The 121,896-nt window shown below is 41.5% G+C and overlaps 5 protein-coding genes across 7 annotated transcripts; 2 read left to right on the top strand and 3 right to left on the bottom strand.

The window, feature by feature from the left end:
• Positions 1-5,781: 5,781 nt before the first annotated feature.
• zzef1 (zinc finger, ZZ-type with EF hand domain 1) lies at positions 5,782-48,184 on the bottom strand. The gene is made up of 55 exons (XM_088907045.1): positions 47,629-48,184; positions 46,649-46,793; positions 46,314-46,508; positions 45,395-45,578; positions 44,753-44,952; positions 44,102-44,312; positions 43,736-43,852; positions 43,183-43,361; positions 42,325-42,426; positions 41,967-42,058; positions 41,530-41,678; positions 40,487-40,595; positions 39,956-40,171; positions 39,255-39,355; positions 38,865-39,034; positions 38,402-38,535; positions 37,862-37,932; positions 37,598-37,712; positions 36,717-36,873; positions 35,874-35,995; positions 35,475-35,597; positions 35,079-35,248; positions 34,729-34,810; positions 34,179-34,380; positions 33,558-33,691; positions 32,921-33,161; positions 32,412-32,491; positions 32,091-32,181; positions 31,410-31,923; positions 31,125-31,289; positions 30,722-30,841; positions 30,188-30,349; positions 29,567-29,696; positions 28,858-28,996; positions 28,147-28,312; positions 27,782-28,044; positions 26,785-26,954; positions 26,213-26,396; positions 25,793-25,965; positions 24,715-24,992; positions 24,370-24,544; positions 23,974-24,106; positions 23,606-23,829; positions 22,821-22,940; positions 22,508-22,702; positions 22,125-22,225; positions 21,782-21,917; positions 21,006-21,365; positions 20,575-20,718; positions 19,744-19,912; positions 18,831-18,929; positions 16,298-16,463; positions 15,488-15,638; positions 9,411-9,482; positions 5,782-8,295 (listed from the first exon to the last, which is right to left on the bottom strand). The coding sequence occupies exons 1-55, from the start codon at positions 48,040-48,042 to the stop codon at positions 8,215-8,217; spliced, it is 9,096 nt and encodes a 3,031-aa protein (XP_088763171.1). The 5' UTR covers positions 48,043-48,184; the 3' UTR covers positions 5,782-8,214.
• A 1,316-nt stretch (positions 48,185-49,500) lies between these two features.
• Positions 49,501-54,546, top strand: cyb5d2 (cytochrome b5 domain containing 2). Of its 2 annotated transcripts, XM_088906988.1 has the most exons (5): positions 49,501-50,017; positions 50,496-50,636; positions 51,224-51,410; positions 52,090-52,303; positions 54,457-54,546. In XM_088906988.1, exons 1-4 carry the CDS (start codon positions 49,732-49,734, stop codon positions 52,253-52,255), a joined length of 780 nt encoding a protein of 259 aa, XP_088763114.1. In that variant the 5' UTR covers positions 49,501-49,731; the 3' UTR covers positions 52,256-52,303; positions 54,457-54,546. The 2 variants fall into 2 exon arrangements, with proteins under 2 accessions (XP_088763114.1, XP_088763113.1); XM_088906987.1 differs by lacking the exon at positions 54,457-54,546 and having other exon boundaries at positions 52,090-52,643.
• A 3,866-nt stretch (positions 54,547-58,412) lies between these two features.
• ankfy1 (ankyrin repeat and FYVE domain containing 1) lies at positions 58,413-82,092 on the bottom strand. Its single transcript, XM_088906986.1, has 25 exons — positions 81,969-82,092; positions 76,968-77,160; positions 76,609-76,727; positions 76,030-76,165; positions 75,098-75,221; positions 74,568-74,717; positions 73,880-74,045; positions 72,932-73,136; positions 72,219-72,287; positions 71,476-71,678; positions 70,893-70,990; positions 70,010-70,217; positions 69,124-69,222; positions 68,586-68,739; positions 67,825-67,993; positions 67,414-67,532; positions 65,954-66,110; positions 64,905-65,105; positions 64,546-64,722; positions 63,847-63,994; positions 63,264-63,354; positions 62,620-62,744; positions 61,867-62,013; positions 60,680-60,770; positions 58,413-60,254 (listed from the first exon to the last, which is right to left on the bottom strand). Exons 1-25 carry the CDS (start codon positions 81,976-81,978, stop codon positions 60,122-60,124), a joined length of 3,492 nt encoding a protein of 1,163 aa, XP_088763112.1. The 5' UTR covers positions 81,979-82,092; the 3' UTR covers positions 58,413-60,121.
• A 2,009-nt stretch (positions 82,093-84,101) lies between these two features.
• Positions 84,102-96,609, bottom strand: ube2g1a (ubiquitin-conjugating enzyme E2G 1a (UBC7 homolog, yeast)). The gene is made up of 6 exons (XM_088906983.1): positions 96,394-96,609; positions 88,429-88,531; positions 87,744-87,841; positions 87,235-87,413; positions 86,252-86,377; positions 84,102-85,543 (listed from the first exon to the last, which is right to left on the bottom strand). The coding sequence occupies exons 1-5, from the start codon at positions 96,437-96,439 to the stop codon at positions 86,291-86,293; spliced, it is 513 nt and encodes a 170-aa protein (XP_088763109.1). The 5' UTR covers positions 96,440-96,609; the 3' UTR covers positions 84,102-85,543; positions 86,252-86,290.
• A 3,625-nt stretch (positions 96,610-100,234) lies between these two features.
• Positions 100,235-113,049, top strand: spns3 (SPNS lysolipid transporter 3, sphingosine-1-phosphate (putative)). Of its 2 annotated transcripts, none has more exons than XM_088906981.1 (13): positions 100,235-100,354; positions 102,054-102,321; positions 102,668-102,733; positions 105,652-105,788; positions 106,483-106,634; positions 107,044-107,110; positions 108,204-108,346; positions 108,667-108,819; positions 109,060-109,249; positions 109,881-109,946; positions 110,375-110,473; positions 111,129-111,300; positions 112,570-113,049. In XM_088906981.1, exons 2-13 carry the CDS (start codon positions 102,111-102,113, stop codon positions 112,590-112,592), a joined length of 1,479 nt encoding a protein of 492 aa, XP_088763107.1. In that variant the 5' UTR covers positions 100,235-100,354; positions 102,054-102,110; the 3' UTR covers positions 112,593-113,049. The 2 variants fall into 2 exon arrangements, with proteins under 2 accessions (XP_088763107.1, XP_088763108.1); XM_088906982.1 differs by lacking the exon at positions 100,235-100,354 and adding an exon at positions 101,115-101,395.
• Positions 113,050-121,896: the final 8,847 nt, after the last annotated feature.

The raw sequence follows: 121,896 nt of genomic DNA, 5'->3' as shown, positions 1-121,896 counted from the left end.
TCAGCAGACTGATCATTAGAGATGAGCTGGTAGAAAAGCCTGTTAAGTGCTGGGTTGTGCTGAGGAAGAAGATGTGTGGACAGACTGCTCCTCCACTACACTTCAGGAATTTGAGAGAATAAGACCAGTGGCTAACCCAAGCTATCGGTGATATCGTAGCTGTCCAATGTGTCCTGGAAGTTGCCCCTTTCCCCAGTCATGCTTTTCTGCAACACACTGGATATTCATGGCCACAAGACCGACAGCGCAGCAATGACCTAGAAAACTAGACAGGCTGCAAATCATCATCCAGAATCTAATGGCTTCGCTTGCCAGAAAAGCAGCAGACAAAAAATTGTCACACGAAACTAAAATTATAACCTAATCTGGAAAATATAACATGATTTTTGCATTCCTCCAACAAGCCAGAGATTCAATGGAGTGTGTTTTTTCCAGGAGCTCCACTGTTAATGCACTAACCCAGTACATTACGGCACAATTAAGCAAATAATGAATTCAGTTTACTCAGAGGGAACTGAGCAAATCCACATTGCAGGCCTCTAGACCTAGAGGCTCCTGACATATAAGGAAGAAAAGGAGGATAATGAGTGCATAAGGGATGAGAGGAATTGAACCTGGTCTCTTTTTGTGTGATATAGTAAAGATCAGTACTTCTGGGTTATCTTAAATCATGAATACACACACACACTGTATGAGTCTATATGATCATTCCAGTAGCCTTTTAAAAAATTCAATTTTGCAACCTCTTTAAAAACAAAAGATTCAGATTCATTCGAATTTCTGGGTGATTTAACTGCATAGCCTCCACAGCAGCCCCTGGCTCTCACCAAGTGATGAGTCAGGGGTTATCTTCGTGATTCAGTTCTTCACGTTTAAGAAAAAGAGCAAAACACCAAAGGTGACGAGCACCCACATAGCCAACTCCCAACACAATTCAATTGGGCCCTTTTATCACTTTGAACAATGGAGATATCAGCCACTGCAGGACAAAGCCCAAAGCAATCATTGAGATTAATGCAGCGAGTGCTCGGAGAGCCTCACACGTTTTGCATTAACTTCCTAGCAAGCTATTCAAGGCTGTCCTGCTAAGCTAACCCCACTACTTGATGTATTTTGCCGATGCATTTTCTCTTGTTCCTTTAGAAAAAAGCCGGCACAACCCCTCCCATTTTTTGGCCACAACATAAGCAGCTCAAGCTATTGAGACTTAAGGATGTTTAGAAAGATCAGATCATGCCAAAGATGAGGAATGAGAGCTAAACAAATATTTAAACATGTAAATGCTCAAGGGTAAATGTCAGCTCCACACAACAAGACCAACAGCCAGAAAATGTGTATACATTAATATTATTTTAAAAGAATATAGAAATAATGTAATCTTCTGTTCACCTCCTGACACATTTTGAAGAGGTGAAAACAATCCATGTCCCCAATTCTTCAGGACCGTTCAAAATATATATCCATCCATTTTCTAACCACTGCTTCCAAATCAGGGTCACAGGTGAGCCAGAGCCTATCCCAACAAGCAATGGGAAGAAGGCAGGACACACCCTGAATGGGACACCAGTCCATTGCAGGGCAGACAAACACAGACAGGCACACATTCACTCCCAGAAGCCAATTCACTTACCAGTTTGTCTTTGAGCTATGGGAGGAAACTGGAGCACCCGGAGGAAACCCACACAAACTCCAAGCACCCCAGGTCCAAAACTGAACCCAAGGTGAGCTCCGTGATCCATACGCTTATATCACCAATTAGCCGAGTTCCACCAAGAGTAGTGTGGGAACAGTCAGCCACATCAGTCATAGTTCTCAGCAAACAGCAATCACCTGTAGTTCAGGAACACTACCAGCACTGACCCTCGAAAACAGGGCTGTGTTGCCAGTGATGAGTTAAAAAACGAGATAGAGGAGTTTATTTGCCATATGTACATGTACATTGGAATTCCTATTTGCACTATTCTCTCGAGACTTGCACAGTACAACAGATAACACCACATAATGTAGACAGTACATTACAAAACAGTACACAATAGTGACAAAAAGCAGAGAAATAAATACAAACAGAACAACAGCCACAGAGTGGCTTGAAACTGAGCAGTTCGGACACATCTCTCTTCACTTGCTCATTCTGCCTTGTGTGGGGTCAACCATGAGCCCAGTCATGTGGCTTGTGGGTGTAGCTACCGTAGATGAACCTCTTTGCATCCAGGCACAAGGCTTCACACTTAGCCCTAAGTATGACATTAGGAAACAAAGGCTTCCAGCACTGATTAACATTAACAAGTTCAGTGGGTTCAGCAGAGTAATGCCATTTCCATTTGAAAATGGCAGATTTCTAAAAAAAAAATTACAAACCCACACTTACAGTAAGTACACAACAATAAGAATTTTCTATTTTGTCCCGAAACAAAAGTTCTTTACAATCCAACCCTTTTTGCAGTGCAGTACAGCAATCACGTGCTGCCAAGCAGAGAGCTTAGAAATAAATGACAGTGGGATTTAGGAGTTAGTTTGCCTCAGAACTACTTAACGCATAACCGTTTAGCTTAATACCTGCAAAAATGCAAATAGACCTTGCCTACTGGAAAGAGAAAAATAAAAACAGGGGGTTTAGCCTTCCATGGTTTCCTTCATTTCTATTTAATTTACATACTGACGTATCCACAGACCTCAGGAGAAGTGCAGGATAAAGAAAATATCTTCTCTAGGAAAGGTGAAGAGTATGATTCTCATTAAGAATACATTAATGATTATGTAACTGAACTGCGAAATGATACTTGGTATTAAAATTCTCTAACCAACCTTAATTTTGATTGACCATTTTTGCAGCTTTGCTTACGGATCCCCCTAAAATAGATAAACCCTGCACGTTCCTGTTTTGTTCGGTGAATTCACTGTGGGAATATCAGGGCCCTTTTTTGTTGCTTTTGACACGTGGGTGGAACGAGTAAGGACAGCACATGTAATCAGAGCAATCAGAGTTATAGCACATTCAGAAACCCACAGAATGGAATACCTATGAGATTTTTTTTTTGCTCAGCTCTGAAATCATTCAGCTTGGCAGGCTGTTTTGGAAAAGGAGAAACAAAGCAGGCTGAGTCAGTCAGATGAGGGGGATAAATTGAATCATCTGTTTTCAGATTATCTCATTTTTTTTATTTTTTTGGGGTCTGAGGTACAGGACCTTTATGAAGATGAATTAGCAAATTGAGCACGCAATGGGATGAGCAATGTGTGGAAAATGAACACAACTGTGGACAGAGTGTGGTTATGAGAATTACAAAAGGAAAAAAAGGGGCAACTTTACCATACTATGAACCAAGTTTACCAAATCAATTGGCCCTGCCTTGGAACCAGGACAATGACTAATGTAGGGTCACCATCGACAGTGTGAGATACAGGAGTCCTAGAGCTGCTTCACTGACTGTGAAGGCTCTGGCAATCCAGTCCTCAGCAGAGCAGGTGGAAGAAGTTACCTCAATTTTACGACTCATCTGAAGGACGGCGCCTTTTTACAGTATAACGTCCCTGTCACTATACTGGGGAATTAGGACCCGCACAGACCAAAGGATGAGCGCCCCCTGCTGGCCCCACTAACACCACTTCCAGCAGCAACCTTAGTGTTTCCCAGGAGGTCTCCCATCCAGGTAGTGACCAGGCTCACACCTGCTGAGCTTCAGTGAGTTGGCACTTGTGAACTGCAGGGTGATATGGCTGCTGGCATAGATATGTACAGTGGTGGCATTAACACACACATGCTGTCAAACACATTCCCCCACTCCTTTCACAAAATGCTAATGGTGATGGGGGCAGAATAGTGATGTCTGGAAGCTTCTAGTCATGATCTGGCAGGGCCTGTATCATCACTTTCAACTGAATAGCCGCATACAGAGGGATCACCCTCCTGTGCCCAAAAACACAACTGAGAATTCAAATTCAGGACCTGGTACATCAGAATTGTCCTGGGCTGTCCAGATAATGACTAGCCAGAAAACCATACTGTAGGTTTGACCAGGAATACTGTCAAACATAAAAGAGATGGAGAAGGGCAACTCAAGGAAATTGGCTACGCTTTATTCCCACAGGTAAAATCTGAGTGAGAACGTTGAATTCATAGAGCTGGACTTGCAATCAAGAATAACCTCATCATTGACCACATCTATGAACGTCCCTATGGAATCAATGAGTGTCGTCTTTTATTACCTCTATCAATTTCTTCCCTATTGTAGATTAAGAAGACAAAATCAAGTAAGATCTTTATGCCAAGCTTGACCACATTCTCTATGGAATCCAGAAGGTGGAAAGACTTATTTTCAATGCAAGAATGAAAAGAGACACAAAATATCTAGTGGAAACACTGGCACCTTATTTACTACTGTATGCTATTGTCTGTGATATTAATAGAATCATAAAGATGTCCACATCACCAGAGCAACGACCAGAGCTCAAGACTGCTGAATTGATCATGTTGTATCTGTTCAATTAGGTCTATCAAACCAGCTCCAGACCTCACATCTTTGTGAGGAAAAGGACCAGGTGATCAATGAGCTTACTGATCACAAGTGCAAGGCTTTCTGTACTTGGCCAAAGTCCAAGCAGAAGAAGCTGGCCAAACAAAGAAAAGGGGAAATTTAACCTAGTTTAGGAAGTGGACAGACCAGACAAAGGAAATTCAACACACTTTGAATTGAAAGTTAATTTACATCATTTGCCAGTTTCACAATGATATATGTGCATCACTGATAAATCCAATACAGATACCTTTGATGTCTGGACAGGAGTGAAAAAAAAAGTGTCATCAATCCAACTATTTTTCCTCCAAATTCCAGTGTGGGAGGACAGCCACACCACTTTAAGCATTCTCTCTGGTTCCACATTCACTGATATACAATCATCTGCCACCAGCTCAGCTTGGTTGACCGTGAATCACAAACTCAGATTCCAGGCTCTGAAGGAAGGTTCTCTTCTCCTGGGTTAGCTAAAAGAATCACACCACAGGAGGACAGAGGAAGCAATCAATCGGTTTAGGAAATGCAACTCCAAGCACTTTAGAGATGTAAAGGTGTCAGAATGATAAAGAAAAGTGAGAAGAGAGCTCATTGCATCTGGAATGAATTCAACACGATCACATGTTTTCCAAGATAACACTTGAAGAACCTGGCAATTTGCAGAATTTGCAGGGGTAGCTAATTAATAAATGGTTGTAATACTTACTGTGAACATATAACTATACTTGTATGACAATCATACAGTACTCCTCATAACTCACAATATCATGGCACAATACTTGCTTACCTTCATGCAATTACCTTTAGCAATTCAGTGCAATATTAATAATGTGATGTTAGAATGGCTTTTTATTGACAATTTAAGCTATTAAACAAAACAATACTCTAATAAAAATTCATAAAACGCAATGTCTATTCATAAACAAAATAAAGTTATACAAATAAAATACCATCAGCAGAGCACACAGGAAAACCATATAACAGGTATGGTATACTTGCAAACTGCCTTACCATCGAAAAACCATTGTGCCATTGGTATGTAAGATAACCAAAAAAATCCAAAATGGAGCTGTTCACAAAAAAAACACATGGCTTAATAGCTTAATCACTGTCATGCCCGAGGCAACCCTAAGAAATCATCATTAAAAGAGCAATTTATCAAACATAAGATATTAGGCAAGGTCATCAGACAGAGAAAATGGTGTTTTCTCATTTACTACATCAGATCTGTATTATAATAAAAAAGAAATGAATCCAGCAGACTGTGATGTCAGATTATTTTTTTAATGGGACCTTTTTGCACATACAAAATCAAAAATGCTACCTTTTTTTCAATTTATATGTTTTCATCAGCCCATCACCAAAAAGATATATTAAATTATGACATTTAGAGTATGAAAAGCTTTCTGGTTCAACGTGTATAATTTATTCCTGCATTAAACAATATTCACAGTTATATACAGTACATTTAGATCTGGCCATTTTCAAAGAAACACCAACTGTATAAACTATCTTAAAAATAATAAAGCAAGAAGATAGAAAAGCTGTCAAAATGTTAAAGTATTTTTTGAAAAAATATGATAAACCTTTACAATGGTATGAAAATTAAATTAGAATTATTTTTTATAACCTTAGGCACATTTAAATACGTGGCGTTGGGTATCTCAATTCAACCGAGTTGCTCCTAAAGCTACCTAAGCAAAGACTCCTCAGGTGCTCAGAGGCTGAAGAAATTAACACAACGCTTAACTAAACAGATATGTAAACGGGTTAAATCTGTTATCTCTGCAGCTTCTGTCAGTTGACATGTCAATCACCAAGTGCATAATCCACAATATAAATCATATTTCAGGCTATCAATAAAGTGCCTCTAAAGTATAGTTCAATCTATAATATTCCAAATTGAACACATTTGACAGTAATTATTTCTTTGGTATGTACATCATTGTTTTTTCCCTTGTTTTGCTAGGCATTTCTTTTAATTCCTTAAATGAATATTAAACCAAGTTATTTTATTATTAAAGCAGCTAAGTACACAACCAAGACCACTACCTTAAAAAGAAATAAAAATAACTTCAGTGCAATTCACCTGCGCCATCATGGAAAGACACTGTAAAAAAAGTTCCCTTTTCTAAAGATATTGGTTATTAAATGTGCACTGTAAAGGAAAGCAACATGCCACGTTTTTAATTTTTGTATGTCAGACAAATTCTGAGGGGAGCATGTTATTCAAAGCACTACAGATGTCAAATAAACATTGTTTCATTTTTTCGCTGACTAACATCTGAACTCTTTCTGTTCACATGTTCAAGTGAAGACAAACAAACAAGTTTGTTTTAAAGTGAGTATTGTTTTACCCAAAGAGATTTGTTCCACAAGCAATAGAACTATTAGAACTAGAAAAGAAAAGATGAATATATTTTTTCCCGTCATGCGTCTTTCCTAGCCTACCAGAAAACACATAAGGATGGATTGCTTTAAACCAACTGTTTACATCAGAAGTACCAGGGTGCCCAATTCAGATATAATTTTAGGAAAAAACACCTTCGGCTGTAGCAGCTAAAAGGATTAAAACAAGGTTATGGTTCTACATAATAAAAATAAATTATCCATAAGGTAAAGGTTAGGATTGCTAAATGCAATTCTTAAAACTAAGAGACCGTCTCACTTCAGTGGTCATGAATAAAAAAAAAGCAAATTGTGTGTGAAAGCTGATAATCTAAATGAAAGAAAGACTTCCAGAAAACAAAGTCGACTCAAGTTTACTCAAGATATTTGTGCCGAGAAGGTTTGAACAGTATTCTTACATTTGTTGCAGTTTGCTTATTATATGAACTATTGTTATGTCCGTTATTTTTGCATATCACTCAGATCCTTTATAAATTGAGTAAGGACAGAACAACAACTCTATCCTAAACATTTTTAGACTAAAACAGAAATATGCACATCAAATATTTTCCGATTCCATATTCAAACAGGGTGTGAAGAACGATAGTCCATACGTCCTGAATAAGTTTCCAAGTGTACCACTGTGGTTTTGCGGCTGCACCACCTGTTGTGTGAAAGAAGCGGATCTGATTTTACAATGATCTATTAGTAAAACTATTTTTAAAAGAAATTCTTAAAATATCTAGCAATATGGCACATATACTTTATTTAGAACAGACCTGAAAATCTAAGAAAAATGTACAACTAGATTTTCAAAAACGGGTGGACTGTGCTTCTGGCACAGGCGGACATTTCTGATTGCTATTTTGAAGGCAAGTTTGAAGAAGAAAAGAGATGGACACTGAACAGTACAAAGTAATGTGGTGACTAAATAACACACTGTGCTGTCAGTGAGATGAGAGGCAATTCCATTCGGCTGCAGTGCTTTCTTTATTTGAAATGCTAAGTATTAGAGATACTTATGGAACCTTTACTATGGTTCAGAAAATCATCTTCAAAGTTTACATTCTGTATGCTAGTGACCTGCATGTCAGAAGCCTCAGGAGAAAAAGCTCGATCTGGCTGCTCCTGTGATATGACAAGGCAATGAGTTCCAAACCAATCGGCATTTTTAATATAAACATTGCTTGAATCACTTCAGACACAGTATGGTGTCCCTTTCAAACTCAGATTTACTGGAAGACATTCAAGAGGCGTCACTGTACGTTTCCCAGCCATCCAAACTTCTCTGGGTGCTCTGTCAGATCTTTCCAACTTACGGTGACACATTCAGTAGCTTTGTTGATCTATTTGGGTAATTAATGGCCAGGCTAATAGCAGCAATGTTCTTCAGTGCCTGAAAAAGTAAGTTAACAGAGAGGGCGTTATGCAATGTGGGCAGCTATTCATCACATGAATCTGTACTTCATACCATTTGTTCCAGGTTGACTTTCACTCACATATAATGCTTTGCATATTACAAAAATACCTGCATCTTTTCAATTTAAAGTGAAAGTAGTTATTTCATAGTTGGAACACTTTGTACTATTGTGGCCTATACTTACTGATAATAGACATCTGATGAGTGTCTTTGTTCTACAACCTATAGAACAGCACAGGAGATAATTTGAATGCATCTTCTGAAGTCTAAGGATTGTCTACTGAGTGTATCAGGTTTTATTTCTTGATGAGAAAGGAAACTAAAGATAAGAATCTTAAACATCAAGAATATCATTATATTTACTCTGTAATCAATGCTGAAGCAATTTCATATGAGCTGTGAACTTAATGTCTTCCATGTACTAGCTATAAAAACATGCATGTTAACAGAAGAATTAAGTATAAGATACACTAACCTAGTTTGGTGACCCTTATGTATTGATAATTATGTACTGATACAAGCTATTGCTCAGGTACAATAAAGTGCAAAAGTTCAAAATCACATCATAAAATGGATGATCTTAAAAAGAAATACAATTATATTATTCCCAATAGACTGTTAATATTTTTAAGTTTTTAAAATAAACTACATTTATTTGATGAGTCAATGCACAGTAACTCAATTTAAAAAGATATTAGCAGTATATAAAAGAGAGCTATGATAAAAAAATAAGCATGCGTCACTTTAATGCTGTCTGCAACAGATGTGATAGGGTTCAATCATCTCTGATGCATGCAACTGCCTCTATTCTGTTTACACAAAGCAGTGTTTTGAGCCATTTGCTTGGAAACTCAGACTCAAATAAGAATCATCTGATGACACAAGTACACACAGACTTTCACATGTTGTATATGTAAGCCAAAAAAAGTGTTTTTTTTCCCTCATTCTTGTAAGACGGATTTGCCATTATTTACATCCCGATATTCCACTGAAGGCTCCAGAAAATGTGCTTATTCAAAACAGCAGCTGAGCCCAAGCTATGCACAGGCTATTTGTTTAATCACCATGTCAAAACCAGCTGCAGCCTGTACCTGTACTGTATGGATGTGGAGCTGTTCATCTGTAGTGAGGGCTATCAGGTATTCCTGGAGAACCCCCAGCTCCTGTATGGAAGACAGAGGAGAATAAATTATATTCACCATCAGAAATCGGGGATATCCCTGGAGCTATCGTCGCACAGCCCATCAAATTTCACTGGAACACATACCAGTCTTTTAGAAAGCTAAACATCCCTAATCCACAGGGGTTTATGGCTTGTACTGCTGAACTACTCGGGCTTACTCTAGCAATCTCATGTTGTTGGAATTATTATGCAGGAAAAGCCAATGAGGAAAAATATTCCTGTCTTTTATCCAGCTACATTATTGCTTAACTTAAAAACAATAAGACAGGAACGTTTTATCGAAATATAGGAAGGTGAGCCATGTCCTTTCGGAGTTTAACCATTTCTCCGGACACACCACAGGGATATCTTGTTAAAAGTGAAGACAGAAGGCTGCTTACTGGGAAAAGCTACTGTTTATATTCCTTTCAAACGCGATACACAAAAAAGAAGGTATGTGCTCAGGGAGTGAGGTTCTTAATCCCCTAATAATAGATGCAACTGGTTTCCAGTTATTTTAGGCTTAATTTAGTTGCTTACCAAGACAGAATTTAGGACAATACATCTTATTAACCTCCCCACCCCCAGGACAGTAATAATCAATATTGCTTGATAACCGAATTAGATAAATATTCAGTGACTCACTGTTATTTTAACCTCCATGTACAATTCACAAAAGAATCAGAGAAATCTCATGGTCAGACCTAGACTCCAAGACAGGTAGAGCAGTTTGGGGTAAAAAGTGAGAAGAATCTGAACTACTGAAACAGCAATACTATTATATGCTTCACTTAGAGCAGAAGGTTTACAAATCTCAGAAGGATTTGAGAGGTCATGTGCTTTATCTTTTTCTTACCAGAAGGGTGACTGATAACATGTAGGTTTCAATTAGGTCCAAAGTTATCCTGAACCATTTGTATATTTTCAAAATGCAACAGTCAGGAACCGCTGAAGTGTCAGTAAATCCAGGCCTTTGAAACAATGTTGTTTCCTTACATCATCCAAACTCTTGCATTACTTACTACCACTGGAATTCCAAATATGACTGTAGAAAAGCAAAGTATTACATTAAATCGTTTAATTTATTTTTCCTTAGCATAGTAGGCCATGTTATATATTTTATTCCTTGCAACCCACAGAACTAAAAACGACTAAATAAAATAAAAAAGGCTTCTATTTCCAAAAGGATTTTAATACATGAACTATAAAGTTCAACAAATGCACTGGCACTGCAATGAACAAAAACACTGCAGTCCATGTCTTTGATTAGCTGCTGAGAAAATGATTGGATGTTTTAAAAAAATCACACAACAGTCTGACCACATCCTGAATCAAGACGGTAAAATGCAGATCTTCACCCCAAAGTGGTGGGCGGGATATTACTTTAAGGAAATAGTTTTTTCAAAATTCAGTTCACCATGCATACTTGCACCTCATTTCCTGTTCAGATCTTCTTATATAAATGTACCATGACTGCAGATCACACACACAAGAAAAATAAGGCATTGGTCCAGACAGCACATAGATATACAGTATGAAAGAATTACTTGGAGCAATGTTTGATTTCTCCAGTAGGAAAATCTGTACTTGTGATAAGAGCTTGTGAAAAAGCTATTATTCAGAACTGTAATTAAATAAACTAAATTTGATTTGGAAAATTCAAACAAAAATACTTGTGAACACAAACTCATCAAAGGTGACTGCACAGAAGAAGTTCTTAACCTGAGTTTAAATACTGCTGCCCCAGACTACCTCAAACTAAAACACTAGATCATGATCATCATGGAGGGCAAAATGTTGAATCATTAAGAAAGTGCTGGGTCCTCAGTGCTGAAGAAATGTGTTGTTTGTTTTTTTTTGCTCTGAGATACTACTATATATGATAAGAGGAAAAATTAATAAAAATAATTACATTTTCAAATAGCATAACAAAACTAATCTAACTGCACAGAAAATGTAAAGTTGAAAATATTTAGCTCTCACTGCACTTGCCATAGATCTTTTTTGTATTAATAGATGCCCTACATTATACTGTTAGACGCTTTCAGAGAAAACATACTGTATCAAAAGGCAAAAACTGTCACACTTCAACAAACAGAGAGGAAGTGATGTGCGACGTGCAGCATTCCTGCCTTGTCTTGCAGAGGCTTGAGCTAGTTATGATCTTCTGCACAGGTCCTATTACTCTGCATTTGTTACAATGACCTAATACTGACAGCCCTATCTAAATAATACAGTCAAATAATACTGTAATAATACAGTCTAACTGGGAAAATATATATATATTTAATACTGGAAGAGCTATATCCACTTCATTTACTCATGAAGATGTACATATTTCCATCTGAACTACTGTGGCAAGCCCACGATTTCAAAGGACTGGAAAGCGTGTGCCTCAGTGATCCTGAACTCAGACATCTCAGTATTATTTCTGTGTGGTGTTGCTCAGAATCACATTGACGTTGCAGAAATGCTCCGACTACAACGCTTTCAAGCTATTGCCTATATAGGTCTCTGAGATGTTCTGACTCCACAATTGTCAGTGCCTTCTGCCGCATCTCCTCGCCTGCGCCACAAAAGGAGAGAGCGCCCCCTGCTGTACACTTAACCCACTGATTGGAAGATCACAGCAGAAAAGCTCAAGGTCAAACCTCAAAGACAATCAACCTTATTCATCTTACTGACTACTAAAAGTAGCCTTGTAACTGCTATAAATGATGCATTATAGAAAATGTATATAGACTCTGTTGAGGAGGTATAATTGCTAAGTATTTTCCTTGCACTCCAATAAGGCAGCGTACAATCTGTATTTGGCGTTTTATGAAAAGATCACTTTGATGAGAAGTCAGAAACGTAATGGAAGATATCAGAGCAGTCACTTCACTTTTCATGCACCACATCTGCCTGCGATTTATTCATTTTAACCCCTTATAAATACACTTGATATTCCATGAAATTCATTTTTCTTCACACCACTGTAAAGTAGTGGTGAAATCCTCTGCTCTGCATAGAAATTTTTTTTAAAAAAACCTCATGCCAGGTACGGACTCCAAGCACCCACTCAATCAGTGGTTTTCCTCCATAATTTCCTCACACAATAGGCATGCCCCTAAAGCAAGATGCTTAGAGAAACTGAACTGATAAATCGCATTCTCAGAATGGACCTGAAAAGACAATTCATCTTAACCCAAAGTATTTTTCCATCTTTCTTTCTCCTTTCTTACTCATTCATTAAATGATAAAGAGACTCCTCCGCACAAACTTGTTTCTTGGATGTCTTAAGTGGGCAGCCACTTGCCTACCCACTAAAATATTAATCGGCCAGCTCATTTTGTGCTCACAGATGGCTGATTCCTGCCATAGGCAACAAGTAATGAGCAAAACATGTGAGACTGGCACTTCTTGAAAAAATATATGAAGATGATCTAATGTTTTTAATCAAGTTAATATTAAATGTAAAAAAACAACAACTTAACAGCAAGATTACAGCAATGCATGATGAGTAACACCTACACATTATTAATGTCTCTTTACTCCTTGCTTAGGTATCTAGCTGACAGCCATAGTATACCAAAAGGTTTTTCAGTGACATACACACATCCTGAACTTAAACAAAGGCCTTGATACTGTCACTACATCGAATATAATCTGGCCTGCTTCCATTAAACTTCTCCAGCACATGTGGAAAAACTTTTAGTCATTATGAAGGCAGATGTAGTCTAAGATTCATTAATAAAATTCAATGTAAAGAATAAAGTGACATCAATTTATTTCCATCTCTATACAGACGGATCTGTTAATGACAGTCCATTGTCGAATTTCATGAAGCCTATCAGTATTCAAACATTTATAAAACATAGTCAGTCTTATCACAAAGTTTATAAGGATCATTATACTTGACGGATCCCTTGAATAGATTTCGCTTTGATGTGTGTAGTGAAGCAAGAGACTACAAACATAACCACAGTGAAAACATCTACAGGAAAGGGTGCCTTCAATTTTAAAATAAGGAACATTTTACTTTTTAAGAATTGTTGCAGTAGCTGTTTCGATCATTTTTGCCTATTCATTAATCCAGAAAGACACTTACTCCTGGTGTAAGGGCTGTGGTAAAAAAAATGAAAAATTTAATTGAATGAAGTGCAACAACATCCAACTGGTGTACTAGACACCAGCAGAAGTACCTTATTTTTCCAATCCTGCAATTTATCATTACACAACACTTAGCAGGATAACAATAAACCAATATCTAAAATCACAATATTACTCAAAACAGGCCAAAGGCCAAAACTGACAACTGTGAGAGAGACAGACAGTGCTCCATGAAAAAGTACAAAGAGGAAGAAGAAAGCTTGGAACTCTAGCAGCTGTAATTTATGATTTGACATTGTCTGCGCTAATACAGTATTTCCCTGGAAAACGTCAGCCATCCTACGACACTTCATTTCTCAACAAATGTAATAAAGAGCAGGGCAATTCCTACAGTAAACTGAGAAAGAAGTATTTACCACAGACTGCTGCTTTCAACAAAAAGAGAACTGAAGAACTAATCAAAACAACTGACTGCAAATCTGTCGCTACTGGCAACTCCACTGATGTGAAAATGTTTGTCATATAGTAAACGTTTACATTTTGTTAGTTTTGCTAGGACAATCAAATCATTGTATACTGACAGTTATTCTGACAAGTCCAGTTTAACTATACTCCGCAAATAACTCCTTGATGGTACAGAGCATACTGAAATGTTTACTCATCTGATGTGGATTTTCAAAATTAGACTTCAGTGTTGCTGCAGAAAAAAAAACTAACTGCAAACTTTAATCCAGAATAATTATATAAAAAAAACAAGTTTCACAAAAGAAGTTCCCAAATTTTCAAGAAATTAGACCAAGGGTGCAGTTTGGATGAAGACAAATCTGAAGTGGACAAATACAACCACTACAGAAACAGAACACAGCAGTTGAATTGGTCTGATGCTGGAGTGAAGGTGAAATTTTCTCATTTTAACCATATAAGAATAAATAACAATTGCCAGGTGTTACCAAGTGTTTCTCCATATGGGCATAATCTCAAAGCAGCAACATTAAAGAACAATAGCAAATATACATTTAACAATATTTAAATTTAACAGCCAGACACACAGTACAGTGCCACACTGGACACTTCATTTCACTGAACTAAAGGTTCAGTGTCTTATCTTTTGTTTTGCTTTAAACTGTTTTGATATATGCTACAGCATCTTAATTATGTCACTGTACTCATTTTCAAAATATGATTACAGTACTTCATATATTCAAACACTTTATATATTATATGAATACTTCATGTATTTGCAAACAAGGCAAGATTGTTCTGTTGATACATTATATATTTCCCTGATGACTATTTTTATTTATTACTGCATCAGCTGTTAGCTGCTGAAGAAAATGTTTGATTAAACGTCATACACATTACTGTTCATCTATATGCTTTAAGTGAATAAGTCGGAATAACTAAATGGCTAAGATGATTAAGGCACTGCAATGGGATACATGTTTAATAAGCGCCTTTAGGCTATACCTACAGTAACTTTTTGTGCAGGAGGATTGAAATACAAGTTAAAAAATTAGTCCAAAAAAAAACTCCAGGCCCTACTGTGCTGATACAAAATATGATCCCACACATCTCTCACCCAAAATACAGAACAAGTATGGCAGATTCTTCTCCTTCCCAAACTGGGATATTTCTTGCATTCGTGAACAGGACTGAAGTGGTCTAGACTACAGATCATGTGTGTTCTCAAGCATTTTCCTTCGAAATCAGCAATGTTTACCTTCACGTCAGATAAGATCACGAGCTTTCATGAACAAACACCTACTGATTAAATGAAAAGGGACTTTTCCTACAGTATGTGTTGTCACATTCACCATCTGAGAAGACCAGTGTAATGTAGCTTCTGAACTTGGTTGTTTTTCCTCTCAGTTATGCCTACTCTCATCCTCAAGAGGTGCTCCGTTGCCCACTTACTGTAGCTCTGCTTTCTGCAATGAAGAACAGCTCTGTGAGCGCACGGTGCAGAGGCAGCAGGACACTAATACTGGTGGGGTCCTGGCTCAAGCCGCTCTCCATGGTGCTGAAGAGCTGCCACAGTGGCCTCAGCAGAGTCAGGTCACAGCCACTACAAACAAAGAATGACAAAGCTTCCCATCAAATCAAATCCAAACACTTGGAAAATATTTAAATACTGCTAGGAAAATTACTTCATGTTTTGCAAGCACATGCATCAGTATTTGCTTCTGTGCACCAGCGAGCTCTGTATGCAAATCCTGAGAGAATTTGTTTGCATGGTGACCACTGCTCCTTGCTTTTAATGGTAATCCCACTGTAGGATATTAATAAAGCTCTGTGTCTTGAGGCACGTATGTTCAGTATTTCCATTCTGTATGAGTTTTAGAATTTGCAGTGATCTGGGTAAAAAAAAACCAACAACAAATGCAGCACTGCTAACCCCAGAATGAAATATGGAATTAAATTATCAACGGATAAAGTCTCAGGATTATCTACTGAACAGAACAGTTACAACTAGATATGAAAACTTTACAGTGATTAAAATGGAAAAAAAAATAAATAACGGAAAGTTCAAGGTGCCCATTATTTCTTAAGAGCAAGCATTGCGATTCACACGTCCAACAATAAACTCAATCTTTAGCTATATTTCAGAACCTGTGAAAGATCCAAATGATTTCTCACTTTATCTACGATGACTTTTGACATTCAATGATCTCCTGATTTAAAGATAATTGGTTATGTGACACAGAAGCACTTGAAGACTTGTACCTGTTGGAGCTGCAGTGAAGAATCCTCAACAATAAATGAATGGCTTTGAGACGTTGGTTTCCGGTCTGTCGGCAGGCCACGCCCACCTGCCACTCCCAGATGTCAGCCAATGGCAGATCCAGAAGGGTTTGCTCGTCCGCCAACATCTGCTTCAAGATCTCAAACCCTAGAGACAGTAAATTCACCACTTGCATCATGGATGAGCGGGCATTTGGAAAAATTTTATTCCATTATCATTTCATCCAGTAGCTGAATTTTCACAAAACTAATTTAAAAAAAAAATACATAGTATGTGTGGTTGTTGCATATAAATTATCTTCGCATGAACAGAGGTTGTTGGGAAAAATCTTATTACTTTTGTCTGCTTTTCCTTTCCCCCACCCCCCCCCCCCATTTGTGGATTTGCTGTGCCATATTACTTTTCTTTATTTTGACCTGAAGCTCAGACTTTAATAATTTACTTATATGCTAAATTCTTAGGCATACACTTAAAAAAGCTGGCATACAGTTTCGAGTATGACAACATCTCCACTAAAGCACTAGCTGGAGAAGGTTTAGTGAATGTGACCTCAGGCACCAGAGTAGAAGGCTTCTTTCTACACATTCATAAAAATGCTCCTGTAGGGTGAGCTATTTAAATGTGTAGTATTAAATATTTATAGCTACTCATCACGTTTTACCACAATTATTTTTAAAGACTAAAAGACAAAAGTAATTCAACAAAATGTTTTCTGGCCTGAACCCTAAATAAGAAAAGACAGAGAAATCTGACAGGTCCTCACACAAATGAAAGATGAGTAATTTGAGATAATGACTTGAGATTGTGTTGAAATAACTATAAAAGGTTTTGTCAAACTGTGATTCCTATCTGTCATAATTAAATTTGCTACATGAAACTGGTATCCCAAGAATATACCTCAGCTTTTCCCTAGTAGAATAACAACCTCATAAATGCTTTGATACTTCCAGCATGTACAGTGGCTAGTAGATAAAATCTTGATTCTTTTCAATCAATCAAAAATCAAAAATGAAAAACAGGACCCTAAACTGCTCCATTGTCATGCAATAAAGCAAGCAGAAGAAGTAACCAATCAATCTCGTCTATGCATTTTCAAAAGTAAATTAATTCTAGATGTAGATAAAATTTGACGGATTGTATTACTATTATAGCAACATAGTAGATTATTATATCACTATGGATTAGATATGTAACCATATGTAACTTGATAACTATTAACAAGAAAACACCTTTGTACCATCGGTTTTCTTGAGACAGCAAACTGTCATTCACCATCTGGGGTCTTTCACAGTGGCGATTTCTTACCAGGCAAGATGTTATATCTGTCAAGCACAGTCTGTCAATAATACATCTGCCATGATCTGGGAGATCACCGAGTTGCAACACTTGCCAGAATGAGCCCGTCTGGGTAGGAGTGTCTAGGTGCCCTCCATTTATTTTGAGGGAAAAAATAGCTCCAGCAAAACTTGTTGTGGATACTGCTGTGTTATATATTACTGTGTGACTGCTAATTGGCTGGGCTCTAATATCACAAATTTGAGCAGGAAAAGTGGAAAAATTGAGCTTATAGTTCACATCACTTCATTCCTAAAACTTGGAGAAACTCGGCCTCAAAGTAAACTTTAAATGTTTTTAGTTCTTGTAAAGAACACAAAGACTTAATTTCTCAACTGTCTATCATTGTCATTATTTGTTAAGATTCCTAGCCTCTGTTTCATTTTTTGCCATGTTTCCACTTAAAAACTCACAATAATATCTCAAAAACCAACCTCAGCAACATGGCTATTTTACATGGTGTCAAAAGGGATTTACTTATTCATTTATTTTTGATTGCTTCAGTATAACCATCCCTGTTGAAATGATGCAGTTTCTTCCAAAAGTAACTTCCCTGCTCTCTTGAAAGGAGAAGACCATTTGTTAGTCATTTCTTCAGTGAAGAAATACAAACTGCAGCCGCTGTCTGGATTCTATTAAAAAATTCCCATGCTTTTCTGGAAAATGTCATACTGCATGTTCTCGTACAGTGCAATCAAGAAGCGCTAGAATAGCTGCTGGAGTAGATAGTAAAGGGTTGTAGCTATTTTCCCATGTCAAAAGGGAAACGTGAGTGCTGCTCAGTGGAGCACAGTGCTGGAGTACAAGCAGGAATGAAGAACACAGGCCCCGACGGAAATGGGAATGAAGGGCTGGATGTTTGGGATGCATGGAGAATCAGAAATAAAGAAGCGAGAGGGAGGCCACCAGTGGCCGAGACCACAGGGCAGGTGACAGAAGTAAGACCAGTGTGGTTTGGACATGTGGGAAAGGAGCGATGAAAACTGTGTGGGACAGAAGTTACAGGAAGCGAGCAGGGGTGGGACAAATCAGAGAGGAAGGCAACAGAAGGTGGCGTGATGCAGTAAGGAGGAGAGTGGCACAGGAATCTTTCTGCCATCGAGGGGGAGAAAAAAAAAGTTTCCAGGACCTTGGGCCCTACACAGCAAAAACACACAAGAGCAGAAGAAGGTGTTTTACCTGTCTGGAATCTGCCTCTGTGGCCTCCAGTAACTGTAAACTTGTATCCCCATTCTGTGTTGCTCATGTCAGAGATGAACCTATAGTACAAGGTATCCCCTGCAGAAATACCCATAAAAATATGTTAGGCTATTTGCGAATATTTTTTAAGTATGTATCTCACTGGTATAATTGAGCTGGTAGTTATACTCAGAACTTTCTGAGTATTCTCGGAAAACATGTGATGTTATAATAAAAGCTCCAAAAAGTTTCTGGTGAACTCATATTGCAAATTATGGATAAACAAGTCATCAAATCAGATTCAAAAGAGTCATGATACATGGTTAGAAATATGTCAATGACCAGTACAAGAAAGGCTTTCAACATGCTGCAATAGATATCTCGTGTGCAAAAATGACTGCTCACAAATCCAATTTGCAGAAAATTTACATTTTTGAAAAAAAACAGGAAAATCACTGCAAAGAGCAATAAAGATAAAAAAATGCAATAAAGATGAAGAGCCTTGCTGCTGATAATGCCTTCTAAGCAGCAGAATTTATGACACGCAACTTAAAAAAGGGTTATGAAAATTGAATGTGAATGCAAGTAGCAATTTAATGCTGTTCATCTCTTCTAAACAGATTTAAGATTTAAACATTTAAACATTTAAACTGTTACAAAGTAGACAGAGTGAGAAAATGACTGCATATATCTTCTGGCCCTCCTGTCCATAAAGACACATACCCACCTGAACTGCATACAGTATATTACTGATACACTTCCAGTGCATTCTCACGAATGATTCATTCTCATTCTTATTCTCACGATAAGTTTTATTATATTCTCAAGACAACATATTTTGCATAATATATACCATGCTTCTGAATGTACATTTAAAAAAAAAACACATTAGACACATGAAAACGAATATTACCTGGAATTTCAAAATCCGTCCACTTCTGCGGTGAGCCACTGAAGTTGTGGTGGTCCTGGAGGAAATCGCTGCTGCTGGACATGAGCAGCTCGTCGCAGCCTTCCTCAGTGTGGCAGCGGGAATCAAACTTAACGGACAGGTAAATGGCACCAGGGATATGGACCTTGTCCTAGTAACAGAAAAACCCAGAAAGCGATTACTGACTTCTGTAGTCATTGGAAGGCTTTATCGCAGCAACAGAAAAGAACAAATTAAGACTTCAGATTAAGACCCACAGCTTTTGTTTGTTATAGGCTTCAACAATGGAGACCCACGATTAAAGGAGAGGCTAGTTATTTGAAGTTGGGCAGATGGGTAAAGGTTATAATGCAATCTAGTCCAAAACTTGTTTTAAGAATCACAACCTAATCATCACTATGACTTAACAACTTATTTTGTAATTTGGCCTCATTACATCAAAAAGGCCATCTTTAAAAGACGCCAAAATAATTGAATTAACATACATGAATCTGTGATTTGTTCCATGGCTCTTATTCCTGATCAAATTGACTAAAAAATTCCTCACGTTGGATACTTATAGTTGACAGAAGAACAGGGAACTACCAAGTCCAAGATAATATTAACCCAGAAGTCATAGGCTGATGCTGGTTAGGAAGACTGAATATTTTTTTTGTTAAAAAAAAACAAACGATCTGTAATTTGATCATAAACTTGGTTAGGCATACACAATTGATATTTCTAAGATGATGGAAAACTGATACTTTAGATCTGTTGAGTTGTCTAGCATGGCAGGCTTTCAAACCCAGAAAAAAACACATTTGGAGTCCCTACCTCAAAGTTGGTGTTGTTGTCATAAGGGTGCTTGGATTCCCTGACCTGCACTGCCATCCCTGGCTCTTCCATGAACTGACAGGCCGTGAGGGACAGGCTTCCCAGCATGCTCTTGCTACAGCCCTTGAGAACTTTCTGCAGAATCTAAACACAAATTTAAATCTTCTTACTTGTGCACATCACGAAGAGACAAAAAGGCCTTTTCCCCCCCCCCCCAGCAAACAGGTTTTATGTCTTTGTCTCCCCCCCCTCCCCATTTAGAAATTCCAGTGATAAGCTATATAGCTTCAAAATGCATTTGACAATTTTTCTCGCAATCCCAGAAGACTTTAAAAATGCTAAGCTTCAAGAACATGGCAGAAATTCACCTAATTCAATGTTTAAGAGTCAGGTGCTTCTGTCAGTTTCAGACACCGGGGGGACTTGCTCACCTTCTCCCACATCTGCTTCTCCTCCAGCTGCATCAGCATGTCCAGAATGTAGGCCATGTGGGAGGCCCCGCTGAGCTCCAGCACTTCTTCGCTCATGGCTACCCCTTCTGGCCACTCTGCCAGCAGGGAGGCCAGCACGTGCCGGGCATAAAGGATGGCGATGGCTTCATTGACCTTGAACAGGTACTGCCGCACCGACTTATTGCTGCGGGCATCCAGCTCCTTGTGCAGCAAGGCTGAGCTCTTGGTGCGTCGCTGCTTGGCATAGCTCATCTGCAGGTCGCTCTCCGTGTTGGTGATCAGCTTCTGGGTGACCATGTTGGTCTCCTCTGTGGCCTTCTCACAGCGGCTGGGTTTGGACTGTTTGGAGGAAGAGGGAGCTTCCTGACTGATTCTGATTTTCTCAACCTGGAATCACTTTGCTAGTCTTAACATTTTGCAGAAATAGACGTCAGTGAAAAACACCCACGTGCAATCCTTGAAAATATTTTTACTAAATGAAGCTGCAACTGCATGCTTCTATGTAAAATAAATCAAAATCACATTCACCCCATGTAATTTACTAAAGACTTAAATGACATCTAAGTTTTAATCTTCAAAAACGTATATTATATGTTCCTGGTAATTTGCACTACTTCTTGATATTTTTACTCCATTAATAATCCAAATGTCCATTTAAAAACCTGGACTGTCAAATGAGAATTACTCTCAAATGCCCACCCTAGCTAGAAAAAATGAACCGACACCGGCAAAGTGCATTTCATGTGCGCACTTACTACACATGGCATAACAATCATGTCAGTGTCCACTGCCTTGGCGCTCCTCTCCCCTGAACGTGTCCTCTTGGCAGGCTGCCACTTCTGTGCCAGCGTGCGGATTGTCTCATCTGTCTTTATCATGTCGCCGTCGAACCTTGAGTAAAAAAAAGGCAATTAAAGTTTCAGTTTTAAATTGGAAAAAAATAAAATCATGCATGCCTAGAAGACATACTGTATATGATAGCTGCTGGTATATTAATAGGAGTCAATATTCTTTGGTGCTTATCAATATTTGTTTAATTAGCTAATGGTGAATTATGTCAACTAACAAGCTCCCTTTTCACCATATTGGATCACTTACCTCTTCTGCACCTCCAGGAAGAAGGAGTCTGTTCTCTTCATCTGCAGCTCATACATGGCACGCAGAATATGTAGGGGGGCATTGAGGGCATCATGAGTTATCTATATCGGACAGGGGAAGGCACCTTAGGAGTCACATTTTATGTCATAAGAACATAATTATACTATGAAACAATTTAGTACTTTACTCAATTTTCTTTCAATGTAAAGTTTTGCATATCACAGTTCATGGGAACAGACATTACACACTGCCAGGTCTGAAATGTTTTTCTCTACAAAAAGTTAAGTCATGGAGCAGATTAATTTTTGGTGTGCAAGAGAATCTTTTTAGCTAGGAAGTAAAGGGCTGAATGCAGGCTATACAAGCCTTCCGCTTTCTCAGACCTGGAAACAAATCTTCGTCTCCTCATCCAGGCCCTCCAGTGGGTCTGGTTTGTTCGGGTCCAGGTCATCTGCACAACAGCTGGAGTGATCAGAGTCTGGCTCCTTCTCCTGTTCCCTGTCCTCGTTCTCGGTGTCTGTGTCCTCAGCCATCGAGTTGATTTCCTTCTTGGAGGAGTACAGCATTATAGACAAGATCTGAAAGCAACAACAATAAAAACAACTGTTAAAACTCTGACCGGTTTCTCTTATTACAAAGAAAATGTGAAAACCATTACAGACTCGTTTCAACCATCTAAGGAGTCTCAAGTCTTACCTCAAGATCCCGAAGGAGCCACATCTTACTGAACCCAGTGCCTTTGCTGCACTTTCTCACCAGTAGTTTTATTAGCCCTGACTGTTGAATAGCTGCCTGTGCCTCTTCAACACCGTGTTTCTGTAATCAGAGCATAAAAACCCTAAAACGTTACACTGAAACTGCAAAAGAAAATGTTTTGAGATGAAGGCAGTAACATGTTTTCACTCTTATGAACCTGCACTGAATAAAACTGTAGCCAGCAATAATATGACTGCCTAACAAGTGTCTTTTATTAGTTCAGAACAAAGAAAATTTGAAAATCAGCTCTACTTTTCTACATTTTAATACAAGCCTATTAAGGTAGACCAATTCTCTCTGCTCTGGTTAAGAATTAAGATTGACTAATATAATGATGACACAATGAAAATGCAAATCTAAGATTAACACGGCCAAACAATATTGAGGTCCAACAGAACATATCTGTGGAACCAATTTGCCAATGTCAAACAGGAAACAACCTTAAAAAAGGTTAACCTTTGCCTGCTGACCCCTCTGAACAGTGATGTAACATCCCCCACCAGTGTATATTGAAATTGATAAATACGCCTGATCAACATTTCTTAGAGTGGGTAAATGCTCAATAAGGTCATACCTAATGATATTGAATACAGTATTGCAAATGTATTTCATACTATAAACTCACTTATGATTCTTTAAATTTGTATTTTTCTGCTCATATTCTGTAATTGTTTGATATCTATGGTTGAAATACTTGGTTAAAGTGTTCCATTTAATCAAGTTACCTTCAGAATGTTGTAAAGCCCTTTAAGAGCAAGAGATAAGACCCATGTGGCCTCTACAGCCTCACTGGAGCTGCACTCCAGGTTGTTTTGCAGCAGGTGACTGATGATCATGATGAAGCTATGGAGGTAGTGGCTGAGATGAGACTGAGGTGGGGTCTGCTTCCTGGCATGAGTCTCAGGGGTGCAACCGTATTCATGAGGCTGTACCAGCTGATAGTCTTTCACTGAAGAGGAAACACAAAAAAAAAACATAGGAATAAGTAAAGCTTTATTCCACGCTGAAAAGAAAAGAGACAACATTTAGACTGTGGAGCCTTCTTCACACGTGAAGATGCAGTCTTGCTAAAAGAAAAAGGATTCAGTCTGACCTGTCCTTCTCTTGCGGGTTTTGACATCCACCACAGCTGCCCGGTTCTTCTCTGTAAAGTGCTTCAGTAAGATCATATTGTGCTGCTCGTTGGCATTATCAATGAAAATTGAGTGCGTTCCCATACACAAAACCTGTGTATCAAAAAATCAGAATCGAAAACATCAAATTTGTCTTAGTAGTACTTATCATTTATGCTTACAAAAAAATTTAATTTTCTATATAACATTTAAATGAAGACTACCTACAGACATTGATGCTCCCAGAATATCAAGTCTTAAAGCACTAAACGCCATATGTATGGGCTTCCACTGCTTACTGGATTAGGCTTTGGCATCCCTGGATACAGTGGTTAGAAAACAGCTGGATGGATGGATGGATGGATGGATGGACTTACCTCTGGGAAACCGACAAGCACAAGAAGAGTGAAGAGGTTTGTGCGTTTGAGCTGCACAGGCAGCTGTTTGACACAGTGATTGGTGAAGGCTGCAATGACATCGCACCACTTTGTGCAAGCATTAAGATCCTGCAGAATATCTGCAACGGAGCAAGCCCAGTCCAGACCAATTCGGCTAAAATGTGACAACAAAAAATAATTAAAAACTTCAGAAGAAATTAGAAACGCCTTCATTAGACTCAATTTAAATTAAAGGGTGAGTGAAAAATCAGCCATCGTTACATGTGGATCTCATCACCACTCTGGGGTGTGACCCCTTTCAGTTCCCCCGACCGTAAATCTCACCTGTCCAGACACACGGCCCCCAGACTGAAAAGAAGCTGTGTGGTCTTCCAGCCATCAGCGTGTGGAGCACCATCTCCCTGAGCCAGCAGCACAAACTTGTCCTCCAGGGCTTCGGTAACGGCGGCATCAGAGTCGGCTGGGGAAATCCTGAGCAGCAGCTGACCGAGGAGCCCCAGGGTCAGGTGGTAGGTCTCGTTGAGGCATCCTGCATTGGAGATCACCACCCGGAACAGCAGAGGTAGGATCGGCCTCAGATTGAACAGTGACATGGTGCAGCCCTAAATATAAGGAAGTTCATAATTAGAATGAGAAAAATTGATTTGTAACAATGGCTTTTATATGCATTACAAACAATATCCAAGTAAATGTCCTCTTCAATGAGCATTTTCTAACCTTTATTACATTAGCTGTAGCATTTATAGTGAGTATGGACACATGGACTCAGTGGCCTTTGGACTCTTGATTAACAGGTGCTGTGTTAAAAGTAACTCAGTTGTACCTTTGAGTGAGTTCTTTGGCTCCAGTAGTTCCAGTCCACCCAGACGTATGAGCGGGGGATCGGCTTTACTGGGGTTTGATCTCTGTGGTGAACTGGGGTCCCATCCAGGGGAGGGCGAGTCACATGACCTCTAGTCTAATCTCTGGTCTCTACTGCCAGAGAAACCAGGATGCACTCTGGCCAAATGAACCACTGTAAATCTGGTGGGGACTTTTCTTTTATTAGATATCTTAGATATCTATTTTACCTTCAGGCTAGCATGAGGTTGGATGAATCAATGCTGATACCTTGTGCTGGCACAGATAAGACTTGTCACACCCAGACATCAAATAGATGATAATAAAAAAGGTACCCCACAAAGCATTGCTCTTTATACACTTCTGGAAAAAGACTGGATTTCTATTTTTTTAACCAGAACAATAACATATTTATACAAATGGAATTTCCCAGAAAAATAAAGCAGTTAGACATGAGTTAAAAAAATGGGAATTGGATTTGCTTGGATAGTTAAGAAAAAATAAGGCAGCACAATGACTGGTGTAAAGAGCTGCAGACACCCTGATGATAGAAGGCTCATACCGGTTTAGCTGGAGGCAGCATAGCAGCCAGCAGTCCCAGAATTCGCTCTCGGGAGCACTCTGCAAACACATGCTCTTGGAGCGGAACCCTGGCCGTCTTCTCGTCCTGCTCTTTGGAAACATCATGCGAGTCCAGTACGGGTGTGGTTGCTGTCTCTGCACTGCATTCAGAGCCTAAGGGAAATCATGAGAGACCATCACTGACTTCATGAAACAGCATATGACACAAATGAGAGACAACTGAGTCAGGGCACCTTCAGTCATATGCCAAACTAGAGTAACTTAAAATATTTTTTGTTCTGAGGACCAGTGGACTAAACAATCATAAAACAACGGAACCGAGTACTGTTATATCTCTACTACCACATCTCTACTCATTTCTAACCATTTCCCTGTGATACAGGGAACAGCAGTTCCATACCTCTGATGACCGGGGACAGGGTATCCTCGCTGGATACAGAGGGTGTCTGGCTGAAGCTAGCGGAATCCAGTGTGTCTTGTGACAACAGTCTCTTTTTCTTGCCCTCTGCGTCATTAGAAGTCTCAAGTCCTGATGCTTCTTTGGGAACAGGATTTAGCTCTCCATCCTGGGAGTGGTCCTTGTTCTTGCAGAAGAAATCACATATGAAGATTTAAATGGTTTAACCTGGAAGAACTGTCTTTACGAGAGCACTAGTTTGTATTTTAAAATATTATTTTGCAATGTGTCTCTAATACTTATGGTCACTTGAAATCATTGGACTAAACACATAATATATTTGATTTTGTTCTAAAATAATCAAATGTAGGCAATTTAATATTTTATCCTAATGTTGTACTTATCATATTAATACCATGATCACAAAAAAAAATGAATGACTGTGAAGAAAAAAAAATGACTCAGTCTTTCCTTGAAAATGTGCTGAGCTCTTGAGTCTCCTAGGTAATATTTGCAAAGTCTGAGCAACAAATCTCCTGTACTGTACATCAGGGAAAATCTCAGGGCACTTGTACCTTGTCCCGGGAAGGTAGTGGAGAGCACACTGCAGCAGTGCTACCAGGCAGGGAGGAGGAATCGGTAGTGCTCAGCTCCTGGCTGGACTCGGTGCTGACAGGGCAAAGCTCGCTCTCGGAAGCCGAATCATTGGGCGACAACAACGAGAGGAGAGCTGAGGCTCTCAGGCCTGTAACGCAAGAGTTCACAGCTCAGGCCTATTGTCCATTTCTTTCAGATACAAATAAGCTAAAGCAGTGCTTTTCATCATTTACAAAACAGTGCCATCTAAGTGAGAATCACAGACACATACATATTGTACTGCTGGAATAAGCTGAAGTTAGTAACTCTTTTCAAGTTTACTCTAGTTGCGACAAAAAACGCTAAAGTTCTTTAAAACTGACATTTGTTTCAGAAAAAAGGCAACTGCATATTGATCAGTCCTCTAAATTTACATATAAAAACAGTTATGTTATCCCAGTACACCAATCTGGGCATCCTATCCCACTTCAATGAATAAGATGAAGAATACATTCTCCTTTTAAAAGCAGAGGGCCAGATCTCTTATAGACTGCACAAGAGCAACTGCAGGTAAACTCTGAGAATGATTAGATCAACCCCATTTAAGGACAAATGTTAAACAGAGGGATCTGCTGTGAAATATATATATCATAGGGTATCGTCACTGATGTAAGCGAAGTTGTACATATGGGATACGTTGCATAAGGTTGAAGATGCAAAGGAACAGCTAAAGCTTTATTCTGTGCTGTAAGGAAAGGAAAGAAAAACAATGTTCTGGCTCTGGAGCCTTCTTCAGGCATGTGAAGAAGGTTTGTGTCACAGCTGAAACATTGTGTTTCTTTCCTTTTCCTTACAGGACGGAATAAACCTTTAGCTGTTCCTTTGCAGCCTATGCATGCTCACGCAGTTACACACTGAAAAGCATAAAGAGGCCAATAAGAGACCACTGAGTCATGCTCAGCATTTACAGTAACAATAAGAGTAAAAGCAAATCACCTTTGCCAGTTTGTCCTTTGAGCAGGCAGTCTGCAATGAGCTCAGAGCAGCGGGTCTGCAGAGCTGTGGCTCTAGCAAGCGTTTGGGAGTCCAGGGCTTCTCCCTCCATCTCTTGCTCGCTGGTGAGGTCTGAGGTGTAAAGAGCCAGAGCGGCAAACAGCAGCCAGGAGTAGTTATGGATATAGGGCTGAATGAGCCTGTGACGATCACTGATCCGGATAGTCACCATGGGGTAGACGGTGATGCGGTGGGTCGGCAAATGGCTATAACAGGGGGTGCACAACAAAAAAGAGTGTAAAAATGTCAAGTTCAAAACGAAAATGTTGGCATAGGACTCAGGAAAGTGAGAAGCATGTCCAGCTTACCTGTCGGGGTATTTCTTTGCATTGTAACAACCGTAGCACAGATCGAAATCTTCACACACATTGCAGTTGATTCTGCTGCCAACGATCAGTCCCTGGCAGTGGTCACAGGCGTACTCCATATTGACCATCTCATGGTCATCCTCGTGACCCTCAGGTTTAGCCCCACCTGCATTTGTGCAAAAAAAAAACACACCACGAAACACCCTTTATCAAAATCCGTTTCAGAAGGGTTAACATCTACCATCACTCAGTCATCTAAAGCAGGGGCTACCAGACCTCGTCCTCGACGTTCCCACATCGGCTCGGAGTTATTCTTACCCAGCTCTGCGATATAAATCGAGCTAATACTGTTAATCACTTGAACATTTCAGTTAATTACAGCTATGAAATACTCAAAATGGAATACTTAAACTTAAAATCTCCAAATATTGAGCAACTTATTGTTTCAGTATAGTTCTATAATTATTTAATTATGTAACTATTGGGTTGAGTGGAATGAAAACCAACAGCCATGGGCGTCCTGAAGATGGCACATGGAATCCCTGATATAGGACCATTACTGTGCTTCCTTTAGGACATCAAAAGCCCCCGAAAGGACTGTTTAGAAAAGCTTTGGGTTCAATTTAAAAACATGCTGCAAGTCAATGCTTAACTTAATGAACAATAAACCATAACCATGTTAATTCCCCCCATAATGTAAATAGAACTTACTTAAGAAGCATGTTTTGCACAGGTCCATGTCGGTACACTGCAGGCAGCGATATCGGTGCCAGGGTGCGATCCTCTCACAGCCATCACAAGAGATTTCCACATTTAACAGGTCACAATATCGAGCAATGAACATGTGCATCTGGACAGGGGCAACCAGAAAGACGTACGTGTTCACCATAGCACTATTTTCCTTTTCTTTTAATGAACCAACACCTAGCTGCTTCAACCTGCTTTGTGTTTCAGATAAAACTCTAAATCAACACATAAATTCTTTGTACAGTACCTACCACAAAACTGTGGTGTGTTGAATTCTACCTCTCAAAAAAGCAAACAATTATGTTCGGTTACACTTCTATCCTTTATTGCATGGATCCTATCCTGGATGGACAGGAACAGGCTAAACTCTTCAGTTTAGAAGAGAGGAGATTGAGAGAAGATTTAGCTGAAGTATAATGGTTTATCTAGGGGATTGTTTCAAACTCTGTTGCAAAATAAGTACATAGGATCACAACTGCAAACTAAAAGGGAATTCATTTATGACGTAGAATATGAATACATGACTTATTGAAACAAAGCTGAGGTGTGGAGTTTCAAAAGATGTTTGTGGAGCATTTCTAACAGTGTGATGGCAGTCTAAAGCCTTAAATGTGTGGAATTTCCACATTTAACCAATTATTCCCACAAGAGCGGACAAACTGCCCGGTCCCACCTTTCTCCTGTCCTCAGGAGTTCCTTGAGCAATCTTGTCGTACCACCGCTCAAACATCCCATCCTGGCACTCATCCATCCACTCGCAGTTCCTCTCGTAGTCCGCGATCTCATCCTCCTCTGTCCACTGACTGCACATCGGAGGACAGGGCTAGTTAACTTAATCAAGCATGGCTATTCAGGGCGATTTTTATAGCCTAAACTTTTCTATTTTCTTGGCTTTGCTACCCATTTTAATAGAGCAAATTAAGAAATCTCAACCAAGACAGACCATCTGCCTAACCCTTCCTGGTCAGTATACGTTCTGGATTTCAGCTGTAGTAAAAAACCACTTTGCAGTGCAGTTCATACACCACTACCTTTTTTTGGAACCTCAAGGGTAGCTTGTAAAAAAAGAATAGAATTGGATTGCGCTGTAAATATCTTCATACTTTGCAAAATACGTGCTATGTCCCGTTAAAAATGCTCTTACTACTTACAGAGGCCAAGAATGTTATTTACTGAGGGGCCCTAATATTTTGGCCAGTGCTAGACATGAGCTCAAATGTTTACCAACAGTTGGACCATAAATAATCCTACTGATTCAATCTTATTAAGATTATACAGGAGGTGTCTGTGCTACCTGATGGCAATGTCATGAACACTAATGTTCTCCTGAGACATGGTTAGAAGGAGGTCCGGCAGTTTAATTTTCTGGAACAAGGAGAGATCTTGCACTTCCCAGCACATATCCAGCAGATGAAGCAAGCAGGTCTGCACACAAGACAGAGCAGGGAGCAGAGACCTGGGAAAGGAAAAATCGGTGATGTCACAGCTCCATAACAGAGTGGGTTATGTTAACTTCAAAAACTGATGCAAATCTATTCATGAAAAATGGTGGCTTTCCACTTTAAATGGTATCGGTAACTACATAAACTCTACCTCTTGAGAATCCAAGGCTTACTTTACATGTCATTACTGCGGTGATATCTTTTGATTCCAAAATGAGAAGGGTAATGCTAATTCTTCATCTTAACCACTAATCCCAACATCTATATACATATTTTTTAAACGCTCTTATCCATTCCTACTACCTCAAAGCATTCCCATAAGACACACTGATGTTTCTAAAGGAACATGCTGCTTTCTAAACCTTGTTTTAAAAAAAAAATCTCACTTGTCATCAAGGATGCTGAAGCCCTGCACTGCATCCACCAATATCAGGACCAGGGCATGGTAGGACTGGCGCACTTCATCTCGCAACCTGTGCCCACTGCCAGCCAACTGGGCAAAGTAACTGCACAGACACAGAGATCACAGCTATGACACAGGCAACAGATCAGTTTGTCATTATTACAGCTTTAACACATGTCCCTTTCTTAACTGACATATCTATATGCAAGCTGAACCACAGCACATTTCTCAATATCTTTACAGAAAAATTATATAAAGACTCTTGCAAAATTTTCAGTGACCTGTACTACAAATCGCACTTCATTGCATCTTCCAATTCTTCCTCTAAAAAGGTCTTTTTCTGCGACGACCGCTTTTCACACTGTGGGGGAAAAAGTCCCACCCACCTTGTAAAGTCCTTCTGACAGGCCAGCATCTCCTGCAGGAAGAGGATACAGGGGGCCTGGAAGAGGTGAGGATCCCCCAGTGACCCAAAACACTGGCACACAGTCTTCAGCACCTCCGACACACTCCGTGCCTGGGTCATCTTCAGAGTGAGGACCTGCAAGACACTGGGCAGAGCAAGAGAAAGGAGAACTGTACTTAGTGGGCAAACACTGCTATGCAAACTTTTAAAAGCGCCCAACACCTGTAAGCTGCCGTAAAGTGTAACTGCTGAAAGACAGCCTTACTGTGTCTCACTGACGGCTTGGTCCTTTATGAAGTCCATGATGTGCTTCAAGAGGGGATACTTCTCCTTAACAGAAGGGACAATCCTGGGCTCCTCCATGGACCTGAAGGACAGAAGGCGCAGGCGGCCCTTGCTGAAAGGGGCCTTTCGAGTAGGAGTGGAAGGAGACGCAGGCTCGCCACTCTGAAGATGAAGGCTCTCCGCCGACCCTTTGTTGGGGACCGCAGCTGCGGAACCGCTTGCATCCGAAGACAAGGCACCCCCGGGCTTCTCCTGTGCCATTCCGGAGGCTGGGCGGCTTGGCTCCGAGACCAAGGCATCCTCTGGGGCGTCGGCCTGCGATGCAGAAGGGGCACTGGCCTGGAAATCTCCCTCGGAAATGGACACTGACCTCTGCAGTAACAGAGGAGCCCGCCCTGTGCCTCCCGCCTCCCTCCTGTGCTCCCCGTCGTGCGGCTGAGCTCCACCGGGGCTGAATTTAAAAAGCAGCAGGCTTTTCTCGATGCAGATTTCCGCTGCAAAGATACAGCAAAGAGCAATGAGGATGGATGATATGAGAAGAATGAAGCTCTGCAAAGTGCCAAGCCTTGCTTTACTAATGAACTGGACATAGACTTTTAAAAATATAAGTATGAATTACTGCTAAGTCCCGGAATGAAAACATCCTCTTGATATTGCTTACCAAGAGATTCCATATTGACTTCACAGAGATCCTCGTCTTTCTCATCGGCCTGACTCATTTTTCCCACCAGGTATCTTTGTTTCATTTCAAGCTGCAGGCGGACAACAGCAGATATGAGTATCGGTGCTCCACCAGCATTTTTAATAGACATAATTAATATTTTTTACTTCTTAAGATATGAATATGACATTTTACTAGTGTTTACGAAACAAAGGAGGTTTACTGAAAGTGGGCTTGTCATGAATCAAAGCTTATATTCAATAATTATTTAATTAAAAATAAGGAAATAAGTGAAAATATTTATTGATTATTCCAACTCACCATCCAGGTTCTTATCCCCTCAGCTAGTGCATACACCTGGACAAACTCTTCACTCAGCACAGCCTGACCCCCTTGGGAAACTGCCAGCAAGAAAAAATGAATGCTTAGGTACAGCAATATACCCCTCCATTATGCTCTAGCTGAAGCTGTTGAGAAAAGGTTGAAGCTGCTGGTATATAATCTAATAAAGGTCACAATGAGAGGGGGCCATTCAGTCCAACCAGCTTGTTTGGTAAATGTATATTTATAAACACATTATATATTTTAAATGTTAAAATCATTACACTACTTTATTTTCTCCCAATTTAGATAATCATCTTGTTACACTTACATTTTTATATCTGAAAAGGTGGGGAATGTCCCCTACAGGATAATAATACAGTTTGAATTGAAGTGCAAAGTGATCCATGCATGAACTACCCAATGAGAGTCAGAAGAGCCTCCTCTCTAAAGCAAAAACAAAATACATCTCACATGAGTACAATAAAAAAAAACTGAAATGTAAATACCATAGCTCCTAAGGGCAGCGTGCAAAACAGGTGTGTGGTAAACCATCACCGCCCAGATGGCATTGACAGCCTGGTCGACCTTTGACCCAGCAGCAATCTCATTTCTGGATGGTTGCTTCTTACAAGCAAGCATGAGTGCTCTCATGAGACCAGTCTTGGCATCTGAGGGCTCTTTGGAGGGGTCCCAGCGGGCAAAGTCAACAAGGAAATGTTTGAAATCTTCACTGGAACAAGCATTGACCTATAAATGAATAAAGTGGAAATGCATTAAAAGAATCAACACAATTTAAAACTAGAGCTTTGAAAAGCTGTAGTCGGGTATTTTATACTATCAGTTTAATAGGATAATTAAAGACTTATATAATTACAAGGAATAATCAGCTTACTCATAATCAACACATCTGAAGAAAGGAACCTTATAGTGCATAACAAGAAAAACATTTACTAAAACTGCACTGCTGACATGGATGGTTTCTCATGTACAAGAAGAGAAGTGAAATACTTACATATGACTCAACGGAGACATTCAAAATTACAGACTTTTGAACTGCACAATTACTAATGCAAAAGTTTTTAAAAAATATATTTAGCGGATTACACACACTGTACATTTAACAGGACTACACCTGTAGATTACCTTCTTCTTGTCAGCACTGCACTGCGGGCAGCTGTCTTCCTCAGGCAGCCCGTGTCGGAAGAGAGGCTTCCACAGAGGGGAGTTCAGAATATGCGACATCTTTCCAGCAGGGAGCTCTTTAACATTTCTGATCTCTAAGCAGGGAAGAACAAAATATTATAAAAAATGTTGTCAAGAATTACAGATTGATATACACGTACTAAATAATACATGCTCTTTTTGTTTGGTCCACTTACATTAAAAGTACCAGTTTTGTTGTGTTCAAACCAATTGCAACATCTTCAACAAGGCCAGAATGTCTAAACAGGCCAATATTAATTTGATAACTACCATTATAAAGTACTACACCCGAGTACATCAGCAAATGTGCATAAAAAATAAAATTACTTGACAAACTATAAACATAATAAAGAAGAGGAGGAAAACTGAATGTCTGTTATTGGATAATACCTTTCTTAATTTAATTTGAATTCAGTTTTGGGTATTGTTAGGTTTAGGGTATAAGATTTCTAAGAGTGCTTTTTAACCTAACATAAAAGTTTCCCAAGCCCCCTTTTTTTAAAAATAAATTGCCATCTGTGCACCCTAGAAACCCATGGGCCCACTGGCCACCAGCCTCACCATAGGGAGATTTCAGAGCCATTGTTCGAGATGCCAGACGACCCATTAACCTGGACACTAGGAGCTGCAGATCAGATACCCAGGACACAGTGACGTCAGGCAGGCCGTATGCTGTCACTGTAAACTTGTAGCCCCATTCATTGTTGCTGCTGTCAGAGTGGAAGAGAAACTGCAGCTGTGGACCAGCCTTAAATGTGACTTTCTGTGGGTTAAAGCACATAATCCAGACATGCATTAGAACAATGTTAGATTTAGTGTCCTGCTAATAGCCAAAGCCCTAAGCATGGCTTGTCACGTCCATCACCATAGCAATTTGGTTTGATTTCTTGGGCTCTTTATCAGAAGACATGTTAAACTAAACCACTGTTCTACCTTGATCCATCAAAATCGAACTTATTGTTAATTTTAAAGAAAAGGAAAAAAGAATTAAATTCCTTTTAAAACTCTGATCCAAAATCAGATGCCTGAAAACATGTCTGGGATTTCTGCAATCCATTCACTGACTCATCTAGAAAAATTAATCGGCACAATCAAGACAAAGAAACCCCACCTTTGGCCACTTCTCTGTGCCAACCTTCATATCATAGCGAACCTTTCCACCCCTGGCATCAGTGAACTCCAGGTAGTCGTATCTAACAGGATTCCAACATAACAGAAATTTAAGGAGATGATTTCAAACAAAAGAAAGCGTCTTACATCTAAACAAGCATTTAAGAGCTCATTAAGGAAATTTAAACACTTTTAGTTCTGAGTGGCTTATTATTTGAAAAGAAAAAATGAGATCTAAGCATGAACAGCAATAACAAGCCCTGTGAACAAAATCCAGTGTTTCACTATACTGGCTTTAGGTCTAATTTCCTGACTAGCATGAAGGAAACATTTCAAAATCTTGACAGGTACCTTTTTTCAGTTTCACATCTGTCATCAAAAGCGACTTCAAAGGATGTAGCCCCTGGACAAACAAAACCGGTTGTCTCGTGACGGCTGTTCTCATAGTTGTGTGGAGACTCCATCTCCCATGTCCTCAGCACCACAGGCTGCTGGGGCTGTTGACAATTCTCCAGATCCCCCTGGACAGAGAGAGAAATACTACGTCTATGGCTATGACTGGCTACATCTTGGGTTAAGAAGCCAAGCAGCAACAAATGGTTGGAACAAAAAATATAACATTTCCATATAGCTCCTGAAACATTATTTATACTTTGACCGCTTCATTGAATAATTTCTACAGCAAGCGGTTTCTATTAAACCAGGTTCTTCTCAGATTGCTGCAAGGTGATTTCAGGAAGTCCATACCTTGGAGAAGCTGTCCTCGGTTTCACTACACAGGCGTTTGAGTAATTCTACCAATGAGGCAAAGCTTCTTAATAGGACACTGTGCGGGATATCCAAGGAGCATAACTCCAGCAGGAAAATGGCCTGAAACAATATAAAACAAATTACATACTGCATCTAGCTAGATATGGCTTACTGAGGACATCACAGGATATTAGGATACCAAGAAGCAAACTAACTCTACTAAACAATGCAGATGCTATGGGATAAATCTATAATATATATATAATTATCTATAATAAAGTTTCCTTATTCTTTTTCAATTTAAAATACTTAATTAACCACCAAGGGGGCAATTTCATATTCTAAGCTAGCATCCAAAAATCAGAAGAATTAACAGTTGACTATTTTCTTCAGTACCAGTTGTCTTGTAGTTGTGGCCAGAATAGAGCTGCTCAGTCTCTCCATGATCTCTGTTCCACTGTACTTCTCCAACAGGGAGACCAGGATAATCTTTGTGCCCAAGAGGAATCTATCAACATCTAGGGAAGATCATTCAGATGTCACCAGTGAGGACTATACTTAAGTAGAGAATAGAGTACTTCAATAGTCAATGGCATATGTTTCAGAAAATCTCACAACATACTCAACTGCAGTAACCGATGAAAAGATGGTCCTTTGCCTATAACAGATTTTGTAAAAAGATCAAACAAAAGGCCTTATTAAATATTTAGTTTAGCCTAATTACATTATAGTTAGTCAAGCCTAGTAACAGTTTAACAGTCATTATGTTTCTATCATTGCCAGGGACACTTCACGGTTTTTCATATTCTTGATTCTTGATTTCATCATGATGTATAATTTCCCGGTAAATAAGTTATATAATTGTATAACACTCTCTTGTAAAGCAGTATTTAAATGTTCCTTTTTCTAATTTATGCATACAACCAATTACAGTGACACATCATTATGTTATATTCTTTATTCTTAGCAAAAACAGTTGATGAAAACAGATGATAAAAATTCTGAAAGCTTTGGATTTGGGGGAAAAAAAAATAATAATGCACTTTGCATTTCTGTTCACTGGTGAAGCTTAGAGAAATCTTTCCAGATGCTATTTTCACTGAAAACATTGCTTCGTATGTCAGCAAAGCACAGAAACCAGCAAAGGGTTTAAGGTGATACAGGCAATAGAACATAAAAATATAAACTATTTAAAATGCAGAAGATGTAATCCAAACCTTGTGGAGGAGGGACACTTACATTTGAGGAGGATCTCCCTGGCAAGACCAGCAGCACTGCTGGGTCCTCCCTTGAGCTGGAGGTAGCACCAAGACAGGAGGCTGCCCTGCAGAGCCCAGAAGAGGGACAACAGCACCTTCCTCTGCCCACTGCTCTCACACGCCATCATCACCTCGCACTGCAACAAACACCACACCATCAGTAAGCCTGCCAGATGCACAAGAAATCTACTCCCCACAAAGCATGATTAGATGTACATAACACTATACTGAACACAGTCTCAAGGGCAAGCAATGTGCTTCCTAACTGGTATTGTACCAGAACGCTAAATTTCAACATGAATCAATGCTTCTATGAACACGCTGCGTTTTATATCAAATGTTCACGTATTCTGTGATGAGGTTGATGAACAACAACTTACTACAATACTGGGCAACTGCATGTACAGTATTTGTATTCAGTTTTCACTTATTTTATTAAGTAACATGTGACCGCTATGGATATGTTGTCAACATCTAAATCAGTATACTGGGGTTCTGTACCAGAAAAGATCTGTGGAATCTACATTAGGAATGAGAAAATGACCTTCACCGTGTCCATCCCTGGCTATTTTAAACACTTTTTGAAGATGCCTCCTGAGTCTACCGGGTATGCTCTGTCAGATACACAGTTGCAGATTATACTTAATAGGTACCAGAAGGGATATTAGAACTAGAATCATATTTCTACTTCCATTCCAGAAAAAAAAGTGTTAAATATAGGGAATTTATTCATTCTAACCAATGCACGAGGAATCTATGGAAAAACTATTCTGTCGTACAAATTTAACATTTTACAGCACTACCAATATTATTTAAGCAACACAGACCCGATAAACCAAAATCTGATATTTCTCTACATACCTCTCGGGTTGCCACCAAAAGCATGGAGTCCATGACCATGAGAACTGGACTGGTGTCGAAATCAGGAGGAGCACCTTGTGGTGGAAGGAGTAGCAAACCGCTGGGGTCTTGACCACTAGTGAAAGCAGAAAACATGGTACTAAGGCATTCAGGCATCACCATCTTTCTCTGTACTGATATTTTACATTTTGTGATTGAGGTCCCAGTTTACTTGTCCAGTGAGGAAACTAAAATAGAGACAGCAAACCCAAGGTCCCCACTAACCTAAAGTAGTTACATAGAGACTCAAATGTCAGCTTTGTGGACTCCGGCTGATCATCTGCTGTGATATTTTTCTGAAAGGGGAAAAAGAGAGGGACAGGATTTTAATTAAAACCTTCAGTGCAAACTAAACTACTTTCAAAAACCATCATTTAAAAAGAAAACAGGAGCTTTCGATTCATAAAACCTTCCCTGACTATATTTTAAAACAATAATTCAAATCTACAGACATGTTTATGATGTTGCACATTGTTTGCATCTTTAGGTTTAAATAATTAAGGTTACGTTCTTAAGAAAAAGACTTCCTGCTACCTTAAACCATCCAACACTCAAAGGTTTTACCTACACAGAAACCACTACATGACAATAAGAACCAGACATTCTTCAGTCCACTACTTTGCTTCTATAAGTTGGCAAGACGTGGCTAGTATATGGATATTGCTTCTAAAAAAAATCGGTAATGCTGAAAGACTTCCACTAGTCACGGTTCCAAGTTACAATTAAAGAACTGTATGAGGCTCTGTATTTCTGAAGTTCACTTACCATCATAACAAAGAGCTTGTCTCTCCTGCTCTGCTTGTCAGGAAAGAACACAGCTGCTCCATTCAGAATAGTCTTGACAGCTTCTTTTCTCAGAGCTTTGTCTGTAGCACTCTCCCCTTCTGGGCTATCCACCACTGCTCAGGAGATTAAAACACCTTCTTTAAGCATTTACTACAGCACCCAGCATTTTCAAGTTTTGATACCAGCAGTGTTTGGTCATCACATGGATTTATGGGTATAAACCCAGGTGAGAGAAAGCTCAGCACTGTCATATAAGCTTCTTTTCAGTATCTACCTTTTCTGTTTCGGCAAACGAAAGGTACATCAGCTGAGGACTAGATCAACTACCATATTAAAAGCATTTCAATACACTTCCACAAAACCCACTGCTGGAGTGCACTGGGTCACTGGACAAGCCAGTGTGATGTCATCTTGGGTGCAGCATTCAGGTGTGGGACCTCACCTTCGCAGAGGTGTGTGTAGAGCTCCTTCACTGCCCCTGGCTGCTCCGGCTCTGTGCTGCAAGAGGCTCCATCTGGTGCTCCAGGTGCGACTCTGGCAGACAGCACAGGGAAACAGCTCTGCAGGAGCTCCAGGAGCAAGATCCGGGTCTTCATAGCCTCTACCTCCTCACTAAAATAAAAAGAGAAATCGCAGTCAATCGAATAAACCGAGTGCCAGCAATTTTTTATCCTCCCGCATGCATGAAGATTAAGAAGAATGAAATGGGGAACACTTATAGAAATTTATTTATGGAGGTGCATTTTAAAACGAGCACCCCTGACTCTCTCGGAGTCCTTACCCAAGCAGTTTATCTTAAATCTCTCCTTTCTCAACATACTCACATACTTACTTTTTTAGGAGTTTGTTATAAAAGTTCCAGAACAGCTCTAGGTTCAGACCACTGAAGTCCAGGAGACATTTCTGTTTCAGCATGGATGTTTCTTGAGTTACCTGAAGTCAAGAAAATTACAAAGCAGAAACCTTTTAAAACCGAGACCTCAAAAATGTTCCAGCAAAATGTTTGAATGTTATCCTTTGTAAACTAAAGAATTCTCTGCATGAGAGAGGAAATGCAGTTTTAAAACTTATTACTTGCACATTATAAATTAATACATGATGGTGGGCTCCCAATGGACAGAATCAAGCTAAATGTTTGTATTTTGCAATTGGAACATGGTCCTGAATTATGGTTTGTTTCATGTCTTAACACAAAACGTGGAACACCATTGGCAAAATATTCTACTTTGCACTCGATAACTTCAGAAAAGAATAACAATGGCAACTACAAATCAGCTTAGATATACAAAAGTAAAACATCAATTTTGATTAAACTACTTGGAAAGAGATTTTAAAACATCACAGTCTGATAAAGCTAACTTTAAGGAATTAGTTCAGATTAGACATGTCAGAGCTGGTTTCTGATGAAAAGACAAATAATTAAAACAAAGCAATATGCTTTTCATTGCCTGCCTTCTGCTAGAGTCCATCAGGAAGTAAGCCACCAGGAGGAGGAAATGATACTACCATATTACTTAGAAAGGGGATAAGTACCATGTCACGTGTAAGCTGCTGAATGAAGTAGAGTGTTTTCTGTATAAGTGAAACTCCGCAAATCACACTAGACTCTGCATTCTCTCCTTGCAAGTACAGGTTCTCCGTGTCTATGTGCTCAGTTCCAGGCCGCATGTATCCGCTAAAACTTAGCTGCTGGATTCCCAGACGCTCGGCTGTCTCTTGTCTTGTGCATAGGAATTTCACCATCAAGTACTAGAAAACAAACAAAAAAAAAAGACAAGACCCCTAAGCCCACTATTCTTTGCAAAACACATGGTACATAAACCTTTATAATGCTATATTAAAATTGCAGGTATAAACTTGTCCCTGAAATGGAAGTAACTAAAATCAGCAGAGGGCACATTCATTGTTTACTATGCTATTTTTTAAACATGATAAAGCAAGAGACAACGCTAATCACTTCTTCTAAATTTGTGAGCACTCTTATCTGACTTCACAAAGTTTGACAGATCTTGCTTCACTCGTCCTGTAAAGGGTATCAGGCTCCCATGCGCCCAGCGCACTAACCTTTGTAATGCAGCACTGCTGCAGCTTGACCTCCACATCATTCCAGTCATCCTCGAGTTCAAACCAGCCGACAGGGTCATCCTCCCCCAGCTCTGAACGCTGGCTCGTGCTACACAAACAGCAAGTGGTTATTTCACTTCTGTTAGACCAAGCAAACCATTTTACTTCCTTTAAAATTACATCCATCCGTTTTCCAACCACTTCTTCCAATGCAGGGTTGTGGGAGAGCCAAAGCAATGAGTGTAAGGCAGGATACATCCTGGACAGGATGCCAGTCCATCAAAGGGCTCACACAGCCACAGACCTGCACACACTCGCACCAGGGCCAATTTTCCATGAAGCCAATTAACCTACCAGTATGTCTTTGGATTGTGGGAGGACACTGGAGCGCTCAGAAATAACCCAAACATGGGGAAACATACAAACTCCACACATACAGAATCCCAAGTCTGAAACTGAACACAGAGCCCCAGTGCTGGGAGGTGGCAATGTTAACCACTATGCTGCTCTAAAGCTAAAGCGTATTAAGGAGGGGGAGAAAGCTGGGAACAAAATATTCCAAAAGGGAGCACAATAAAATAATTTTACCAATTCTTTTTAGTTTTTGTTTTGGCTCTCCACCTAAACACTGAAGTTCACAGGTCAGAAGCTCTTCACACACTTTTGTTTTTCAAGACTTCTGCATTTCTCACTTCATGACAAACATAAAAGATCTAATTAATATTCTTCACTGTCGTTGCCGTGATTTCAACCAATGCAAAAGGGATTGGTTAAGGGATTGTGTTAAGCCACCGGAGTGGGACACAAAGACACTCCACAAACAAGGAAAACAAAATATGTACAAGGTTATTAGAGGATTGGTGTCATCTATGTGAAGCTAGTTTTCCCCATAGGGTTCAGGGAGTAGAGGATGATAACTATGGAAAATAATCTATGCTGTGGGATTTCATTTTCAAAATGAAACAAACATATTGTTAAGAAAAAAGGTACATCTGTTCAGCACAAAAGATATAAAACTATCCATTTCAAAAGGCTTTTCTTACCCATTTTTTACAAATTCACGGTAATCATTGAAGTCCCATGCATCATACTTCTTAAACCTTTTGAAGTGCTTTTCTGCGTCAAATGTTGTTTCAACCTCGTTGTAGGCAAAAATCAGACCACATTTGGCACCAATTGCTCCTTTCCGCACCTACAAATTAGGAAGGACACAACTGCTTACAGCCATAGACATCACCGTACAAAAGATGCAAAATTCCACAAAATTAACATTTTAGTTGTTGTGACAGTACCTCTTTACAGTATTTCATACGACAGAGCATAAAGGAGACTACACAAAGGTTTAACAGGTACAGTTAAAAATTAAAATAATAAACTGAGATAAAGAAACTGAATTCAACTCCACCCTAGCTAAGACAAAGAACTGACGGTTTGGTTCACATCATGCCACTGCATGGTTACAGTAAAATTGTGCACTCACTTTAATCTTCATCTGAGTGACCTGGAAGGTTGTTTGGTCCTCTGTTGATAAGATGATGCTAGCTCTTTTCTTTCCATTTTCTGTGAGGAAACCTACAAACAAAGACAAAAGTGACAAAATACTGCATTATGTGTAATGCAAAGATACAGTTATTCTGTTTATTAATCTGACACAAACTGAGTATATCAAGTGAAACAGAAGACCAATTATTAGTAATATAGTGATGGGTTAATGAAATATTTCCAATGATTTCTGAACCGCCATGAATTATAAGAACTCATGCCTGAAATGGCATGTTCCCTCGTAACACCAATACCGAATGACTTGACTGGGACATCCCCTGTGACAAAGGCCCTACCATCCCCTGCAGTAGAAGGATCCATCAGCATGTTCTCAGGCCCTGATTTTTCCTCCTTCCCCTTCACGTCACAGGCTTGTAGCCTCAGCTGGAGAGGCTTCCCTGAGAGAAAGCAGGAATACGCAAAATTGTAAGAGACAGCCATTTTGCACCACACTTTCAATATCATCAAGCTAATTCCAACTTCCTACTAGATTCACAGATAATCATCATGTGCTCATGACGTTAACAATAATGCCTAGATTTAGAGAAGAGTACGTTAGCTCACATGCCATTCTCAGCAAACTCATAGTCTCTACCTTGACCAAACTCTACAATGAAAGTCTTAATCTACAAAAGCAAGATTGCAAGATTTTTCTTACAGGTTTAATTTCAATATCCTTTAAAATTAAACAATGCTCCTTTACTGAAAACATGGAGTAAGTTCTGTCAGCTGTTTTCTGAAGCGCTTAGAATATGTTATTTGGAAAAAGAGATTAGCACTCATATGAATAATGAAAGTGTATGCTTTTGAGAAAAAAAGGAGATTTTCCTTTAAAAATTGTCATTGTTCAGACCTAGATCAAGTCAATTAAGGAATGAAAAGATTTGTTACAATGTATTATTACCACTTTTAATCCTGATCTAGTGACAACTTAAAATATCACATCTTCCCCAAGCTGTAGCCGGAGTGAAAACAGTATAAATCAGGGCAAAATAGGCTAAAAAAAAACTAAACAGCTGCTGTGCAGCTCTGGCTAGAACCTGCCTATAGAAAGAAATTATATTTTAGAAGAATTCAAGTGTGAGAATGGCCATTACATCTATGTATTGTTACATAGCACCTCACTTAAGACAGGTCAAATGAAACAAAGTTACCATTCTTATACAGCAGTTGGAGTCTGACTGCAGCCATGGAGGCGATGAGTGAGGAGGCCCTGTACTCTGTGTCCAGATGGTCACTGATGATGGACAGGGACATCATCACCTTGGCAAGACTCCCCCTGGCCAGGGCAAAAGCCAGCAGTGTCATCTCCGTTTCAGGGGTCACACAGCAGCTGGCAAGGAGAAACCCAAAATCTGATTGAATGTGGATACTCAAGTTATGTACAGGTAAAGTGAACAAAGGACAAATCTGTAACTGTTAAATCCATCTCAACTCTTTGCTTTTATAGTAGGGGCACCTTTATCCATCCAGAAATTCATATTTATAGGGTAAACAATAGAAAGGGTGGCACCCTAGACTGAGACAAAACTGCTGTAAGTTTGCAAAAAAGTATACGAGTTATGCAGGATATTCTATCTTGTGCTGACAAAATTACTGTATTCAATTTACTGGTCTTCACAGTTCTTCTCAACCTGAGGCACTCTTGCAAGCAGAAATCTTCCTCTAGCACTTACATCCAACCCATTCTCACAGGAATTTACTCACTCCGCTATTCTGAGAAGAAATCCATCCACTTCCTCCAAAATGTTTGGCGAAAAGAATTTGGGGAACTCAGTGGATCCAGGAGTTAAGGACAATGGTGGCATGTGCTGCAAAGCTTTCCTGAATGAAAGGAATACATGCTTCAGCACCCAAGACAGCTTCGCAACAATTAATTCAAAAACGCTTATGACACAGTGCCTTTGTGTGGCTGCAGTATCATGTTAATCTTTTCTCTGCAAACACTTTGTTCATTTTTGGGTTCATTTCTATTGATCTGGTTAAACAAATCATGTTAGTTTAAAAAATCATTTTCTAAAGATCAGATTTTAGGGCAGACCACTATTATCAGTTAGAACAGGAGAAGCTTACTGTGTGCTCTGCAGGACTGTCTGCGCCAGCACAGGGTTGGTCTCCATGGAAGCCGTCACTAAAGAAGTCAGAAGAGACAGATACCAGATAGCAGAAGCATCAGACACAGACACCTCCTTGTTCTTGGTGATCTGATAGCCCATGGTCTTCAGGCCATGTATCCGTGTGTCACAGCCATCACTCAGGCAGCGCTTGATGTTGATCTGAACATCTGGAGGGATTTTTGGGATAGAAAGCAAAACTGCAGTCGAAGTAATACAACAACATCTGATTGCACATAATTTTCAGCAATTTATGTTTCTTAAGTAAATATAACCCAAGGACCATACAGGCCTAACATTACTCCATATTTGTGCATCTAATCATTTTGCAAAGAAGGACAACGCTTTAAAAACTGTGTTTTTTGCTTACAAAGAAATACAACACAGAACTGGTGCAACAACAAAAAAGCAATTTCCAAATACGTATTACAATATAAATAGTGGAAAAGAAAGAACAAGCCTGACATTTTTAAGGAGGACAGAGAAGGTGATAAATAGGTTTATGTTATTTGAAAAGTTAATGTACTGTTCATTGTATATTAAAATAAAGGGAATCCAAAGGCTAAACTGAGATTAAGAACAGGAAGCAACAAAATATGTTTGTACTCACAAGGGTAGGTGATATTGGCATTTTCCAAAAGTGCAACATATCCTGTGACGTTACTAGGAATCCGAATATCCCGGATTTCCTGCATGGACCGCCGGTTCTTCCCTACAGCCACAGACACCAACTGGGGCATGTAGCTGTGGTCATTGGAAGCCACTGCAATCGCCAGGCGTCTTAATACGACATCAGGTTTCATTTTCAACCTGCAAATAACAAGGCCAGGGAAACCAAACCACTAGGAAAATCACGTTCATCTGTAAAAGAATTACTGGCACAAAATTTACAGTGGATACTGGCTGATTACAGTGTTATGTCATGCTACATGTGATTTATATTGGCTCCTAACTTCTTAACTCCCAAACACCACCAAAACGCAGGAGTTAAATTCTACTTGAAATCTGCAAAACTGTTAAAAATTAACAGAATGATTAAATAATAAAATTATTATTATTAAAAGAATATTCTATTCTTTATAATAGAATATAAAACAGATTAATGGTAATATGCTGACTCAGAAGGGATTACAGGTTTCCTTACATTTTTAGTATTCACAACCTTATAAAATGTAAATCATCCCACATCTGTATGGATGTACGTACTCAATGAGTACATATGACATTCAAAAACTAGTGAAAGTAGTTTTACCTTATCCAGTGTGATCGGGCACTTCCATCAGATTGCCAAAAGGACATGGTCTCCCCATTAGTCATCTTGTAAATGTCAGCAGCATTCGAAGAGGCTTCTATGAAGCTGTAGCACTGGGTGACAATTTTCACTTTGTCGACCTCTGGATCCTGGCTGAGCTCAGCTCTGTACTGGATATCTAAATCTAGAGAACAAGTCTATTACTAAAAAAACATGCTACCATTTAGCAGAAAATACTGCTCTAAAACTTAAATGAGAAACAAATACCACGCCTGTCTGTGATATTCTATTTTGTCCTTGACCTCTTAAACTTTTTCACAATAATGTAGTAAATGAATAACAACTGGAAGTAGACCTATGACAAAAAAGAGACAGTGCTTGCAAGCACAATGAGTTGACAAGTTTAGTCATCTAAGCTTATGCTTAAGAAAGGCAACCAAATTAAGAGAACTATACATTTATGGGATTATTGAATCTAATCAAAATCAAAATATGAAGACAGAAGAATAGTACTTTGACCCTCATGGAAATAAGGAACACAATCTTGGATTACTCAGTAGCTCAGAAAAAAATGTATATTATTCTCTACTGCTGGCTGAACTTAAACTGTTCATAACTAGCACAAAAACCTAATACTCATTCCACCAAGAAGTGAAATATGTTAATAATTTAAAGATGACCACTTTTACACAAACTACCAAGACAATTTCCGCATTGGCTCTACCTGAAAACCTATAATAAATGCAGGAGCAATCTGAACGCCTTTTCACCTTAAACCCATACAGTATGGGAATATCCGAGAGTGTGTTTGCCTTTACCACCTTAAGGAAAGGTGTCTGCTCGAGAAGACTGTTTTAAGCTGGTTGTTATCAGAGTTATTGCACAACAGATGGGTAGTGTGTGCCCCAGAGTTCTTCACCTTTCTCTTTCTGAAGGAGAAAATCTAAGAAGTCCTGGATGACAGAGGACCTCATCGCACAAATGCTGTTGTAGCCCTCCAGCATGGGGAAAGGAATGGCACTGCTGGGGATCCTGTTCCGATGCAGAAACTTCAAGATCTTCGAGGCATGGAGCCCAAGGCGATCCTTCGACTTGGAAAAAATGTCAACAAAGCCTGAAAAACAAAGTGCCCATGAAAACTCAGTCAATCAGGTATGGCTTAGAAATCTCTTGACACACTGCAGCCGTTTGCCCAGACGCCCGGAAAAGCTCCTTCACGTTTGCACAGCACTGTGTCGCCACCCCATGCCACACCTGGAGTGAGAGAGCAGGCCTGCAGCTGCCGGATGACGTGACTGAGCTCCCCCTGGAGGTTTGCCCCGTTGCAGTTCTTCAGAGCCATCAGCATGTTCTCAACATCAACAACGCCATCCCCCTCGGCATCAAACTGCCCAAACGCCTGTGGGAATGGAGCAGAAAGGTCTATAAACAATCAGCGAGACAGGCTTAGCAACAAAGAATAGCAGGCAGGACCCAGCTGATCGCGGCAGTCAGCACATCTGTACAGGCCGGGAGTGTATTGATCCTAAAACTTCATCATAACGCCACCCTCTACTTTTCATATCAAGTAAACGTCTAGACCCACTTTCTTTTCTTACATCAATTAGACCAAAGCCGTCCCGTAGTAGAATATAGAAGAAATGTTCCCTGGCGGAACACACACCAGTATTAATGTGTTCAACTCAGTAAGAAACACAATCTTTATCAGCTGTCTCCACACAGAAATGGCTACTGTACATGACTAGATTTATAATTATTATTCATTTGACTTACAGAAGTACCAGTTTATAGAGCTGGACTGCCTGAAGAAATCTGGGTAAAGAACTTTACTGTAAGATACAGCAGCAGTGTCCCCACAGCCACTCTCCAAACCCTTCTCTAAAATAATCACGTTTTCCAAACACACCGTGACAAAGTTCAATCACCCATAAAAACTCAGGTTGCCTCCCAATGGTGTAATACTGATTCCGATGTCTGCTGAAGTGACACAGATAATGTGGATCTAAAAGGAAAGCCTCCGTCAAGTAAAACAAGCTCTCACAAAAACGCATGGAATGAAAACAAATGTGCAAAGGGTGCTTTTTTCTTTTAAAGGCAGCTGGGAGGAACCACACATTCCTCCAGTCCTCTCTCTAGACTGAATGACAGCTCCATAGGAAAGTTCCATGCAAATCCGAGACCAAGATAAAGTTTGCTCATCCCCGGCTCAAACTGGGATGTTTGGAAACACGCACCTCCTCACACTCGTCCCTCGGCGCGTCGCGGCTCTCCAGCATCTCGCAGAACTGCTCCAGGGTCACCGACTCCTCCGCCCGGCTCAGCCGCTCCTCCAGCCAGCGCACCAGGGCGCTCTCATTGCGGGCCAGCACCGACTCCGAAATGGCGACCCACGAGTCGCTCATGCGGGCGGCAGCCTCCCTGAGCTTCACCTGCTCCAGGAGGGCGTCGGGCGGTGGGAGCCCCCCGCAGGGTACGAGCCCCGGGGAGACGCTCGCCCCTCTTCCGCCTGCTGCCGAGCTGCCCCCGCCAGCGCCGGCGCCAGCCGGAGCCCCGGAGGCCGGGCTGTTCGTAACCAAGCCAGGAGTCACGGTTTCCAACTCCTCCTCGTCGCCGCTAGCTCCTCCGCAGCCGCTTTCGGCGTTCCCCATGTCTGCCAGGGGCCTCGGGCTTTCCTGCGTGGTCTAGCGGCCCGGCCAGCGAAGGTGAACGGGTGGGTTTGTCCAAACTGCCTGTTTCACAGAGACGCTCCCAGCCCGTCTCCCCACAGCGCCTGTCACTACCGCATTAGGCGTACTGTACGTCGTGACGTCACGTCATTAATTCGCAAGTCAGCGTCTGACCTGCCTGACTGGTATTTATACTTACCAGTTTACTACACAAATTCTCAGTTGTACATATTGTGTCACCCGCGCAAGAGTGTTCCTGCAATGAAATGAGTGTTAATGGCAAATGGGCAACTCTATTGTTAAATGATCTTAAATTTGACAGTTCTATTACATGTATAAATCACTTTTTTTTCCCCTATTTTTATTGTAAGGTGCTCTGTAGACATACAATATTAGAGTGGCAAATTATTTTCTGCCGTCTGGAAAATAACTTACGCAACTTAATGCCTCTTTCACATTTGGGCCGCAATATAAATGAAGTTTAAACATTTAAATTATGCGTAATAGGCTTCAGAAAAAAATATTTTAACTTAGCTTAAGTACATTAACAGGTTTATTTTGATACCTGGAGTATTCACTGGTTAGATTGCTACATCAAAGGTTTCTTTTAGTTTTTATTTACATTTATTTCAAAGACGGGAACTACATTTAAAGTGATTAACAACACAATTTAATCATTTCTTTAATTATAAAAAAATTCCTGTACAATAATAACTAAAACTTTTCAGCCTATAATATAAAAATCCCAGAGTGAGACGTCATCAGTGTATATTTAGAAAAATAGCCAGGAAATGGAAATCCCGGTGTCCTATCTAAAAATGCTCCTATGAGCAACCCATAATCTCCTTGTAGGGTTCCCATGCTGCTAGGATAAATTGAACCAGAAATTAACCCACTGACAAAGTATAAATAATTGATCAAAAAGTCTCTTGGCTTTTTCATTCTTTTTCATAATGAATTCACTAATGACATAGACGCAATATATACGTTTTATTAAGTCCAACTAACAATTTTATTAAATGCAACTAACAATGTTTTATTGCTTTCTGTTAAATTGTCTAAATTATACTGTTACATTTAAAATTAAGTTTGCAACGTTTCGGTTTATGTCAGTTAGAATTTTTCTTTCTCCAGGCAACAGGAAACCTTTTACAAATTTAGTGGGGGGGGGGGGGGGTTGTGCTTTACATCTCTTGGTCGATGATAAACTCGTTAAATGCTGAAATTCCTGCAAAATACGCTTTACTCCAGAAGGCTCCTGAAAGTATACGAATTAAGGATAAATGTTGTTTTTTTTAAAAAAAAAAAAGCACAGGGGCTACCAATTTAGACAGCTAGTGTTTTATTATTTGGTGTCTCCAAACGGTGAAGAGGACTGTTCACCGGGGAAATAAATTAAGGGGACACCGAAATGGTCACAAAACCGGAAAAAAAGATTTCATAGCAAGTGTTAAGGACGCAGCAGAATAATAATATCTGGTGGCTATTAATAAGAATCTTTCAGTTCCTGCATTTTTCAGAACCGCTTTCTCTGTTGAACGTTGAGGTGCTCGTCAATCACAAAATACAACATGGAGACGCCGATTAACTTGGGCAGTGTAATATAAGAGCGTGTATTATTTAAATCTTTTGGCGAGCAAAATATTTTAATATACAGTACCTCGGGCCATCATGCTGAAGTATTTTGTGGCGGTGATATTCGTGGCTATAGCGATCCTGATGACGCCGCAGACCAGGAAGCTGCTGGAAACTAATATTCTGGACAGGGCGAAGTCCTTCATGCCCGCAGCCTGGACAGCACAAGCATCGGTTCGGCTTTTAAATGAAGATGAACTCTCTCTGTACAACGGAGAGCCGGGCAGTCGAGGCTTGTACCTGTCAATTTTGGGACAGGTATTTGATGTCGGGAAGGGAAGGAAGCACTACGGACCAGGCGGTGCTTACCACTTCTTTGCAGGTGAACCCTTCATCTTAATAAATATTTACAAATGCGCATAAATGTGTCTGCCGTGACACCCACGCAAATCATTCGTGAGACCCTGCTAGAAATTTCTACGGTATGTACTGTGGTTATGTACAGTGTCATATACTTTATCCACTTCGTGTTTGTGGTACAGCAGTTTATTGTTCCTGAATTTCACCCTTCAAGACTCGGATGTAGGGACAGGAATAGCAGAACTCCAAATGACTAAAATATTGTTCGCATCGTGTGCAAAAATTGAGACGTACGAGTCCGCTGTATAAAAGAGGTCTTGTAAAAATGGACTCCAGAGTTGGAGAAATGCTTTTAGCTGAGCAGAGTGCGATTTCGCTACACGGCTTTGGGATTTTCTCAGATACATAGGTTATCTGAGAACCTATGTATTGTTATAGATACGTTACATAGTTAGAGTACCGTTCAGTTACAGTAATGTAGACATATTGTCTGATTTAAGGCAGAGATGCTTCCCGAGCTTTCGTGACCGGGGACTTCACCGAGGCCGGACTGGTGGATGACATCACGGGACTCTCCCCCACTGAAATGGTGGTTCTGTTCGACTGGCTCTCCTTATACAAAAAGGATTATGTGCCAGTGGGTAAGGAAATCGCAAGCGCAGTTCTTGGGAAATACCAATGCTTGTTACTTAGGACAAGAGTATAGGAGCCTGCACACGTCCAGATAGAGCTGAGGCACATGTATAATGTTCTGACATTATCAGTAATTTTAGACAGAGATGATCAGCGACCTTCCTTCTCATTAACAATGGATAAGATTTTTCTGTTTTCCTGCCAGGCTTATAAACGCAAATCAAAATCTTGATTTCACGTTGTCAGCTTGTTGCATTTCCATGATTGTTGCTGTACATATTCTACAAGGACAAGAAAGTTTAATATGTTGTATATTTTAAGTGTCCCTGAATAAGACTGTTTGCAGAGCATGACAACATTGTAATTATAACAATAAGAACGTATGACATGAGTGAAACCTTTAACATTTGTCTTAGAAATGTACCGAAGTAGAATATTCTTGTTCAATAATTTAATGCAAGTCAGTATTTCTTAAATGAATGAAGACCTAATAAAACCTAATGTCTTGTCTCATTGAAAAAGAAACTAATGTCTTGTCTCATTGGAAAAAAAAAATGTCTTCCACATTAACATGCCAGCATGTTGCTGTGTGAAGGCAGGCTGGTTGGGCGGTTCTACAGCGAGGTGGGAGAGCCCACAGCAGCACTGCAGCAGGCCCAGGTCACGCTGGCGCAGGGGCTGAAGCTCAAGGCCCAGGCTGAGGAAGAGAGCCAGCGGTTTCCCTCCTGCAACTCGGACTGGAGAGCTGACAGGGGAGGCAGAGTGTGGTGCTCCACACAGAGGTACGCTGCCAGCTGGAGAATCCCGCCCTACAGCTGCACATACACGTCTGGGGCAGTACAGGGGGACACTCTGTACAAATAGCTTGGGTGTATTTACGTTTTTTACACCATTTATCAGTAGTGTGGAATAGCTGCTGGGCACTGGTGTATGGCACAGACCTTATGTGATTGGCCCTTTAAAACGAAATCATCCAGCCTTCCATTTTCTAACTGCGTCTTCAAATTCAGGGTTGCAGGGGAGCCAGAATCTATCCCGGCAGGGTACGCCCTGGACGGGATGCCAGTCCATCGCAGGGCAGGCACATAGAAGCAAACACACTCACACTGGGGCTGTGCCATGTGACCGACTTTAACGAAAAATAATCCATTTAAAACCTCACTCCTTGGCGTTCTGGCTGCAGGCCATAGTGACACTACAACACTAGAGGGAGCACAAGCCTTAAGTATTATTGACATTTCTCAAAACGAGAAAAGTTAGTAGTCTTGTCATCATGCATCTCTCAGTACATGGGTGTGTACTGCTAAGAATTAACAACACTTCAGAACATGTAGTTCCAGTTTTCCTTATACTTTTGTATTTAAAATGCTACTCTCACAGCCTGTTAAAAATGGACTTGTATTTAAGTGAGGTCACAAAGTAGTTTCGTCGGAGGGTGACCGCTGTTCTTGTCTGCCGCAGTGGAGGCGTGCTCAGAGGCTGGGCAGGCGTCCCCAGGAAGCTCTTCAAGCCGGGCTCCAGCAGCTCCCGCTGCGTGTGTGTGCAGGTCAGGGACCTGGCCAGCCCCCGCCTGCAGGAGTACGAGGGCTGCCCGCCCGTCTCTGAGTCCTGCGCCGTCAACAGCTAGCCCTCTGCCCGTCGCTCAAGAGGGAGATCAAGAGAGGACTGTCAGGCAGTATGAGCCCCCGCCGTTTTCCTTCCTTCTGTCCTGTTGTCAGGCAGCAGTTCAGACGCTGAGGTGCTGATGCGATCTGACCCAAATCCAGACGTCAGACCACTCCTGGCCCTCATTACACAAGGCAGGAGCTGAAATGAGTGCTCTGAGATTATAAGGGAATAACTCCATTAGCATCTGTGTTGTTCATAAGAGCAAGAAGCTGCTGCGTTCTTTATCTTTATACTGGGCAAGGGCATATCTGTGGATGTATAGTTTTTAGGAAAAAAATCACGTGCTTCACTACTAAACTTATATAAATACCCAGGAAAGTGTGAATAAAAGTATTTTAAAAAATAAATTCAATTAAATGTTTAACTGGGCCTGGAGGGTGGAAGGATGATCGAGGTTTCTGTAGAAACACTCAAATGTTGAAGCTGTGTTCATAATACCTAAATACTGAATTAATTTACTTTAATACTTTATACGTCAACACAGTTGATTGGAATTTGCCCCAATGCAGCCCAAATAAAAACACCAACAGAAATAATTTTACACTTACATAGTACACATTGAACATTCAATCTAAGATTCAAACTTCAAAAAATCAAAAGACTCCTGCTTGCATCACCCAAGAGCTATGTCTTGAGGTGCCTAATGGCCTCTAGACAGGTGATATTTCAGATGCATTTCACTACTGCATTTGACATTTTGAAACCTCCTAACTGAAGGAGGAACTTTAAAAAAAGAGCTGATGGGGTGGAAGAATTCAGACAAACATGTAAAAGAGAACAAGAATGAGCAACATATTGTACTTAACGGTCCTAGTAAAGTGACTTTTCATAAAGATCAGTTGCATATGGTTATTAAGTCAATAATTTGTCATTTTTAAACACTTTTTTTAATGACAACTGCACTGTTAAAAACTGTTCCAAACTATTAAGGTTTAAACCCCCTAAAATACTGTTATTTTATTCTACTGGAATGATTAATTATGGCCACAATTTTAGCTGAAGATAGAATGATGTTCATAGTCTGCCAGGAGGCTTTTGAAGGTTGTATCCTGAAGAAAACAGCCAAGCAATTAGAAGGAAGTCCTGCCTGCAACATATGCCCTGCACAGTTTCCACCCCAATCACTGCAGCACCTACAGAAGGGCACAGTGGGACACAAAACCACTCTGCGGGACTCGTCTTGCTTTGGTCAAGGTGACATCTTTTTATAACCAGAGAAATGGCTGAAGTCTGTCAGAAGTTTCGCTAGGATCCCATACAGGAGCAACGCCACAGCAGGTGGAGTCCAGGACGAAATGTTCTTGGAAAAATCTTACAATCATCTACGCCTTTGTGCTGATGGAAGCGGCTAATTTCCTAGGTACCTGTATATAGCCGTAGGGGCGTACTTTTTCTTTCGGGTAGGCAGGTGCGGTATAGCCATTCACCAGACCGTTTCGGTAGCGCAACAACTCTTCCCCGCAGACAGGTGAAGAGTAAAAGAAGGAGGCAGAATACTCTTCCCTCAGAGAGTAGTTTTATAGTCGGCCTTGTTATACACAGCACAATACACGCTACACACACAAATCGATTATCTTAACTCCTCAAGTCGTTTAAATGTTTCTCCCCTTAGCCGCCCGCCTCACTCTCTTCTCGCTCCTGTGTCGTCACAACGACCTTTCACACTCTCACATCTGAAACTTATCATTATTTTTAAAACTCAAAACTCTTTTAACATTGACTAAATCGTGTCTTACACTAGTATTGCGGTATTGCACAACCGGGCTATTTACTTTCTGGGAGGTCTTTAGAGGAGCTGTGGTGAATGACACACCCTCTGTACCTCAGGCAAGAGTAGGGTGTGTAACCATTCCCCTCAGCTAGTTTTGGTTTCATTTCTGCTCCGGCTGCTGACAAGAAGTGCGGAAAAAAATCTTACCTCTCGGTATCCGATCTTTTAATACAGGAAGTAAGCACTGTTATCTTTATTATCGTTTAAAACAAAACATTATTTAGTGTTACAATATTTATATAATCTTTAATGAATACTTTGTAGAGCAGCAGAATAGAAAACGGTATTTGCTATTGAATCTTAACTGCAAAAACTAGTAACGCAGAAATGATAATATATGCAGTATTGGCGGTTCAAATTATCACACGAAGGTCTGATTTTTTTTGTAGGATTACGACAGCGCTCATCCATAGGATAATGGAGTCTCAAGAGAATTTATGGAAGGAGCTTCTGAGAAAGTTGGAGACGAAGGATTTGGAAAAGCTGGTGAAAGCAGTCGGGCAGGGCTGCAAGAAGCTCACCAAATCCATGATGATTAACACCGTCATTAAACACAGTTTGAATTCCACCGAGCTCCTGAGGCGCGCAGCGCTCAGCAAGAATACCCTCTACGCGTATGCGCTGGAGAAATGCCTCAGTGTGTCTCCATCCCAAACCAAGGAGGAGATCGCAAAGAAGATCGAAGAAAGTTGGGAGATGAGGGGGAAATGGAGACCCCGGCTGAAATATCACGAAAAAAGTCAATGCTTGGAAATACTTAGGAGCCTCAAGCCTCAGGATTTGGAAAAACTGATGGGAAAACTTGGTTGCGTTTCCTCTGAAGGGAGTGAAAACCCGTTTTTAAGAATCCTGGATTACCTGCCCTCAGTGGAATGGCTCTTGAAGAGAAGGTTTGTCTCCAGAGGTGCACTAATGCAGTATTTGGGAACGGCGGGTAACCTCCCGCAGTCGCAACTTTCAAAAGACAAGCTTGTTTTGTGTGTGCTGGATCAGATAAGTCAGAGCGCCGTGTAATCATTTCATTGCTGATACTATAGGCTCAAAAGGAGCAAGTAGTAGGTTTATTCCATGGTGAAAAGAGAAGAAAGAAAACACAACGCGTGTCACCTGAAGAAGGCTCCACGGCCGAAACGTTGTGTTTTTTCTTTTCTTCAGCATGAATATTGTTCCTTTGCAGCCTACGCATGCTGACGCAGCTACACACCGATACTGGACTTGATTGTGTTACTATTGTGATAGTAATCAACAATACGAAAAGTTAGTTCATGTTTGATTTTTGTAATTGCTAAATCATCCGGCTTCTTAAGTTTTATTTTCCATTAATACTATCAATTGTAATAATACTGCTAACGTTTGCGATTTTTCTTTTTTGCATTTCTGTTCCTTTTTTATTAATGTTTTCTCTAGCCAAACGCCGGTGTTTTACAACAGCTAAACAGGCAGCGTTTATTAAGGTTGGGATGAGTAGTCTACCTAAGCAGATATTTGTTCCATAACAAACAGTGCAATAAGAATGTTATGTTAATTAAGTCCTAAGCGGCAACCATTTTAACTGTGACTATATTCACGCTATAGCACAGGCCTCGAGTGTCTTATTGCTTTTATAAAACTGTTAAACAAATAGGCGATTGCTGTATAGAATGAATTTTAACACGAAAATTAAGCTGTTTACATTCCTCCGCCAGAGAATATAGGCCAGAAACATTAGCTAGCCAATATGATAAGGGAATAAATGACTTGGTTTTTTTTTTTGTTTAGTTCTTGTGCACATTTTTTGAACATTTCCATTGATCGTACAAGCATTGAAAAAACTTCCAATCCCGAGTTCGTCGGGCATTTTCCTTTTCGCTGCGGGAGCGCTCCCACTGCTGCTGGTCTCCGTGCCTGCCAGACTATCAGTCCAGCGCTTTCCGTCATTAAAATTGGGTTTCCGATAAGCCCTTAAAAGAGACTGAAGCCAAAGCAAACGCAGTCACGACCGCAGCGCGAGTTAAGAGACCAGTATCAATAAACCCAAACCGGAAAGGGAAGCACTGGTAACAATACAATTTAAAATTCAAGTTAAAGCGGGAGCAGAGCATGACCAGCACCAACAACCGAGTGTTTTTATTTTACATTTCAAGAACTAAGGAACTGCTAGAAAAAAAAAACTCGACGCCAGATCCAGACTTGCTAGAACAAAGACTTCAAAATTAGCACACCCACGGTGTATCAGGTAGCCGATCACAGGGATGAGACTCATTCAGCATTGTGTTGATTTAAAGTGATCAGGTATGAGGAAATATGCAGCCATAAGCTTCACTTCAATTGTATTTTGTAGCAGTCATATCTTAAAATAAAAGTTGTACTTATTTTTTGTAACCTTCCTTGTGGTCATGTGTTTTATGTTCGCTGTAGGGTGGGAAAATTGAAAAAAATGTGCTATTTCCACAGCAGACCAGCTTCCACGTGTGTCAGGCAGGTTCTGAATTTGGCGAGGCAGCTTTATAAAATTTTAAGGCAACACAACAGGCAAAAGCTTACAGGGTTTCTGCCTTCCAAAGGAGAATACAAAACAGCGGGCCCAAGAATTATTGGCACCTTTGAGATAAAGATGAACAAAAGTTGTATAAAATTAACAGCACATATAATGAGTTATGTTTTATGCCCACAAAATGGGAGAACTTAAAAAAAAGAAGTCAAATATACCCTTAGTACTATTAGGACAATCATCAAGTGCAAAACAGTGGTTAATTCTTCAAGGACGCAAGTGCATCTCGTCCCCCAGTGTGAGGAAGATGGGAGAGTGAGGCAAGAAAAGAACCCAAGGGTCACTCTTGGGGTCACTCAGCCTCCAAATCAACAATCAGATAGTACATCCATGCCATCAATCTATCTGGGAGGCGTTCCAGAAGAAAGCCCTTACAGATAACTAATTGAACCGGCTGGAGTTTGCCAAACGCCACTGGGATTTTGATTGGAGCCGAGGGCTATGGTCAGATGAGAGAAAAATTGAACTATGGGGCCACTAACCACCATCAGCCCGTTTAGCATCAGAAGAGGGATGCATACAAAGAAAAGAGCCTCATGCCCACCATGACATGTGACAGTGGTTTGTTGATGATGCTGTGGGGCTCTTTTGCTGCCACTAGCCCAGGGGCCCTTTTGAGATCGATGGCATCATGAAGTCTCCTTCCTAACTCTCTGGATATTCTGGTCCAAAATCTGGTTGCCTTTGACGGAAAGCTGGGACTTGGTCGCAGGTGGACCGTCCAGCGTGTCAGGGAATATCATACAGCTGGGTGGAATGGAGTAACGGGTTAAGGACCTGCCTCAGGGGTACAAGAGCAGTGTCTGCAGTAGGGACCCGAATCCACAACCTGTCAGTTATGAGACCAAAGACTTACCGACTACATGATGCCAGCCCCTAGACCTTTCATAAGTAAAAAAAAAAGAATCAAAACATTCATAAACATGGAGTATTCATCCTAGCAGTCAATCACACACTCATACAAAATTATGTTTACAAAGAATCTTATTTCAGATCTGAAAACACACTTGTACTACATAAATACAAGATTCCCAAGTTTTGAGAAGCAGATATCTGAAACTGTGGGAGTGCTTTCTGAAGGGAAATGCCTCTTGCTTTATCTACATAAACTAATTTTAAGGCTACACACAGTGGATCGTTGTTAAATCCAGCACGCTTTAGAAGGGGCCACAGGTTTTTTTTAATTTTAATAGCTTGTTGTTGCATTCTTATTACAATTCTGTTAGGTGTTGTGTATGTTTTGTAGGAATTTGAATTTGCAGTATAAAGTTAATAAAAATTATCTATTATCTACTTAAAAACAGTCTAATGCTTGTTTAAAGTACAATATTCAGAAACACGGCTGTACAATACATTACTTCAGCTGATTAAATGCAGTGTAAACTACATTTACTACAGTATCTGTTTAATGAGAAAATGTCACAGGTTTAGCCTGAGACCATATTGGAAGCAGATCACTGAATAATACATGATCTACTGCTGTTGCACAGAATCAGCAGTGAACAGATTCATGCCTGGGAAAAATCAAAACTCCCATCATCCTACAAGTGCAAATTACAAACCCATCAATTAACAGAGGGTTCGTCAATGAGCAGAAGCAAACAAAATGTCTCCGATAAATAATAATAAAATGGCATCAGTTTTGCACAAGTTTTGTTTGATGAGGGAGTGAGTGAGAATTAAATGGACAGGGTTTGTGATGTTGAAATGTTAAGGGACGTCAGACTAGCTAGAAATACAGAGCTAGAATTCCTGAAACTATACCACCCATCACAGAGACATTGTTCTTTCACAAAAAGTCAAATCCAAGGCCAGTCATTTTTTTTTCTTTCATCCTTTATGTAAAGGTATGTCCTTGTTCTTCAAGGACGCTAAAGAAAGCAGAGGGCTACATAATCTGGACTAACAGATACATACAATGTGCATAAAAGGTTAAACAGTAGCAAGATTAAAGTTTGTCACAATGACCAAAAAAGCACAAACTGCATTAAGGTACAAAACAGCTGTAGTGGTCAAAAATATTTTACATTAATCTGTACAATTTAATAATATGCATCAGCTTCCACCCTCCCTCCCTCTTCCTCTTGAACATTTAGCGCAGTCTAATGGTTTTCAGATAAAGTGCACCTTTCTGAGTTAGCTAAATAGAGTAGGTCATTTCTGATGAGATACAATGACATTTTAGGGCAAATGCAGAATGAGCTTTTTCATAAAATATAATTAAAATCAAGAACAGTTTAAGTGGACACCTAGAAGATTCTGAGTTATGTGGAGTTATGTCTAGAAAATACTATAAAACATGCCTGTATGACAGCTGTCTGGGCTAATATACTAGTTTCGTTTTAAAGATCTCTTCATATTACGGTGTAAATGACATTAAAAAACGTAAATGTGGATCCCAATGATGCAAGTGAAAGCCTTTCTCAGTTACAGATTGAATTAAAAAAATTGATCGTTTGCTGCTTGGGAATTGCATAGAATGGACGCCTTCTTATCCTGTACTTTGACAACTGTACTGCTTTTTTAAAAGGGTTTCAATACGAACCGGAAAGAAATCACAGCTCAGTCACCAATCGGCTGTGAAAGACCCTTTATGTACGTCTAAAAATGCTATAAAAGCCAAGATGCCTTAAGAGATGTGCCTTTACTGGCCTCCATAGGAAGGTCCGCTATGATGCGGGTTCAGTCTTGTGAACTTCCTGTCTTTGAATGTTGCACGAATACCAGCAAATCATGAGAGCAGGTACAGATCTTTGGACTAATGTTCTAAGAAAGTGGAAAGCTTGTCAGCCAGGCACTGCAAAATGAAGTCCTGCTAGTGTACCATGTGTAACAAATTAGTGTCTAGTTTTACACTGCAGTTACTGTATCACAGATTCAAACAGTAGAACGTGTACAGCATTAACTCCTGCATGCATGATTTTAAAGTTGTACAAAAATGTGGAGAAACACTTTCTAATGTTCCTTAAGGTGAGCGGTCCATTCTTAAAACTCTTGTACCAGCAGCAGCACACTTGGTAATATGTAAAGCAAATATGCTCATTCTTTATTAACTGGTTTGGGAACTGATTTATTCTGTGGCTCAAGAACCAGCTCCTTCAAGTTGATCTCTTTTCAATATGCAGATCATGCAAGGACAAAGCTGTTTCCCAGACCATGACAGCAGGGAAGAGATATTGTTAGCCATTTTTCAATCCTCAAACTGCCAGTCCAAATCAGGTGCAAATCAACCTCTAGGACCCCATCCCTTACCCTTTGATCCCGACCGGCTTCCAAGAAGTCCTCAGTTCCTTCTACTCTTCTGCCTCTTAACAAGGTTTAATTCAAATCATCAGACTATTAAATGCTATCTGAAAGTCCGCTAAAAAGTGTACAATTTATGAAAGACTGGATTCTGGAATATCACAGAAGTGTGGTTTTGGGTTTATCCGGGCACTGGAAGAATGCCCATCAACAAACACTGACAGCGTGCCAGGAGGGTGGCACAGCTGCTCAGGAATACAGGAAGTGCCTCTGAAGGGGCACTAGGACACGCCGCCCAGCGTCAGCACGTCAAAGCAGATGTCGCACACCCTCACAGGCTTGTTCAGGTCAAACTTGATGATGGGGATCTCCTTCATGGAGCATTTGTGACAGAGCAGGCGGCCACAGTGACGGCTGAGGAGAGGAGAGGGGACACAGAATCAATCCATTCAGAGATCTCATTCACCAAACACTAGCTTCACAGCAGAAGCTGCTCCTTCTTTCTGTACTACCATTCATCATCTAGGAAAGAAGGAGGCTTCTCAAGCTCCATCACCAGGAGCAGTGCTGGGCCCTACGTCTTCAAGAACACTAACGAAAAAAAATGCAGCTATTAAAAGCATCATCTGATGAACGAAGATTGTTTTGATTTTTTTTGTTTGGTTGTTTTGCTTCCATAAAAAAGGACAGGAAAAGGATCAATGTTGACTCCCAGTGTAATCTATGTTTTTAAAGCTAGATCACCAAGATTCTCAGATGGCTTCAGCCTGCGATCTGCGAGCTGCACAGTGCAGTACAATGAATTATAATGGAGACACTACTATCAATATGAGCTTTACCAGTGGTGCTTCCTGGTGGTGACCCCGAACTTCGCAGCACACTCATAGCAATTGGATCCATCACACCACGGAGGTTCTTTAGACAGCATATCTTCCAAGAAGAGAAAAAGAAATAAGGAGTTACTGAAGAGTACTACTGTCTGTAAATGATATTAATCAAATTACACTAATGACCGAGACATTGTCTCCTAGAGAAACAGTTTTTCTGTGTAAATGTATCCTCGATGTCCTAACTTAGAGCACCTGAAGCTCCAACATCTAAAATCTTTCAATGAACATTTACAAAATAACTACAGTTATTGTGTAGTATGATGAAACCAAGAGAAACAGGTCATTTTACTTCAACATTAATAAAAAATAACAAGACACCACATATCACTTAAGTAATGTGAAATAACATTATTTAACTGCAGGTTTGTGGCCTTGCAAAGTAATGCATTATCAAATGTTTCTTTAATCAGATTTGGACAGCAAGTCTCAGCAGGTTTTCCATTCTGGGTCTCATTAGCCTCAGTGCAGAATGCTTTCCTTAATGACCAAGAGCCTGAGAGTGTCACATCAGGGTTAGGCCACCAGAGGGCAGCGTACAGACACTCTAAACACTGTGAGAAAAATGAATTGCCAGAATTTGCACAAGGTTATGAGGGGACTGGCTTCGCCTGTCTGGAAGACAGTTCCCCCACATAAGGGTTCTCAGAGTAGATGGAGGTTTCCTACTCAGGATTGGGTTAGACCCTCACAGTCATTCCTGAGTCAGAAACTCAGTCTTTAAACTCAGTGGTTATTAGAGGAAGGTTCAGGGTTTCAGCTTGTGGTGTCTAAGACTGGTCACATGCCAAGAAAGAACAAGGAGCAGAAAGGCTCCCACTGAAAGGCCATCGAGGAAGGCTATCGGGAGAGCAGCAGCCTCAGCTATGTTTCAGCCTGCCGGTAAACTAAGAGAAGGCCTGGCCAAACGGGATCGACCTATTCAAGACATTCCACTGTTACTCCCTGAAAGGGGTGAGAGGAAGAAAGGTTGGCACATGACAGATCAAACTGGGAAGGTTAATTACATCAATTCTACCCGATTCCCGTTATACAAACAGGGCTTGTGTACACAGATCCTCCCTGCTGTGCTACCACACGAGGGAGATTCATCCCTGTCCCCTAAGTCTCACAAGCAGTCCTGTCTGAAATGGCCTTACCCAGGAGTCTGAAGAGCAGCTGCTTGGTGGCCACCTGGTAGTTAAAGATGTTGATGCCTTGGTTGTTGTTGACCCCCAGTCGTGCCCCTGCTCTCACAATGGCTCGGCAGAGGTTGGCATTTCCTTTCATGTAGGCCAGCAGGAGCACTACAATACACACAGACAGGCTCTTCATACAGCAACAGAAGAAACCTTTTAGACGTCAATGGAGAACAAGCGCTGAGCTACAACGACAACCTGTAGAGTTACCCTTGTATATAGTCTGGCATTTTACTGAAGCACTCTGTGAAGTACTTTGCTGAAGGTACAGCAGTGTCCTAACCCACGATCCTCCGTTTACAAATCTAAAACTCTAGCAATCACTTCCAAGCTACCACCCACGTTTGCACAAGGCCCGTACTGAAATGAGAGTAGGTATAAAATAAGTGGAAAACAGTGCCAAATTAATTTCCTAAAAATAAAACTTCAGCTCTTTAGAGAGATTCTTGCCACCAAAGAAAAATCAATTTTCATTAAATGCATTTTGATAGGGTGCTTTGAGGAATAATAATGGCAAGAGCTACAACTTCAAGGATGAAGAGCATGAACTCTACTGAATTATTTCAATACTTCTAAGATTTTCTCTCAATAAATAATTTAGGAACAGCAAAAGAAATAAGCCAAAACTCTCAGAAGCGCCTGTTGAAGGACCGAGTGATATCGATCAGTGTTTGACTTTTTAAGAGCTGGGACGGAGGCCGACTGTCTCCTTACCAGTGTTGCCTTCGTTATCGGGCTTGTCCAGTGGATACTCAGGCATGCACTCCAGGAAGAGCTCAAAGATGGCCGCGGCATTCTCCTTCCCATACTGCCCCAGGATGTGCATCGGTGACTGACCCCTGCAGCACAACACTTTACAGAGTCGCTGAACACTCCCTATGTCACTGGGGACTGTGTCACATCCTTTAAAAAACAGGCCTGAGAATTTGCACAGATCTATCCAAAGAAAACACTAATGCCTTTCCACTTTTGTTTTCACTTCAGTGGTGGTTCGGCTTTATGAATTCATAAAGAGTACACTGCATATTATTAATATCCCGCGGTCACTGTGGGTATTGACAACAAGAATCAAACAAAAGAAGAGGCAGACAAGAGATAAAAGAGGAAGCTTGCCAGTCAGATAAATCCATTGCTTTTTTTCTTAAAGAGTAGAAAGCGAAGTGTGGCTCTTCAGTTACAGAACTGTAATGAGTTCAGAACAAAAGTGCTCTGATCATCTTTAAGTGGGGTAAATGAATTCTGGCTCGTGCATAATGTGAACAAAGATACATCACAAACACATCATCTCTTGTACCACCAGAAAAGCTCAAGAACATGCTGTGTCCAGAGAGAACAGGGATCAGTGTTAAAAAGCACACCTGAGGTTGAAGGCCTCTGCATCAACGTTGGACTCGGTGAGCAGTGTTCTCACATTGTTCAGACGCCCTTGCATCACTGCCAGGTGAAGAGCTGGAAGAGGGTGGAAGAGGATTCTGGTAAGTCTGCACTAGGGAATTCAACAGACTTATTAAATTTGGGGCCCACATCAAAAACCCAAAGCCAAACAAGTTTAACAGAGACAATTTTGTATACCTGCATGAATAAAAAATAATAATCCAACAGGAAGTTCAAAAGAAGAATCTGTAATTCAGCAGGTTTTTAAACTGTCCTTGTTGTGAAGCATTATTTTTAAAAAATAAGATCACAAAAAGAAATAACGGATCACCAGTACATTTCAGCTCTACGGCCCAGGCGTCGTGAATTCAAGCACGGGTAATCTCAACACTGCCAATGTGCCACCAGGAGCAGGGTTGGGATCAGTGGGCATGGCCAGAGACATCAGTGAGGGATGGGCCACTTCTCCAATTGGCACCAACCCTCCTGTGGAGTTTGTACTACAAGTGGGCCAGAGGAGCCAATAATACAATAAAATACTGTCAGTAGCTCAGACGGATTTCTCACCATTATTGCCGTTCTCATCGACGGCAGCGAAGTCCACTCCGTTCTCCAGCAGCACAGAGCAGATGGTGGGCAGGTCCTGCTGGGCAGCCAGGTGCAGGGCAGTCTGTCGGTGTTTGGTCAGCTCATTGACTTTGGCCCCTGCTAGCAGCTGGTCAGAAAGATGACCACAGATCAGACTCATACTCGTTGTCTTGTGCCATGTTCTTTTTTCACTGACCCATGCAGTTAATGTGCTTTCAAACACAGTGAGACCAATCATTGTATAATAAATATCCCTTCTCTTCCCTCTCTCACTACAGTACCATGCATTGGTGTTCTGTTATGGCATTCCACATAGATGAACTCATAAAAAAAACACCATAAAAACTATCCTTCTGCCTAACAGGGTTTTGCCACAGCTTTTCTAGAGTCACAATTCACCCTTTCAGATGTGGAACAAGTACACATCTGACGTTTGTCTCCTTAAAAAAATAAAAAGGCACGAGAAAAACATAAAACAAACTCCTGAGAGTTTTATACATTCATTCACATACCTGTTTTAAACAGGGGATAGTGATGAACAAGTCGAAGTCAGTAAATAATGGGTTCAAACATCTAATGAAGGAGTCATACAGAAAGAATGAAAGCGAAGTAGTTTTTGAAAACAATGCATGGAACAGAATCCTAGAGATTGCCAGGGGCCCAGTAGGAGTTACCTACCAGGTTGCGGACGATGATTTCAGAGCCGGCCTGCACGGCCAGGTGGAGGGGACTGAGCTTGGCAGCGTCCTGCACGCGCGAGTTGACGTTGGCCTGGACGCTGATGAGGAAGAGCACGCTCTCGATGTCCGAGTTCTGCACTGCCACGTGGAGGAAGTTGCGGCCTTTGTTGTCCACCTAGAGGGCACAAGCAGGCTGCTGGGAATGTATGGACACCAACAAAACTACTGCTGAGCCACAGAATGTTTACATATCCTCTTTATAAAGGGGTGGCCACCTTGCCCCCCGTATAAGAATCAGAGCTTTGTAATGCCACCACAGGAAAGGTGAGGCGAGATTAGCTCTGAGCAGGACCTGACCTGCTCTGCTGCTCCCGGCTCGCGCTTCAGGATGGCCTCGGCGGCTTTGTTGTTCTTGTGCGTCATGGCGCAGGCGAAGGGGGTGGTGCCCTGCCTGTCGCGCACATTCAGCCGGATGTCTGGATGAGAGATGAGCAGCTGGATGATCACGTTGTGCTGGTTGCTGATGGCCACGTGGATCGGAGCCCTCCCTTCAGCATCCTACAGCAAGGCAAAGCACAGACGGGGCCCAGCCGGTCACGCTACAAGACCTCAGGCCTGCTGCTAGTCTACCAGGCCAGGACTTCAGTACTCTTCAGAAGAAAATGAATCATGATTTCATTATTCTTTCCCCAGGTCTGAGTAAAGTTTTTAAACTTAGGAATGCTACTATTGAAGACTTAAGCACTTACAGTATGTACTGAACTCATGTTTTTACCCTTTGTGAGTTACTTAATACTTAATCAAAATGCCAGCATGCGTCACAGAAGAAACCCAGAAGGCACACAGAAGTGCCTACCTATAACAAGCAGGAACTGCTTTACCATTCTGGTGACTTTCTGCTTTACTGCTGCTTGACGCCTGGAGACAGTTTGAATTTCTCAAATACTAAAATGATGAAATGCAATGAAGTGGTCCGGAGTGTTAAACAGCAAGTTAATCTTTATGTGCTAACCTTGCTGCTCAGAATGGGTCAATTAAAATGGACATCAAATGATCAATTCGCACCAGCCTCATCAAGTTAATCAATAATGTTAAATTATTTGCTTTTTTTAATGAAATGTAAGTGGTCTTACAAAAGCATGGCAGGTATCCAAGACCCCTAAAGAACAGTCCAAGACCATGCTCATCACATTAGTTGTCTTTTCACTAAACTACAATCAATGGGATTCACTTTTACTCAGGATGTCATCCCATTTTAATTTAGCTGATGCACTCCAGCTTTTACAGAAACATTAAGAAGAATCAATACCACTACAGGCCATCGCGCTGGCTTTAGAAGGAGAGAGCAGGCCCTGGGCGGAGCATGCTGGTTCCTGTCCCGGCACCGCCAGTACCGCGGGGCTCACCTGCGTGTTGACGTTGGCACCGAACTCCAGAAGGCACTGCACCACGTCCTCCAGGCCCCAGCCCGCGGCCAGGTGCAGGGGGGTCTGCCCGTCCCGGGCCTCCTCTTCGCCCTCGCCGTTGGTGCCCGGCCGGCGGGGGCTGTTCACGTCACATCCGCTGGGAGCAACAGCAGGACGAGAGTGAGCCCGGCTGGCAAGCTCAGGATCTGGCCTGAGCAATCGCGGAAGAGCTGCGCACAGGGTTTAGCGATTTGTTCTTGTGCCCACTTGCAGCCCACTAAGCACTGGAGGGCAGTCCAACTAAAACCACACTAACGGTTCAGGATTTCACTTTGACTTATCTACTTGACTGGCCAGAACACGCACAGGGGCTAATCTAGTTAACCCTGTGGAATGAATGAAGCCTGGAATGTGTAGATCACAGATAGAATAATGCCATATCAATAAAATAAATGTTCATCACTGTCGCACAATTTGCAATAGTTTGTAAATGACCTGTTGTGGGATTTTCTCACATTTCTCTCTAATAAATCTGGATAAACACGTGCCAGCTAGATAAGCAGTTGGTTTCTGAGTACTAGAAACACCACGCCAGTTCATCAAACCAAATATACAACAGAGCTCAAACCTGGTGACCAGGGCATCCACATCAAACCTCTTCCATCCTAATCTCACAAGCAAACTACTGTGATACGAGCAGCATAAGGACACGTACTGATCTGCAGGATCAGTCTGGATCAGATCAGTTTTCTGTTGTAATCCTTAGGAAGGAAAGCCAAGTGTGATCCCCGGACCTGAATCAATCTAGTGCCTAGCAGTGGCTTAGTCGATATTCACTAAAAAAAACCCAGAAGAGACTAGAACCTCAGTAGCTCAGCTGCACATCTGCGTCTACACAGCCTACAGGTCCTAAAGAGGACCTGAATCCATCGCTGCTGGATTCACCTGAGGTGTTGCCCCAGTGTAAGTGGGGCCTATTGCTTCCTTTCTGTGTTTCTCCTCGTTTTTCACTGGTCTTGACATTTCGACATCCCAAAACACTTAACCACTTGTGCACACTCAGCAATGAGGTGATCTAATGATTATGCAGCAGTCCAAGTCACTTGAGTGTATCAGTCAGTCATCAATCGGTCAAAATGATGCCTAAAATATTTAGTCATTTTCCAAAACCCACACCTTTAATTTTCCTAGAATCACACAGACAGGTTTCTTTTGATGCTCAATGCTGATGCTCAGCTCAATGTTCTTGTACGAATCCCACATCCCACACTGCTTTCATCACCAGCCTGCAGTCGCCTGGGAGGTGGCTGTTTCATGAGGAGCTAAGAGACCCCAGGCTGATTAATTCCATCTCTGTCCACAACAGCACTAAACCCACAGCCAGGTCAGAAGGATGAATTAAAATCTACTTCACGAGGCTCAGCCAGCACAGCCTGGGGCAGCGCGGGTCTCGGGCTGACCTGCGGATCAGGAAGCAGGCGACGCCCTCGGTGTTCTCGTCCACAGCCCTGTGCAGAAGGGTCTGCTGACAGCCGCCCGGCCCTGGGCTCCAGCAGGTGGCGTCACAGCCATGCCTCACCTGGACAGCGGCAAACAGAGAGGACATAAACACTGTGGAACTGTCATGCGTCACAGAAAAATCCCAAACTGCTTTTCTGTTATCTGATGTTACAAACTGGTTATTCTCATTAATTTATGGACACACTTTGAAGTTTCTGTAATCGGAAGCTTTTGACAAGACTAACAGAACTTGCTCATGCAACATATCAGGACTAAGAAAGAGAAGCAGGCTGCTTCTCCCAGCTGCTAGAAAAGCCTCAGAGGCTCGGGGGCTGTGACGAAGGAGATGAGTGTGCAGTGCCCTGTCTTACCAAGGTGGAGGCGATGTCCTCCAAGCCGCTCTCCAAGGCCAGCCAAAGTGGCGGATTCCCCTTCTCATCCATCACAGACATGTCTGCCCCCCTTGTGCAGATGGCATCCACCACTAGGGGGAGCTGGTTCCTGATAGCCAGCTGCAGAGCTGTCTCGCCATCCCGCGCCCTGGCAGTACACACATCATCATGCTCAATCACGCTGTACTAACTGGACTAACAACCACACATTCTGACCAGCTGATGCTAAAAACAACTTGCACAGCTTCATAGAAAAACACCCTAGGATTTCAATCCAGACTGCTGTTTTGGATGACGAGTTCACAGAGACTCAAAAATGAAAACCAGCACTATCACTCTATTTATTCTGCTACTAGCCCTGCCTTAAAAGATTACACATTAGAAACAAGAACTATAAATCAATGGGCTTCACTTCCTGTACATAACAGACTTGAATTTAGCATGTCACAAGAATTCATTTTCTTAGGTTTTTTTTTCCATATATGAATAAATATCAACACAGCACTAATGCACCTATGAACATATTGCTCCCTGTGCAACTCCACATAGATTGAACAGTCCACAGAATCAAAGTTATTAACATAACTAATATGCTCCACGTTGCCCTTTCAGATATTTTCATTTGCTTTCAAATATTTAACTGATTTTGCAGAGAATTCCCTGGTGGCACATGTCTGGCTGATGTGCAAGAGTGTGAGCAAAAGCAGTCGGCACACCCCTCTCTCTCACACTCTCCATACCTGACATTGATGTCCGCCTGGTGCTCCAGGAGAAAGAGGGCGCTCTTGCTGTCCTGCCTCTGGATGGCCATGTGCAGCAGAGTCTGTCCGTTTGACATGGTGTCATTGATAGCGGCTCCAGAGCCTAGCAGCTGGGCAGCTATCGTGTGCATGCCTTAGAACGAGACAAAAACAACACACGCTTAACTAAAAAAGCTCTTCAACCGATGAAGAAGCCTACTCTAAGCACAGCTGAAGCTCTATGATCCAGATGTAGTGACTGGCCGAGTGCTTTCAAGGTAGAATTGGGAATCGTCAGTCACACCATTGCAACTTCATGCGTGCAGTAAATTCAGTGTGGTTCATGTCTCTCTTCCAGGCAGAGGGGAACTTCGTATATTTGGGTCCATCTGCAACGCGTCAAAGGATGCAAGTCTCAAAGGGAGGGCTCTCAGAGGAGCCTGTGTGCCTTAAATTCCTGATAAGTGACAGATTACTGTGATGGGCATCCTTGAAGTGAAGCGGGAGTCAGTTTTACACAGAGCAATGCCAGGCCTACCTGTCCATAGAGCAAGGCCCAGGACAGTCTGACCCATGGAATCCTTCAGGCTGAAGTCTGGGATGATCTGTAGGTTATTGGTGGCATGAAGTGCATTGGCTGTTAAAATACAAAACACTGGACATTAGAAAATGTCAAAGACACATTTATACAAAGCTATACTGAAAACTAATGCACGTTCAATATCTACATCACGGGAACACTAGGCCTCCAGTCATCCCAATTATTTGTGTTTTGAAAAACATTCAATATTTAATAAGTAGAAAAATGCTGAGGATTATCACAGACTGATACAGAAGCTCAAATTGGACAATGAACACTTACCTGAGCTTATTTCAATTTTCAGCACAATGATTAATGTTTTTATTAACGGTCCAGGACACATCAATAGGTTGCCATATATTTTCTATCTTCACTGTACTTGTAGACATCACCCAGTTTATTATAAAATTCTTTTCGTTCAGCTATAAAATTAATTAGCTCCTCCAGAGAAACAGGGAGTCGTCCCTGTCATTTATCCTTATCATTTTATTGCATGTCAATTTGGATCAAACTGTAATGGTTCAGATTCCAAAACTGACAGATCAACGTCATATGACCATTCCAGACTGTGTGTGCAAGTGGTTTTAGAAAAGATTTTAATTTCTTGTATGTCAAACATCCACAAAATAATCTGATGACAGGTCAGATCCGATGAACAAAGGCTATTTATTCACCCTTCTCCATTATAATTACAAGTAAGGAATTCCTTGTTCATTAAAGTTAAAAAAATGTCTACACTGAACTTGTGGAGAACAGGTTTTGTTCGAAGTAAATTCCTGACGCAGGAAAATTGTGAAGATATATTCTTTGGGGAAGGTTTTCTTTAGAGGGCTCCAGCTCTGACCTTTCTGCTCCAGGATGACGGTCACCACGTCAGGGTGGTTGTAGGCTATGGCCATGTGCAGGGGGCTCTGCAGGGACACCCCCTGGCCCTGCGGCCCCTCTGGCAGCGCCCTCTCGGTCTGCAGGTTGGGGTTGGCTCCCTGCTGCAGCAGCTCTGCCGTCAGGTTGGCCAGGCCGTTCCGACAGGCCGTGTGAAGGGGCGTCTCGCCCTGAGAGACAGGCACGGAAAGCACGATCAGGCTAGCCCACCAGGATCCATACAAATACCTCTCTTATTAGTGATGGCAACGCTCAGCCTGGGCACTCTGTTCCCATCGTTAAAGCTTCTTACATTTTCCTGTAAATATTTGCCTTTCCTTTCAAACTCATTTTCCATTACAATAAGAAATTGCGTTCAAAGAGGTTATTTCACTTCTTAATACTAAGTGCGCTCCTAGTCAAAATAAACGAGGGGCAATGAAAGCAATAAAACAGTCTCCACACACTAGTCTTTATGTATATTTATGGTGATCCCATGCTAGTATCACTGAGATCCATAATACTCAAAGTCTGAGCACTCTGTTCCCATTATTAAAGCTTCTTACATTCTTTACTAAATATTTGCCTTTCTTGTCTCAGCTTGCTTTAATTCAAGTGCATTCCGTCACATACCTATTCTCTGTTCAGTCACAATTAAACAAGAAAAGCTGTAAAATCTACATTTGGACCTCTAGTTTTTTTGAGAGGTTCCGATCAATGGCAATAGTGTGGCTCTAACCAGGCTTCTTAATTTGTGAAGCTCCATTTCTGTAATCCAGATCCTTGAATGTGCAGTGGCTCTTGTCTCCCCACTCGGAATCGGCGACAGGCCCGTGAGAACTGCAGCCAGCAGCTCATGAACATACCCATTTGTTGGTGTGGTTGACCTTTGCCCCATGTGTGGCGAGGAAGAGGGCCGCAGCTTCATTGCCAGCTCCAGCGGCTCTCTGCAGAAGACAGTTCCCTGAGGAGAAGCAGTCAGTAGTTTCACTGACAATCCATGAAGCTACAGGACTCTCAGAACCGGCAGCGGAACAAAGGCTCACACATGGGCCTACACGTGACACAAGCCCTCTCCAACAAAAGATCACACCAGGCGTCTCATTCCATTTCGTTCTTTCAGGAAATGTGGGCTTGTCTCTTAGGGTCTATTAGTGATTAAAAGTAATTTACCTTTCACTAAAAGAGTGGACAATTCCAGAAAACAGGACATAATGAGAAGCCCAAAATAAACACTGCCCCCAAAATTTAAACTTACCAAAAAAACTGAACTAAGCCCAGTTTAGAACATAAGAAACAAATACAAACTAGTGTCACCTTTCAAGCTCATTTCGCTGTTAGCAGCTCTTTCTCGAAAGCCAGGTTATCGGCTTTGACAACATGGCAGAACTCCCACAATGCCCCGTACAAATCAAGAGTACGCAGACGGACAGGCCGCCTGGTCAGTACCTGCAGCAGAGTCCGGCGCATTCGGGTCGCTGCCGCGTTGGATGAGGCGAGCGGCGAAGCTGTTCTCGTCGAAGGAGGTGCCGTTGACCACAGGGGCGCTGTCCTCGAAGGGGTTGACAGACTGGTCCGAGGAGACGGTGATGTACTGCAGGGCCAGCCACAGAGCCGTGCTGCCCTCGTGGTCCTTCAGCTCCAGATCCAGCCTGCAGAGCAAAAGCCACACCTGCATCACGGTCTGCACCTGGAGACGCACAAAATCCCCACCGTGTCCCCCAAGCACGCTTTAATCCACAACGCCCTTTAGAACGAAGCTTTGCCCACACTTTATTACCTAAACTGTCAGTTCAGAAAATCTATCTGCATAACGGCTCTAATTTGTTCATAGCATTTGTTCATAGAGTTCTAGACCCACAACAGGAAGCTATAGGTTCTGATCCCAGGTCAGACCCAATAGTATAAATGGATGCAAATACAAGGCAAATTGGATAAAAGCATCAGTAATTAAACTGCAGACTGAGATTCTTCAAGCACTATGAAAGACAGAGCTAGCCAGAAACTGTAAAAAGGCCGAGGTGCTGACAGCTGTCTTGAAAATGATTGGGTTGTACAGAAAGGATCTGGATATACATTTTTAAAAAAGCAGAATACCAGAAATGTCACTGAGCGAGTCATCATGTCTGCATTGTTAAAAACACAGTTCCATGATATAATGGGAAGAAATGGATGCTTTCTTCTGTACTCACTGTTTGCACTGTAGGAGCTGGTTGAAAACGGGTTCATTTCCAGACACAACAGCTTCATGCAAAGGGGTTCTGGGGAAAAAGCACACGCAGCACTTTAGAGCGACACAATACAATCTTTCACCACTAATCCAGCCTTGTGATGATCCAGCCACTGTACCTGCAAGAGAGAATCAACTACACAGGTGACTACTAACACTTCCAAGTGAGGTTTAAGATTTACTTCTTCTTCTCAATCATTAATCATTTGTGCATTGGAATTTTTATTAAACAAATGGTGGCAAGGCGGAAAAGTGGTTAGCACTGCTTGCTGCCTCACAGCACTGGGACCTTGGGTTCACCCCCTAGGGTGCTATCTGCATGGGGTTTGTATGCTCTCCCCATGTTCACACAAGATTTGTCCAGGTGTTCTGTTTCCTCCCACAGTCGAAAGCCATACTGTGGGTTAATTGGTATCTGGTAAAATTAGGTGCGAGTGTCAGTGTCCGTGTCTGCCCTGTGATGGACTGGTGTCCTGTCCAGGGTGTACCCTGCTTTCGGCCTGTTGCTTCCCTGCCAGGATAGGCTCCATCTCCCCCGTGACCCTGAACTGGATGAAGAGGTTAGAAGATGGATGGACGGGTCCCTTTAAATATTATGCTTAACAGGCGCAAAGCTAATTAAAGTAACTGGCAAAAAGACTGATGGAGCTTTTGTGGCAGTTTTTCACTACTTGCCTGCCTTTGCTGTTCTGCATGTTGGGGTTGGCACCAGCCTTCAGCAGGGCTTCTGCGATGCGCGCCATCCCTGCCATCACCTCCCCGGAGTGTTTCTTTGGGCTGAAGGAGCACACCAGGTGGAGGGGGGTCTCGACGGCCCCCACCGTAGCAGCGCTGACCTGGGCAGAGTGACGGATGAGGAAGGTGGAGGCGAATTCATCCCCTGAAACCAGCCGGAGAAACACAGCTTAGACAAGTCTTGTCCCTATCCGCAATGAGTCATTCACGCTGGATGCATGCAATTTAACTTGGAAGAGAAAAAAAAAATAGTTGAGCCTTTTTGACATTTCTTTTTTGGTGCTGCACCAGTTACACAAGACATGAAGCCAAAACCACTGTTACTAGTTTCCTTTTGTATCCAGATGAATTCTACAGCAAGGTAAAGGAAGATCAGATTGTCTTGCAGAAATCCCTGAAACTGGATGAAAACAAAAAGGATCTGCACTGGCAGCAACAAATAACGGGAATAGCAAGCCCCAAACAAATCTGCAAGCCTGGTTTTCAAGAGAGAAAAGACCACGGCTTTGTTCTCTTTACGGGACTCACTGGAGGCATTTTTAGTGAGCTCTCTATATATCTGCAAGCATAGCAGATTTTTTCATGACAGGCTGCCCTTCCAACATTTTTTTGAACTCAAAACTGCTGCATTTCCCTTCTCAGCAGAAGCCTAGAATGTTTCAAATCAATTATTAACCGCTAACATTAAGTTTTAAAATCCCATGGGATTTTGACCGTCTTGTCTGTATGGTGCTCTGTTACATGACAGGCGGAGGGCGGTGGAAATCAATGCAGGAACACAAGGCAGAAATGTGCTGCCGGTGCCGCTGGCGAAGTCAAGGGGGGAGTTCCAGTCTCACAGGCAGCACCTATCTGAGCAAGGGGCTGCGCCTGAGACCCCTGTCCCACCTCTCTGGATGGCCTTGTGAAGGAGGCTCCAGCCACTCTGATCCACCATGTCCACATCGGCCTTGTTGTTGACCAGGGTGGTGGCAATGCTCTCCAGTCTCCGAGACAGAGCCAGGTCCAGAGCCAGGTCTCCATTGTTGTCCAGTTCATTCAATTTGCCAGGCAACTGAGAGAGAAGGAGGAAACCATCCTAACTAGCAGGTGGGCCAGTCTGGAAACTGCTGGGGTATCCCTGAGCTCCAAGCTCTCCTCTGAAGTGATACCCAGGGAATTACTATGTTATTGCATGGTACAATCAGTGCTTCAGTACAATACAGAGTGACGGCTACAGCTAAGGCTCAGACACCAGTTGCCGACTAAAGGTCAACAGCAGAGTGTAGTAATTTTGGGTAATCATTACACACCAAGCTGCTCTGCTTATTAAAACCCACCATAAGCAGAAATGGCACAACTTACTTGAACATAACTGAACTTCCTAAAAAAGAACTTTGAACAGTAAAATTTCTAGAACGTAAAACAGGAAAATCCAGGTAGGAGGTAGCTTACGCAAACATATGCCAGTATGCTCACCACACATCAGCTGTCAGTAGGGAGGAGAGCAGAGCAATGAAGTCAATTCATAGATGGGATTATTAGGAGGCCATGATTTGTAAAGGCCAGGACCAGGGTAACACCCTCAAGACAATACCTGGGAATCCATCTCTATGAGGTAGAGGAAGACCACGTCCTCCCGTTCCACTTTAATGGCTTTGTGCAAGGGGTACTCAGTTTTGGATTTAATCATCTTGTATAGCAGCTGAGCGCTCATGGTGCTGAAATCCTCCTTCCTCAGGTCATCCTGTGAGCGACCAACAGTGAAGTTACACAGGAGCCCCAGAAGACATGCAAGACACAAGCAGTGCACGCAGAAGCCCGAAACCTCTCTCTCCACACAGCCCTACAGCAGAATGCCAAGTTCCCTTGGATAGCTGTAGTTCAGCTGATGTAGAGACTTAACAGAGGTTCTTCACAGCAGCAGTCCTCAAGAGCTCCAAATCTAAATATCTCTTTATCTGAACCAACTTTACATATTTTTCACATGATTCTAGCTGTGGATCAATTCGAGACATTTTCCAAAACACTCCACTGTATAATGCTCCTACGGTCAACACTACATGCTTTGGGAGTGGAATGCTGGAGGTTCCCACATGCACAGAATTAAGTCAGAATGTGCTTTACCCAGTGACTGGCGATGATCTCCGCGCAGTAGTTCATTAGCGTGCTGGCACTGAGCTCCTCCGCTGTTTGATAAAACCGAATACAGTTCCTCACATTGACCGAAGACATTATCCCTTTCTCACACCTGCCAAGAAGAATTGCTACATTACAGACAGTGTGAGAACAGATACCAACATATGTCTGATCCTGGGATAAAGAAGTTATCTTCATCCTGATGACTCACAAGATACTTTCTTTCCGAAGTATGATATCATACAAATGATACAAAGGGCCAGTGCAATTTCCTACTGTAAAGACCAAAACTGGAGGGTTTCTTTAAATTAAGCATACTGACCTTACCTTGAACACTGCAATTAAATCTGGGTGAAGGATTGGGGAGTCTGGAACAAGCAACCCAGCCATACCATTAAAGATGATACCCTGGTTTCTCTCAAGAAACAGATGGGACTATCGGATTAATGAGCTACTAGCAATAAAAGTGCTACTTGTATGTTCTAACTGTGATCACATGTGTTTTCTCTGGGAGCCCCAGTTTCCTCCCATAGTCCAAAGACAACTGGAAGGTTAATTGGCTCCTGGAAAAACTGGCCCGGGTGCAAGTGCCTGTGTCTGCCATGCGATGGCCTGTGCTTTCCAGAACAGGCTCTGGCTCCCCCGTGCCTCAGAATTGGAGGACGTAGGTAGAAAGTAGATCGACGTTTGGATGAGCCGAATGGCCTCTTTTTGACCTTAAACTTTATTACATTCTTAGATCATGTCTTAGGACACAGCCTTGTCAGCCTGGCTCCCTGTTATGCAAAGGTAGAGATATTAGCTGGGAATCAGTGTGGAGCTGCCAGCTGGTACAGAGGTGAGGCTGGATTTTGGGCTGCCACACAGCATGACCAAGCAAAGTGAAAGGAGAGCACCACCACGACTTCCTCACAGGCTACCTTTCGCGCAGGAGCTGCAGCTGGAAGCGATTGGCCAGCTTCATGAGATCCGTCAGGAAGACATCATCCTCCTTCAGCTCCAGCTCGTCTGTGTAGGCCCAGCGCAGCATTGCCATGGCAACCTCCGGCTTGGCATCTGGTGCCACACAGAAGCAGGGAGGAAGACGGCAGAAGCCGGGGAGTGGAGGGAGAGCAATATGTTTCGTGAATAATGATTTTAAAAAGTTTCTGAGTCTGGCACAGAATCATTTCTAAACATGTTTAAGCACAGGGATGCGGTTCAGTGAACTGTAGGGCAGACTGTTGAAGACTTATCATTCTGGAACAGTTTATAATGTAGATAATGAGAATGGGGGAATCAAATTCATATTTTCCAAACGTGAACGCCTTCAACTGCACAGCAGGAGAAATGTGAGGCTCAAAAAAGCTACGAATTTAAAGGATTCAAAGATTTCCAATGTGACTCTCCTAAGGCATTGGTGTCTGAACAGTTCATGAGTGTAATTACAGGGTATGGCTTGCTCCGTGATGCTCACTGGTCCCTAGCCTGCTCTGCAGACTTGAAAGACACTGACTCACCAGATAAGTCCAGTTCTGTAGTGGTGGCCAGGTTGGCCAGACTCCAGGTGTCGCTCCGGGCAGCCAGCACAAACTTGTGTGCTCTGTATTCCTTATCGCCAACCCTTACTTTGAGATCACTGAAAGCAAACAGAAACAAAACAAAACAAAACAGAATACAGGAGTAAGACTCACATCACTCCAAAAGGGAAAGGTCAAAGGTTTCAGTTCCTGTACCAGTGGCTTCAATATTCGTGAGCAACACAAAACAGCCCTTTCATTGCATGCTAACAGATACTGTTTTTTGTTGTTGTAATGACATTCTAACTTACACCGAGACCCAGGAAGCAACTCTGCGGTGTGGCCCTCCTTCCCCCTACCTGTACTGCTCCTGCTGGTACAGCTCAGCCACGATGGCCAGCAGGCGGCCAATGAAGGTGGCGCTGGCGCTCTCCTGGTTGGCCTGGGCCGCCAGCACGGCGCACCGCTTCTCCGACTCGGCCAGCCTCTGCTGCATCTTCACGTACTCCTGCCGCAGCAGGGCCAGGTGCTTCTGCAGCTTGGCCACCTCCTCTGAAGCACGGCAGGGGCAAAAAGCATCAGTGAGATACCCACTCTCGGCTGAGCAATTCTCTCCACACACTCACACCAGGGCCAGTTTTTCCAGAAGCCAATTAACCTACCAGTATGTCTTTGGACTGTGGGAGGAAACCAGAGCTCCTGGAGCAAACCCATGCGAACACAGGAAGAACATACAAACTCCACACAGATAGCATCTCAGGAACTGAACGCAGGGCCCCAGCGTGGTGAGGCAGCAATGCTAACCACTGTACACACTCTTGTCCGTGTCATTAGATGATTCAGTTTGGTTTAAACTATTGTTTACAAGTCATTAAATAACCTACTGTAATATGCTGATTTCAGATGAGGACCTAGGTGTGAAACAAATAGCTATCTGAACACCAATGTAGAGAACACCAGCTACAGGAAGCCATCTAGCACCTCAAGTAACCGCAGCATAGCTTCTGCCTGCCAGCTGTGTATAATGTTATTTGCCCTGTTATCATTTTCCAGTCTACTTCTTAGCTATTCTTTGTAGTTGCTTCCACAAATGGTCTTAATGCCTGGTGTGTAAATGTTTCCTGAACTATTAATTAGTGTAACTGACTCATCTTTATTTGGAACCTCCTTGTTCATGAGTCTCTTTGCCCTGGGCAGCAGTGGAGTTTAGAGACTCTGTGAGTGAACAGTGCATGCTGTTTCTGGGTCTTATGATTCGATATTCTGTTTCCTTCCTTGGTTTCCCCACATCCTTGTTTTTTAACTCCAAATTAATATCCTCCTTATTCTAGTTTCCAATTCAGCTATCACTTCATAAAGCTCTGTGTCAATTTAACAAATGACCCATACATACATATATGTATTGTTAATCTAGAATATAATGAGAAATAGAACAGAAAAAAAGACAGGATTTATTTTCTCTATCCACAAAACAGTGAACTTTCACTTCAGGATATGACATCTGACAAATCAGCCAGCAGAGTTTGACATTTCCTGTTGTTCTACACGAAAGGAATCCGACAGCACAGAGTTTAGAACATTCTTTGACAAAAGAAGTGATCCAACAGAGATGAACCACCACTAGGAGTTTTAGGGAGACCAAAAAAAAGGTACCATAAGTGTCAGTGCAAAGCTAAACAAGGCTGAAACGGATTTTCCCATTTCTCCTTCTCAAGTCTGTCTTAAGTTTCAGTTTCCTCACAATGCTGAACTGGCAGTTTCCCAAGGCAGCGCTACACACTCTCTGCAGATTTCCACAGGCAGCACGCTCACATCAGGAGGGAACTGGAAAGTGGGCTCCCTGCTCAGCCAGCACAACCACAAGTAAAGCAAAAAGCTCCAATGGCACAGACAAAACCTGCACTGGCCAACAACAAGGCATTAACCCAGACATCCACACTTTTCAGATCCTAACGTATGATTGCACAATTTGAAAGCCAAAATGTCTCTTTTATGAAAAAGCAGAAGTTGCAGAACCCAGCAGATACTGACATTCCACAATACTCTCAGTCTTTTAACCTGAAATGGAATGATCTGGGTCACAATACGGCAGCATTTGAACACCAAATAAACCACAAATGACAAAGGGTCGTTCTGTCTGTCATGGTCTTCTTTCTCTAATCCCACAGGCAGCGCTAATTGTACTGGGAACAAATCCCTCATTGTTGAAACTCCGCCTATGAAGAGAACTATTTAGAATAGCTAATCAAACCTGTCCTACAAAGGTAGGCAACTACAGCACCTGGCAAAAGCTCACACTAAGGGAGAACATGCAAACGTCACAGAGACAGGCGTCCCAAGACACACTCCAAATAAATACTTCAACTTTTTGAGACAGCAGTGCGAACTGCTGTACTGGACATTACCCTTCCACCCTGTTTTAAGCTCTTTTCTTGTTCAGGCTATTGTAATACAGCCCAGACCAGCAGTGCCTGCACAAACTGCAACAGCAGTATATTAGGCATCCTAAGGCTGTTAATCAAACCACTGTTCTTTACGCATAGCCTTAAGAAAATTCTGAGATGCATCACTGAAAAAACAGGACACCTCATTCCAGAACGGAGTGCAAACATCAGACAGCTACATAAGATACTTTCCGTGAGGCTCTGTGATGCAGCGCAGCTCAAAGGCTGCCAGACGTCAGCAATGACAACTGAGGATCACAACACAACAAGCACAAAGAAAGAAGACTGGCTTTTGTTTAACAGAGATCTGAAAGAAGACATTCACATAATTAAGCACAGCATGAACTAGAGTTGCCACTAGGCCATATGATTCTAGGACATTCTAAAACAGGGCAGAAGAGAAAAGGCATCTCTAAAATGGAATTAGCATTCAAAACGCCCTCTGAAAATTAAATTTACCCTTGTCCAACAAGGAAGTTGCATTCCTTTATAGTGACATGTTAAGAAAAGCCTCACTGGAGAAACTGAACACCTCATGTGATTAAAAGGGACATGTGAATATTGCCTTGTTGTTAACCTTTGCCTATATTCCTATAATATTACAAACAAATGAATGATGATAATAATAGGAACATACAGTAGAACAATGGAATGGAAATACATATAGTTCAATTCAAACACAAAGTCCTGAACAGGTAAAACTCTAAAATCTTTCCTTTGAATGGTGAAAGCTGAGGACACACATGCCTCCCTGCAAAATAACCAGAATCTTTACTTTTGTCCGCTGTCATAACCATACACACGTATTCTTCTCCACACAGCTGCTTTCAGCTGCCCTGAGAATGGACCAACAGAAAAGTGCAGAAACGGTCAATAAGAGCGTCTGCAACTTCACTGAATTCCCCATGGCACCCGAGCACACAAGACTGGGAGAGGGTGGTGCTTGCTGGGGCAGCAGTGCTGTAGATATACTTCTATCTATAATTATAGTTTATTGTCATATGCACAAGTGCAATGAAACGCTTCTTTGCATGTATGCGTCTATACAAAGACATCAAGCAAACACCAAAAAGAAAAACACAGAACAGCGGTGGCAGCAACAGCAACAACTTAAAATAAAATACATCTTAGAGAAAAAAACATCAGTGTGAGCCAGTGGTGGGGGTGGAGTTCAGTAGTCTGACAGCTTGAGGGAAGAGTCTAGACGTTCTTGCCTTTATGCTCGAAATAAAGGGATATAGATTCTTTACTACCTATAAATGTCATAAATGATACTTTTGATGGACTGCTTATAACTAGGCGCGGTTCCATTCTTTTGCATTTGCATTTTTGGCATTCGACAGATTTGGGCTCCCATTGGTTTCGTCATGCGTAATCAAAGCCACGATGGACAGACCCGTGCTGGGGAAGGCTTTTCTGTACTTGTCAGACATTCGTCCCAATAGCTCATTCCCATAACTGTACCAGGGCCTTTCATAAATAGCACAAGAGAAACTACAGCACAGAAACTCGTGACCTCTCTGAAGCTAAGCTACCTCACCAGTTTCTCTCTCACAGTAGCAGAACAATACCATCAGCTTACTCTGCAGCCTGCTTCAGTCTTCAGTTTGCAGCAGTGCTAAGGCCTGCAAGTGTTAACCTGATTGATGGTGGGCGAGTCACTCTCAAGGCAAGGGTCTTTCCTGTCAGGAAGTGGCTCTCCAAAAGGACCACAGAAAAGATACCAGACAGAGGCAACAGCATATCCCATAGTGCAGAGGCAGTGTTTAAAAAAAAACATTTTTAATTTAAAAGAACAGTTGCTTTACTGCTTTTCTACTTCAGGCAGCACATTTACTGCAAATAAGCAGCACTCCTGTTGCAGTAATTAAGAGCAGCCCAGGCTGATATTTACAACTCTGTATCAGCTACAGTGCTAGAAGAATAAATAAGGTCACACCCGCAGTTGTTACAGATCGGAACTTGACACCGGTAACGCGAGGCCAAGACGCATTTTCTAAGAGCCGATCTGGAAAATAATGAACGGGAATAGTAAACTGTCCACACACAGCTAAAAACTCAGGTCTTCCCTTGAAGGGAGAGCCGGGGTGTTTTAACAGACGGCAAAGGAAGATCCGTTCTCTTCTGTCAGCCATTAAAATCAGGGCTTAACTTTTGCCTTCCAGGATTTTTTTTAAATAAAACGATATGCCCTTGATATGAAATGCCTAATGTTTAGCCCTCAAAGACCAGTGTCTTCAAAGAAAGAGTAATATGCGAAAGTGCCCTTAACACCATAGTGGTTATAAACTATATTCCCTTTATCCCCTCCGTTAAAACACCCCGACTACCACATACTGTTTTAACAGGTGGGGAGCGTCTTGAAGTTTTGTAATCGACCTCGAGTGAACGCATTTCTTCCAGTATATCGAAGCCACACTGTCCACATTCACCAAGCCAGCCACCCCAGAAAGCATCCCATTGTAAAAGCCAATGAAGACACCAGAATCAAGGTCGGTTTCTCATTGTTTCGAGGTCTTAAACTTAGGACATGGCCGAACCTAAGGTCTATGAACCAGAAAGAAAGGGGTGGGGGGGAAACGAGTCTTATTCTCACAAAGCTTCGCCGAGGAAAAGAAAATAGTACGTTTCGCGTTTCATTCATGTTTCGTCGATGCAACAGTGACGATCCAGCTTGCTACTCCCCTGGCATTCAGCAAGTACACCACCCAGCCCCGCTGCAAGAAAAAAAAAAACAAGAGCCGCAGACAACGACTTCTAGCTCAAAGAGACAACAGCCAACGCTTCATAAAACCCGAACGCACGGCGACGTGGGGGTGCCCACTCCGCTCCCGGAGCGACCCCGGGGGAGGTAATTCACAGCCAGCGAGCTAAGTAAACAGAGGCGGTGCACGGATCTTATGAGACGTACTGTACCTTCAGCCATGTTGGGTCCGGGCTGCTCGCTTTCTATCGCGAGAGGAGGAGCGGGGCAGAGCCGGGAGGAGAAAGTTTGAACAGACAGGGCGGTCCGGGGCCGGAGAGCTGCGCGCCTGCGGGCGGCAGGATGGGGACAGTGTCTCAGACACCGGACCTCAGCCCCGTCTCTCCTCGGGGAGGGGAGGGGGGGGGGTTAATACCGTGTGCGCTGCAAGGAAGGGTCCTTCAACTAAAATGCGTTGGAACTGGAGCGCCCCCTATCGCTCTGTTTGAGGGTGGCATTTACACCCTTTTCGAAATGGTTGAGTGGAAGACTCTTCCCTCGGGGGGGGGGGGGGGGGTGAGGATGAGGCGTTTTAAAGAGAAAAGAGCCGTTTTATTTTCATAGTGATGATGAAAGAATCGTGGGTGGCCGATACAGGGATTGCACGCACATCTACGTTAATTTTCAAATGCACAGTTAATTGAGCGCCACTTGAATTGGACCATGAATCACCACCGCTGCCTGTGGTCCTTCTTGTTTCTAATTTCAGCTCAAGCCGACCAGGACATACACTTTAGTGTTTCCAAAACCGAACTACTCTAAAATGAGCCTGTTACTTTAAAACCGCCAGGTTCTCCCCGAGATCCATTCTGAACAAACGGGTCCCTTATTTTAGATCCCCGCGTCTGAATTACTATCTCACAGCCCTTTACAAATCATTTCAAGAGAATCGGAGATCCTTATAAGAACAAACTTGTAGGTCTCCGAACCCTGGAGAACAGGAAGGGTGTCGTCTTTCAGCCCCCTTAGCCGTTATCCTCTCAAATCTCTTACATCCATGTATCGGAGCTCAGTGATGATTTTCATAGATTTCTCAGATGGCAGAAATTTCGTCTTCTCTTCAGCGCTGAGGCAGTTCTAGCAGCAACACCAGCAGCAAAGAGGCCGACAATGAATCACAGCTGAGAATGTGCTTCAGTAAAGCAAACTTTTGATCAAAAGTCAAAAGAACACATCTTTGGCTTATACATTGAACAAAAGTATATTTTGAATTGAATAACACTTTCAGCCTTTGTTAAACAGAATCAGCCTCCTCCCATTTTCAATTGCTATTTTCCTTATGAATTAGTTACCCTTTGCATCACATTCCTGCACGATCTAAAATTACCCATATTTTTAAAAAACATGAGCATACATAAAATTCTCTTAAAAGAAGCTGCTTTTCGATTCTTGCAATTTTTGAACACGGAGGTGCCAATTTGTTAATTACATCTTCACACAGAACAGTCAAGCACGATACACTTCATACAGGCCAAGTCAGCATTCAAAGGATAAGCTAAACCTTAATAACAGCTTCTATATTCTGCTATTCCATTAAGATGATTTTCTTAAACCTACTGTATATAATTACACCATGTGTATTAAGAATGCAAAAATGCAAGAGAACTGCTGAAAATATTTATTTTCATAAATCGATCTGCATGCAAGTGTCTTCATTGAAGCAACAAGGCTTCAGACAGGTGAATTCAAAGCTCAGCAAGTTAGGAACTGAATTTATTGCAAATAAACGTAGCTTAAAGAAACAAAAAGTTAAATAAGTGATCAGGCTATCCTGTTGTGCAGCATTTCAAGAACATATTGCACACTACTGAATTTAAAAAAAAACACAATGGTGAAGGAATCCTTTGAGGTATGAATGCATTACCAGTAACTGTAGTTTACAAGAATACATAATCATATAGCACGAGAATACTAACACTTATCTGTTCTCTGCCAGGATCCTTAATGCCACTGTGGTGTTAAAGCAGGTGTAGAATGGCACAGTGGAAACTGAGAACAGGAACCCGATTCTTGACTGGATTCTTAAGAGTAAAATCAGTTTTACCTAAGAATTCTCCATGATGGTTTTAACACTTTTCCTTCTTGGTATTTGTCAGAGAACTGGGCATCAATGACTACACATACCATGGCTTTATCATGCTCAGAATTAGCTTCAGCTGCCATAAAAAGGTAAAAAAAAATCCAACAATGCTGTTTTGTCTCCCAATAAAATTACAGATGTGCAAGTTGAACCATTACAGTCACAGTTGCCTAAAGATTAAGGCTAATTTGTTTTAATGATCAGGGCAAGAGAGTACACAAAACAATTACTGGAAAAAAATTATATTTTGGAAGAACACTACAGAAGGTGACAATTTCCATTACATGAAAAATATACATCAGTATTTTGTCTTTGTACATTAGGCAAGAAAACTGCAGTAGTCCATCAGAGCCAGAATAAAATAAAAGAAATTAAAGGGGAAAGGGGAAGTAAATGTGCGCGCACATACACACTCACACACACACCAGCATTTTGAATACCAAACCCAGAGACTGCCCACATGAAAACCTACAGTTAAAGCATGCTTTATAACCCTACCTAGAACACGACAAAAACAAGCTTGTAAAAATAATTTGCTTCCTTAACAGGATATGGGGTTTTCTGGGCCCATAATGCCCCTAATCTCACCTTAACCTTTACAATGAAACAAGTGCAAATGGTGAACCACAGAGAAAAGCAAAAAAAAAAGAAAATATTGCTACACCAAGTTTTAATTGTCCAGGTACAAAGGTTTTTTTTTTTTAAAAATGTGAAAAGGTGCGTAGCAATGTCATCTTGGGCTTTCTGCATTTCCAATTCGGTGTAATGCAGAGTGTAATCACCAAGCTGTTCAACAGGAGGCACTTCTGAAAAAAAATAGCAAAAATAGCAAAACGGGGAAAACAAAGCTCTCCTTGCACATGCAGCACCTCTGAGTGGGATCCACAGACGCACCTCAGAGCTCTTCTGATGACTTACAAGGCGGAATCCACACAACTGACTGAAAAACCGACTGGAACGCCCTTCTGCCTAAGCATGAGCACCTTCATTTTGAGTTATTAAAAAAAATCTAGTTAAAATGTTGGGCTTTTTTTGTAGCAAGGGACATCCAAAGGGACAGGGAGCAAGAAGTGATCGATGACGATCAGCATAATTAAAGCTTTGTTTTGTCCCCTCAAAAAAGGCCATTTTAAGCTCAAAGTAATGCAGGGAAAATCTTTAGGCAGTTTCATCATTCCTTTAGAACCCATGAGTCTTTCCAATTACAGGCTCCTAAAATGAAATTCTACCATCCTCTTACAAGGCTTGCTTTTATAGTAACCTGCAACAGAACTAATGTACGCAGGAGAAAGTGGGGAGGGGTACTAAAATCTTCAAGAATTTACATTTTTCATATTCTAACTACAGAAGCGCTATTTATTTGGTACTATATGTGTCACTGGATGAATATGAACAGTTTATATATTATCCGGTTCATGTTTGTGCTATGTACAGGTCTTTACAATTCTTCCTGAAGGTTGAAGCAGTTCATTAGACTTCAAAAAAATTGCGAAATCATCTTTTTAGGTTGGCACTTGCTAGGCTTTTGTCAGCATCGGAGACTGGCATGGCATTGCATTGCAGCCTACTTTTGCCAGTCAGCGTCTGCCAACTCTCAGTAAGGACAAGTCCGGCAAAAGGTGGGTAGAGTGCAGGAGAACAGTGCCATGTTGTTTCTCAATTGGAGACCTGCAGAGGAAAAAGAAAAATATGACAAGGTATGAGAAACAATTCCCCAGGCAGTGCAGTTAATAATCCTTCTCTACAGAGGGCAATCATTCTACAGCTGCCCCTACCCAACAGATTCTCTTATGTTCTTTGAAAAAAACAATACCTTGATTAAGAAATCAATCCATAACACTGAGGAATTCAGTTAAAACCAAGCTTGTTCTCAGTGAATAAATGGAGTCAATGCTTTACTGTGATGTAGGCAGTACTCTGTAAGGGCTTGCTTTTAACTGAAATGGTCAGCAAAGTGAAATGTTTTATACAAGTTACACACAAGGTGTGATACGAGAAGGTGCTCAAAATGTAAAAAAAAAAATGTCAAGCTTTATTCCCAGGCCAACATACTCCATTTTAAACCACCTCTGCGTTTCAACTCATGGCAAAAGCAAATTCACTTGCAGGCGTTTCTCAAGTCAAATGTAGTACCTCCGAGAATGAAAGCAGTCTTCTGTGTGCCGGATGGTACCGGTCACTGTACTTAATAGTCCAAATGCTGCTTGCTACAAATATCACAACTTAAGATCATACATAGGCAATCAAATTAGACAAAAACTACTTAGAATTCCATTCAGTGAGAGAGACCCTTTATTCAGGTCCATTGTGCTGTATATTACTCATTTTATCTGCCCTGGTATTACAAAGAGCAGTGTCAAAATCCACATCACTCACCCTGAAAAAAATATGAAGCTACAAGCCGCTGGATAAACGTCACTCAAAGGCAGTTTCTTGGCTTTTTCTTACACAACGGGCAACTTTCCTTTTGAATTCTCCATTTCTGTCTTCCCTCCATTCTTTCTGTAACAGAGAAAAGATTCTGTACTATAACATACTGTACCAACATGAAATATCTGTTCATTATATTCAAGCACTGGCATCCAATCGTAATCTTAAGGTTTTGAGTGGCTTTACTCGTAAAATGTTGAGATCATAACAGTTCCATGCAGAGACAATGATGACCACGAAGTATTTTAAACAGAAGCGTGAACCAACCCCTTCACTTCAAGGAGCTGAATCAGTGCGGCACAGCGGATGAGCAACACCAGAACAAAGAATGCAATATATTGGTATACAGCTAGGTGCAAACAAAAAGAGGATCTGAATCCTCACTCAGCCACTGTTCTCTCCGATCCAAGAGTAGTACATGTACAAAGGTCTTTCAGAATTGGTATATTAAACATTTTTACTTATCACAAAAAGTGATTTTAAATCTGTAAGGCAAACTAATATAAAGAACCGTGAAACCAATAAAAGTACTTGAATAGAAATTGAGTAGAGTCTTAAAAACCATAAAAATGCACTTTCATTCTTTAAAATGTTTTACTTTAAGGCATTAGTTGACACCAGTGGCCACTGTGAATGTAAATAAATAGTCTCCAAAATAAAAGTTCAGTCATGGTGCATTCTTCTGATGAGTCATTTCTGCTAAAGGTTCATAACTTTGTGTATCTTTCCATCTGTCATCCTTGTAAATTATTTCTGTGTAACTAAGAACTATTATTGTCTTGCAGTGATTAAGTGTTCTAACAATCTAATGATAATGTTAACACAAGCATCCCTTAAAAACTGTCTTTAAACTGTCTTTTCTCTCTCAAGATTTTTAAAGGGAAACTAGTGCACTGACCCCCCCAAAAGTAGAAATTTCCCCGTCTTACCGCTGCATCCACATTTGCAGGAGAATCTCCATTGGGATCTGCTAACATTGAAATGACACTAATCATGATCGTCTCCACTGTGTGAATTGGAAGCCAGCGTTCTTCCGGCTTTTCATAACCATATTTATCCTCTCCAGGCTCATGCAAAATAGAAATACATACATCGCCATTCTTGTCAACTGCAAAAACAAAATCAAAACATAAAAATTCCAATAGCAGCAGATGTCGAAGTAGTAAGGGCTGAATGTGTGCAGACTGCAGATGAGACTTTGCAGGAACACCCCCCCTCCAGAGACCAAGACTCATCACACCTTAAGGTCAGTAAAAATCATCCGTCTAATTGCCAATTAACACACACGCATAATCCCTTTTAAGGGGCCAAATAAAAAAAAAATCTACAAGGAGGTAGAATTAAACACTCAAGGCTTTCAACATCAAAATATTTGCTTGGGTCTTGAAAAAATTGAGAACATAGAAATCAGTTAAACAGACCCAAAAAATAAACTTACCATTTGGATGCCATATTTCGGTAATAAATTTCATTTTTGGAGGCCTAAGTGGATAATCTTTGGGGAATGTTAGATGGGCCTTGAACACACCGCCTTCACTGTGAACAGAAATTGAAATTAATGCTGCACTGTTCCTTCAAGAGCAGGGTTTTACATCTTCAAATATGCTCAGGCACGTTTTAGGTAAACGCTCATTTGCATGTTACAGGCACTAACAAGAACAAAACATCACATCTCACCACTCTTAAATGTGTAGTCCTTTCTTCAGTGCATATAAAGCTTACAGTAGTATACCAGACAGTACTTCCCTTAACTGAAACGTCATTGGTTTTAATTTGAAATTGTGCTAATTAAACTACTGGCAAAAAGATTTCTAATTTTCGCAAGTTAGAGCTGAAACTTCGTGGTCAAATATTCATAATATTCCACATACAAATATATCTTCTAGTAAAAAAAAAACTAAAATTAATTTAATCAAATCGACCTTTCCATTGCAACATGCATTAAACAATACTAACGAATCTCACTGTGCGATCTTGAAAATTTTAATGTAAACTAAATCTAGTCTTTAAAAAGCAAAAAGTACCCGATATGAATGCAAAAGGTGCAACAGAAAAAAAAGATTTGAGACAACAACACCCATTTTTATCTTTTTGACAAAACAAAAACTAAAAGCTATACTTACTATAGGGTATCGGGTGGGCCAATTATTAGAACCTCCCATCGGTACAGATCATTGTCATCTATTAAACCTGCTGAGAATCCTTCCACTGGATTTTTATTCAGTTCTGGAACGAAAAGGATCCATGCTTTAAAGCAGAGTGGAGTCATTAAATCATTACCAGTGGAGTAAAGAAATATTAACTGTAGACACATGGGAAAACTCCAAAGTGCTGAAATAAAACCCACATATTTAATAATCATGGTGTAAAAAAATGACACAAAAATGCTTTAATATGCACAAAGTTAACATGCATTGCCTGGCTGTCCCTAAGAGGGGTGCTACTCATTTAAGGTTTCCAGCAATTAGATGATCTATGTTTAATATGGGACAGCAAGAGGGTGCAAGTGGTTAGCATTGCTGGGGCCCTGGGGTGCCGTCTGTGTGGAGTTCTTATGTTCTCCCCTGTTTCACATGGGTTTCCACTGGCTGCTCCAGTTTCCTTCCACAGTCCAAAGACTGGTAGGTTCATTGGCTTCTTGGAACACTGGCCCTGGTCCCTGTTTGCGAGATTATTTCTGTGCATGTCCGGCCTGGGCTAACGTACCATCCAGAGTGTACCCCACCTTGCACAGGTTGTTTGCAGGGACAGGCTCCTGCCCCCTGTGACCCTGAAGCGGGGGAGGTGGCTTTACAATATGGAGCATTGTAAACTGCAGCCATTATTAACAGTTATTCAAAACTGTTCACCCCAGCACACTTTCAATACCATGAGAATTTCAGCATCTGTCTAGCGCTCAATGACTGTAGTGCACCTCTCTTCTGTCACACACCAGTCATTAAAGCTTTACTGACAAGCTGATTAATGACCCATATCTCAATGCTAAAACGACAAAATTTGTGCTGCTGCAGTTCAGTCGTCAATTTCAGCAAACTTCCAAAGAAATCTTGTCCTGCTGGTGAACACATTCGACATTCAACAATTCATTTTATCATTGCATGAATGACTTCCCTGTATCGGCTCTGGTAAGATTACCTGTGTACCCTCAAGTTAGCTTTTGCTGAAGAGAGTTTTCATACTCCCTTTGGACTCAAGTGCTTAATTCCTGTATATGCCCTATGGCTTGAGATGTGCACTAAAAGCAAAGCTGATTTTCATTACTTTATGCTGCTTGGTAAGAATTAAGAGCTACACAATGACAACCAAAACGTCAAAGGAATATGAAGACATAAGTTCTCAAAGAAAGATAAAAGGGATCTGAAATTGCTTGGTTATCAACAGCGTGATCTCGTATATGTCAAATTTGCTCATAGGGTATGACTTCACCAGCACCACTCCCAAAAGTAATATACTAGGGGCAACAAGTTATTCATAGCACACTGACACAAACAAAATGTAACATGAAGAGGGAAGCCTGAGAGTAGTATTGCTTGATACTAAGTTCAAAGGTTAAGAGAATTAAGTAACCTGTGAAGCCATGATGGGTTTTTTTTTGGGGGGGTAGGGACTCGAAATATTGGTATTCTAGGGGAGTAACTAGCAAAAAGGAAGAAATTGTATAATTTGAATCTAAAACGTTTTAATTACTCACCAGATCTTTGTCTAAAGTCACAGCCACAGTTCAAATGCACATGCCAGGAATTTGAGCTTCTCAGAAAACATGAGTCAGGGAACAGCCTGGAGCACAGGCAGCCAGGTTTCGGAAACACTCAGAAAGTGAAGTGCTCATCTTCAGCTGTGAAAACTTGGCTAGCCCAAGTCACGAACTGAAAATCAGGAATCAACTTTCCCACCCCATGGGATTCAAAGAAATTTAGCACTTTCTCTAATCCAGAATACCAAACAAGCCATTTTTTGTACAGCTGAACATTATTCCAGTTCTCTACTTATCTAAGAGAGTCACCTCTCATCTAAATTTGCAAAGAGAACTCCAAAGAAAGTAAAATATGAGAAATACAAATCTCAGAAATACTTTCAGAAATAAAACTGTCCCATTAGAGCTGCACACATGTAGGCCATCTGATCAAACAGAGGATTTCTTTGGTCTAAATGTCTCATAGCCTCAGGTATCAAGCAGACATGAGGTATTCTCAATAGGGCAGACAATACAGTGAAACACTGGAAACAGCTTTTTGAATAAAAGCAGGTACAATATACCTCAGTAACATAAAGTGGGACAACCCTTATAACTGAAGTGTTATTAAAACGTCACTCAATCCCCCCTTCTCTTCCCCAGCCTACAGTAAGTTCAGCCTACAGCTGCATACATCTTTTAGGATAATGCAAACAGTATATACTGCTATCTAGTGGCAACAATAATTACTGTTATGTCCTATCAGTCCGGCATGCTCTACACGTACCTTAGCATTTAAAAGAAGTATTTTGAACATTGTGTCATCTAATAGGTTGTGTATGCTGTCCTGCACTCATAACTTTGAACAATTTCAGCCCTCCTTCAGGGTGGAGATGCTTCCACCCCAAACTGAATTTTTTTCACTGTACATCATTTTATTTCAATTCACCTTGACTCACATATTTCCAGCTTTTGTATGCATCTCTTTGCATCATTTTAATGCACCACAATGCAACATTTTCGAGCAGACAGATCTCTTCCGCTTAACATGTCTTTATGCAACTGGGCCCTGCATTCAATAAAACATGCCAAATGAGCTTCAGTCCTCAGATTCTACCGTGATGACGCCTCAGAGAGATGCTTGCTGGAGGAGAGAGGGGGAGGGGAGTTGTGAAACCCCATAGGACAACACGTCACTAGAGAACCAAGCCATCTGACTTTCAGATACAGGATTACAGCACCATAAGCCTGCGTCCCACTTCACAAACCTGACGGTCATTTATCACACTACAGCAGGGTTCATTAGGTTAAAACGAACAAAGGCTGCATAGTGAGTTACAGAGAGCAGGTGCCTTGCATTAGTTACAATTGGAGCCATCCAGCCTTGGACCGGAGCATGTTTTAGGGCCGGCTAAGGGCTCAGCTCCCAAACACTGCATCACCGCCCCAGCCAAAGGGACAGCTGCAAACTAAAACCTGCAGCATGATCGCTCTCCTCACCCAGCCGTCACAGATTATTAAAAGGCTTACCTCATTAGCAGGCTGACCAGTGAATTAAGTGGAAAGGACCCAAGTCAGACTCGTCATCAGGACCTGTCCAACCTCCACAAGGCGTACAAACCACATGCTAAATTCCATATACTGTTTGCTAGCCAATGGCATCTTTTTTAGTATTCAAAAACAGAGAGGGACACATGTAGCATGAACTAAGATCAGGTCTGTTGTATTTAAAACAGCACCTGTTGCCAGGTTACACTTTCCTGTACTACACTGTTTTTTCACCAAGCTAAAACACCAGTGGCTACCTGAAATTAGCAAGTGCGAATGGAATTGTTCATAAACATAAAAAACAATTGCGCATCAGAGGAATGTAAAAAAAAATCAGGCACATGTCCCCTCCACCATTTTTGTTTCTCATTTTGTTGGGCTGAGCTTTGCAATGTACCTAGATACACTGCACATGCTTACCATGAGCTAAACAAATTCAATTCAAGCTTTATTATCCTCTTTATTTTATGTTTTTCCCAGTACATTACAACAAGGAAGACACACATTACCAACAGAGAAGATGGTACAATAGTGTTACAGGAGATAAGAGTTACTTTACATTGTTTGAGAGAGATATAGCAGCGGGGAACATTTCAGGATTTGTTTTTACCTTTTACCTCACTATAGACAGGGCTGTAGAATAATACAGGCTACTCAAAGCAACATTTCTTTCAAGTGTTAAGGTAAAGCATCCTAGTCCTGTGGCTCTCTCTCAAACACAAAAGAACTTCAATGACTTAAAAACAAAACATAAAATCTGCCCTTACAAGTCTTCAACAAGTGTTGTTTCCTTGTATTGTGATATCCAGGTTGACAAGTGCCATATATGAAATGCATCAAAATACATTTTACACATACTCAGTGAAGCACGTAAAAAAAAAACATCTCCTAGGTTTGTGCAAAGACTTGCCACTTTCTGCTTGAGATCTTATATGAAATAACTTAGTGCCTTACCCCTATAGCAGTTCAAGTAAATTTATATTTAAAGGCATATCAATCTTAATCACAGAAGATAACTTACAACCACAATCACAACAAGGCCAATATGTGTGCATCTAACTTCTAAAATGCTTGTATTTATGAAGCCACCTCTGTTTCGATGCGATAGCTCGACCTTGCTCCTTCATAGATTTACAGTCCTGTCTCTCAGATATACAAGACGTCCAGGCCAGCAGAGCGAATGACATTTCGACGTGGTTTCCCACAGGGCACCTGCCAGGCTGAACAGTAGCATTAAATCCCCTAAACAATCCGAGCTTGAAACATGTCCCCGATTTCTACGTGCTACAATGATGTTGCCATGCAAAAAAAGCATACACAATCCTATACCCAACACCCACAGGTTCCAACACTGAAAACTTGAATTACAGACTCCTAGGTGAAATAAATATGAATTGAAATAGTGAAAAGGAATTCATATCATACTACATCTGGCCAGAAGTGTCCTTTCCTGGCTCCATTTCCATGTGTAATGCAAGCATTGACCAAGACATCTAGCTATAAAAGCACTCATTTACTCACTCCTAAGGCCACACAGCACAACTTCATTCATGATGTCTAAAACAAGGTTTTAGACGTAATCTACCTTAGACGCAGTACCATCTCCACACTAAGTTCAAACTAAGCTTGGCACTATGGATTTCAGGAAGCACAGGCATGATGTTGGCTTTGGGGTGAAAGTTCCTATTAAAAGTTAATAAAGTTATAACATTAATTGCAACAGTTCACCAGTGTTGATGCAAAAAGATCTGAAAACATTGGAAAATTAGGAAACAATGAAACGGAGTCAGGCAAAATTTACTTTTTTTTTTTTGTTTGTGACAGTGGCACAATGCTACCATGTCCAAGGCAATATGGGCTATGGTAAAAGCACAGGTTATTTAAAGGAAATATAAAGTAATCTAAACAGGACCGAGACAACCAAGCCATCAGGACAAGCACTATACCTGAACAAAAGACATTTAAGTACAGATACAGTGTCCAAGATCATACATGTCACATTCACCGAGGTCTGTTGGAAACTGCAGAAGACGGCAGAGTTCTGCCACCCTCTTTTACTGTGCCTGAGGCAGGCTAGGGGAAGCCCAAAGAGAGGGAGATGACCATACTAGCAGAGCTGTTTTTTAAACTGCCCCCTAGATCCCATAGCTCTTGAGACTGGATATGAGAGGAGGAGGACTTCCCACACCCCAGGTATGAAATACCTGGATGCACTGGGTCCCACTTATTCCCCCGCAATCAGCTCAAGCTCCGACCCTGGAGATGAAGAACAGGGACACGCAGCATTACAGAAGCCCGGAGGAAGGTTACTGCCAAAGGCCTTTATTGACCGAGTGACATGAAAATCCTTGAGCTGACAACAAAACAGCACAGCACCACCATGCAGCTATCCCTTTCAGAAAAATTAAGCCACAAGTCGGGCATCAAAGACCGATTACAATGATAGCTCATAGGCAGAGCACATTAATAGCTCAGCTTTCTTGTTCAATAGCCCATGCAACCAAAACCCATAGCTTTAACCTGCTTAAATGTAGACAAAAGTAACTTTTATTGATTTTTTTTCCTCAAACCACATTTAAGTATTACTCTAATTACTTTGACTATAGAGGCCTACTATAATTACACTATGCATTTAGATGGGCTTTAACATTTCCATTTTGAAGGTTTAAATGTTCCTTCCTGTATAGACTGTAGGAATGCAGTGCAGTTTCTATTGTCGACTTTAAATCATAACAAAATATAAATTTCTGATCTTATCGAGCAATGATGAAAATGTCCAAACCTTCCGATTGAAAATGTGGAAGAAACGCCAAACTTAACCTTCACACTGCTCGTGCAACACACACACGAAGCATGCAAATGTATCCTGCAGTCCAATTCAAGCCAGGTAACAATGATGTCCTCTCTCATTACACTGCCATAACAATTTTAAACTTACTGACAAAGGTATTTCCTAATATGGGATATATTCTGTATAGTGCAGTTTGCTTTAATGAAAGGTGAAAAAAATCCTCTCTCCCCCACCCATTACTGTATGGACTTGAAAACGCTGAAAATCAATAACAGCAAAAGAGATGAGCTCCTGACACAAGTAGGCCACTTCATATAGAACAGCAGAAAAGAGGCTTATTGCAAAGGCTTTACCTTTCCAAAAAAGTCTGCCTTTGATCTGATCTACAGCTCCACAGACCCCCCCCCCACCCCACTTCAGTTCAGTTCCCAGAGGTACACTGGGAGGAATATTTTTCCTGGAGCTATAAAAGGTCACAAAGGAACAAGCAATAGGTTTATTCCATTCTGAAAAGAGAAGAAAGAAAACAACGTTGTGTTTCGGTCTTCTCTTTTCAGAATGGAATAAACCTATTGCTTGTTCCTTTGCAGCCTACACATGCTAACCCAGCTACCCACCTGAACTATTATAAAAGGTCAGCGCACAATCATGAAGAGCTTTGCAAACACTAGGGCTGAAGGCACAGTCTACATTTTGACAGGTCCCTGCAACCAAAACAGAATGGTTCTGATTTGCAATCACTTTTTTTGTTTTACACACACCTGACTGGTGTGGAATCACAATTAGAAATCGACTCCACAGTAAAAATCGATCTGGACCAAAAAAGCAGCCGATGTAACCAGGCAGTGTAAAAGTCTTCTTAACGGTAGGGTGGATAGAATATTAACTGCAGCTATTGGCAAAGCTGCAAAGCTGTTTCCGTGCCACGGAAGACACGGTACGGACTGGTAATTTCTAGAACTCTCAACTCAGCAGTGCGTATCTTGGAACACTTCATGAACGACCAATGAGAAACTATGTTTGGAAAATCCTTTTCGTGTATTCCTTTCACTACTTTCAAGGGCCCAACCTGGGGAACCACCACCAGGATTATTTTACCACGTCTCTAAAAGCATGCCCGTCCTGACTGCAAAGACCGCAAATTAACATGAAACGCGGCTGGAGAAATTCGCAGTACACGCGAAAGAGGCCCGACGGGGTGGGGTGTCTGGCAAAGGGTGTAACGTTACCCTAAAGTTGTTGTCACTGCCTCCCGAGCGAAGCCCAAGTCGCTCACGCCGTGAACCCGTCCGGCTGCAGCACATGGTGCGCCGCTGCGGCCGTGCGCATGCGCCCTGGCGCCGGGCCGCGCTGAGCCGCTCGGAGCGGGGCTGCCTGTCACTCAGCTCCGGCACGGAGAAGGGGGACAAAGAGGCGAGGGCCGGCGCGACTCGGGGCTCCCCGCACGAAAGACTCAACCGGGCAAACGCCCGCGCCGCCCCCCGGGCCACGTCCGCACTTGAATCGGGGGGCTCGTCCGACCCCAAGAGGGGCCCCCCTCCTCTCCTGCCACCCGACAAAAACGCAACGCTTCCATCCGGCATGATTTAAAGTGACACTAAAAACAAAGGCGAGCGAGCGAGCTGCTCCAGCGACAGCGGCTGCTTGTTCCTTCAGAGCCGGGGGATGGCGGAGGGGAGGGCGGGGGTGTAGGTCCGCAAAGAGACCGCGGCAGACGCGGGGAAGCCCAGCGTCAACAAAAAGGAAGGTGGAAATTTTGGCCTTGCACCGTGTCTCAAGAAAAAAGACGCTCAAACTCCTGAACAAAACCCGACACGGAATAGGCCCCGGATACATGTCAAATAATACCCCCCCCCCCCTCCTCCCCAGACCCTGCACAACTTGAAGTTAACGGAACAGTCCGACACCACTTTCATTTTGCTGGTGGGCTTTGGTTAAAGACTGCTGCGAGCACGGCAAGCGTTAAGGACAGATGCGTGCCGAAAGTGGGACAAATTGAAAACAATTGCTAACAAAACACAGCTAGCTATAAATGCCTTTTTTCCCTCTGCCGCTCCTCCGTCCCTTTGAATTTACCTGCCAGCTGTCTCCTCAGTAACAGCGCAGACTGCAGCTCCGTCATGGTTGCGTACGTTAAGGTCTTAGAACAATAAACCTGCAGTTTAAACTGATAAGTATTGCGTATCAATTGAAAGAGACGTGTTAAATAAATAACGAGACGCAGAGTCTCTCCCTATCTTTGGAGTTTCGCTCTGCACTCCGGCCCGATCCACGCATGCGCAGAAATACCCAAGAGCCACTGTTAAAAAAAAAAGCTTGACTGTGACGCGCGCCTGTCCGAACGTAGAGGCTGTCCCAGGTCGCCATCTTGAGAAGGTCTGAGCACCTTGTGCAGGCAGAGACAAGTGACACTGGGAAATGTAGTCAGGACTAGAGACCAGGCTACTATGTGATTCACAACCGTAACAAAACATTCTGCAAACTAGAACAGTGTTTTTGAAATTGAGGAAGGTTTTCTGAATCCTTCTGGAATCTCTTCCGAGAACACACAAACTGTGGCTTAGCAGAGATTTATGAAATAAGGTGCACCCTTTAACACAATTAAAATGCATTTTCTCATTTATACTGGAATCTAGAAATGCGAACTGTAAATTGACAACTAAGTAACCTCTATCAAGTAACAGCAGCCACAGCAATAATAGTATCTTAATAATAGCAACTGCAGTAGCAGCGTTATTTTATTAAATTGAACGCCAAACCAGTTTAAATTATTTTAATACTAATACCTTTTATTAATAATGCATTGTCAGCAGTTACAGGTATCTTGACACTATTGTTGATTACAAGCTAGTCTTTGAGGAAAACGTTGTGTGTACCACAACAATGACTTTTGGTTTTACTCTGCGAGTTACACTTACTCCACTAGATGGTGATAGATGCCATATGTTAGAACAGCGATTGTTCTTTCTGAGAAAACCCCACTCTGTTAATGTTCGTACTACAACAATGACTTTATTCTAGAGAATTTTTACTGAATTTGTCCTAACTTTCATTGCGCTACGTAACCTTAATACACGCAATAAAAACGGACTGAGCACGATTGTGACGGTAGCCAGCAAAATTATTGGTGCACAACAGCTACAGCTGTGCGGAAGGCCAATATACTCACTGACTGCCATCGCCACCCCTTGCACAGTGAATCTGGCCTCCTTCCATCTCAGCATCGATTGAGAATTAGTGTTAGACTACCCGGATTCAAATGTTCTAGAACTAAGATATCTTTTATTCCCACAGCTATTAACCATCTTAATTTCGACAAGTGACTGTGCATTTTATTTGTCATTTTATTTTTTTTTTCTTTCTGATCACACATTTCTCTGATCTCTCATCTGATAATGGTTTCATCTTGTGTTAAATGTGTTGTGTATTGTGATGTGTCTTTTACGTGCCTGTAATGCAAATTTCACCTCCGGGACAATAAAAGGAATTACGTTTATTTGGTTCTACAGCATGGAAATTGGACAATCACAGTTAGAACCTCAAATGTCTCAAGTGTGTAGTCGTATTTGTTCGTACCGGGAACAATCCAGGACCCCTGAAAGATGGAGGAGTCGATCAAACCTCGCATGCACGCGAGGCGTATGAGGATACCGGAGTGCCCGGCGAAAACCCGGGCAAACACTGAAGAACTCGCAAAATGCACACAACCCAAGACGTTTGCAGGACCCTGTGAGGACCCACGACAGAGCTAACCAGCCTGCCACCGTCAATATCTAACACCACCTGCGTCTCAACACGATGGTGCGACTCCGCGAGTAACACTTACTTCACTAGATGGTGATAGATGGCTAATACGGAGCAGCATTTAAAGTGCTCTTGCCAGTATTTGGAGCCCTCAAAACCTATTTAAGTATTTTAATTGAAATTCTACTCCCGTTTTACACTACAAACTACTAGATTACTATTTGGGGGGTTCCTGAATTTTCAATTTGAGATCCTGCGCGCTTTCAAGATCCGTTTTTCGTTTTAAAAAAACCACTCATGTGTTTTCTAGAATACATAATTGCCTTCGCATCATAAAACTGCCCAAACTAGTCTCTTTTCAACTGTTCATAAACGCATCAGTTTCTCAAGAATTTGTTCATATACCCGACGCATTATATACCCGAAGCACGGTTTCTGCTAATAGCATTTCAGTGCTAAATGACTGTTCTATCAACAAATGATGCTCTGTAAAATACGTTTCAAATTCTAATTCTTTCCAGAGCCTGATTTTGATACAGAAGGCAGATGACATGGCGTGTAACAACGTAATACAAACATGAGAAGAATTAGAAGAATTATATAATAATGTATAAAACTGTTCTCTGGATCTGAATGCAGTTGTCCTGTAGAAACCCTCACGAAAATCATAGCCTTTACCCATACTAGATCTATTGATCGCTTTACTAAATCGTTCAAAATTAGTTAACTAACTCATTAGCTAATTTAGTCGTTTTCAAATGAACAACATGGGACTGTATTTGGTTACTTGCCCTGAATATGGTCGTCAGGCCAAGCAGCACACAGATAAAAATCTCCCTCTAGCTTCCTATGAAACAATTCTCAAGAGAGGGGAGTATTATCAGACTTATCTTTTTGAGATTAAATGAGTAGATTGATTTGTAAAACATATAGTAATAAAAGTGAGTCAAACTAAGCTGTGATTCAGAAAATTAAATCTGACCTGTTTACTGTGAGAGAAGAGTATCTTCATTTCATTGTTCTTGGTTGTGCATTACTGTATGTATTTGTTTTAAAATGTTAATTCAGTGATCAAAAACAAAATTCACAGAGGCTGAGATTTAGGCAGTCATACAGCCAAATCTTCTTTTCTTTAGGCTGCTCTTAAATACTTCACTCTGGCTAATAAATGCAAAGGATTCTATAAATTCAATGAGTCACAATTATACTCCCTTCTCCTGGGATGAGTGTGATTAGAAAAGTTTATTGATTGTGAACACTTCTGTTCCTTGGAATAATTTTTGATAACATGTTCCACAGAAGGTGAATTAAGCATGAAATATGACAACATGTTAAAACTCACTTCATGTTAGGTAGGGATAAAAACTAAAGGCTGACAAGTTTAAAGAGGGGCAGCACGGTGACGCAGTGGTTAGCGTTAGCTGCCTCTTAGCTCTGGGGGCCAGGTTTCAACTCCAGACCCAGGTTGCTGTCTGTCTGGAGTCTGCATGTTCTCCCCATGTTTGTGTGGGGCATTATGTTTTCCTGTTATCTACAAAATTCCACTTTTTCCTCAGGCAACCCAAAACCTTATTTTGACAAAGCATAAAGAAGTTAAGGACTTAGCTAACAAAACTTAATCTCCTGGCTGCTTACAGGGGATTCTGTACCCCTGTTTGTTATTCTCATTGCATTCTACTATTACTTTTCTGCACTATTTTCAACAAATCTAATCCTAGCATAATGTAATGGAGCAGTTCCACTGACATTCCCTATATCACTTTTTTATTTTTGTAACACAGTACAAACTTAATACTGTCAAATACTTTACGTAGACTATATTAAGGACATAAGCAGTGTTAAAGATGTCATATTGCAATTCCAGGTGCAGTAACTTCACACTCTAACCCCAGCACACTGGTTACTTATGCATTTATTCTGCACATTCCACTGATATCTTGTGCTGTTGAAAGAGGAAAGAAGAAATATTTTATATACTTATTATCCAGTCCAGGGTTATCAAAAAGGCCGTCAAACTAGAAATCGCAGTTTGATGAGAAAGTCTTACATAAAACACATAGTTGAAAGAGTGAAAGAGACTGCTGGAGCACAGTGCCTGTGATGTCACAATCTCGCAATGAGGAACTGTTTGAGGGCGTCCCAGAAAGGAAAGAGGGGGGAAGGGGCAGTGCTTAATATGGTGAAGTACAGCTTATTAATGCAGTGAGAAAGACTTCTCCTTTATCCACAAATTGTCTGCCGGAGCCAACAAAACAGAATGAGCTGACCAGAGGACCAAACCTTCATGCAACCAGTAAGAAATCTTGATTCAAAGCCGAAGACATGCAGAGTGACTGGAGTAGAGGAACAGGCTTGCTGCAATGCTCAGAAGCATCATGTTGGACTCTTCTGAGTTGACTGTTTTGTGAGAATAGATCCTTTAAAGTTGTTGGCATTGTGTTGCATTGTGTTAGCTTGACAAGAGCATTGTAGTATTTGTAGTATTATAGCAATGTTTCTGCTAATTAAGGCTGATTCCTGCTAATTAATAGCGGTAGATGGGTTTTTATTTCATATGCATATTTATTTTATATTTATACTATATTCTTTTTATAAAAACAGTATTACAACTTTGCAATTCTGTTTTTCTTCAAGATACTTAATGCTACTTAATTCTAGTTCATCTGCCTGAAACTGAATTTTTAACACAATTTTAAAGTATCGGTAGTGAATTAAATGACAAATTTGCACACTAATTCAGAAACCACACCCCTTCATCTAATTCAGCACTGTGGCAGACACCTTGAGAAACACAGTAAAGGCTTGCACAACATTTTACTTCAGTTCTGCAAAACATTTCTATGACTGCAACCCTACAGTTAAATTAAGGAAATGGTATTATTAGCAGTCATACAAGACTTCTAAAAAAATCCCCTTCACTCAACAACAATAATACAACACTTGTATTTTGTATTTGTATTTGGAAAGTAAAATAAAATGTTCAGGCATAATTTTTCAACATGCATCTTGCTTATTTGCATTTTATGTCTTATCTGCTTGTTTGCAACCTCCAGGAGTACGAGATTTCTCATCACAGACTTGTGTATGTACAGTACGTGTCTGCCTGAAGACTGAATGCACTTCACTTGGTTGTGACTGTGCCATCCAGACTGGGGTGCAAGAATGCCCAGCTTAATCACATTCTGCAAACATAATTTTATGACCAATTTTAAAGACCTTAACTGCAGAGTTATTCAGAATCATAAAAGGAAGAGTACACGAACTGTGCATTATGTACAGTATGAGACAAAGGACAAAGAACAACGGCAACTTTTTTGCACAAAGAAGTTTGAGGGTATGGAACAAATCGGCTTAGATTCTGTAGCTTCTTCTTATATGCAGTTTAATGAGGCTCTTGGATTTGAATGCCACTGGTCTCCTCTCGCGCCTTACCTGTCCGATAATTTCATGGTCCACGAGTTCACCTGCAAGCCTGACCCCCAGCGTATAACAGAGGCATTCACATTGAAAATATGACAATGGTTCTAATCTATGCAAGCTTTTCAAAAGATGATCTTGGAAACATCTGAATACCTTTTGCGCTGCATCAATACTTTGTCTTTTTCTAACACTGAATCTAAATCGGATTTTTTTATCCATTTACTTTATAAAAGGTTAGAAAATAGTTAAATATTTGCTTAAGGACAGTTTTTTCCCCCCTCAAAGGCACAGTCGATCTCTTAGATAATGTCTTGGAACTAAAAATGGGAGATAACCCATGTGAACATGGAGAGAACATGCAAACTCCACATTTCTAGTCTGGAATCAGATCTAGAACGTTAAAACTGCAAGGCAGCTGTGCTGACCACTACACCTCCTTTAGCTTCAGTTTTTTGTTTACCACAAACCACAGCTAGGAAAAGCTGTTTGAAAAGATGCTTACACAATGTTTATCGCAAAGTCTTTAAAAAGTGATAGATCTTGGGCACACATTGTATTATTTCCCTTGACAGAACTGCGATTAAACGGATCTCCAACGTCAAGAATTACAGTACCTATCGGAATCCGGGATGGAAATTACAGAGAACAGCCAGGACGGTGAAATTTCACGACTACATTCAGGAGCAGCTCATGTCTATGGTTCATTTAGTGAGAGCCACACAGACCTGGGAAATCCGAAGGCTGAAGATGCAAAGGTCTCGCCCAGGCGATCCTATGTAGCTGCTGCAGTGCTGTGCTACATCAACCTGCTGAACTTCATGGATCGCTACACAATTGCAGGTGGGATGTGTTTTTGGAATGTGCTTCACGAATGATTTCACGTCTCTGATTTTAATCATAACGAGAGCAGGAGAAACTTTATACAATGTCAATAATATTAATTCAGTTTATTTCAAAATAAAACAATTATATGATTGAATAATCCTTTTTCATAGCTAGGACACCTAATTGGCGTTAGACCTTGGAATTCATGGCAGTAGCCATTGCCTGTCTGAGCTAACTTAACACAAAATATCTTGTTACACATTTGGTTGATATCTTTCCCTCCCGAAGAATGCAAAGGCACTCTATAATGAAAACAAGGCACAGCTTTCTAACTATATATTTTTTTATATTCATCCTTTAGGTGTACTACTGAACATCCAGCAGTATTTTAACATAAATGACAGCACATCTGGTCTGCTGCAGACAGGTGTGTATGAGTTCATGCATTTTTCATACAGCTTCCGAAAGCTGTCTCTATAACTTAGAAACAGAAAGAGTTCATGGTTTTAAAAGGTATCAACATCCTGGGACTGCGCTGCCAGTATTTGATTAAATAAAGTAGGTATTACAGTAAAATAGAGGATCCTACGAAACGTTTTATTTTCTTTTAGGTGTACTTTAAGACTGATTAATTCAATTCAATTCAACTTTATTGTCATTAAACTTACACAGGTGCATAGTATAATGAAAAGTGTTTCTCATTAGTCACTCAGGTGCAGTATATAAATAGGACAGAAGATGAGACAATAGACAGTTACACAATAGCAATAACAGTAACAACATGTAATAACATAACATAAATAACATGTAATCGAAAACTGTGCAAAATTCCGCAAACAGAGAAAATTTAACAGGACAAAAACAGTGCAAGGTAATTCTTGGAACAGTGCAAAAAAAAAAAAAAAAAAAAAAGGATAGTATGGTTAAAAGTAGTATGGTTAATTAATATTAAATATTATTATGCCTGTTACAATTTTACTGGGCTATCGAGGGGACAGTACAATTTTGGCTTACATGTGTGTGTGGTGGTGTAGGAGTACAGTGGTTGTGGGTACAGGAGGATGTTAGGAGAGATCATAATAAGGTGGAAGGGAGTGGGGGCGTCACCAACTTGACAGCTCTGGGGAAGAAGCTATTTTGGAGTCTAGTTGTGTGCGACTGGAGTGACCGGAACCTTCTGCCAGATGGTAGGGGAACAAACAAGTTATGACTGGGGTGAATGGGGTCAGACATAATTTTGGTGGCTTTTTTCAGACTCCTGGTGTTGTATATTTCCTGGATGGATGGTAAGGCACTGCCGATGATGTGTTGGGCAGTTTTGACCACCCGCTGTAGTGCCTTACAGTCAGATGCGGTGCAGTTGCCGTACCAGACTGTGATGCAGCTGGTCAGTATGCTCTCCACCGTACATCTGTAGAAGTTGGTGAGGATCAGTGGGTGTAGGTGTATTTTCTTCAGCCTTCTCAGGAAGTACAGCCGCTGTTGTGCCTTCTTGATGAGACTGGAGGTGTTCAGTGTCCATGTAAGGTCCTTAGAGATGTGAACGCCTAGGAATTTGAAGTTATTCACCATCTCCACTGCAGACCCTTCTATGTAGATGGGGGAGTGAACTTTTCCTTGTCTTCTGAAGTCAACAATCAGCTCTTTGGTTTTGCTGATGTTGAGACATAGGTTGTTGGTTCGGCACCAGTCTGCGAGTTGTTTTATCTCCTCCCTGTAGGCAGTCTCGTCGTTGTCAGTGATCAAGCCCACGACTGTGGTATCGTCAGCATACTTGGTGATGGTGTTTGTGCTGAACTTAGCAGTACAGTCGTGGGTGAACAGGGAGTAAAGCAGTGGGCTGAGCACACAGCCTTGAGGGGCACCGGTGTTAAGGGTGAGTGTGTTGGAGATGAGGTTGCCAATCCTGACAGTCTGGGGTCTGCTGGTGAGGAAGTCTAGGATCCAGCTGCAGAGGGTTGTATCTAAACCTAGAGCCCTGAGTTTGGTAGAAAGTTTTATGGGTATGATGGTGTTAAATGCTGAGCTGAAGTCAATGAACAGCATTCTTGTATAGGTGTTCCTTTTATCCAGGTGGGTTAGTGTGGTGTGTAAAGCTATGGAGATTGCATCCTCTGTGGAGCGGTTTGTGCGATAGGCAAACTGTAGAGGATCCAGTGTTTTTGGAATGCTGGCTTTAATGTGCGGAATAAGTAGTTTTTCAAAGCACTTCATTATGATGGGGGTGAGTGCAATAGGGCGGTAGTCATTCAGGCATGTGGGGGCTGATTTTTTCGGTACTGGCACGATGGTGGTTGTCTTGAAGCAGCTAGGTACAGTGGCCTGGGCCAAGGACAGGTTGAAGATGTCGGTACAGACATCAGCTATCTGCCAGGCACATGTTCTGAGTACCAGGCCAGGGATACCATCAGGTCCAGCAGCTTTCTGTGTGTTCACTCTACTTAGTGATTTCCACACATCTAGCTTCGATAGTGTGGGGGGTGGGGTGGTAGGGGAGTCAGTGGTCCAGGTGGCTGGTTCAGGGTTTTGAGCTTCGAAGCGTGCATAGAAGGTGTTAAGCTTGTTTGGGAGAGAGGGGTCAGTAGTGCTTACAGGGCTTGTTTTGCTCCTGTAGCTTGTGATTGTATTTATGTCTTGCCACATGCGTCGTGGGTTAGTGTTGGTGTTGTAGTGGTGTTCTATCTGGGATTTGTACTGTTTCTTGGCAGATTTTATGCCAGCTCTTAATTCTTTCCTAGCCCCTCTCAGTTCTTCCTCATTACCAGATTTGAAGGCTGCATCACGGGCTTTAAGCAGGGAGCGGATCTCAGTGTTCATCCAAGGTTTTTGATTCGGGAGTTTGCGTATCTTTTTAACGCTCACCACATCATCAGCACATTTGCTGATGTAGCTAGTGACTGCTGATGAATGGGTTTGCTAATGATAGAAACATTTCCCCCACTGTCGAATGACGTTGGGGAAGGCTGAGCTTGCCACTATCAAAAACGTTTGACTAGTAAAGCTGAACAAACCATAGGATGTCGCACTGAGTCAGAAATTCCTCAGGCACTTCACTACAGTGGCAAATCAGGTCCTCACCCACAGAACGTTCCCATGTTATTAGATAACAGGAACATCTTTTATACAAAAGCTTAAAAACAAAATCCAACTTGGATGGAAATATCCATATCATCTTTTAAAATTAAGAAAATCATGTGAACTGTTATCTAAGAGTGGGCTTGGGTGGAACGAAAGACAAACGAGCTTGCAGCCTCTTTGGAGACTGAGCCTGCCGGCCCCTGGAAGATCGTGACTCCACAGTGTGTAATGACTTCCATGTGCGGCTGGTCTTACTGTGTTTTGCAGTTTTCATCTGTAGTTTCATGCTGTTGGCCCCCATATTCGGTTACCTCGGAGACCGCTACAACAGGAAGCTGATCATGATCGCAGGTCTGAGTGTGTGGATCGCTACAACACTGTGTAGCTCCTTCATCACCAAGTCGGTAAGAGTCAAGCTCCCCCACATTCATGTCAGAGTGTTCACCATTTATCAATTGAAGAGATCAATGCTTCACATGTGTGTAATTTATCAGAATACAGATAGACACCATAACCGACACACCATCAGAGTCCATAAGAAGCACAGCACTATTCCCAAATTTCTTTCTACTTCATCCGTTAATCACCTACTTGACTAGATTATTGACTTCAAATTTCCTGTTTCATACAGTAACTTTCAGCCAAATGAAGCTTTTCTAGATTAGTAAGTGCAATGATACATAACATAATCGCAATGTGTACAGTGATAAGATACCTTCAGAAAACTCATACATCCGGTACTTGTATAACATGATTTTTGAACTTGTTTAATGTGTTTTTTTTATAAAAAGTGAATAGATCAAAGTCTGGGCTTCTCTGACCAGTTTTTCAGCAGTTCCAAAATCCACATGAATTTGTTTATCTGCCTGTACGTTTGTTTTAGCAACTAAAGTCCTTGTTTCGTAAGGATCCACAGGACTTGATAGATATGGGTGTATACATGGGACTTTAGCCATTGTAGATTTAATGAGATCTTAAGGAAGTGGCTAGGCTGTGACTCTTCATGACCAGGGGTGAATATCGCTGCTCTTTATGTGTAAAAAGACAACCTTTGTGCTCCAGTCATGTGCTGAGTTCAACAACCCTTTTGTTTTGCAGTACTTCTGGTTGCTAGTGGTAACAAGAGGCCTAGTGGGAACTGGAGAAGCCAGCTACTCTACCATTGCACCTACTATCATTGGGGACCTCTTCTCTGGCAACCAGAGGACATGGGTGATCTCCTTTTTCTACATTTTCATTCCTGTTGGAAGGTGAGGTCTCTCTTTGTAAATAACAGAGATACATTGTGCTCCTTATCTTTGCAGAAATGGAGGTGTAGGCATCGTAAGAGGTTGTTAAAAGAGCCACATACAGTAATGACAAATTTCCTGATGTGGCAATTAAAACTCCTTATTAAAACTTACCTTTTGCTTTTAGGAAGTGACATTGAGTATCAGAGATTAAACTATGGGGAAACCACTCGCCCTTTTCAACTGGGCTGGGGGGGTCTAATACCATCTTGAAACAAAATGTCAATATGAAAATCTTCTACTTTATTTTTGTCAGTAATGTAAATACACCTGGAAGTAAAACCCACTTATGCAGCTAAGTCCTGAGTCTATGACATTCACTGCGAATTAATTCAACCAAAATATCCTTCTGTTTTTGTATCCTCCATAGTGGCCTGGGATATATAATTGGATCTGGTATTGCAAGTGCCACAGGGGACTGGCACTGGGCACTCAGGGTAAGAGCTGGCAAACCTTTACAAAGCCATCCATCCATTTTCCAACCACTGTAACCAATACAGGGTCGTGGGAGAGTGGGAGGCTATCCCACCGAGTGTGGGATACACCCTGGACAGGACGCCAGCCCATCACAGAGCAAACTGACACAGACATAGATACTCACACGCTCACACCCAATTTTCCCAGAAGCCAATTAAACTACCGGTATGTCTTTGGACTGTGAGAGCAAACTGGAGCACCTGGAGATAACACATGTGAATATGGGGAGACCATATAAACTTCACGCAGATAGCACCCCAGGATTTGAAGCAAGGGCCCCACTGCTGCTAGACAGCGATGCTAACTAGAGTGCCGCTGTGCTTCTCAGGTTCCCTGATTTTTATCACAATTCCCTTGTACGGAGTCTGAAGCAATGTTTGTGATTTTGGAGGATGGGTTGGGAATGTCCGAGTACATTCTATTAATTCAACAAATATATAAAGACCTGAACTGCAAATCCTTCAGATTTCTTCTGTGCCATTTGATTGATTATTAATCTGGTCTTTTTTAAAAATATTTTTCCAAATGCATTTACCTTCACAATGCAATACAGTGAGTGTCTTCTCACTCCTGTTCACCCACATGCATGGCTGAATCAAGGGAAAGGTTTCTGAAGGTTTCAGCCTGCAGAAAAAGCAGAACCAGAAAAACAACAGTTTCCAGGAAGAAAAACTAGATTAGACTAGAGAGGTGGCACTCAGTCGCGTGATCAGCAGGAAATAGAATCAGATTAACAACATGATCAAGAATTTAGAAAAAAAAAAGCAGAGTACAGGGTGGGGTTAGCAAAAATGATACAAACATGAGAATAGCTGCACCCTGATGGTAAAGGCAACCTGTTCTTCAAGCATTTTGAACTTCACAGTCAGTTAGTTATCTGTTAAAAGCCAAGTAATATGCATTTCTGGATTAATGAAGGTCTGGTGAAAGAGTGATATATTAACTTATAGGTCCTGCTATATGGGACTGTGTGATTTCTTTCTTTACTGGGTTGTTCTTTTAAATTGCAGCGTTTGTAGGCTAATAACACACAATCTGATGCCTGTGTTGCAGCTCACTCCCATTCTTGGAATTGCGGGTCTTCTCCTGCTCATCCTGCTGGTTCCCAACCCTTCCCGTGGAGCCTCTGAAATGTCCGGAGAGGGACGGGTGGAGCAGACTTCCTATAAAGAAGACGTCAAGTACCTTCTCAAGAAGTCAGTCTTTAACACCATCCTAATCCCTTAGCTCCTGGGCAACACCAAAGGGGGCTGCAATTTGAACTTTGCTTCAGATGGAGAAGATTCACTTCAAATCAGTGAAGGTCCTAGCAGCCAGGCACACAGTTACACAGCCAAACCACATGTTTGACTCACCCGATCTTGAAATCCACTAGCTGTACTACAGATGGGAAGAAAAGCTTCCCTGTCTTCATGGGCAGGACACACACGATGGAGGCCTGGACAAACACAGGAGTGTGCACGGCAAGGATGCGAGATAGCAACCTGATCAAGACGGTCACCTCTGTCCATTTCAGCCGCAGCTTCGTCTGGTCCTCCCTTGGGTGCACTGCCATGGCTTTCGTCACCGGGGCGCTGGCGTTTTGGACCCCCGTGTTCCTGTCCCGGGCTCAGGTGGTACAGAAAGTCAGACTGCCCTGTAACCAGGAGCCCTGTGACACGACTGACAGGTAACTCCCCGATCTTCCCCTCTCCTCGCAGATACATTATTCCCAGTTCTCTGCCTACAGGCAAATCTGTAGGAAAGGAAACGGGCAGCTTATCCAAAATTTTTCCTGAGATCCTGCACTAGGACTCATGAGAGAATACTAAAACTTGCATCTTTTGCGAGGAAAGTACAACATAATATTTATAACTGTAGTACCAAAGAAGTACCTAGTGCTGAAAGCAGTGCCACTCTTCTCTTTCAGCTACATATTTGGCGCTGTGACCATAGTGACAGGGGTCGTGGGTGTCTTCATTGGCACATCCATCGCTAGGAGACTAAGAGACAGCATCCCTCATGCAGACCCCCTGATCTGTGCGGTGGGCATGCTCGGCTCCTCCCCCTGCTTCTTCCTGGCCATTGTGTTGGCGCACAGGAGCATCCCTGCTACTTACGTGAGAACACCTCTCTTTCTTAAATCACAGTTTGCAGTTCTAGATTTTTAGGTACTTCTCAATTGCATGTTTATGATCTCACAGGGGAATAAGGGAGTACTGCTCAAGTAATAAAGAGCTGATAAGGTCGTTACAATGGTCCTAGGGCTCAGAGGTCACACACTTTTGAGAAATCCAAATTAAAACAAGGCAAGAAGTGTTGGTTCAGCTGCTTAGATAAAAGTATAATGTCTATAACACATTTCAGGGAAGCTTGTTATTGAAAGAAGCAAGAAATGACTTTGCAAGAAAGAGATAAAATGAGTTCCTAAACATTAACTTGCATTTAGAGTAAAAGTCTATTTAAATCAGAAGGATGCAGGAATATAACCACTCCATAAAATGCAATTTAGAGACTGTACAATAAATAAGTTCTATAAAGGTATGTGTTGACTCTGATGTAAAAGAACGAACACAGAAATGTGGTTTTCTATAGCATTGTCTCCAAGCTGATCTGCCTCAGATGCAGATATGACCTGAAGCGATTTTGCCCTAGATACAGTTTTTTAACGAATGTTTGGCTTGATTTAAGGCAAACCCAGCAAGTTAGCTCAAAGATCACTGTTGCTTGTCTTCTTTCTGTCCGCCCAAGGTGTTTATTGTTTTTGGGGAGACACTGCTGTCTCTGAATTGGGCTATCCTGGCGGACATTTTACTGGTGAGTGTCTCATCCATGAGCTGAGAAAAATTAGACCGTAAACATTAACACCTAGTCTCTCCTGGTAATGGTTGGAAAACAGGCATTTTAACTTTGCAGATAACTTATACTAGACCAAAGTTAGCTGATCATATTTAAAGATGAATCGAACTTGCTCTGCAGATTCCATAGAGAGTCAGTGCACACTGGCACATCCTGATGTAATTATTCAGCTTAAAGTTTTACTGAAGCAAGAATCTGACAAGAGCACAATGCAAAATGGAGATGTTGCTACAGCATTCTCAATTCCTCTCTTCCAGTATTAGTATCAGGGACTGCCTGTGATACTCTGTGATTTAGATGAGAAGTTTCATAACTCCTAGATATTGGCGATCCTGATCTGTACTGGTTCTGTTCTGTTTGGGGTTCATCCAATACTTCTCTTCCAGTACGTTGTCATACCCACAAGACGGGCTACAGCAGAGGCCTTACAAATTATGGTGTGCCATCTCCTAGGTGATGCTGGTAGTCCTTACCTCATTGGCATAGTAAGTCTTGTTTTAATGTTCTTTCGATTTGCTTTTAATAACAGTAAGCAGTCAGCTTACAGCATCATTCATGAGGGCATGAGACAGGATTGCACAGCCCTGCTCTACCACAGTAACACTAGAAAGAAAGAGAAAAAAGGAGATTTTCAATACAAGTCCAAAGGGGTGACCAGATCTTCCAGAAGTGCTCAGATCTCGAGTGGAGACCATATGTCAGTTTTTACAGAGGTAGAAAAGCAACAAGCAGTACCTTTCAGAGAGACAGCAGCAGCAAAATACAAAGCACACAACATAGACAGTCTGAATCTTTAAAGGAACAAGTAATCGTTTATTCCATGCTAAAAAGAGAAGAAACATACTGTGGAGTCTTCTTCAGGTTCTGAAGGTTAATTATATCACACTGCCAGAACAGATGAATAAGATACCAGCACAGTAAGTCTATATTCGTGTCTGCTGTGGCTTCCCCCACGCGAGGTTTCGTTCTGAATTTATCACAGCCTTTAAAAAAAGTCTCACCTCACTGCAGCACATCACCGAGGCTGGGGGGACAGAATCGTGCTTTAATCATTCACACTTTCTCTGGGCCGTGCTCACACTCACAGGGCAGCCCAAGAGGAACAGTGAGGAAAAGCCTCTTTCTGTCTCTTTTTCTCAGGTCTCAGATGCCCTGAGCAGCGAGAAACCCAACTCTTATTATTGGATTTTCCGCAGCCTGGAATACAGTTTTCTGTTGTGCCCTTTTGTCGGGGTCCTGGGGGGCTTCTTTTTCCTTATGACAGCTCTGTATGTGACAGAGGACAGGAAGACCGCCCAGCTTCTGACATCAGGTAACACTCACACGAAGGAGCTCTTCAATAGTCTCCAGAAATAAGAATGTAAGGTTGCAAAAGAGAGGAGACCATTTGGTCCTCATATGGTTTGCTAGCAGCTACTGTACGTGAATTGAGGCCATTTTTTTTGGAGAAAGTCAGGGTATCGGGTTTAAAAACCTACCTGGGTAGTTTTTTGTTTCCAAACCCCCACGATCCTTTGTGTACAGAGGTGCCTCCTGTTGTCTCAGGCTTAAATGGTCTTTGACTTAGTTCGCTGTCGTGTTGTCTAGATCGTGCTTCACTGTTCCTCTTGATGAAGTCTTCTCAGTTGACTGTCAGTGCATTGGAGGATTTTAAATACTTTAAATCAAGTAATCTTCCTTCAGGGTTAGGGTTAGATTAAGTTCTTTTAGCCTGTCAGTGTAGGACATTCCATTAGTCCAGAGAACTAGGATATAGGCAGCCAAACCTGCACATGATATTCTTACTCATGCATTTTACAATTTAAACTATTATCAAGATCGTTGTACCGCTGCATGCTGAGGATTTAAAATTAAAGGTGCCGATAAGAGTAAGAAAAGATCTGTGCTATTTATGATACTTTTAAAAGGTCTTTAAATTTTGCATTGATCATTCTGATCTCCTCCAAGATAAACAATTCAGCTCTCTCAGATCATATCAAAAAGCTTGCATCTCTGCACAGCTGTATCATAAACCCTCTGATGGTTTGGTTGTTTTCTTGCAGAAGGAAGCATGGGGCCTTAGGTTATAAGGTGATTGCACATTAGTGATACTCTGTTGGAGAACCTGAAATAAATGCACACAAACATGGGGAGAACATACTGTACCAATTCCACACAAATAACACCGCAGGCCTGGAATTGAACCCAGGGCCCCAGCACTGCAAGCCAAGCAGTGCTATCAACTGCACCACCATGCTTGTTAAACTATTATTTGTTTCCCAGCAACACCGTCCCCTAGTGGCTGCCTGACATCAAAACTAAATCCACTTTGAAGCAATGTTATGCATTGGAGCTTTTTTTAAAAAAAACACACAGATTTTTACATTTAACACTGTGGGTTTCAGGTATTGTACTGACTCTTTAATTTCAGTAATGTTTATTTTTGGAGTAGCGATTCGTCAGAGTATCACAGGCATTTTGGCTTCTCCAGGTGAAAAACAGTGTCTCTCGATCCCCCTGAAATGCAGTCGATTGTATCCTAGGAGGAGTGGCTGTTCAGGTCACCAAGATGTGATTTTGCTTCTTTTTTGGTTTCCTTTAGGCGAGGTGCAGTCATCAAAGTAAAGCTTTGAATTGGATTTGACAGCTGGGGCTTCGTGTGCAGCTGAGAATACCCAGCCTGGGTAATTACCGAGGGAACAGGAGTCTGGGTCTACCAGGCCTGCTGAAACCCTCAGGCAAGATTGAGAAACTCGGTTCCTAGCAGAAGCGTACCTGAGCAAATGACTGTTGGCTAGTCCAAATGAACTTCTGCTGCAAAGTGTCAAGTGTCAAACTGTGCCAGAAGCATCTACAGGATAATGTAAATTTACTCATTACTTCTGGCTAGGCCGGAACTGGTAACCTATGTCTATAGCAACAGTCTGCTATAAGACAAATCATATGAAGTGGTTTAACTGAAATTGTAGTACCCTAGGTCTGCAAAACTGTTTTTATAGTTTAGTTTTTAAAACTCCATTTTATATTTTATCCCTATCTCAACTATATTTTTTAAATAAAACTTTACGTTATGCTTTGGTTATCTTTTGAGACTCGTATATTTCAAGCTCAATTTCTGTTGAACTCTGAGGACTTGTTGCCTGTGCCCTGCACTTGTGAGTTAGTTGGCTGCTTCTCGCAACAGGGTGCCAAAATAGAGGCAGCCAAGTTGGAACTGTCTAAGCCTTCAGTCTTCTGCATCTGCTGAAGACTTGCAGCCAGAACTGTCAAGGAACAAATCCTGCTTATGGACCTGTGATTGACAGAACTGTTTTCCTGTAGGCAAAGGCTTTTAACGGACAGACAGAGCCGGAACCCATTCCTAACCCCAGATTTGAACGTCCGTTTCCAATAGGTTAATTAAACAGACAGAGGTGTTACCAACGTTTACCACATGATGGCGCTGTTGCACAGTAGACCGTTTGAGATGCCAAACGCAGCAGCTCTTTGTGTTAAACTTTGTCTTTCACTTGGGTGAAGCCTCATATTTATAAACCGAGACAAAAAGACATAATTTACGCTATTGCTCCTTACTCCCTCTCAGACAAAATAGCTAAATTGTTGCTTTTCACCACCAAACTGTGCAGAATCTGCTCACTGATGAGATGAAAGTTGACAGTGCTTTAACATATATGACAGTATATTTTCAATTAATGACAGTTATACACAAAAAGGTATTGTAGATAAAAATTATTTGTGCAATAAAAATAAAAACGAAAAATAATTGAAACAATGAGCTCAGAGCACACAAAGAGCTTTTGTTTTGATCCAAAATTGTATTATTGAAGTCAACAGACTAGTTTAACTCAATCTGTTTTAATAGAATAGTGTTACATAACAGTGTTCTGTATTGCTGAGCTAAGATGCAATCCTGCAATCCTCTTTTTTATCAAAATAGTCTTACCAGACATATGAAGCAACAATCCCACTTAGAGCATTCAAAGCAAAGGTCTTTTTTAGGGAACTAAAACACATTACAGATTAAAGAGTTCCATATCTTCACTGATAATCTGTAAAGTAATGATAATCTGCCACTTCAATGTTGCTCCATTTTCTCTTTAATTAAGTGACTTTTGCACTAATCACATCATTCTTGTCACTTATCTTTATTAATTTATATGACTAACTCGTTAATTTTTCAGAGCACTATTTGTGCCCATTCTTATATCGAGGCACGTTGCAAGGAAGATCTGAGTGACACAGCAGGGATTTGAACCCACAACCACGTCCTTATGAGCTCAGAAACCTGAACACTACTCCACATCACCTCTGTTTTGTGTTTCATTTTAGGCATTTTTAAAAAAATGTTCAAAATTAAAATGGAAAACCTCAGTGAAGATGAGATGATTAATGAAGCATCAACATATATCAGAACGCACATTTGTAATAAAATTATTGATTAACAGCTCAAAAAGAAAAGAGCGATAGGCTTTACTGTATGAGCTGTTAGACGTAGACAAAAACAACCAAACAGCACTTGATAAAAATAACCCATCTGCCTATTCTCTCCCAAGAGCATCAGTTTTCTATTTCAGAATTGACGCTGTTGCTGACCTCTAAATACTTTCCTTTCATACGGGAGACTGGGGATTGAAATAGCTGCCCATTCCTCTCCTCCCACTTGTAGTGCTGTCATAATTTTATAAGGAAAGCTGGACAAACTGTGGGTTCTCCATCAAAGGTGACACTTGTCTGCCAGTCAGGCCACAATGCAATGACCGTTGGGTATAGAAGTGTCAACGGCAAGTCCATCCTGACCTTCTGACCTTGTCAACACATGTGGAAATGGACAGGGCCTCCCTGGGCTTTATTCTGTAGAGCTCCTGACTGGGGCCAAGCTACACAGAGGAAGGATGTGCAGGGCTGTAGGCCAAGGGGCACAAAATACAAACATTGCTCTAAAGTAGGACGCTTCATTCTGGGTTCTAGGAAAGACATACAGAAATACGAGGCAGAGTGTTTGGGGGAGGGTGTGGACTGTATCAGTAGCGTAGTTTTTACAGAGATGCATGTGTGCTTGATACCCTCTAAGAGGGTGAGTTTACTGCAGCAAATTCACTGAAATTGAAAAGCAACAGTGGCTCACTTGACACCCAATGGACTGTTATTACAGGGAGTTTTGTGGTGTCAAACCACACTTGTTGCTTGCAGTAAAGAAATTTGAACATTACTTATCGGCACAAAGTCACAGATCTTTATCACAGTCAGTAAGAGTGTAAATAACATCAAAAATCAGTGAACAAGTAGTGTAACTAATCCATTTCACCTTTTTTTCTTTTTTGACTGCAATTTATTCAAGGCATGGTGTAGATTAGGACGTATTTGCTACAGATGGATGTGGAAGAGGTACGTTATATTTAAATACAGGTCAACTCCAGCAAAGTCAGGCAAGCCATTCTTCAAGACGAACTCAAGATGGTGACCCTGCTTCTTCTTCTGGTGTCACTTCGATTTTATATTTAGGTTTTTGGTTTCTTTTGAATTTTCTGGTAGTTTTCATTTATTGCCCGGAGAAGAGTTTTGGGTACCTAAAGGACTCACTGGACCAGACCCTGCATTCTATAGAAAGTACACCCCTGGGAATTAGGAAACCTTGAGCTCCATTCTTTTTGCACTAAGTAATAAGTTAACCTCTAATTGAGAAACAATAGCTATTGTTGCCATGTTCTGAACACTTTATCTGAACAGCTAGACATTTCCTCTCTGCACATTCCTTTTGACAGGAAGCAACCACAATTGCTAATATGTTAAAGTCATTCCACCAGAGCTGCACATACATTAAAGTCAGACCAAAACCTAGTCTGTCCCACTTCTCTAAGCAGGTCACAGACTTTAGAACACTGTCTTTTTCCATTTCTTTTTTGCCATTTTAAAGTAATCAAAACACCCGTTGCCTCAGCTAAGGTCAACTTCTTGATTTTAGGATGAGAAATTATCCCTGAGCCTGTCTGCTTGACCAGCTCATACATCTACAGTGGTTAACCAAGAGCCAAACTGAATCACAACTTGACCTGCTTGCCAACAGCAAATTCCAAACATGTCACTTGATAACAAAGTTCACATCCGATCTTGGAAGAGTGGCATAAACCATCTCCAAGACCTTGACGGTGAACCACACATGATTAAAGAGTCAAATTATCATGAAATCGATTGTCAAAGTAATGAGACATATACACAGGACATTCATTCTTTAAAAAAGACACTTTATACCAAGTAACACTACATCTACGGCTCTCTTTTCTCATCATTCTGTGAATCTATATAACATAGAGAGCAGGTGTCAAGCTCCTTGTGTATAAACCATGATACCATGAGAACTGTTTTACTGTTGAAACCAGTAGCCACTGCATTCCAAATAAAGTAAGATGAGTGTTTTGTAAAAACAATTCCACAAGAAATAAAAAGTCCAAAACAAAAACTACATTCAGAGACCACTATATGGGGCAGCTGCCTCCCCCTAGTGTGTCAAGAGAATCGCTGAAGCTGATAAAGCTTACAGGGTCTTTTTATCAATGAGAAGCTATGGGAAGATACAGTGCTGCAGTATCTACTGGCACCAGCAACAACACCATTGTAGTACTCAATTACTAAGGGAACCAATGGTATCACTTTAAGAAAGGCACATTACACCTTTTGCTGTTTTCCTGTTAATTTAATTTCTCTCTTGTTTTGTGTTTATATCCTCAGTAATTGTGTGTTGCTGTTTCATGGTGGTGCAGTGGTTAGCCTCGCAGCTCTGGGGTCCTGGGTTCGATTCCGAATCTGGAGCACTATCTGCGTTGTTTCTACGTTACCTTGTATTTGTGTGGGTTTCCTCTAGGTGCTCCCGTTTCCTCCCACACTCTAAAGACATGGACGTCAGGCTCCTGGGGAAATTGGCGCTGGTGTGAGCTTGCTTTGTTTGTGTCTGCGTGTGCCCTGCCAGGCCTGGGGTGCTCTCTGAGTGGAGTTAGTATGTTCTCGCCATGTTCACATGGGTTTCCTCCGGTACTCCGGGTTCTGAAACACTCCCACGGTCCACAGACTTGCTGGTGGGTTCATTGGCTTCTGGGAGGACTGGCCCTGGTAAGCTTGTGTCTGTGTGCCTGCCCTGTGATGGACACAACAAAGTTAAAAAATCAGTCAAACTAAACTCACTCCTGATTTAAATACAAGGACCTGTGTTCACCACAAATGTTTCAGAACAAAATTACAGAATAAACTACATATAGAAGTGGTAGTCCAAACACAGATGCAAACACATTAAAGCAGATGTTAGTAATACTGGGGTCTCCAACCTCTTCATTAATCATTAATGATACCTAATTAAGTTATACAAATGAGCAGCTGTCCATGAAAGAGTGGCTTCCCCACCATAGCAACAATAAAGATATGAAACATTTTATGAATGAGTGCCTTTTAGATATAATACAAAATTAGATTCCCTGCAGAGAAGACTGTTAAAACTACTTCAGAGTGTACAAACAAGCACCAGCCACCCAAGACCTGCTTAGCCTTAAACATTTGTGAACAGTGAGGAGATCTTTGGATATCTGTCTTATAAGTACAAATGGCTAGAGAAGTGCGATTAGCCAACAAACACCTCTGTCATCCTTTCACCTGCTGTTTTGATAGCATAATCTTCATAATAACACCTTGCACCGAGCTCCTGATCCTGCAGACAGAGCGAAACAGAAGAGGCATCATTAATCTAAATGCCGGCAGATACCAAACCACACAGGAATCTCATTTTTGTTCACGAATCACAGGGTAACACATCCCAGCCCTCGCAGGCAACCGCTATGAAATCATACTAATGTGTAATGAAATAATCTGGGTGGGCCCAAACTGAGGATTTGTCTTGAACATTATTACCAGCTCGTTACTGATTAGACACCTAATGATCTGATTCCTCAGCAGAGTGACGCTGATTTCTTTTTCATAGGGTTCAAATGGAGTTGCACTTCAACAAAACAACCTGAGGAGGTCAGAGGTCACCGCGCCAGTCATGGCTGGCCTCATGCTGAGAACTGAGCAGCAGTGCTTTCAGTTAGTGCTCTCTATTTCTTCTCTTCAGTGCACAGCAGTACATACCAGCCACCACCCTCGGCCACGGTGTGTAACATATCAGTTATAAGCCAGGTGAACTTCCTCACGAAAGACCACAAACACGGAGAGCCACATCTGCGGCCACTAAGAAGCGTCTGTTTCACATGAAGCAGAACTGAAAAAAGAAATTCATCTTAATTCCTAATCTGCTCAGTTACTGAGCTTCTTACTGTCAAGTTCTGCAAACGTTTTGACAAAAGATTGTATAGAAAGCTGTGATCCAACCACAAAAAGGGAGGCTTCAATGGAGCATAAGACCTCTCACAGAGCTCTCTGAGCTTGACTCATAGGGTGTATCACTGGAGGTGATACAGAGTGCCATGTTCATAGCATCAGCGAGTTCCACGCATGCTGCAAAATTTACAAACAACATTTTTAGTTCAAAATTTAAAACTAGTGTGACCTTCACCAACTGCACATCTTAGATATGTGTTGAAATTGATTTTGTAAAACAAAATCAGTCCGGTAAAAGACCCAAACCACCAAACTTATGGTATTGTGTACAAGAAAATTGGAGGCAACAGAATACAATAAAGTATAATAACAAAATGCAGTATACTGTATGCAGTTTGAAACATTACTTAGGCAATACACAAATTCACACCAAACCAAACACTTTTTAAAAAAAGTTTTTTTAATAATACCTGTCTCAAAGAGACAGGGGGAATAAGATCTCTTTGCGCAGAGCTCAGCAAGTAAAAGCTCAAGCTCAGCCGAAGGCAGAATGAGGTGACCTGCTTCTGCAGATCGAAGAGCTCATGAAGCCACACAGTTAGGACCCAGCTTGGAGCAGCCAAACAGAACTGAGCCATGAGCTGACCACAATCCCAAAAACCTGTATAGGGTACATGCAAAAAGAGACCAGAAAACAGGGAAGACAGCAGTGCGTGTTTTCAATAGATATTATTTTCATTGCCACCTTCAGATGATTGAGGATTTAGTGAACACTTGGCCGTGACAAATAACTCATACTAGCTTTCAACATCTGGATACACACTTCATAGAACAATACATAATACAGACGTTGGCCAGGCTTCTTCCTACCGTCCAGGAAATTCAAGAAAGCTAGAAAGATTATTTTCCCATACATTGTACTACAGTAACCTTATCCAAGAGGGGAAGGAATTGTGAGGGAAAGGTGTCTTTTCCCTGGGTCTGTTTTTCCAGGACCTCACAGAGACAGGTCTCAGTATTGGAGCTAACGCAGATATCAATTTTTCAGAAAGCTGAAAAACAGCAGGTCAGATTCATGGTTTCTCCTGAGCAGGGTTTGCATCCGTTTTCCTTTTTTCCATAACAGGAAAAAATCAGTGCAATTGTTACAGAAGTAGAAGAGAATGTGTGAAAATAATCAAAGCTATCTGTGACTCCGTTCAAAGATATTTGTGACTCTGTTCAGAAACAAACACAGAGCACTAGATAAATTGTGCCAATTTTTTGTGTTTTGCACAGCGAACAATGTGTAACAATCATCATCTTTCTTGAATTTCCTCTTAATATGAAACAACATAAATATTTTATAATACTTTTTGCATGTTCTTATATATCATTAATGTCTTTGATATTAATTATGCATTTTTCTATTATACATAATAATATATATATTTACACTTAGAGAGAGGTGAGACAGAATACATGAATAGTCAATGTGTGTTATAGTGTTTCTACTTTTCAATTTTGAAGGAAGATTCTGTTTTTCCCTAATACCAGTCTGATGGCATGACTCATTAATACCCCATATGGATCTGTGTGCTGCGTTCAGGGTGCAATGTAGTTTTAATTTTGAGCATGAAAAAACAACCCTGTGAAAGCAGTGCACAGACTCTGGTGATCATTGATTTCATTTCAGATAAGAATTCCTATTACACGTGAAAATGTTTATACACACTATTCAATATATCTATACTACATAAAACACTTTAACATGCTGGAAAAATGTTTATGTGGTGCCCAGTAATGGACTGGTGTTTCATTCACGTGCCCTGTGTTTCTAGGAAAGTCTCTGGTTTTCCATGGAATACCCAGGAATGAACTGGTAATAAACAGCTTTCAAATAATAAAGGGAAGGATAGTTCATACAAGCGCACTAGACAGGATATTGTCCACATGATACAGTCGGGCATGTTTACTGTGGGACTGAGGATTTCCCTAATCCACTTCCGGATTTTAGGTGACTTGTTTTTCCTTCTTGTCAAAAAGACTCCAAACTTATCAGGCCCAGAGGTTCATCCTGGCAGACATTGTGGCCGAGGAGATAAGCAGGGAGAGGTATCTCTGTTATCACCCAGCTCCAGCGCAGCACAGTGGAATGGTAGAGAATCCACCGCCGCTGATGTCGGAGGCAGTTCTAAGAAAAACAAGAACACAGCATGCAGAGTGCGTATCACACACAGCCTGCTGCCCTTCGGAGAATCGGGCAGAGCTCAGCGAGCACAGCAGTGTGTCTTTGCAGTGTCGTTTGAATATCCTGCTCACATGTCATTCCCCCTCGGCTTTTAAAATAAGAAGGGAAGCTTTCAGCCCACTCACATGCAATCTGCATCTATCCCAAAGCCATAAGGTCAGTGCAGCACAACAGCACACAGGCTTTATAACAGCTCATCAAATCCAAACCTGCCTCAGTCACTCCCACCAGAATCTGACCTGAACTTTGAAACACTTTGATGGCAAACCTTTGAGCCTGTTAGATATGATTAATGAGTTTTGCTAAGTTTCTTTCACATTATCTTTCAGTATACGGTTCCTTTTCCTTTTTAATTTCTGAACTTGGTGCAATGCATTATTTAATCTCAGCAAATAAAAACACACATATTGCATTGCGAGAGAGGCCACCTTCACCTCTGCGTCTACAACACAAGTCCGGAGTTTGAGCGACACCGAATGGTGTCCAGAAAATACAAATAGGGCTTCTGGCTTCATGGAACTTCTATTCTGTGAGCAAAAACTTATGCGTATGCAACACTTGGCACCTTCTCTGAAGCCTAAACAGCTTACTCTCTGAGCCCATAGCTACAGCATCGATTAGTAACTGGAATCCCATTGATCATAGAAGGCTCTCTGCCACACTGAGCTCAGGAGAACAGAGGGAGGTGGCACTCTGCCAGCCCTAACTGGTGATCAACTCAGGGGCCACTATTGTTCCCATTCAGATGAGAGAAATCGCTGACTGCTCCACTTGCTGCCGTGCTTTCAGTGCGTCACAGAAGCACAGTGACAGTGTGGCTGCTGGCACAGCTGAGAGCTTGGCTGTGGTGCACTGTGGGATTCTCAGCTCAAATGAATTTCTCAGAGTAAATGGATGTTGACACTTTTTGCTGCCGATAGCTCTCACTGCTAACACATACAGTACGCAATACACTTGTGCAAAAATGGCTTCATTGAACGGCTTCATTGGCTAGTTTTTAAGCTGATGTGGATCAGCGGTTGGTATTGCTGCTTCACAGTGCTGGGGATCTGGGTTCAATTCCAGATTTGCAATACCGTGTGCATGGAGTTTGAATCTGCATGAAGTTTATATGGTCTCCCTGTATTCACTCGGGTTTGCTCCAGGTGCTCCAGGTTCCTCCCACAGTCCCAAAGACATACTGGTAGATTAATTGGATTCTGGGGAAAACGGGCCCTGGTGTGATCGTGTCAGTGTCTGTGTGTGGGCCCTGCAGTGTGCTGGCGACCCGTCCAGGGCACACTCTGCCTGCTTGGCAGGATAGAATCCAACTCCCCAGTGACCCTGAATTTGAAGAAGCAGTTAGAAGGAGGGATGGTGGGTTCAGTGCAAGCACTGGTGTTTTTCTAGTGTTTATAT

Source organism: Atractosteus spatula, chromosome 27, assembly GCF_055471065.1.
Source record: "Atractosteus spatula isolate fAtrSpa1 chromosome 27, fAtrSpa1.hap1, whole genome shotgun sequence".
Lineage (NCBI taxonomy): Eukaryota > Metazoa > Chordata > Actinopteri > Semionotiformes > Lepisosteidae > Atractosteus > Atractosteus spatula.
The sequence above is the reverse complement of the archived record's forward strand: the minus strand, read 5'-3'. Positions and strand labels throughout refer to the sequence as shown.

Bases quoted from the DNA above. Each gene is read 5' to 3' on its own strand.
- cyb5d2 (XM_088906988.1), top strand. From the start codon at position 49,732: ATGCTGAAGTATTTTGTGGCGGTGATATTCGTGGCTATAGCGATCCTG. The intron at 50,637-51,223 runs GTAAGGAAATCG...TGCTGTGTGAAG, and splicing joins AAAGGATTATGTGCCAGTGG to GCAGGCTGGTTGGGCGGTTC. The intron at 51,411-52,089 runs GTACGCTGCCAG...TGTCTGCCGCAG, and splicing joins GTGTGGTGCTCCACACAGAG to TGGAGGCGTGCTCAGAGGCT.
- spns3 (XM_088906981.1), top strand. From the start codon at position 102,111: ATGGAAATTACAGAGAACAGCCAGGACGGTGAAATTTCACGACTACAT. The intron at 106,635-107,043 runs GTGAGGTCTCTC...TATCCTCCATAG, and splicing joins ATTTTCATTCCTGTTGGAAG to TGGCCTGGGATATATAATTG. The intron at 110,474-111,128 runs GTAAGTCTTGTT...TCTTTTTCTCAG, and splicing joins GTCCTTACCTCATTGGCATA to GTCTCAGATGCCCTGAGCAG.
- zzef1 (XM_088907045.1), bottom strand. From the start codon at position 48,042: ATGGGGAACGCCGAAAGCGGCTGCGGAGGAGCTAGCGGCGACGAGGAG. The intron at 46,794-47,628 runs GTGCGTGTTTCC...CCATTCCCACAG, and splicing joins CGAGGGACGAGTGTGAGGAG to GCGTTTGGGCAGTTTGATGC. The intron at 24,993-25,792 runs GTATGAGCCTTC...CCTTATATTTAG, and splicing joins TGCTGCCTCCAGCTAAACCG to GGCTGCACCATGTCACTGTT.
- ankfy1 (XM_088906986.1), bottom strand. The intron at 63,995-64,545 runs GTAGGTAACTCC...CTTTCTGACCAG, and splicing joins AAATCATCGTCCGCAACCTG to CTGCTAGCAGGGGCCAAAGT. The intron at 60,255-60,679 runs GTAAAGCTCATA...TCCTCTCCTCAG, and splicing joins ACCACCAGGAAGCACCACTG to CCGTCACTGTGGCCGCCTGC.
- ube2g1a (XM_088906983.1), bottom strand. From the start codon at position 96,439: ATGACGGAGCTGCAGTCTGCGCTGTTACTGAGGAGACAGCTGGCAG. The intron at 87,842-88,428 runs GTAAGTATAGCT...TTCTGTTCACAG, and splicing joins GGCCCACCCGATACCCTATA to TGAAGGCGGTGTGTTCAAGG. The intron at 86,378-87,234 runs GTAAGACGGGGA...TCTCTGTTACAG, and splicing joins CTGCAAATGTGGATGCAGCG to AAAGAATGGAGGGAAGACAG.